General features: G+C 42.7%; 2 protein-coding genes across 4 annotated transcripts; one reads left to right on the forward strand and one right to left on the reverse strand.

The window, feature by feature from the left end:
• The first annotated feature begins 2,576 nt into the window (after positions 1-2,576).
• On the forward strand, positions 2,577-36,274 carry CLUH (CLUH binding protein of NUMT mRNA). Its single transcript, XM_021006986.2, is given in 27 exon segments — positions 2,577-2,833; positions 13,493-13,647; positions 13,649-13,678; positions 17,906-18,077; positions 21,442-21,585; positions 21,885-22,012; positions 22,351-22,505; positions 22,718-22,843; positions 23,371-23,518; positions 23,783-23,875; positions 25,009-25,703; positions 26,027-26,235; positions 27,043-27,147; positions 27,336-27,436; positions 28,199-28,351; positions 28,451-28,513; positions 28,638-28,882; positions 29,596-29,680; positions 29,910-30,063; positions 30,176-30,315; positions 30,679-30,759; positions 31,107-31,232; positions 31,315-31,436; positions 32,067-32,160; positions 32,257-32,391; positions 32,486-32,559; positions 34,521-36,274. Coding segments are annotated over 27 exon segments (4,026 nt in total). The 5' UTR covers positions 2,577-2,733; the 3' UTR covers positions 34,714-36,274.
• A 2,649-nt stretch (positions 36,275-38,923) lies between these two features.
• On the reverse strand, positions 38,924-114,302 carry PAFAH1B1 (platelet activating factor acetylhydrolase 1b regulatory subunit 1). 3 transcript variants are annotated; one of them, XM_021006939.2, is made up of 12 exons: positions 114,141-114,302; positions 98,348-98,424; positions 71,194-71,417; positions 56,363-56,447; positions 55,512-55,586; positions 54,361-54,567; positions 50,873-51,041; positions 49,209-49,311; positions 48,199-48,427; positions 45,465-45,566; positions 43,786-43,942; positions 38,924-42,863 (listed from the first exon to the last, which is right to left on the reverse strand). In XM_021006939.2, the coding sequence occupies exons 3-12, from the start codon at positions 71,223-71,225 to the stop codon at positions 42,790-42,792; spliced, it is 1,233 nt and encodes a 410-aa protein (XP_020862598.1). In that variant the 5' UTR covers positions 71,226-71,417; positions 98,348-98,424; positions 114,141-114,302; the 3' UTR covers positions 38,924-42,789. The 3 variants fall into 3 exon arrangements, with proteins under 3 accessions (XP_020862598.1, XP_020862599.1, XP_020862600.1); XM_021006940.2 differs by lacking the exon at positions 98,348-98,424; XM_021006941.2 differs by lacking the exons at positions 98,348-98,424; positions 114,141-114,302 and adding an exon at positions 113,850-113,938.
• Positions 114,303-144,179: the final 29,877 nt, after the last annotated feature.

Consider the following 144,179-nt stretch of genomic DNA (forward strand, 5'->3'; position numbering starts at 1 on the left):
AAAAAACAGTTTCATATTCTCCAATCTGGCTGTCTGAACAATCTTAACTCCGAAGCTGGGGTTTTTTTTTTTGAGGCAATTGGTGACTTGCCCAGGGTCACAAAACCAGTAAGTGTCTGAAATCACATTTGAACTCAGGTCCTCCTGACTCTGAGGCTGGTGCTCAATTCCCTGCACCACCCAGCTGCTCAACTTCTTGTGCTTTTTAATAGGAATGAGTGTTGTATTTTGTCAAAAGCTTTTTCTGCATCTATTGAGATAACCATGACTTTTGTTGTTTTTGTTATTGATATGGTCAGTTATGCTGATAGTTTTCCCAATACTGAACCTGCCCTGCATTCTTGGTATAAATCCCATCTGGTCATAATGTATAATCCTTGTGATATATTGCTGTAATCTCCTTGCTAGTGTTTTATTTAAAATTTTTTCATCGATATTCATTAGGGAAATTGGTCTGTAGTTTTCTTTCTCTGTTTTGGCTCTTACTGATTTAGGTATCAGCCTAAGGTTTTTTGAAGGCAGAGAAGTCTATCTATCTGAACTCATATATGTGTGTATATGTATATATGTGTATATATATGTATGTATAATACTCATATACTAGTTCTTAGCACAATGCTTGATATTAAGTGCTTAATAAATACTTATTGATTGTTGATTGACTGATTAGTGATTTAGAATTGAAGCCATGAGAGAGGCTAGAAATGAATATAGCCATCTGAATAGACATACTTGAATCCTGGGGAGCTGATGAGATTAGGAAGAAAAAGAGTGTGGATAAGCAGAGGAAAGGGCCCAGGAGAGGGCTTTGAAGGACACCCATTTTTATGGAGCAGAACAAGGACAAAGAGGTCAACTGCTGAGAGAGAGGGCATTGAGTTCAGTGTGGGAGGTTTGAGGAGGTATGATAAGCTCTGGAATAGCCTTCAGTGGGGAGCACTGTGAGTACTTATGAATCAGACAGTGTTAAGCCTTGGGGGGATACACGTACAAACAAGCAAGACAATCTTAGACCTCAAGGTGGCAGCTAAGCGGCCCAGTGGTTAGAGAACTGGACTTGGAGTTAGGAAGATCTGATATTTGAATGTGACTTCAAACAGACCTTTTAATAGCTGAACGATCCTGGGTTAGTCATTTGACAGTTCTCAGCCTCAGTTTTCTCATCTCTAAGATGGGGATAATAACAGCACCTACATTATAGAATTGTTGCAAAGATCACATGAGACAATATTAATGGGGAAAGAAAACACAGGAAAGGGAGCAAGAAGGGGGAGGAGGAGGGTAGTGTGCTGGAGGTGGTGGAGACATCCAGGAAGTAGCATGAGGCTTGATAAGGGAAGGCTCACCTAGCAGAGCCCGGTGGCTGGGGACAAAGTCCAAGGTTCTGGGGACTGGGAGAATAATAAAGGCAGGCAGCGTGGCGTGCAGATGGCTGAGAAGTCATTTAGGGAAGAGAAGAGAAATGAGCTTCTCAAGGGGACTTTTTTTTTTTGGTGGCCTTTCTTTATATCTCCAGCCCTTTAGCGTAATTCCTGGCACATAGTAGGTACTTAATGACTTGACTTCAAACAAAACCAAACAAAACCCCAAACCAAAAAGCCTCCTGGCCCAGGTGAGATTAGAGAACCTAGAAGAGGCAGCTCTGGCTAACTCTGCCTTTTGCTATTTTGTGTGATTTTGACAATGTCAGTTTCACTCTCTGTGCCTCCGCTTCCTGATGTATAAAACGAGGGGCTAGGCTAAGCTGACCCCTGGAGCGTCCCAAGGTCCGTCTGTGTCCAGCAGGAGCCTAGAGGAGGGCTGGATTCAGGCTGGGAGCAAGAGGGAGCATCCCCTCCGGCATCCCGGGTCTATACGACCAGGAGGGCAGAAGAGATGCCCTCCATGCTCCCGTCCATCCCCAAATTCACCAAGTAACCACCGCTAAGTCTAGGACGCTTCGCCCCACCTGAGCCCGGATCGGGTGAAAGCCAGAGCCTGCGAAGGGCAGTCCTGTGAACCGGAGAGATGAGGCAGTTTGCAGGGGGTCGCGCCTCTGACTGCAGAGACGGTGGGAGCTGCTGAAGGCTTTGGAGCAGGCACGTGGGGGGTTCAGATCTGCGCCCTGGGGAGGATGGAGCGGAGCCGAGAGAGACTTGGAGGCAGACTGATTCCTCTCTGCTCCTGTGACCTTGGACAAGCCCCTTCCCCATTCCTCCCGACCCCCCGTCTGAGTCTTAGTTTCCCCTTTGGAGACCTGAGAAGTTGCGTTAGCCACCCTGAATTTCCCTTCCAGCCCCAGCCTGTCCAAGTGGAAGGACACAGGTGACGGCCTGGGGGGAGGTTCTTGGGTTTGCCTTCAGCTCAAGGTCACGCGGGATGCTCCTCCCCCAGAAGGCTCTAGGCCCGGGGCGCGTCGTCACCAGCCCGCCCCGGCGCCCTTCCGAGGCGGCGCATGTCCCTTTAAGGCGTTCGGCAGCCGGGCGCGCGCGGGGCGTTTTGTCCTCGGCCGGCCACCGTGCGCGGGGGCGGAGCGCGGGGGGCGGGGCCGGGGCCGGGGCGGGGAGCGGCGGCGGCGGGGTCAAGGGTGACGTCGCGCACCACGTGGGCGGCTGCCTGACTCCGTCCTTCCCCGCAGGAGTCGCGGCGGCGCCAGGGCGCTTGGCTTTGGGTTACAGGCGCGGCCCGAGCTAGCGCGGACGGTCCAGCGGAGCCCCAGCCGAGCCCGAGCGCGAGTCCCAGCACCGGCCCACCATGGTCATCAAGACGGACGAGCTGCCGCCCGCCGCCCCCGCCGAGGGCCCCCGGGAGCCCGGACCGCAGGGCGGCGGGAAGGCCCGGCCGGGCCCGGCCGGTGAGCGGGGAGGGAGCGCGGGGCGGGGGCGGCAGGGCTCTCTTCCGACACCCCCTCCGAGATCCCCCGGGCCCGACCTGGGACCCTTCCCACCAGCCTTGCCCCAGAGACACCCCTAGACTTAAAAGCATTTCCTGTTTTCCTCTCGACCTTGGACCCCCCTCCCGGTCTTTCTCTGAGGACCCCCACTCGGGCCTCAGCTCCCCTGTCTCCCCCCGATCTTGGACCTCCTCTCTGCCTTTCCTTCACACCCCCATCTTAGACCCCTCCCGGCTTCAGCCCCCCTGTCTCCTTTCGTCTTTGGACCCCCTCTCTGCCTTTCTCTGACACCCCCATCTGAGACCCCCCCCTCGACTTTAGCTTCACCATGTCCCACCACCACCACCGCCTTGGATCTCTCTCCCTTGCCTTTCCCCACCCCAATCTGAGACACCCCCCCCCACTTGAGCATCCCGTTTCCCAACCTTGTATCCCCCCCCATTCCTGGCCTTTTCCTGGTTACCCCCACACCTCCCCAGCCTTTCTATCTCTGCGCCTTCTCCTGTCTCCCCCTATTTCCCCTCGGACCCCGATCCTCCCAGGCCTCCTCCCCCCTCCACATCCTTGCACTTGCTCTCAGACCCCTGTTGTCCCTGCACCCCCTTCCACCAGCTCCTTCACCTTCCCTAGGCTGCCCAGCTCCCTCCCATCCTCCCCTTGACCCCCTCCCTCTGCCTCGCACAGGACCCTCCCCTCCTAGACTTAGCCTCTTTCTCACTACCCTCCCACCCCTGGCCTCCGTAGTGAGGAGGGGGCTGGGCTAGCCTGGGCCCTGGGGCTGAGTGGGGCCTGTTGGACTTTCCTGCCCCACCCCCTTCCTGAAGGTCACCTTCACCACCCACCGGGCTGGACCCTTCCTCCAGCAGCGGCCCAGGGGAGGCAGAGTCACCCCTCTATCTCTCATTCCTGTACTGTCCCATCAGGGGGATCCCCGCCCCCCCAACTCTGCACGTGGTCCCCCCTCCCCCTACTGTTAAAGGGACACGGTCTAGATAGATGTTGCCCCCTCCCCCCCTTTCTGCTCCCGGGGCCTTCCAGTGGGGACGGGGGTACCTGGCTGCAGTGGGGTGGTGGTGGGCGTGGGCGGCTGCCTTGTGGTTTCCTTGTGCATTTTGGCAGCTGTCATGCTTGGAGACCAGGGGATTGTGGGGTAAGTGTGTGTGTGGTGGGGAGGGGGTTGTCCCTTCCCTGCTCCCTCTCCTGCCCAGGACCACTTGGGCCTTTGCTGTTTGCCCTCCACCCCCCCAGGGTCACTCCTGTGCTGGGGGCTACAGGGAGGATCCCTGGAGGCCCAGTCCTGTTCCTTGCCCTGCCGCCAGGCCTACACAGTATCTGCAGGCCTGTGCTTGCCGATAGGCCCCAAGTGTTAGCTTGTGGAAATGCCGGAGGCTCCTGGGGCCCTCTCCAGGCAGAGAGCCATCCCCCTGCCCCAAACTGTCGGGTGTCCTCTGTCCTTCCCCCCTCTGCCCCACTTCTCTGACGTCTAGAGTCCTGGTTCCCTCGGTGCTTTAGGGGTTCATTTGTGTGGCCCATGCTCCTCTTGCTCCCACCCTCTTTGGTGGGAATGACGGGTGTGTGTTCGGGAAGGAGGGGAGACTGGCCCAGTGCTTTTGGGTTTGTCATTGTTTAACACAGGCCCTGGCACACTGAGCACTGAATGGGGCCTGGTGAGCCCAGTTCTGTTCCCCTGCATGGGGGAGCTTCTGATCTTACTCTGAAGCCAGGGCTGAGATCCTTTCCCAAGGATCTGCCCATCTCTTGGTTTTCAGTGGATGATGGGAGGCTGGCATCCAGACCCACTTAGGTCCAGTTTTTGCAGTGACCCCTCTTCTCCCATCATACACTTCTGTGGTTGATGTGAGGCTCAGGCATGACCTTCATGTCTCTATGGGCCTGGGCAGCTTTTTAAGGATAGGGTGAATTTCTGGAGATGATTTTTCTGGGTGTCTGAGTTCAAGAGACTGGATGGGGAGCCCTAAGGGCTTCTTGGTTCAGTACATGTGCCTTCCTTGTTGAGTGTCCCGGCATGTATGGAGCCAGGCTGGGAGGAGCCTCTTGGATTTATGCTTTTTTCCCCCTTTCCTACGGTTTCATCTTGGCCTGGTCCTGGGGAACATGGAGGGATGGGGGTGGCAGGGAAGGCGTTTGCATCCTGACTTGATCATTAACCCACTGTATTGCGAAAAATGGGTCAGCTCCAGAGTTGCTGTTTTTAAAGCAAAGTTCACTGGTGTGGATTCCCCCCCCAACTTTCCTCCACTCCCTTCTTTCCTCCCCTCCTTCCTCTCCTCCCATCACTCTACCCATCCCAGTGGGGCAGGTGTCAGCCAAGCTGGGAGTGGCAGGGGTGGGGCCAGCTTTCTCTAACTTTCTCCTGAGTCCCTTCTGCCCCTCTTTGGCCCACCTACGTCTTGTGCTACCAGAGTCTTTGAGGACCTGGGCCTCACAACTCCTTCCTAGTTCTGGGATGCTGTGGAGTGAACATCCCAAGTCCCCGAGCCTGGGTTACCCAGTTAGGATTCAGTCAGTCTATGGGGGCTCCTCACTCTACCCTGGTTTTTGTTAGGGTAGGGAGTGTGCCTTCTGCCTCTCTCCCAGTACTTTTTTTCCTAGAGGAGTGAGTGAGCTCTACTTGGGCAGCCTCTGCTCTGGTGTGTTGCTGCTCATAAGAGTTGGGACTTTGCAGGCACCTTCTCCTTTACTGCCCTGAGTGAATCCTTGGATCCTGATCAAGGCCGGAGGACAAGGCTGTAGCACAAGGCTGTGGCATTGCCTATGGTGAATAGCTATAAGCAGTCTCTCCCCATGACAAGCACGGGTGGAGAGGTGAAATTCCCCAGTCAGGGTCTCCAGGCTTCTTGGGGCCTGGGCCCAGAGTTGAGAGGTGGGGACAACTAGCCCAGATTCCTGTTTGGGAGAGGATGGGGCTGGTGTCAGCCACTCACCATCAGAGGAGGCATTAGGATGTTTACTTGGAGGTATGGCCCTAGAGTAGTCAGGACCCTGGAAGATTTTGGCACTGGAGATTTTGGGGGATGACCTTTGAAGTCCCATCCAGCTCAAAACCTCTGCTCCTGTGATGACTCTTTTACAGCTAAGGAAATTGAGAGATTCAGCCCAAGGACACACAGTTAAGTTAGTGGAGATCCAGGCCTGGGGTCAGGGGGAGGAGGGATCACCTGGGGTGTCTGACTTTCTTTTCCCCTTCTCCTCCATCCAGTTTGCTTTGACAGGGAAGCATAGTTTATTCAGATTATGAATGGAAAATATGAGCTGCAATTTGGGGTTCCTTAGGGATGATGCAGGAGGTGGTCGCAGAATCTCTGTGGCATTTGCCCTGAAGGGCCAAGGCCCTCCAAAAGCCATCCCTTCTAGGGGTGCCAGCTGTGGAATATTAGAGCTGAGGGGAGTTCGGTGCCCTCATTCAGAGAGGAGGAAACTGAGGTTCAGCAAAGTGGTGCTTAGGGGCCCTCTCCTCTGTCTGGGGGTGAGGAGAGCAGGCAGGTTTTTCAAGTTCTTTCTAATATGTTCTGTGTTCTTTTCTAAGTGTCTGCCCTCCGGCTGATCACCTTGGGGAAAGCCACCATTTTGTCAGACTGGGAGGGCCTGGGGATGTGTGGAATGACTGGCTTAAACTCTAGGGGAAGACGAGGGGGTAGCCTCCTACCCTCACTCCAGCAGAGATTCCAGGTGACCTTCTGGCTTCTGGTCCGGAGCAGTAGGCTCCTGCCCCCATCAACTCAGTGCCTCTGCCAGCAGCTCCCCTCACTACTGCAAACAGGATCTTCCCACTTCCCACCTCCTTTACTCTCTAAAGTGGAGTGTAGGAGGAGAAGCCTGTTAGCTGTCTAGTCTCCTCTTCTTTGTAGATTCCCTGAGGCAGGGGTGTAGCTCCTCACTGGGCAGGATTACCTACTACTGTGTTGAAGGGAAAAGTGTTGAGGCCTGGCTGGGCCTTGGGAGGGCCCTGGGCCCTCATCCAGACTCCAGGGAGAGAAGCTAGGCCAGGTGTGCGATGGGAGTGGGAGGGGGGAAGGAGGGAGTAGCAAAGAGCACGCCCAGCCACCTAGCTCATTTCTTTGCTGTTGTGTGTGCGCATGTGTGTGCGTTTGGGTTTCCTGGTCAACTCCATTCCAGGCCTAATTTCTGTGTCAGGTTTGTGCCCCTTCTGGTTAGGGACCTTGTGGTCTGGACCCACCCTAGGAAGCTGTCCTTGATCCTGATTGCACAGATGCAATGTGCAAAGAAGAATAAGATACTATGAAAACTGCATTTCACTCCCCTCCATTGCTTGTTGGACATGAGATTTGGAGTAGAGAGAATAGGACCTGAGGGGTGGGCAAAAGTGATTTCGGATAGCTGGAATTCCCCCTTTTCTTCTGACCAGCCTTTGTCATTTCTCTGTCCTGTCCCCCCCCAATCTCATTTCCCAAAGAGGCCCCAAGAGAAATACTTGAATACTTCCTATGTCAGGATGATGGGTGGGCTGCTGATGGGCTGGGTGGAGGACACAGGCCAGCCCCCTTCAAGGGTAAAGGCAAGAGGCTGCATTCCGTTCCTTTGGTTGGGGCTAGGGGGTGGGGGAATGGTGCTGCTGACAAGCTGTGTGACCTTGGGAAAGTGAACTTCTCTGGACCTACTTTGTAAGCTGAAGGGTGAAGGCTAAACTCCCAGTGATTTCCTGAGTATCCTATCTTCTCTCTGTCCAATCCCAAGGAGAAGTGGGGGATGGGGTGTATCCCACAACCCCCCAAGTGAGAAAGGAGCCTGCAAGTTCCTTGTAAGAACGAAGGCTTGTTTGGCCTTCAGAATTGGGCTCACCTTGGGGCAGCTAGGTGGCACAGTGGGTAGAGCACCGGCCCTGAGGTCAGGAGGACCTGAGTTCAAATCTGGCCTCAGACCAAACACTTAACACTTACTAGCTGTGTGACCCTGGGCAAGTCACTTCACCCCAGTTGCCTAAAATTTAAAAAAAAAAAAAGAATTGGGCTCACCTTACAGAGGGGAAGGGGATTGACCTTTGTGTAATGGAATTAAGTTGAAGACACTCGTATTCACACTTTATCCAGTTTCCTGGCCTAATTTCTACTGGGAGAATTTCCATCATGGAAGTTAAGGGTGGAAAATGAGGCTTCTGGTTAAGAAGCTTAAAGGGTGAAAGGCCCTGGGGGCTTTTTAGGTAGGTGTCCAAGAGACTTGTGCCTAGCTTCTGTGGGCTCCTTTTTTTAGGAGACAGTGTCATGGGTTAGTGAGAGAAGGGAAGGCCTTGAATAAGGAAACCTTTTTTCTTTTCAGGGGTGGGAGGAAGCCATATAGTGTCACCAAAGCCCCTCTATCCCTCATACTTGGAAAGTGGGGATGTGAATGAGTAACAGAAAACTCAGCTTGCAGCAGCCCTCCTTCTCCGTCTCCCTGGATTAGTTAGCTCAAGATTGAGGGGAGGGAAGTTCCCTCACCTCCAGTGGACATTGTGGAGGGAAGCCTTGTGTGGTTAGGATGTTCTACCACATCTATCTTGAAGTAGCCCTTGTTGAGGGGGTGTCTGACAGCATCCTAGAGTAGGAGCCAGAAGGGACCTTGGAAGCCAGTGAGAGGAAACTGAGATTCAGAGGGATGAGATCTAGGATCTAGGACTAGGATCTTCAGGGGGCTTGGCACCTGTGAGGAGGAAACATTTAAAGCTTGTAGATCTTGGCTTCCTTCCTGGACTGATTTCTGTAGCTGGGCCTGTGCCAAGGCCATTTTTGTCCTGGGGGGCTATAGAGATGAGCAGAGGTATGTGTCCTTTCAAATGGGGTGTTGCGCCTCTCCAGGCTGTGATCGTTCCTGAGCATCAATGCCTGAGCGCTCCTAGCCAGGCCCTGGTGACAGAGGAGTCTGTCGGCCCCGGTTGGCCTGACAGTATCACTCCCACTGGGCTGGGGGCTGCTTTCCTTTAGCCCTACTCCTATTCCTTCTTTCAGGGCCTTTACATTTTCCCTGCTGCCAGCTGGGCTTCTGTGGAAATTGCAGGGAGGAAAGAATTGGCTTCATTCCCTTCCCATCTCTAAGGCTAGTATTTCTCAGGGGGTGGGAGGGGGCAAGCTAGCTCCTCATTGGGGGCTGAGAGGCTGGGTCACGAGATCAGTAGTGAGGGAGAATTCACATTCCCCTTTGCACTCCCTTCCTGCCCTCTTCTCTTCACAATGTGTGACTTGTAAGGCAGGGGCACCGGGGCTGGGGCACTTGTGGGCGGACAGATTAAGAAGAGTTGTGAGGGGGGAAGGTTGATTCCCCCCACTTCACCACAAGAGGATCTGGGGGCAGCTTTCTGGAGGAAGGACGTTTTGGTGAGGCCGTCCCCAATGTCCTGGGCTGGGGTCTGTGCCAGCTGCTGTTGGCGGCTGGCAGAGGCTGTTCTGTCTGCTCCTGCCAGAGATGAGGAGAGGGCCCCCCTCCTTCCTAAGATGCCTACCATTGGGAACCCCTTGCCATTGCAGAGCGGGCCAGATGCTCCCTGTGCCAGGGACCCTTACCCAGATATTATCCCCAGCAGTTTAGCCAGTAGTGAGGGACTTAGTGCTGTAGAGAGAAGGGTTGTGGGTTCCCTTGGAGTAGAGATGGCTAGTGATGGAGACTTTCAGGTTTTAAGAGTAGATTCAGATGCCTGTCCTGCTGCTGTCCTTCCAGCCGACCTTGAGCCAGGCACCAAGTGGGGGGAGTTAGCCTGTCCTCAGGCCAATGGAGCAGAGCAGGGCCTTGTGAAACCTGAAGCTAGCAGTGCTGGCTTTAAAGAGGGCAGCTGGGCAGGGTCAGCTGGTGGGGTGGGTCTTGCCAATGAAGCCCCATTCACATATAGCAGCCATGAGTCTCGGGGCTGGGGGCCCACATATAAAGTAGAGGCAGAGAGACAGGTTTCTTCTTCTCAGGGTGGATGGGGGGCTCCAGAATCAGATTCGGCATGCACCAGGACTCCCTGTATCCCCCAAGAAAAGCATTCCAGTCCCAAGGGCCCAGGGCCCCGTGGGGATGAGAGCTCTGAACTGCCAAAGCAGAAAAGGGAGGAGATGCAGCAGCTGCTACCACCACCATGGCCGCTGCCTGGACAAGGTGGGTCCAGGGTCAGGAGGGCCCTGTGTCCTTGGGTGGCAGGGGGGCCGTACTAGAGATTTCTAAGCAGCATAGAGTCACATTCTCTGGCTGTTTTCTAGGGGGTTGAGTGGCCATGTGTATTGAAGGGCATACCCCATGCCAGCCTCAGATATGTGTGGCTGGAACGCGTGCTCTTGGTAGGTGAGGGAGGATCAGATTTCTCTCTGTCTTTGGCTGGTTTGCACAGGAAATGTGACCCGGGGCCCCAGTGAAGGGGACCTCTTCATCTAAAGTTGCTGTAGTACAGCTTAGGTCCGAAGCCCTTCAGAATGACCGGGACAGCCACCCACCCCTCAGAAACTGGTCCCTTGGCCCTTGGAATGCCTTCACAGCATAGATGTGGTGGAGTTTTGACCTCCAGACCCAGGGGCGGTGTTTTAGAGAGTGTGTGTGTGTGCGTGTGTGTGTGCGTGTGGATACACTGAATGTGCACATGCAGGTGTGTTCCTGTGAGCTTGTACTGTGTGTGCATATGTACCATCTGTGCACTGTCAGTGTATATGTGTGTGTACATTCTGTGTGTATTCTTGTGCACCATGTATGTGCAAGCATGTGAGTGTGTGTCACCCCCCATGACTGTGCTTTATTGCTGAAGGGGTACAGTGCTGGAGCCGCTGTGTCCACTTTTGGGGTGCAGACATCATGATTGTTGGGGGGAAGTTCATCTTCTCCATTCTGTCCTCATTTTCTGGGTGAGGAAACTGAGGCCGAGCAAAGGGGGTGGGGGGTGACAGTTCATAAGCAAGAGAGCTGGGTAGTGTGGCCTTCCAGAAAGCTTCTTGGAGTTTGCTGTGGTTTCACAGTTTGGAGATTTTCTTATCATTCAAGTTCTGAGGTCTGTTGTGAATGTCACAGGGGAGCCGAGGGCCTGCCTTGGAGATGGTCCGGGTCAGCATCACTCAGGTTTACAGAGCAGAGACTTGCCTGGGCCCTCGCTCCCATTTTGTGGCAGAGCTGGAGGCCCCTGCCATTCTGCTGCTGAGCCCAATGCCCTTCCCGCTGTCCTGAGCTGATGTGCCCAGCACCCGTTTAGGGCCTCAGGCCTTAGAAGATTCTTTGGCCCCTGCCATGCCAGGCCACACCAGGCCATGGCTGGCTTCTCTCTCCCACTCCCCTAGTCTTGGGTAGAAAGGAGCCATGCCCCAGCCTCGGGCGAGGCAAAGGGCCATGTCTTGTCCCTTTCCTTGGGTGGTTTCTTGTGGCCTTTCACATTCAGGAAGTGGAAGGTTAGCTAGACCACCGGCTGTGTCCAGAGTACCCCTGTCTGCCCACCCATCTGCTGTGGCCTTGGTTTCAGGCATTGGGGCTGGAGCCTGCAGGCAGCTCTGCTACTGTCTTCAGAGATCAGCCCCATGAGGGGATTCCCCTGGTGTAAACCTGGTCAGTGTGTCAGATGCTGCCGAGCTCCCCCCCTCTCCATTCCTGTGTGGGATGCTTGGAAGAGGGAGGGGGGTCATCTTGTTACCCCCCACCCCAGTCCTTTGGGAGTGGGCAGCTTTTGGATTCTATCTCTGTCTCTCTGTGGGTGGGGGATGTCTACATCTCTTCTGTCTCTTCTCTCTGTGTGTCTGTGTCTCCTGGGGCAGGTGAGGGGTGTCTCTTCACCTCTTCTGTGTCTCTTCCTCTGCTCCCCCACCAGGCATTGAGCCTCTTGTGCTCCCTCCTCCTGCTGTGTTCATTGGTTGACTCACTGTCTTGTGTCTGCCTCAGTTTCTGTGTTTTGTCCCCAACTTTGGAAGGGCTGACTGGGGAACAGGTGGCTTCATACATGCTTGCTGTCTGCTCAGATGAGCAGATTTTCAGGACTGAGAGGGTCTGCTTTTACACCTGGGGCGCCCCGGGGCCCATCCTCCCCAACCTCCCCTGTGTGCGGGGCCAGACCCCTCGGCCTCCACAAATACTTGCTTCAAGGACCAGAGAAAGAAGGGGATGTTGTCATTCTGTCCATCTCCTCACTGGGCAGAGGCCGGAGAAAGGGAATGACGTGTTCACTTGGTAGAGCTGGGCCCAGCATCCAGGGGCTCCTTCCACTCCAGGGTCCAGTCCAGGCCTCCCAGTCAGGAGACCAGGGTTCAGATCTCATCTCTGTTCCTCATTGTGTATGTAGACACAGGCAGATATGACTTCTTGGCCTCAGCTGCCTCTGTAAAAGGGGAGAAGTGGCCTAGATAACTAAGGCTTTCACCCAGCTCATTGTCTGATTCAGGTGAATCCGCCATATTAGAAATGACACATAACAGGTAGGCAGACCCTGAGGTCTCGGGATCACGTCTCGTCCTGGAGAATAAGTTTGGGCCACAAGAAGGGCCCCTCAGTGAAGGCAGAGGCAGCTAGAGACCAATTTTTGTGCTTGGCCTCCCTCTGTTCCAGGCATGCTGCCTACTAGTAGGGGGCTTCTGCCTTCATCTGCCCCTCCTCAGGCTTTTCCTCTTCCCACTCGAGCTCAAAGTCTCAGCTCCAGGGAAGACAGACCCATTGATAGCAGACCCTGGGCCATAGCCTGAGCGGAAGGCAGTTGGACCGCTCACCAGGCTTGGCGTGTGGCTGCTGTCCCAAGGAGCCCAGGGGGCAGCAGAAACAGGGGACACTGAGTAGTGAACACGAACAGATGGCCAGACGGGGGGCGCGGCCCATGCTGAGGTCTCACGCCTGCCCTGGGTGGGTGCCAGATGGGAAGGGCGCCTCTTTGGGCCTGAGGAGCCAGGGCAGGGAAGCGGTGCCCCTAGGAGGAATGGACCTTGTTCTGGTTCAGTCAACCAGGCCCTTCCTTCCCTTGAAGCAGAGGCAGCTGGCCCATTTAGGTGGGCCAGAGAGAGTTCTCTGAGCTTCCTTTATTGAGACTGCAGGTTCCTTGAGGGTAGGGACCATCAATGCTGGTAGATGAGTATCTTAGAGGCACCCTCATCCAGTCCCCTCCTCTTACTTTGTGATTTCATTTCTTTCTTTTTTTTTTGGTGAGGGCAACTGGGGCTAAGTGACTTGCCCAGAGTCATATAATTAGTGAGTGTTACGTGTCTGAGGCTGGATCTGAACTCAGGTCTTCCTGACTCCAGGGCTAGTGCTCTATTCCCTGTTCCACCTAGCTGCCCCATGTGGTTTCATTTCTAATGTCAATTCTCCTGGTGCTGGTGACTTTGGACTCAACAGAAAAAAAAAGGGGGGGAATTGTAAACAATTTCTTAGAAATATGTTGAACTCCTGTAAGGTCTCCCTAAGCATGAGAGTGATGAGCTCAGGGTGGGGTTGGGGTGCCCCCTCATATATGGTTCCCATGATCCCATTTTCTGAGGAACGTCTCATTGGACCTCTTGGGTGTGAGGGGTGTAAGGGAAGCAGAAGGGTCGAAGTGTCAGTGTGTGGGAGCAGCAGAGGCCTGGCCTGGGCTCATGGAGGATGTCCCAGGGTTAGGGAGTCCTCAGCCCTTGCTGAGCCAGAAGGCTAGCGTGGAGCCCCGCTCCTCTCTGAGCTGTTCCTCTTCCCCAATCTCAGAGCTCCCAGCAGTCATGCTGCTCAATGGGGACTGTCTGGACAAGAAGAGTGAGGAGCCCAAAGAGAATGGGCACCAGGAAGCCGAGGCCGGCGACGAGGCCAGCGGGCAGGAGGTGATCGTCATCCAGGACACTGGCTTCACTGTCAAGATCTTGGGTCCCAGGGATTGAGGCTTTCTCATTGCAGGTGAGTAGGAGCTTGAGTTAGGGGGTGCTGGAGGAAGGGGGGAAGGTGGGCAAGGCAGCTTGGCCTAGCGGATCCAGGGTTTCACTTGGGGTCTGAAGATCTGTGTTCAGATCTCACCTCCAGCACCTGTACCTGTGTGACTTGGGGCAAGTAACAGCCCTTCTCCATCTCTCCCTCCAGGATCTCGTGGTCCTACTTCAGGTTCGAATATCTCTGACCTTTCTGGTCTGTGATTGTGGGAAAAGCTATCTGACCTTAGACCCTCACCTTCCTCAACTTTAAATACTCATTCTTGTACAGTCTGCGTATTGTTGGGGAAACTTTTTTCCAGTTTTTTTTATTCACAGTTTTTGTTTTTATCTCACTTTAATTTATCTACCACTCCCTACCACAACCACCCTCTCCCCCCACCCCCAGACCAGGAGAATATTCCCAGCACGGGATAAAGTCTGTGCAGATGAGGAGATGAAATGTGTGTACCCAAGGTTCTAAAAGGAAGAAGACTTAAGCCAAACCAACTTTTCTGTCCCCTCTGTCTGACAGGTGTGTTTAACATTCCACACTTAGAACCTCCACCTCGGCAAAGTTGGAGGGAGGTCCCAGATAACATTCTAAGACAGTTGGAATGTAGGAAGTTCCCATGCTGGGGATGGTTGTCAGAAGCCTGAGATGGGGAAAAACTAACTAGCTGTGCACATTTCCAGGATGGCTCTGGTTGGGGAATAGAATCTGAAGAAAGCGTTTTTAACCCTTAAAGCCCCATATGCGAGAGTTGTCAAATGGGCACAGGGCCTTGGCAGGAGGCGTGGTTGTTTGGTGCTTGCCCTTCTGGCCTTGTCATTCTTGAGGCTCCCAGACGCTCAGAATACTGGAGCCAAAGGGGGAGTTTAGGAGCCTTATTCATTCAGCCCCAGTTGTCTGCTCCAAGGCTGGTGTTGCCCCCTCCCCACCTCGTAGGGCGTGAGCTGGGGGGAGCGGATGGGAAGAAATGAGGCGCCAGCAGTGGGGGAGAGAAGAGGAGGCTGTGGTTCCCCACAGAGGCTGCAGGCTCTCACTAAGGTGGTAGAGGGAGTCTTTGGGAGCTGCAAGGGGTGTGACCTCGGGCAAGAAACATCTCCCTGGGACTCGGTCCCCATTTGGGAAAGGTGGCAGTTGAACCAGAAGGTCTGTTGTGCCTTTGTTCCAGTTTTGAACATTTTATGTTCTTGTGTAAGGTTGCTTGAGGGGGGAAGGGGAGAGGAAGGCGTGTGTACCCTGTCCCCACGCCCTCCCAGCTTTGTACTTTGTATCGCCCTCTCCCCATCCCTAGGGGTTGAAGGCTCTCTTGTCACTTGGGCTCTGCCCCTGCCCCTGGGGAAGGGAGGTGACCAAGGCCGCATCTTGATGCTGCTGCTGCTGTGGGAGCACCTTGGGCCCAGACCTGGCCCTGCACAGCTGCCTGAACTCTGGGCTCTGCTTCAGGCTGCAGCAGGATGAGGAAGCGGGCTGCCCTGGGGGCACCGCCTCAGTGAAGGCGGGGAAAGGGGTTTGGATGGGTAGAGGAAAACACCAGGACAAATGATAAAAGTCCCTTCCTTCCCTCCCTCTGTCCTTCACACACCTGAAGTATAGGCAGTAGGAGCATCCATGTGGGCTTCTGGGAGGAGGAGGCAGGCAGGGCCCCTCCCTGGTGGCAGGAAGGACCAAATCTTCTCCTTTGGGATCCAGCATAGATCCCCCCACAGCCTTGTTTGCCCTTGACCTCTTCCTCTCTCCACCCGCTCCCTGCCCCTGCAGTTCTTGTGGGTTCCTCTTATTTACCTTCCTTTCATGTGTGTGTTCTTCCTGCCCCAGTCCATTCTGGAGAAGCCAAACTGGACTGAGCAGGCATGGAGCCAGAGGAGAAGCAGTCTTGGTGTGGGGGAAGGACCCCGTGGTGCTGGCCCTTAGTTGACTGAGTAACCTTAGGGAGGTCCTCAGAGCCTCTGTTTCCTTATGTAAAATGTATAACATCTGATCATGGAGTTGTGTTGTATGCATCAAGTGAGATTATGAATTTAATAAAGCTCTTTGTAAGCTAACATTTTTTCCCCCAAAAATGTTTTTTTTCCCCTCAATTACATGTAAAACAATTTTTAACATTGGTGTTTTTTGTTTTTGTTTTTGGGGAGGTAATCAGGGTTAAGTGACTTGCCCAGGTTCACAGGGCTAGTAAGTGTCAAGTGTCTGAGGCCAGATTTGAACTCAGGTCCTCCTGACTCCAGGGCTCCACCTACTGTGCCACCTAGCTGCTCCTTTAACATTCGTGTTTTGTTTTGTTTTGTTTTGTTTTTTATGAATTTTGAGTTCCAGACTCCCTCTTTCCCTTCTTCCTTTCCCTTCCCCTCTCCTTGAGAAGGCATGATTATGCATGTATAGTCTTGCAAAACGTTTCCGTGTTAGCCATGTTAAAAAAAAGAACGTGGACTAAAAAAAGTGCCCAAGCAAACTTTTTAAACGTCTGCTTCAGTCTGCCTTCCAGCTGCGCCAGCTCTGTGGGGGCAGAGAGTCTTTCAGGATTGTCTTGGGTCGCTATATTGATCAGAATAGCCAAGTCACTCACCATTGATCATCTGCCTCTGCTCGGTTCACTTCGCGTCAGTTTGTAGAAGTCCTCCCAGGTTTTTTCTGACACCTACCTGCTCGCTTCTTACAGTCACATCAGTGCTCCGTCATAATCACGTGCTGCAACTTGTTTGGCTGTTCCGCAGTCGATGGGGATCCTCTAGATTTCCAGTTCTTTGCTACCACAAAAAGATGTGCTGTCAATATTTTTGTGCAAATAAGTTCCTTTTTTTTTTATCCCTATGGAAGACAAGCCTAGAAATGGAATTATTGGGTCAAAGGATGTGCACAATATTACAGTCATTTGTGCCTAGTTCCAGATTGCTCTCTGGAATGGTTAGATCAGATCACAACTCCACCAACAATGTATTAGTGTCCTTATTTTTCCACATCCCCTACAACATTTGTCATTTTCCTTTTCTGTCATATTAGCCAGTCTGATAGGTGTGAGGTGGTACCTCAGCGATGTTTTAATTTGCATTTCTCTAATCAGTAGTGATTTAGAGCATTTTTTCATGTGACTATAGATAATTTTGATTTCTTCTGAAAACTGCTGCTTCATATCCTTTGACCATTTATCAATTGGGGAATGACTTGTATTTTTTTTTTATTTTTAATTAATTTATTTTGAATTATCAACAGTCATTTCCGTAAGCTGTTGAGTTTTAAATTCTTCTCTCTCTCTTTCCTCACCTTCCTCCCCAAGACGGCACACACTCTGATATAGGCTATACTTATACATTCCTATTAAACATATTTTCACATTAGTGATGTTGTAGGTAAGAATTAGAACCAATAGGAGGAACCACCAGAAAGAGGATACAAAACACAACAGAAGAAAAAAAAATAGCAAGTAATATGCTTCGATCTGCATATTACTCCATAGTTCTTTCTTTGGATATGGATAGCATTTTCTATCATGAAGCCTTTGGAGATGTCTTAGGTCCTTGCATTGCTGAAAAGGGCTAAGTCTATCAAAGTTAGTCATCTCTCAGCGTGGCTGTTACTGTGTACAACGTTCTCCTGGTTCTGCCCGCTTCACTCAGCGTCAGATCATACAAATGATTTACAAATTTGACTTGTTTTCTATATTTTTGAGAACTGAGGCCTTTATCAGAGAAATTTGCTGTAAATTTTTCCCCCCCAGTTTCCTACTTTTCTTCTAATCTTGGTTTGTGCAAGAACTTTTTAATTTAATGTAATCAAAATTATTTGTAAACTAACATTTTATAGAAATAAGCCACTAATATTCTTTGTCTCACATGTGCACACTTATGTATGTAATAATGCCCATTCAATTGAATTGTTGAATTGGTGGAGCAGAAGAGACGTCCGGTAATTATTTGCATATTGAGACTTCCCCTCTGGGGTTAGAAAAGGCATAGGTTATGGAAGCCAGACCCAAACACAGATTGTAGTTTTATTTTTCCCCTGGGAGTGTGGTTGGGGTCCAGGTCCTCAAACTGGGGTTCACGGAGCTGTCTTGCTCCCTGCGCCCCACTACCCCGACCAAAGAAGGTTCTTGATCCTACATCAGGGTTGGGGATCAGGACTGGAGACTTCTTTCTGCCTTGGGGGTGGCTCTCCAGGCCATGGGGGAACTGGGAAGGCTCTCACACTCGGGTCGGGGCCTCTCTTGTACAGGTTTCTCCCCAAGAGATGGTGCAGGAGATCCACCAGGTGCTGATGGATCGGGAGGACACCTGCCACCGCACATGCTTCTCTTTGCAACTGGATGGCAATGTGCTGGACAACTTCTCAGAGCTGCGGACCATTGAGGGGCTGGAGGAAGGCTCTGTGCTGCGAGTGGTGGAAGGTCAGAGAAAAGGGTCGCTTTTCAAACATGTGCATCCTTTCAAGCCGAAGAGGGAGGGAGTGGGGGGGTAGCTAATGTGTTAATGATCAAACCAAGGTCCCCGAAGGATCAGAGTCAGCTGAAGCAATTTGTGTGCTGCCAGATTGGGTTGTTCTGGCTAGAAGACAGCATGTGGGAAGGACCTGGGCTCTGTCTGAGTCAGCAGCTAGCTGGTAGCTGAAGGAGTGTCATTTCTTTAATGGCCTCCAAGGGTCTGACTCTAGGGGGCTGCTGTGGGACCCAGGTCTGATGCTGGAGTGGGAGTAACGCTTCTGCTGTATTTCCCCCACCAAGAAGAGTGAATTGTTCCTTGTCATCTCTCTTTGCCAGGGTTTAGACCAGAGGTAGGAACCCCACCCCTGGTCTCCTTATGGATTTAGAGATGGAAATTGGGGAAAGTAAGGTTTCCTTCAAGCCTTCCACATCCCTGGAAGTAGTCCTTTGCATTCACCTCTAGGTCTAGTATTTTGTCTCCTATCTCCTTTTCTTCTGCTCCCATTCCTAAAAATAAGTTTTCCTGTCTGAGGGTTGGGGGTCAGAACCTGGCCAGGCTTTCTCCCATTTGGTCAGAGTGCCGAGTACAATAGCTGGCTTCCAGTTCTTCGAAGTTCCATAGGGTTAGGCCTAGATTAGAGTCCTAGCTTGCTGCTTACTAGCTAGCTGCATGGTCTTGGGCCAGGTGCTGAGCTCCCCAGGCCAAGCTGTCACCGCCTCTCAGATGGGGACAACACTCCCTGCCCAGCTTTGCCTCCCATCCTGTAGAATTTCTTCTCCCTGACCTGCAGCCGTGCCTGGCCTCCTATTTCAGAATGCTGGATGACTGTTCTATGTCAGTGAAGAGTCAGGAGACATTTGATTGAGTTTTTCCCCCACTGTCACTTTCTGCTGTGTAACCTGATTGTTGCTCTGTGGTCCTAGTCTATGCTTGCTCACTGGCCTCACCAGCTAGGCCAGTCACCTGCCCCCAGTCCCTACGTGTATGTACAATGCCGTAGCCACCTGCTTCCCTGGGGAGGTAGAGACCACTGGGTGGGAGCTGCCTTCTTCCTCTTTGTCCACCCCTGAGATTCCGGAGTCTTTTGATGTCCTAGAGTGTTGGTATAAGCTTTTCTGTTCCCTGTGAGGACCATCCTCATGGATCTCCTGCCTCCAGCTGCAGGTTCCTCCACAGTCCCTCCCCCATCTTGGACTTCTTCAGCCTCGATTTCTCCATCGGCTCCTCCATTACCTGCCTGGCTTCCTCAGAAGGCTTCTTCGAGTCCTTTGGCCCCATGCGGCTGTCTCCATCTCTCTTCCCCTTCATGGCCATGCTTCTTGCACAATTAAATCTCGGATCTCTTTCCAGCCTCATTTTGTCTTCCTCCTTTTCGCATACTGCTTTGCAGGCAGATGGGCCTCCTGGCTGGTCCTGGGTCCGACATGCTCCCCACTAGTAGGAGGGGAGCTTTTCATTCAGTTTTTGGGGATCTGGTGCTAGGCATGGTGCCTCCCCCTTCATAAAGATTGGTGCTGGATTTGAATCTTCAGTCTTTGCTGTCTGGTTTCTGCCTGGCCCCCTGACAGATACTGTTTTCAGAGGTCAGCTGTGATCTCCTTGTCCAGCCCTTGGATCCTTTGTAGGACTCCTCCTTGGCTTCCCTGGAGTATTTGACACAGTCAGACAATTCCCCCTCTTTCCTTGGCTTTTCTACCCTCATGTCCTGCTATCTTCTGGCTCCTTTCCTTGGAATAACGACTAAACCCCTGGCTTGGGGTCATGGGACCTGGGTTCAAACGCTGACTCTGCCACTTCTATATGTGGTACCTTGGGCAAGGCCTCAGTTTCCTCAGCTGTAAAATGAGGGGATTGGACCTGAGGGTATCTGAGATGGGTTTCACGGTCATCAGCCTTGAAAGACAGATGTTCCCTCAGGCTCTACCCTCCCCACTCCTTCCCTGAAGAGCCTTATTCCTTCCTGTGCCTTCAGCCTTTCCACAGACCCCCACCACCCACCCACTTTCCCAAACAGCTTATTTCCTGCCTTCCGGTCCCTTTGGCAATTGAGAAATGCATATGTCTCCAAGAGTGGTTCTTAGGGTTTGGGGTGTTATGCTGTTACAGATGAAAGCCAATTTGTAAGTAATTTTATTTAATACACATTTTACTCGCCCATGATACCTGGCATGTTAAGTAATAACACCTGCCAGTTAAGTGAACTCAGTACCCAGACCCTGGCAGCACCGCCTCCAATGGCCAGTGTACTACAGCTGGGCCTGGGAGATCAAGGGTTTTCAGACCCCCTCTGTCAGGATGTCCCATGGAAGCAAGGTTCCAAATGTCCTGAACTCAGCCTGTTCTCCCTCCTGCTGGTCAGCTCTGTACCTGTCTCAGGCAGAGGCCCCTGGCCTCCCTTCCTATGTGCAAACTGGTGCCAAGCCCCAGCAACTCCGCCTGCCCGGCCTCTCTAGACCACACCCTTTGTCTTCCCCTCCTACCCACCATCCCCACACTGTTCAGAGAGCCCCATTCCTCAGAGGTCTTTCAGGAGTGGTGGCCAGAGTGCTAGCCTTGGAATTGGGGGACAGAGGCTCTCATGCCAGCTCAATTGTTTAACCAGTTGTGTGACCTTGGTTGGGCAAGGCCTCAGTTTCTTCATTTGTAAAATTGAGAGGTTTGGACTAGCTGACCTCAGAGGCCCCATCCAGCTCCACCTGCCTCGTCCTTTCCTTTGCCCAACTAGCTACCAGCTGAAGTGTCTTTGTGGCCAATCCTGGGCTGGGCAGTGGTTTCTCTGTCCTTTTCTGTGCTCCAGGGCCTTTCCTGGCTCCTTTTGGCTTGTGGAGTCCAGTTCTGCCTCAGGCTGGTAGTCAGGGCCTTCCTTCAGCACATTCAGGCCCTCTCCCTGCCCTGGGCAATCCCTTGGGCTGGAAGGATGTCCCTTCTCTTCCCTCACTCTATAACACTGTTTCTGCTCTTTTGTACATACATTACAATACAACAAACATTTAGGAACTGGGCTAAGCACGCTACCAGGGGAGACACAGTTACTCTGGGTCTTTCTAGGGCCTGTGCTGTCTACACTGTCTCTTGCTCAGGGCATGGCTGCACTCTGCACACAGTGCTTCGGTTAGGTTGAACTGAGGCTTGTGGGAAGGGCCTTGAGCAGGCTCCAGGGTGGCCAGGACTGGGTGCCTCACGGCAGCCAGGACCGCCTGCTCGTCATCACACCATCAGCTGTGAAGGGGTCACCGCTGTGACCCCTGAGGTCCCGCCTCACTCTGCATTTGTGCTGCTATGATCCTGTGACTTGGGCCTCCCTGTGACGGGCCCTCACCTCTCACCCAGAGCCGTACACGGTCCGGGAAGCCCGAATCCACGTGCGCCACATCCGAGACCTTTTGAAAAGCCTGGATCCCTCAGATGCCTTCAACGGGGTGGACTGCAACTCCCTCTCCTTCCTCAGCGTCTTCACGGATGGTGACCTAGGAGGTACCCAGCCCCCATGGCTCCCAGGGTCCTCACCCCTCAACCTCCACGCCCTCTTGGGGCCTCACCCTCGTGTCCTGCCCTTCAGGGGCCCCTGGCTGGGCCGGAGGAATCTGTGTGTGAGGTAGGGGGGAGATGACCAGAGAGCTCGGCCCCCTCTGCAGATGGGCATAGGGGGAAATACTGCGCTTTGCCCTGTGTCGTCTCCTGATGATGTGGCCCCTCTATAACCTCCAGGTTTGGGCTTGAGAGGCCTCAGATGGGTGGCTTGTCTGACTGGATTGGCTTTTTTGCCTCTTCAGATAGTGGGAAGAGGAAGAAGAAGGGCATTGAAATGGAGCCCATCGACTGCACACCACCCGAGCACATCCTGCCCGGGAGCAAGGAGCGGCCGCTCTGTGCTCTGCAACCCCAGAACCGGGACTGGAAGGTGAGGCCGTCCAGGGCAGCCCCAGCACCCGCCACGGAAGGGATGGGGGACAGAACTCAGGCAGCAGCCCTCCCCACTCACCCACGGCCTGGGCTCTTTAAGCTCAGCGTTGAATAGGTCTGACTGCCCCTGTGGTTTTTGTTTGTTTGTTTTGTTTTTTGCTTTTTGGTGAGGCAATGGGGTTAAGTGACTTGCCCAGGGTCACACAGCTAGTAAGTGTCAAGTGTCTGAGGCCTGATTTGAACTCAGAACCTCCTGACTTCAGGGCCGGTGCTCTATCCACTGTGCCACCTAGCTGCCCTGACTGCCCCTGTTCACACACACCCTGGTCCCCACAGCCCCTGCAGTGTCTAAAGGTGCTCACCATGAGCGGCTGGAACCCCCCACCTGGGAACCGCAAGATGCACGGGGATCTCATGTACCTTTTTGTGATCACGGCTGAGGACCGCCACGTTAGCATCACGGCCTCCACACGAGGCTTTTATCTGAACCAGTGAGTGTCCCTCTTGTCCACTCACCACAGCCCAGCTCAGAAGCTCGCCCTGCCCCTCCTGCCCCTCCTCCTTCTTTCTTCTCCTTCAGCTCCTTCTTCCCATTGCCCCCTCACCAGACCCTTAGCTTGGGGCCATCTATGCACGATTTCTGGGCCCTGACAATGGGGTTAGGGGAATGACCAGCCTGTGACCCCAGATGTTGCCTTGGCAGGTCCACAGCATACAACTTCAACCCCAAACCTGCCAGTCCCCGATTCCTGAGCCATTCCTTGGTGGAGCTGCTCAACCAGATCAGTCCAACCTTCAAAAAAAACTTTGCTCTGCTGCAGAAGAAAAGGTAGGGTCCCTGCCTGCTTGGCTCTCCCCTCCCCCAGCTGCTCTCTGCCTTTCACCCTGCTGCCCAGAGCAGCCCGGGCCCTAAGCTGGAAGGGCCAGCCCTATCCTTGTCCTTGTCCACACCAGAAGGTGGGGCACAGTGATGGAGTGGAACTGGAGCTCATGTGGGGTACATTGGAGCCCTCCAGGAGGGGTTCTACCCATCTGAGGGCCTGAAATGCCACCATTAGGGATTCATTGCCTTGCATTGTGACTGCTGAGCATGTCTGGACTGCGGGCACTTTGGGGCTTATTTTTACCTTCCTGGGTCTCACTAGGGCCTGGAGAGAAGGACAGTATGGGGACAGGCAAGGGGAGAAAAGAGACAGTTTTGGAGAGAGGTCTAGCAAAGGGAAGGCCAGAGGGGAGAGGGTTGTTAGAAATAAGCCCCCCACAGTTTGCTGAGGGCTGTCCTGACTCATTTTATGTGCCGGAGTTGGAGGAGGCATATGTGGTGCTGAGGATATGCGGTATGTGCCCTGGATGTAGGGTCCAGCGCCATCCTTTCGAGAGGATCGCCACCCCGTTCCAGGTCTACAGCTGGACAGCCCCCCAGGTGGAGCACGCCATGGACTGTGTGCGGGCTGAGGATGCCTACACGTCCCGCCTGGGCTATGAAGAGCACATCCCTGGACAGGTGTCCTGTCAGCACCCCCTCCCCTCAGCCTCTAGGCTACTTCTCCAAAGCCCTCCACTTTCATGCTTGTCCTCGGTGCAGCCCCCTCATATGCAAAGGAAGGGGTCGGGGCAGAGGGACAGGGGGCTCAGGACACCAGGGGTATAAACACTGATGTTTTGTGAGCTGATGGAGGTGAGGGAGGGTAACTGCCTAAGCCTGGCCCTGGGGAGCTGTGGCTATGTCCAGAGCTGTAACCTTCCGTGGGCTGTGGCCTTTCCTCAGACGCGAGACTGGAATGAGGAACTGCAGACAACAAGGGAGCTTCCCCGCAAGAACCTTCCTGAGCGGCTGCTGAGGGAGCGCGCCATCTTTAAGGTGTGCAGAGGAGGGTTGGGAGTGCTCGTGTCCCTTGGCCTTGGCAGGATCACTAGGGGCTGGGGGGGAGGGGGGGTGCTGCATGCACCCTTGTTGGGTGCTCTGGGGGCCCTTGGTTTTCCCCAGCTTTTTGAGTCTTTGATGAACTAAGACCTTATTGGGAAGGTTTGGGGAGCAGAGTGTGTCTGACCGTCTCCCTCTCCATCCCCTGAGTTTCCATTGTGGCCACGCTACTCTTCTTTGCTGCTGACTGAGGCCAGCTCATAGTGTGAGAGCTAGCAGTCTAGCTCTCACCCAGAGGTCAAGGCCCTTCCCACAAGCCTCAGTTCAATTCGATCCTTATCTCAAGTTGTGGAAACTGAGGCACGGACAAGAGGAGGGACTTGGCCCAGATCATTTTGGTAGTTGAAGCTAGACTAGAGCAGGACACCTGAGTACTTCTGATCTCGTCACACCCATTCTGCAAAAGTTCTGATAGCTCTGCCTGTCTCTTGGAAAAACTACAACTTTCTGACTTTCTGTGTCCCTTCACACCGTGGCTCCAGCTTTCCTTTCTGGCTTGGTTGTGCACAGATATCTTGTGTCCTCTCTATGTTGCCATTTCCTCCCATAACACTTCCACCTTCGTATCTTTGCATAGGCTCTCCCCCTGTGCCTTGAATGTGCTGGGGCCTCACCTCAGCTGCTTGGCCCCTGTGCCTGCTGCCTTCAAGGCCTTTTCTGAGGCCTGTCTCTTCTCCGCCTTCCTGACTGTAGCACTCTACGGTTACTCACTGAAGTTTGTATATTAATGCTGGGAGGCTTTTCCCCATTAGGATGCAATCTTCTTGGGGATAGGGACCATTTTTATGTTAGCACTGTGCTTGACCATCTCTGGTAGGCTTCTTACCTTGAGGCTGAGGATAGATTTCAGATTTGTGAACTTGAGTGGGGAAAAAATGACACCTTTATTTCAACCTAATTAGTTTTCTTTTGCAGTCCCATGCATTTTGTTTTATGGGTTTAAAAGCATTCCTCGGAGAAAGGGATCTGTCTCCTGGGCTTCACCAGAATGATGCCCCAGGGATGGAGTCTGTGAAGATCCCCTGAACAAATGCCAGACTGTCTCAGTGAGGGGGTCCTCTTGCCCATAGGTCCACAGCGACTTCACGGCAGCGGCCACCCGGGGGGCCATGGCGGTCATTGATGGCAACGTCATGGCTATCAACCCCAGCGAGGAGACAAAGATGCAGATGTTCATCTGGAACAACATCTTCTTCAGTCTGGGCTTTGATGTCCGAGACCACTACAAGGACTTCGGTGGGGACGTGGCTGCCTATGTGGCCCCCACCAATGACCTGAACGGAGTGCGTACGTACAACGCGGTTGATGTCGAGGGCCTCTACACCCTGGGCACGGTGGTGGTAGACTACCGAGGGTACCGCGTCACGGCCCAGTCCATCATCCCCGGCATTCTCGAGCGGGAGCAGGAGCAGAGTGTCATCTACGGCTCTATTGACTTCGGCAAGACAGTGGTGTCGCACCCGCGCTACCTGGAGCTCCTGGAGAAGACGAGCCGGCCCCTGAAGATCCAGCGGCACCGTGTGCTCAATGACCGCGACGAGGAGGTGGAGCTGTGCTCCTCCGTGGAGTGCAAAGGCATCATTGGCAACGACGGTCGGCACTACATCCTGGACCTGCTGCGCACCTTCCCCCCCGACCTCAACTTCCTGCCCGTGGCCGGTGAGGAGCTGCCCGAGGAGTGCCGGCGGGCTGGCTTCCCCAAGCCTCACCGCCACAAGCTCTGCTGTCTGCGCCAGGAGCTGGTGGACGCCTTTGTGGAGCACAGGTGAGGCGGGGACCTTCCCCTGGGCGTGGCCCCTCCTCAGGCACCTCATCCACAGACAAGCCTGCAGGGCGCCAGCCCTCCCCTTCCCACTCCCGTCTGGGTCTGCGTGACGTGGCAGACGGTGTGGAGGACCTGGGCTCAGGCCAGGCCACTCTTCCTGGGGCACCTGGGCCTGCAGCCGCTTCCTGGGCCGAGGAGGGGGAGGAGGGAAAGGGGGATCAGTCCTAGAGCTCTGTGTCGGCACTCTCTTCCATCCCGGGGGCTGAGGCTGGCTGGGGCATGGGAGGCCTTCTGGCCTAAGCCCCAGGGGCCTGTCCCTCCAGGTACCTCCTCTTCATGAAACTGGCAGCCATTCAGCTCATGCAGCAGAAGGCCAACCGGGTTGAGAGCCCAGGCCTGCTGGAGAATGGTACTTCTGAGGCTGGGACTTCAGAGTCGCCAGAGGCCGTGGAGGCTGCGGGGGAGGAAGGGGCCAGCGGCCTAGCCAAGGTGAAGGAACTCGCTGAGACCATGGCCTCTGACAACGGCCCAGGTAGGGCTGGGCTGGGAGGGAGTACAGCGCTGATTAAGCACCTGCTGTATGCAGAGGCCTGCCCTCAAGGAGCCTCCCTTGGACTGTGCTCCCTTCTGCCTTGTGGTTCAGCCTCATGTTCATGCCTGGACCCTCTTGGTTGTCTCTGGCTGGGATTTTGGGACAGGATCTTGACATGATCTTCTCTCACATTCGGGATGTTCACTTAGGGGCTAGTGAACTTATGGTTACCGAGTCCATCTCCTAGTTCATTGTATTGAGCCCTTTTGGGCATATACATCTTTTATCACTTTCTAGTGACCCCAACTCCTCCAGAGTCAGAGCTAAGCAAGTGGGACAGTCGTGCTGGCTGTGCCCCATCAGTGTCTCAGGTCTCTGAGGAGTTTGGCTTCACCAACAATAATCTTCAGGCCATGTCCCAAGTCTGGCTGGCTCTCCTGCTCCCCACTGGCTGCTGTCAGAAGGGACACTGAGTGAAGAGCGGCTGTCAGAGCTGAATGCAGTGCTTCGTTGCTGCTGGTGCCATGGCACCTGGTGACCAGGCTGAGGTGGTGGGGCTTGCTGCAGGGACGAGGATAGGGCCTCTCCTCCACCTCAGCTAGTATTCCCCCTAAAAAGCCAAGGTTCCTCGTCCTCGTTCTGCCCTGAGGAGGGTGGGTGGGCATTTCTGGTCTCACTACCTGTGAGGTTTGGTGTTTGGAGCTGGGAAACCAGGCCTTGCTGTCTAGAAGCGTGGCAAGCCTTGTAGGTAGCCTGTGCTCTGCCTTCTTCCTCATCTCCCCATGCCCCTCAATCTTTCCCCAGCAGTGGACCCCAAGAGCCGGGAGGTGATTCAGAATGCCTGCAAGGCCGTGGGCTCTGTCAGCAGCACCTCCTTCGACATCCGCTTCAACCCTGACATCTTTTCACCAGGTATGGAGGCCCAGAGGAGTGTGTGTACGGGTGGGTAGGTGTTTCGGGAGAGGGAGCAGTGGCCTGAACTCAGCCTTTGTCACCTCTAACCTGGTCTAGGGCGGAGTGCTTAACCCACACCCACCCCTACCCCAGTCACCTACCATTTACCCCCAGATCACACCCCGTTCCTCCTACTCTGCTGATAGGTGTGAGATTCCCAGAGTCCTGCCAGGATGAAGTTCGGGACCAGAAACAGCTGCTGAAAGACGCTGCAGCCTTCTTGTTGTCCTGCCAGATTCCTGGCCTGGTGAGGAGCTGAGAGTCTGCTTGGGGCCCATGAGGAAGCTGAGGCCCGCCACGGCCCTGTCTCAGAGCAGGACACCCCTACGCCCTGCCTTGGAGTCTCTTAGACCTTGCACACTGTGCTGGGAGGAGAGGTGTACAACCTCTCTAGAAAGTTTCTGGAAGGAAACTCTTTTTTTAAATAGAGAGCTTTGTGTCTTCAGACTTTCCTTTGTAAATCAGTTGAAAGCTGTTGTGTATAGTAATAGCTCCCATCCGTACTGTGCCTGACGAGGTGGTAGAGGGCCTTCCTTGCACTAGGATTATTGTGGTTTGCCCTGAATTGGTGGGAGGCAGTGTGGTTCAGTGGAGGGAGAACTGGATTTGCAGTCAGAGGGCCTGGACTTGGATTCGAATCCCACCTTTTAGCACCTGTGGGTGACTTGGGTGGGCCATGTCTCTGGGCCTGTGTCCTCATCTGTCAAAGTAGAGAGTTGGATTGGACGGTGACCCCTCTGGGGGCTATCTAACCCAGAAAAACAGGGAGTTTGGGGACACTAGGTGCCATCGTTCATCTTGAAGGGGGCCCTCGAGGAGGGAGTGGTACAGGTTGCTCGGCACTTGCTTCCTGTCTCACTGGGCTCTTCCTGGGCAGTTTCCAGGAGAGTCAGGATAGGACAGGGTGGTTGTTTTGAACTGGATTAGAGAAGCACCAGAAAGGAGGAGGGAGGGCACTTGGGTTGGGTTGGAGCCTGGTGCCATCCTGATTCCTTTGCCAATGCCGCAGGTGAAAGACTGCACAGACCATACGGTGCTGCCCATGGATGGGGCCACACTGGCAGAAGCCATGCACCAGCGTGGCATCAACATCCGCTACCTAGGCAAGGTGCTGGACTTTGTGCTCAGGAGCCCCGCCCGACCTCAGCTGGACCACATTTATGTGAGTGGCATAGCAAGGGAAGGTGGAGGGGAAGCAAAGGAGACGCCCCCCCCCCCCCCCCCGGGAGCTAACGGCTTGTCTCTCCCCAACCCCTTGCAGAAAATCGGCATCAGCGAGCTTATCACACGGTCTGCCAAGCACATCTTCAAGACATACCTTCAGGTAGCTGTGGCCCGGGCCCTCCCAGCATCTCCCCTGGGGCGGGGGTGGGGGTGGGGGCAGGCCTCGGCGGGCCTCGGGCCTTGTGCCCTGGGACAGGCCCTGACCCCCAGTGTGCTTGACCCAGGGTGTGGAGCTCTCGGGCCTCTCGGCAGCCATCAGCCACTTCCTCAACTGCTTCCTCAGTTCCTTCCCCAACCCTGTTGCCCACCTCCCTGCTGATGAGCTCGTGTCCAAGAAGAAGAACAAGAGGAGGAAGAACCGGCCCCCAGGAGGGGCCGACAACACCGCCTGGGCTGTCATGACCCCCCAGGAACTCTGGAAGGACATCTGCCAGGAAGCCAAGAATTATTTTGATTTCAGCCTTGAGTGGTGAGGGAAGGAGAGGGGAGGTACAGAGTGTGGGAGCTGAGGGAGAGAGAAGAAGGCGTGGGGATGGGGGGCGGCTGGGAGCAAAGCGGGCACAGGGAATCCCAGGAGTTGTAGTTGCACAGGATAGGGACCTAGGCCTGAGGAGAGCCGTTAGTCTGCCCTGCCCTTTTCTGTCAGGGAGAGAGGTCTAGGGACATTCATCTGTTTGGCTCATAAGCACAGATGTGTGCCAAGCATCATGGGAGGTGCTGGGAATATGGCTGTGAAAGGGAGACAGACCCCACTCTGCAGGAGCTGTGGTTCTCTCGGGCCAGAGGAGACCAGGGAGATGCCTCGAGCCAAGCCTGTGAGGGTCATCCAGAACAGTGCGGTACACAAGAGACCTCCAAGCTGAGTCCTGCCCGTGTCCAGAGTCCAGCACCTAGGCCCTTAGGAAGTAGACTGCAGAGTAGCAGATTGATTCTCTCTCCAGGGAGATTCTGCTCCTGCACCAGTAGGAGCCCTGCCTGCCAAGGGGCTCCAGGGACATGTGTTGTAGCCACTTCTCAGTACCCCCAGAGCAGCAGCTCCCCAGCACTGGGGACCAGGATGCCACCCCCCCTTGTCCAGGACCTGGCAGGAGTAGGGGGCTGGGGAAGAGCAGGGGACTGGGGAAGAGGCAGCCCTGAGGCGCCACCGGGGCTTAGAGGCACTAAGCCTTTGCTGTTCCTCAGTGAGACCGTTGACCAGGCTGTGGAAACCTTTGGGCTGCAGAAGATAACCCTCCTCCGGGAGATCTCCCTGAAAACTGGAATCCAGGTGGGTGGAGAGACCTCCCCTCTCCCCTCTCAGCCCTGCTTCAAACAGGGGGCCATATGGAGTTTGCCTGGCAGGAGAGTCTGCCTTGGGGGGGAGCTGTGAGGCCACAGGGTTTGTGTGTAATTGACACACTCTTCCTCAGTCCTGGCTAGTGGGGTAGAGGTAGTGAATCTGCATAGGAGAAAGCCCCTCGGGCTCATCCTCTTCTCCTCCCACGCTTCTCCTGCAGATCTTACTGAAAGAATACAGCTTCGACAGCAGGCATAAGCCGGCCTTCACCGAGGAGGACGTCCTCAACATCTTCCCCGTGGTCAAGCACGTCAACCCCAAGGCCTCTGATGCCTTCCACTTCTTCCAGAGTGGCCAGGCCAAAGTGCAGCAGGGTAAATGGGGCCAGGCCAGACCACAGTGGGGAGAAGTGACTGGGAAGGTGGAGGGAGCAGGGAGGGGAGGGGGTGGAGGCCACCAGGATCACAGGCGTCTCTTCCCTGCCAGGCTTCTTGAAGGAGGGCTGTGAGCTCATCACGGAGGCCCTGAACCTTTTCAATAACGTGTATGGGGCCATGCATGTGGAGATCTGTGCCTGCCTCCGCCTCCTAGCCAGGCTTCACTACATCATGGGGGACTACGCAGAGGTGGGCGCTTCTCCCCATCAGCCACCCCTCAGGACCTTGGGGCTTTCCTGCCCCAAAGTGGAGGGTGGGGCTTGACTTCATCAGCAAAGACCTTGGCCAAGATGTGGTGCAAGGGGGCAAGTAGAAGGACCAGCCTCTGTCCTCCCTGGGTGACCTCAGGCTGGGCTTTCGTCTTTAGTAAAACTGGCCAGAGAGAGTGCTGCTCACATGGCTGTGGCATTGCTATGTGGGGCAGGGGGCTGTCTGACTTTTGCCTGCCTGCTAGAACTTGGACACGGCCAGTCTGAGGTAGGAGAAGGCCCCCCACCGTGCATCAGGACCAACCAGCTCTCTCTTCTTCCTTCTCCCTCCAATGCTTCCTAGGCCTTAAGTAACCAGCAGAAGGCAGTGCTGATGAGTGAGCGAGTGCTGGGAATTGAGCACCCCAACACCATCCAGGAATATGTGAGTGATGTCATGGGGGGGGTTGTCTGCCTTGGGGGAGGTGGGGCCAGGGAGGCTTCTGGCCTCTCCAAACAGAGGCCCAGACACTGAACTTCTCTTGGCCTCAGTTTCCTTGTGTGTAAAACGAGGGAGGAGGCTGTCAGTCAGTTGATGCATTTGTTAGATTTGCGTAGGGAAGGGGGCAGGCACACCGCGGTGTGTGTAAAAACAGAAACCCAGCATTTTTCATTTAAAGAATGAAGGGGGTTGAGCTGATGGCCCGAGTTGGTGCCCCCACTGAGAAAGGGCTATGAGCTGGGAGGGTGCGGATCGGGAGTGATGCTGACCCTGGTCCTCGGTCTCCCCAGATGCACCTGGCTCTCTACTGCTTCGCCAGCAGCCAGTTGTCCACAGCCTTGAGCCTGCTCTACCGCGCCCGCTACCTTCTGCTGTTGGTCTTTGGGGAGGACCATCCAGAAATGGCCCTGCTGGATGTGAGTGTGCAGGGCAGGCACTGGGGCGGGGGGGCCTGGGTGGCAGTGCCTGGCCCCTGCCTCATGCCCGGCTCGTCCCCAGAACAACATCGGCCTGGTGCTGCATGGGGTCATGGAGTATGAGCTGGCACTGCGCTTCCTGGAGAACGCTCTCAGCATCAACGCCAAGTACCACGGGGCCAAGTCCCTCAAGGTGGCCCTCAGGTAGGGAGGGGCCCTTCCCCCACTCTCTGCTCCTTTCCTCCCATCTCCTGCCCAGGCCTCCCTTCCCCTCAGTCTGGACTTTCCACCTGCTCAGGTCTCTGCCGTCCTTCCTTGGGACTCTGGCCCCCCAGTAGAGTAAAGGGTCCTTGAGGGCAGGCCATTTGTCCTCGTAGCCCGAGGGCCTCCCGTAGTGCCTTGCAGGGGGTCCGAGTGGGTAAATGCATTTCTCCAGTCCGGAGAGGGCACACCTGTGTTGCTTGATCCTTGAGGAGAAGATGGGTGATAGACAGCAGCTTACAGGAGGCAGAGTTAGAAGGGTTCTCAGAGCCCCGGCCACCCTGGACAAGACCCCTTGTGATGTGATTGCTGCCATTGGCGCTCCAGCCTTTCCTTGGGGCTGACCGCAGGGATGTGGGAGTCAGGACCTCCTGAGGACAGTCCTGAAGCTAGGGATGATTCAGTGCGGGCCAGGCACCGAGAACCTTTCCCTTAGATTGTGAAACTGCTCCTCCTCCATGGAATCCCTGGGCTTTCCCTCATCTGGAAAGGAGACCTCTGTCCCCTGAGACTGTGGGGCAGGAGGTGGAGTCGCCCCCCCTCCCCCCCCATGTCTCCTGTTTGCCTCCACAGTCACCACCTGGTGGCCCGGGTGTATGAGAGCAAAGCCGAGTTCCGATCGGCCTTGCAGCATGAGAAGGAAGGTTACACCATCTATAAGAGCCAGGTGAGGAAGCTGTTGCGGCTCCCGTGGCTGGTGGGGGGGATGGCAGGCTGGCAACGGGCTGGCACTCAGGCCCCCCCTGATGCTTTCTCTCTGCAGCTTGGAGAGAACCATGAGAAGACCAGGGAGAGCTCAGACTACCTGAAGTGCCTCACCCAGCAGGCTGTGGCCCTGCAGCGCACCATGAATGAAATCTACCGTAATGGCTCCAGCGCCAACATCATGCCCCTCAAGGTACTCGGGGGCCCCCCCCCTTCCCCCACCCCCGGCCAGGGCAGCGGGTGTGCCCAAGGTCCCTGGTCTCACAGGTGCCCTTGTCCATCCCTAGGTCACGGCCCCCAGCATGGCCAGTGTCCTGGAGCAGCTTCACATCATTAATGGCATCCTCTTCATTCCGCTCAGGTCAGTTCAAGGCTGGGTCAGCTGCCCTCAGGGAGCCTGGGGGTGGGAGAGGGGCCTCTCTGTCCTCTGAAACAGGATATGGAGCATAGTTGAGTCTTTTCTCCGTGACTGAGTGTTAGGAGCCTGGAAAGCAGGTCCCGCCCGCCTCACAGGCTGTGGGCCCTCCACTGAATGCCCCAGATTGCTGGGCTTGGGGCAGACTCCCTGCGGTCAGCCCAGCTTTCCATCCACTCATCATGGCAGGTCTTTGAACAGACAGAGCCTGAAAGGAGTGGAGCTCCTTGGGAGTGTGCTAGAGGGTGGCCCCAAGATCCCTTCATTTGGGAGATTCTTTGAAACTGCTCGGTGCCAGCCTAGAACAGTCTTTCCCATTTGTTGTGGACCAGGGAGCCAGTTTCAGAGTTGGAAAGAACCTTCCAGCCTAGCTCCTTCCCTGAAGCCAGGGCGCAAGAATCACTTTGCAAGTGGGCTTCAACTTAGAGACCTACACTGGGGGGCAGCAGCCCATTCCTTTGTATTTTTCAGTCAACAAAAATTCCTCCCCCTTGCATTCCTTTCAGTTGAGAGGGAAAGAATGACAAAACTCCCTTTGCAAGCATGTTTTCTGCATTGACCCTGTCTAAGAACAGATAGATGCTTCTTGTAGCTCGGCTTGTCCTGAGCCTTCTGGAGTTGTAGTTGAGCTCCTTGTTGTCTTTGTCACGTTGTCACAGAGGTCGTTCTCTTGGTTCTGCTCACGTCGCTGCGGCAGTTCATACAAGTCTTCTCAGATCTCTCTGACCACTCCTCACCCTCGCACACATATCATGTCTTCCCTCACATTCACAGGCCATGACTTGTTCAGTGGTTTTTCAGTTGATGCCCTCCCCAAGTGTTGGGAGATTTTTCTCCCTGGGATCTTCGTCCTGACTTGACACGTGTCCCAGGTCCTGGGGATGTTTAGAGGAACCCCTCTGGGGGGATGCGAGGGATTGGCTTTCCCTCAGCAGGCCCTAGAGGCCAGGGCAGAACCAAGGAGCAGTAGGAGCTGCTGAGCATTCTGTTCTCTCTCTTTGTGGCCAGGGCCCCCCTGGTCCCAGACACCCTTCAGCTTCCTCCTGGATAGCTGGTGTTTGGTATCCTATATGTATGTCTCATTAGCTGGAACCATCAGGAATTTCCCTGCAGGGCCATATTCCACCCTCCACCCCCTTTTTTTCCCCGTCCTTGAACATCTCCCCTCCTATTTAAGCTGCCTTTCCCTTAGAGAATTTAGTCTGGCCATGGGCTTTCCCCATCTAAGTCCACAGATTAAATCTGTCCCAGTTTTACTGTTTTCAGAGCTGGAACGAGGACCATAGGAGGAGTCTGTGTGTTTAACTTTCCCTGGGGTGACTTTGCCTCCTTTTCCCTTTCTTCACTAAACCTTAACATGACACAGTTCTGGCCTTTTGTTGGTCAGAAGTAGATTTTATTACACTTGTATGTAAAGTAAGGGAAAATGAGACTTGAATGTGTCTTCTGACATAAGATGCCCATGTTTCTGGGAATGCACGTTGTGGCATATTTTGGCTTTTTAAAGTCACCTTCTGGGTTCTCAGCTGTGTTCTGGATAGGGGACATCATGAGAGGAGGAGTCTCAGGATAAGTGAAGTGAATGTCCCTGTAAATCACTCCTCAAGCTATTAGCACAGTGTCTGATGCAGGAAAGTTAAATACCAAGAAGGTAACGAAATTGAAAGAGTGCCTTTCTAGGAGGACCTGGGTCTGAGTCTCGGCTCTTCTAGCCAGCTCTGTGACCTTGGTTGGCCAAGTTCTTTCCCTTTCCTGGGCCTCTATCAGATCTTTAAATCCTATGCCTTTGTGAAGCAGAGCATACCACATAGCAAGTGTGAGGGAGGTGATGGGACAGAGGTTGGGTGGAAGATCCCCGGTTCCCTCTTTGTGACCAAGTGTGTCCCCCCACTAACCCTCCTCCCCAGCCAAAAAGATCTGGAGAACCTGAAGGCTGAGGTGGTGCGGCGGCACCAGCTTCAAGAAACGAGCAAGGCCACCGTGCGGGATTCAGATGCTGCTGCTGCTGCTGCTGCTGCTGCTGCTGCTGCAGAGTCTCGAGAGGAGGCAGAGTCTAGCCTCTTACCAGGGGACGATCCCCCCACCTTGAGCTCAGTATGATGTTTCTAGGGGCAGAGAGGGAGAAACTGGACACTCGGCCCCCCAATGATTCGCAGAAGGCAGGTGTATGCCATGCCCTGCCAACTGGGGAAGGGGGTCACATCCCCTTACTCCTGAGCACCTTGGCCCCCAACAAAAATGTTCTTGCACTGGTACAATTAATACACAATGCAAAGTCCTTCTTGGAGACCTATAATTGGATGGAGCGTGTGAGCATGTAGCCGCTGGCCAGGGACGGTGGGTGCCAAGGGCAGCCTCTGTTCCCTCCCTTCTCCCCATGTATTATTGATCAGCCCATTTCTCATGTGTACATAGCCCCAGCTTATTTCCCCAAATGGACTCTGTGGAGATGAGATTGTTTCTCAGGTCATTTGTATGCTTGACATAAGGACGCTGCTGCTACTTCTGTTGCCGCTGTCACCACCACTTCCTGAGGGTCTGCCTGCCCTCAGCCTGGGCGCCCAGGTTCCAAGCCACAATGAGGGGACTCTCCTCCACTGTCCCCACATGCCACCCTGGAGGGATGGAGCACGCCCTGGTGTGTGGTCCACATCCCCCAGGGCACCTTTGGGTCTGGGAGGGCTGGGACTAACGTGAGCTTTTCTGCTTTAGGAAAGAGCCATCTCTGCCTCTGCAGCATTGTGTCGTGGTGACCATTGCCACAGAGGGTCCTGGTTCCCGCTTAGTGGGCCTAGTTGGGGGGAAGGGGGTGTCGTCTCTGTGATGTCTCTGCCGGGCCCCTTTGCCCACCGCCTCCCATCCATCCGTCCATAGTGCCTCACGTGGTGCTGAGGACTGTCTCTGCGCCCTGGCTCAAATACGCACAGTCCCATTCCTGCCCAACCCCCTCCCAAGCTTCTGAGCTGAGCACCTCCCCTTTCTCCAACTCCAGGTCCTCCTCTGGGACAAGGAGTAGGGGGAACACCAGGGGAGGGGGGGCTTTCAACGTGAATGTATTTTTTCTTCCTCCCCTGGCCCTTTGTCCTAAGCTCTTTGACAAATAGTACGGGGAATGTGAGATTTACTGGGTGAGGGGAGAACCCCAGGAGGGAACCAGAGTGGAATCCTGAGTGGAGAAATCACCCCTGCCCCCAAAAAGGAACCTTTTTTTAAAAATTGTGTTATGTTGCTCATTTTGGGAGTCCTTTCTGTCTCTTGCTGATCATGGTCACTACTGAGGATGTTAATGCTGGGAGAGAGGAGCCCGGGGGACGGGGCCTGTTGGAGAGGTTGCCACCCTGTTTTTCCCTAGTGGGCTGTTTGTTGGCCTACTACAAGGAGCAGGGAAGAATGACCTCTACTCTAGGTGTGTATGTTAAGAGGGTGGGTGGTCTAGGATGTGAAATGCCACCTTCTCCCCCTCACTTGAAGCCCTCGGGCCAAGGGTCTGAAGAGGTCCAGTCCATCCAACTGCCTTGTTTCAAAAAGTGTAGAGCGAGTGTGAGCGAGAAAGTGAGTGTGAGCGCGTCCCCACAAGCTGATCAAGAACTTGGTTTTCTTGTTTTTAAACCATCACATCTTCGTTTCACATTGGAATAAAGTGAATTTTTGAAACCTGCTGCCCCTGCCTCAGCACTGTGCTTTGTAAATTATGGGAGGGACAGCTCAAGCAGCTTCGAAGCCCCAGGGTTCTCTCTGGACCCTCTGACCCTGGAAACTAGCTCCTTTTGCTACTCTTAAAGACTGGGGAAAAGCAGCGGGTGGGGAGTCACAAGATCTGACTGTTGACCTCGAACAAAATCACTTCACCTCTCTGGGCCTTCCTCAGCGTCCTCTTCTGACGTTTTATGCTCTGTCCAGTGAAAGCTGCAGCCTGAACCAACATGGCTGGACCCAGAACGAGGGACGTCAGACTGTATTTGAGTTGCTTTGACATCATTTTGCCCTCCATTCTTGATTAAAAACCTCTGGAATTAATTTCCTCTGGATATGTGTAAGGGGCAGACTTCGGCTTCAAAAAAGCATCAGGAAGCTGTGAAGGTAGGTGCATGAGTGACTGTTGCCCTAAACTATCTTTTTGAGAAGGTCCTTGGTGACCCCAAGAAGCAGTACTGTGTAGAAGCTTCTGAAGAGCAAAGAATCGGGGGGGTATGGAAGAACTAGCACGTTCCACCAAGAAGGGAAGAGAAGCTGAGTGACCAAGATGGAGTCCCTTTGCAAGATAAGACCAAGCCTTAACACTGCTGCGGGCTAGTCTGTCTTTTGGAGAAGTTTCTGTCAGTCAATAATTGCTTTGTTGAAAGTCTTAGAAACCTGACAGCACTCAGGGGGCTAGTTAACTTTGTGAGTCCTCAGTGACTTTTATTCCTTAGGCCCCCTCCTCCCGCCATTACTTTGGGATAGAAGACATTCATAAGTTTTCTCTCGTCCCCCCCCCCCCCGTTTCAATGATTTACACACCAGCATTTTCATCTTGTGCCTCTTTCTAAAACTTTTAGGAAGCAAGCCTTTTGCAGTTTTGTTAGTTTGAGTGAATCACAGTGGATCCTATTTGCTTTTGGAATGGCCATCTGCGAGTCCAAATGGAATTTCCCCAGCATGTTCAGAGGGAACAAACTACCAACCCAAGCACACGTTTTCCTTAAGTTACAAGAGTGGGGAGAACTCCACTATCCTTTGGGGTATGTGCTCTGGTCAATTTCTCGTGCTTGACACTAAAAGCACATGCACTGAGAAAATGCTAGATTTCAGTCCTAATGCTGATCTTGGTCCAGCAATTTTAAATTCGGCCTTCGGTTTACAAAACTTTCCTGGCAACTCTAGGTTCCTTGTTTTGAGATGAGGAGACAGAGTGCATGAAACCTCAATGGCAAAACTTCACTTTGCACCATCCACACTCTTCACTCACTTTCTCCTTCCTGGTCCACGTTTTCCTCCTGAACAAACAAGTGGTTGAGCTGCAGCACTGTTCAGGCCCCTCTAGTACTATTTTCCCACAAGGTAACCTTAGATACGGTTTAGGGACACAGCTACACGTTCCAGCCAGAGGGTGGCAGCAAAGAGTCAGGAAGAGTAGTGATTCCAATGGAGATTTAAGTGCAATTTAAGTGGTTTCCCCAGATCTGGTGAATCAGAGGATTTCTGGGCGAGACCAATTAATATAATTCAATCAATTAGCATTTCCAGCAAATAGGGGGGATGGAAAGTGGAGAAAAGATGCCAGGATGTTTATCAGGTTTTTCTGTGGATGTTGTAGAACAGAGTCAAATGAAGCCAAGGCTAGCTAAACATATCAGGAGACTCAATTTAATTCCTTGATTCCACAGCAAAATATGAAGCCTTGAACTTCTTGGAAGGCAAAAAAATGTTTTCCATCTGAGGACAGGAATGGGGAAGGAAAAGAGGTAATGAAGTAAGATGGGGATGTTCTGTGGCTGATATGTCTTCTACTGAAAAGCATTTGTTGAAGTCTCCATCAAAATCCACCAAAATTTCTGCCCCCAGCAGGCACTCTGCCTTCTGCTTGCTTACTGCTCGTCTTACTTATCACTAAATTTAATGATTTAAATTTAATTTTTTATCTCCCATCTCAAACAACATTCTACACCACTGTAAGCAAAGTGTAGATAAACCAGAAAAGTTCTCACATGGGGGGGGGGGTGCCAAAGAATAGAAGGCCTAGAGATCCTGCATTCCACAAGGTCCAAACAAAGAATACTGAAGATTTACACTGAAAAGCATTTTGATGGGTGGACATCAGAACTTTCTCCTGAGATTGCCTCCTTTATCTTCATATTGTCAGTTTTTCTTAATACCCTCTCCTGGGTATTAAGCTTTCTAGCTTCTAATGGTCCTTGGTTTGCCTGTATCAGAGAGTAAAGGAAGCTACTGTGTTTTTAACTTGGTTATTTACACCCCGAAAGATCAGCTCACTGGGGATGCAATAGCTACTTGACTGAAAAATATGACTGAAGAGGTCTGAAACAGTACTGGTTTGTTTAGCTGCCCTTTCCTCCTGGTTAGGACTGGCTATGTGGACAGGGTCTGCAAAAGCATCACAAGGACTTAAGAGCTCAGCAGGACACAGCCACAAATTCCTAAAAAGTCTTGTAAAAACAGTACTCTGAGGATGCTCAACACATCTACTACTTCCTACAGTGTGATCAAAGATCAGATTGCTGGGTTGCTGTAGGAAATTTCAAGAATGAGATTCTTTTTTTTTTTTTTAACTTTTTAATTCTGTGTACAAGGAGACAAAAAAAAGCACACCTAGTTTTATATGCATTTAATAGTTTACCAATTGGTACAATAAGATTTTTAATATGCAGAAAACATGAATAAATTTTGTTTTACACAGTCTGAGCGCAACAAATCTTACTTGTAAAACACAGAGCAATATTATATACATTCCTTTACTGATTTTTTAAAAATGGTGTCAATATCTTCAGTCTGGGGAACTGTTTTCTCCAATTATAACCTTGCCATCGTTCTTATGAAATCAATGCTTGCCTTCATGTCAGTGTCAGGATCAACTTCTATTAGCTTCAAGATTTTTTTTCTAACTTATCTTCAGAATGCGCTTGGGTGTCTGAAGGATAGGCAGGACAAGAAAGCAGCTACTTACATGATACAGTGGAAAGATAAAAAGGCCAGTTCAATCCAGTCGTGACTTGTAAATCCATTTACCCCCCGCCTCCACCCCCCCAAAAAAGGTTTTCTCCCCAACAATTTTGTACACATTGGCTTCTCTACCAGGAGAGTCTTCTTTGTGTCAGCTATTTTAATTCACACACTGGACTTATATACAGCTGGACAGAAAATATGTAGCCATTTTAAGTGCCTTTTTCCTTCATTCAATTCAGCAATTAAATTTTTTTTAAGGATTATCAAGCCACCACTGTCAACAGAACAAAATTTCCTTTATTTTTTTAAATAGTTTTTAAAAAATTTATTTTTTAAAAAAACTATTTAAAGAGTGATATTACCAGGCAGTTCACATAAAATCAGAAAGAGGCAGACAGGAGAAGCAGGGACAATAAAGGAGATGGGGCTTGGTGCATCTATAGCCAAAGCTCTCAAAAACACTAGCGTGCTCCACAGCCCGGCACAACTCACTAGCGACTAGTTATTTTTAGATGAGTGCCCTAGGCACACCATTGGTCACACCACACACATACACAACAGCAGGACGGTCTTTGTCTCCTAAAGTGCAAGATGCTAAAAAAAAAAGCCGTCATTTTCCAGACTGTGTCTAAAGCACGCACTCTCTTTCTCTTTTGCACTCTCTCCAGAGTGCCTGTGAGACTTCTCCAGCACTTCACATCATTGTGGTACAGGAATGTCTGTTCTCTCAACAAGGAGAAAGAAACTGTCTGAGAATGCAATTCTACTTTTTAAAAAAATTTCTTAAATTAATAGCCAATCTGAGTAAGAAAATTGACAAAGCAGCAGTGAACCTCTAAACCTTCCAGATATTCCTCTACTTACAATCCAAGCCAGTAACCTCATCATTGTACTTATCGCAGGCAAGGCACAGGATTAGACAGCTAACAGAGAAAACATAGGAAACACAGTGAGAATGTGAATCAGCACAGTCTATAATGGAACATGGCAGGAAACCTTTGTACATCTGACTCTGGGATTGTAGATGGGATCTTTTCTCCCCCTCTGTGTTATGATTCAAACAGGGCTTAGGACATTTTGATCCAGTTTGGGACCATCCCTGAGATTCAATTTTCGCTGCTTTCAAATGGAAGAAGTTGGGAAAGGACACAGTCACAAATTACTTAAATACCAAGGTGTTACATGTTCCCAAGTACACAATTTGCTGCTTCTTCCTTTGTCCATGACAGTCATGCTATGTATGCTATAGGGAGAGAAACCCACTGGACACAGTTTATTTATTTCCTCAGAAATCAGTACCTTTTTTACCATTCAGATCTGCGAATGGCATGCATATTGTGGCTTACCCTTAAGTAATTCCCATCGCTATATTCTAAAGAATTAAAACACAGAGCTACTTTTGTTTACATTTGAAGATGTACAGACAGAGGTCAAGATGCATTTCCGTGTTATTTCTCATTCTCAAAATAGGAGAGAAAAATAGCAGCAAATCAAAACAAGTATCTTTTCCCAAAGTTTTTGTAGAAAATTCCAGTCAGAACAGTTGAGGGGGGAAAGCCATACCACCTACATTTCAGCAGGAATAGTATGAATCAAAATTGTCCTGAAAGTCATTCTCCATGATATTTAAGGAATTATCTTGAGTTTTCATTTCTGTCCTGAAAACACACATTAGTTTTCAACAATTTCCCTCCCAGAGACTTCTCTCAGGGGAAAAGAAAAGAAAAAAGGGAAAGAAAAGAAAAGAAGCTGGACTCAAATCTGCTTCTAGTCAATATACGGCCCATTCTCTGGGACTATGGGAAATTAACTTATCCTTTATCATTTTCAGTAACCTGCAGCGCAATGTTTTCCATTAAATATTTTCTTTTATAGGGGCAGTCTTAAAAGCCACATATTACACAAATGAATGAAATGCAGACAGAATAAATTTACCTCTATTAAAATGTCAGGCTGTTAGTTCATTATACTGTAAGTTTTCAAGTGGACTGCTAAGAGACCTCATTTAGCTAAGCCAAGGGGTTACTACCTACAACAGAATTTGTAAACAAAAGCAGTCAGATTAAAATTCTCTTAAATATATCGGTCAAAAAAAGTAATCTTTCTGGGATATACAATTAGAACATTTTCTACAATGAGATGGCCACATAAGGAATAATCAACTTCTCTATCCAGCTGGATGGGATTTTTCTTTTGCTGGAAGAACAGATTTTCTAGAACCAGTCTACTGAAGAAGCTTCTGGATCAAAACTGTTTCCTCCAGAGTACTGCACTCCTCCAGGACAAAGCTTATTCTACCTATGTGTTTTAGTATTTCAAAGAACCAAGATGCAATACATGGAGGGCACATGTACGTAGGGAGTGATAGATGAACACTGTAGACAATCATGTCTATATGCTCTAGATATAGATACATCTCTGCCAGAGGACAAGACAGTGTTTGAATGCAAGCTCTGTTAAACCCTGTTTTGTTTTTAAGACCCTAAATGAAACAGTGTCAAGCAGATGTTAAGATAACAGAGATGATCCCCCATATTCTTCCCACTTCCTGCAGAACGGGAAAAAACCACCTTTCCAATAGCTCTCTGTCCTTATGTAGTGTGCACTGCACATCCCTAAGAAAACATCAAAAGTGAACTGTACTATGATATATTCTCAATGGGAAGATTAAGTTCTACTTGGAAATCACATCACTAACATATTCTAACAGGACATAGGGGACAACTGGAAAGACGTCTAATGTGGAAAAGAGAAGCTTAAAGTGTTACAGTGTTGTTTTTAAAACCTGTTTACAAAAATTCAAGAACCAAATAAAATAAATGGTTGATCATATTAGCTGCTGAGATTTTTCTTCTTATTTGAGGTTTACAGTCATTTTCGTATACAAATATACCACTAGTCTTTGCTTGATCGGCTACCAAAACAAATGTATCCTATTGTTTTGGCAAAAGTGTCATGACAAAAATTCTAAGGTTTTATCCCCATTAATTACATAGAAGGTTCAGAAGATTTTGAATTGCAGCCTTATTATCTAGCATCCTTAGAGAAGATTTATTAAGCACACTTAAGTGATGTTACATAGATACACATTTCTGAAAGAGCCCTAACAACAACCATTTTTTTTTTCCCCAAATGAGGTCACCAACCCAGGCACCAACAGACAGCAGAAAGAAAAACAGGAATTAATAACCCGACATAGAATGACACCATCAACTCTTCAGTTTAGTGCCCTAGTTCAATTTATCCAACTTCTGCCCTCTTAGGCCTGGTGTGACCAATGCCAGCCCAGGTTTTTAACCCTATGGTACTTCTAGACAACGTATGTAAATTTACAGTATACAATTTGGATTCACCATGCATGAATACTTTGTGTGTAACATTTAATAAGCTCAATCTACATCCAGAATAATTTACATGAAAGGACAATATTTATTTAAACAGAGCTCAATGGGGGTAACCATGGTATCTGAGTGCATCCAGGAAAGGGAGGGGGAGTCATCAAATGTGAATCAATCAACGGCACTCCCACACTTTTACTGTTTGATCTACACTTCCAGTAACCACGTATGGTGCCGTCTTGTGGAAATCTGCAAAAAAAAAAAACCAAACAAACAAAAAAAAAGGCAAAAAAAAAAGAGAAAAGAAAGAAAAGACTCATTTGAAACTCAATTTGAGTTCAATACAATTCCAATGAGCTACAAAACAGATAGGTTAATTACCAGGCCAAGGAGTGCCCAAAACCTCATAAGGAATAAACAAAAGACAAAGGAACAGACAACAACAGCTCAAGAAAAATCATTCCTTCTTAGACAATGGTGCCAGACATGCTAGCTCATCTTGCTTGGGGAATCTACTACCTCAATTTATGCCTTAAAAAGAAGAAAACTCAGCAGCTATTAAAAAAAAAAATTTATCTCCCCCAGAGTACACCACCATTATAAACTATAAGGCAAACGTGCCAGTTGGAATTTCCTCCCGGAATTCTACAGGAAGGAGGAGAGACTTTTGAAATGTTTTCCTTAGTCAGGACACTTCACCACCCCCACATACAAATGTACAACTGAAAAGAAAAGAACTCTATTATTGTGCCCCAAATGAAAGTTAAAGATAACCAGAGAATCTTGTCAGCTGCCCAAAAGAGGGAAACAAGGGTGCTAAATAAAAGCTCAAACTTCATCTTAATTCATACCAAATGAATCCAGCCATGAACTAGATCCTACACTAATTAAAGGATCAACTCCAGAACTTGGGCATTAACGTTTTAGTTATGGTTAGGAGGCTAAGTAGGCATTATACCAGTGAGAGATATGTTAAGCAAAGGAAAAACAGCAGTCAAAGAAAAAATTTTTTACAAAATTCCATCTGCTGGCTTTCTTCTCTAACCCCACCTCAGGGTAAAAGACTCAGATAACTTTATAATTTTATAACTCAAATAACATATAACTTTAGCTCTCTGTAGGGCACTCCCCAAAATAACAGCTCAAAAAGTCAAGCAGTCCTAGTACATACCCAAGGAGGTAACAAAGTGTTCATGCGCGTTGAGGGTCTTCATGCATCGTTTGTTCTTATAGTCCCACACACGTAGGGTCTTGTCATCAGCACAACTCAAAATAAACTTTCCCCCAGAATGGAAGAGAACTCCACGTACCCAATTATCATGGCCCACCTTAAAAAACAGAAAAGCAATCTAAGTACTCGGGTCTCTGTAGAAAAATGAGCAGTAACAAATAGATCACAGTCTAACAGATTTCAGGCTGGAAGAGATTTTGCAGTTATTTAGTCTAACTCAATTACTTTACAGATGAAGAAACAGAGGCCCCAAAAAGACAACAGACATGTTCAAGGTCACAAGGGTGGCAAGGTTCAGCTCTGAACCCAGATCCTCTGATTCTAAATGCAGGAGTCTTCCCATTGTGCCATACAGCCTCCATGGCTAACACGTGCCTTGCCTGGGAACAAAGCACCTGCTTTAATGGCTGTGACCTACTTCCTATCTACCAGAGGAAGGAAGGAAATTATAGGAAAATAAGTTTATCCTAGTTGTCTCAGGCAGACCTTCAGAACCAGCATCAACCACTGAGTCATACATTCATCAAATCTGTGAAGGGGCCTTGGGCCATCTAATTCAACTCCTACATAAAATGTGAAGCAAGAATACTCTATAATGTCACTGACAGAGAAGATGATTTGTGTACGAAAACAAAAGGATGGAGAGCATAACACTTCCTGCTTTGAAATTTGTAGGCTCAAGTATTATGTTTGTTCTAGGTAGCAGAAAAATCCCCTTAACACACAAATTACAACTGATCTAGCACCAGTAGTGATAGGCTCGAGAGTAATTTCCTGATTATTTGACAACACTTTCACATGAATATTCAGAAAACACATGCTGATATGTGATCTTATTAAAATCATCCTCCCACACACACACATCCACATTACAGAAAAGGTTACCAGTGTTCTAGATTAACTTGCTCACAAATTCATTCAGTATTCATTCCTGTAGCCAGACATAGAACTTAGTAAGAGGGTCATCCATATTTCCTTTTCATAATGAAACAGATATTTCTGTATTAAAAACGAAAACTCCCAGGACATCCAAATGAGATTATTAACTTCAGAATGCTAAAATAAATCTCAGGAAGCTGGTGTCACACGAATAAATAAGTGAATGTGACCAAATAAAAGCTTCACATCCAAATGAAACACTATGTGAATTTAAAAAACCAGCAGGCTACAGTCTTAAACAGAAGCAAACTCTGTTTCAGTAAGAAATTTCTCAGTCTTGTTCTCCTCCACGAGGAGAGCTACCCAAACAGTGATCTAGTGATCTGGAATCCCTGTGATCCCTGTGACACAGGCATCACTATGTTACAAAATCTCAATGATTTTGTTGAGATTTTCAAAAAAATGATTCTTGTTTCCCTTTGAAGGATATTGTTTTGCAGAGCTTCTTTATACAACATAGCCATTTGCACAGACAAGATTCCTAACACAGTAACAGCCAAATGTAAAGGAAAAACATAACCTTTCAGTCATTACTAAACTGCTTTGGGGGTGGGGGGGGGGTAAGGGAAAGGAAGGAGGAAGAAGAGAGTGGCCTCAGATTTAATGGATTACAAGCAGCTCAAGCCCCAAAGCCATAAGTGGCAAAGGTTAAGAAAATGAACAAAGACAAAAGAACTTACAAGGGTCATAAGGCACATGCCAGTGATAACGTCCCACATCTTAATAGTCTTGTCTCTGGATCCAGACAGCAAGATCGGCCCAGGTTTGCTACTTTTTTTAGTCTACAGAGACAATATTTCAAAATTAGACTTCCCATGCAAGAAAAAAAAAATCACGTGAAAGCTTTCTAGAGTTTCCCATTTAGCAATGACCTATATTTCTAATTCAATGAAGCAGAAATTTGGTTTTAACCACACATACAAACACAGCTAACAAAAGCAGGTAACTGAAGTTGTTTTTGAAAGTAAACAAGAACTGGAAGCATAAGAATTAGTTGGAAATTAGCTGGATACAATACTCTCTGTCTCACACATCAGACCAAGATCTTCTTGAAGAATCATCACCATCATTATCAGCTAGCATTTATATGTGCCAACCACACTGCTAAATGCTTTCCAAACATTATCTCATCTGATCCTCACCAACAACCCTGGGAGGTAGGTGCTGTTATTATCCCCATTTTACAGATGAGGAAACTGAGGCAAACAGAAGTTAAATGACTTGATCAGGGTCACATAGCTAGTAAGTGTCTGAGGTGTGACCTTCTTGACTCCAGGCCCAGTGTACCACTTCACTACCTTCAGTAAGTAAAAACTACACATAACCAGTTAAGCCCCAGTTATCTAACTTAATTAAGAAGCTCATCAGATTTAGAGAGGAGGATCATGGAGGTCACTGAGTTCAACTCCCTTACTTTTCAGCTGAGGAAACGGAGGCTCAGCAGATTCAGGAACTTGTCCAAGTGTGACACATAGCTAATAAGTGTCTTAAGCAGGCCTCATACCCAGATAACTCCCAAGTCCAGTGCACTCCCTACTACCACTAGTACTCAGCCTTTTCATTTGTATAATGCTTAACAGTGTCCAAATATAGTTAACAATTCATAGCGGAATGTGATCTTGGAGACCCCATCCAGTACAACCCCATCAAGTGGACATTCTGTATGGTGACAGAGAACTAATAACCATAGGAGGCAGTAGTTCATTCCTGTTCTAAATGTTAGAAACCTCTTACAGTGAGTTTTTAAAAAATCTACCTGTCACTTCTATCAACTCTTCTACCTAGTTTTGTCAAAACTCTTAAAATGAGTGATCCAAAATTCAGTGATATAGATACTATACTATTACTTCCTTTGTTTCTGGAAATTTTTTTTGGGGGAGAGGAACTGTTCCCTGTGATATCATTGGGGTAGGGGATTCCCAGTGAAGAGATTCCTTCTGCAACATTATGGAAATCACACTTGTATTAACGCAGTTATTTGTTTCAGGGCAGTCGTACCATACTTGCTGTCAGCTAAAATAAAATCCCTTCTTTAGGATATTAACTGTAGGCTAGTCAAGGGTCACCCATTCTCTACCTGGGCAACTGACTGTGTGAACCTGTGGGCAAGACTATCTTGATCCTATCCCATTATGTCCTGCTACCTTTCTGTCACAATCCTTTTAGAGCCTCATTCTTTATCCCAATTCTATTCCTTCCAGCTGAGTCTTCAGTCACAAAGTAGGTAAGCACTGTTCACATTTAAGACTTCATCAGAAGCTTCACTAAAATGATGAATGGAAAGAGGGCTGAGGGAAGGCGTGGCTCACATCTATTCATCGTGTCACATTTGGAGGAGGATCTAACTTTGATCAGTTCTGCCTCCATCCAATGGTCTCAGATATTTGTTCTTCCACAATCCTGTGTGGTAAGAGTAAATGTAAAAGCTATATATTCATTATGAAGACTCTTTAATCTGGCCTTTATACAAAGGAATGTTGCTGGTTTTCAACCAACCAGTAAGGTTAATGCTAATTACCCTCAGTCACTACTAATTAGACTACCTCAAGAAAGAAGTAAAGAGAATTTTCCAGGGAAATTAGCTGGCCAATAGGGATTATTTAACATTTTGATTTTCATCAAAACAAATGAGTATTTTCTTTGCTGGAACACATTAAAGGTAAATTTATAAGTGAATCTGTTGCCAATTAGCAGTCAAGATTTTAGTGAGGAAATTTAATAATTTAAAAGCAAACGACTTTTAAAATGCTTACTGAAAAAATGTCTTGATACTATAGAAACCCATTATTTCTAATCAATAATATGGTGATAACAGCTGGTTACCTGTGATTTCAGTGATTTAAGGAACTCTCAGGTGAGGAAAGTCCCTCCACCAAGGCAGGCTGGCACCTTCTCTGCATGTCCTATCACTTAAAGATTGATCGACTTGCCAGGGTCACACAGTCAGCCAGTGTCAAAGACTTGAACCCAAGTCTTTCTGACTCGGAGGCCAACTCTCTAGCCACTTCACCATGTTGCCCCTTAGATCTTCTAATCAATACAATCACAACTGGGGATAAAATGTCTTCTTAAAATATATGAACCTGGACTTACTTCTGAAAGACCAAAAACAGCTCCAGAAATTTACAAATAAAAATTGCTTCAATTTTAAAGCTATGCGACAAGTTTCTTTTTCAAACGGCTTCCTTTAATGAAGGCTCAATAGGATGCAGACATCTCACTCTATGTCATGTTGACCACAACATTCAGGATTCAGTTTCTATCTACGAACTCCATGTCACAACAGGGTTACATGAAACCAGGGATGTGCCAACAGCATGGACACTCACTAGTTTACACAAACATCTACACACCCAGAACGGGTTGGGGGCAGCCAGGGAACAATCATAGGACAACACAAACAACATGGTGTACCTCAGATCCTGTAGCTTCAGAGATAGAGGAATAAGAGCTTTCTGGGGCCCAGGAAATGCACTCGACCACATGCTCGTGTTCTCGGAGCTCAGCTTTGCATTCCTTTGTGGCTACTACCCATACACGTACTGTCTGGTCGTTAGAACAGCTGGCAATTAAGGTGCCATCTTGATTTGGCCGCACCATGCGTACCCATTCTCTGTGTCCTGTGAAAGTCTTCACACAGTAGCTATAAAAAAAATCCAAGTCATATTGTAATGAACACAGCACAGTTTTAAATGACACAAAGTCACTGAGGCTACTGCTTATGGCAGAGCTCCAAGTCAGGGAGATCACATACAAATACAGGGAAGAGGAAAGTCAATTTATTCACAAAGGAAGGAAGCTACAATGACCGGACACTTGTGAGGAAGATTATGGAAGACAATTGACAAAATATATCTACAGGGGATACCTAAAACATACTTGAGGGGGAAGAGATCAAGGAAAGAAGCTCTGTAAAGCAAGCATAACAGGCCAAATCAAACAAATCCTAACTCAGCTGGGAGGGGAGAAAGCAAATACTATGTCAGGAGTGAAAACATGGGCTAATGTCTTATGAAAGAATAGTTATTCTGAACAAAAGACGAAGAAATTCAGTCTGACAAAGGAGGAGCAGTTTTGTGAACATGAAGATCTCCTCAAATAGACCTCAAAGAACATAAGCTAAGACACATTACTTGAGTTCTTCAAGTCTCTCTTTCAAGACTGCCCTTAATCTTCCAAAAATCCCACCCCAGCACACATACCTTAAAAACTGTTTTTTAAGGTTAATAACTCTTACTTAAAGTACACAATCTTATCAGGCATGGTAACTACATTGGGTTACGGTTGAAATCTTTAACAGTAAGTCCAACAAGCATTTATTAAGTGCTAACTATATGTCAAATACTATGCTGCCACACACTGAACAAACTATTCCTTATCACTGACTGTGTTTTGTTTTGTTTTTTTCAACTACATTCACTCACCCAGTTTGCACTTCCCACATTTTTATAGTTTTGTCCCTGGAGGCAGATACTATATGATCTCCATTAGGCATGATGGCTACTGAAGAGACATTGTGATCATGTCCTGAAACACACAAATGGGAAACTTCAGTAACGTCCCACCAGTGGTACATAAAAGTCCACATTATTCCACTGGGACACGAATTCCAGAGAATTCAAATAACATGATTACATACCTGAAGTTAAATAAGCCTGGAATGACAAATCTTTTCACACAAAAGAAATGATGATGCCACTAAACAGCAAGCTTTCCTGACACATTTAAAATGGACTTTTAGGAACATGTCTCATCATCAAGAAACACTGAGTATCTATAAACCTCTACTGTCTGAATGGTCACCAGTAAACATTAGAAACAAGAAAACCAATTAGTTTTAAGATGCAAATTTCCACAGATGGGCAGGGAAAGGGATGCACGCGCGCGCACGTGTGTGTGTGTGTGTGTGTGTGTGTGTGTGTGTGTGTGTGTGTGTGTGTGTGTGTGTGTGTAGTTCTGTAAAAAAAGATATATTTTAGTTTAATGGTGATGAAAAATTGTATTCACTTCTGTATAGCTTTCAATAGACCACACTGCTGAATCAGTTATCCCATTCCTAGTTGTGGGGCAAGCCCTGGACATCCTACAGAAACAGAGCATTTTCATTTCTTTCAAGGAACGCTCAAAAGATGAAGAATAGCTTTCCCCTGCAAGTTGGAAGGTAAAATGGTCAACTTTTCACAATAGTCCATACTCTAACCAAACCCGATATGAAAATTTCAATGTATCACTCCACAAAAGGATTTACCATAGAATTATCTTCGATAGAAAAATTTTCCACAAACTTTATTTACAAAATTTGATGGCACAGACCTGAAGATATTCTAGTCAAGGCCCAGAGTATATTTAGGACTGCGCAGAGATGGAAAATCCAGTTTTCAGCTTTAACTCTATGCTTACTCATGTGAGGCTTCAATTTCTTTTTCCATTTTGTTGTTGGTTTTTTAAAAAAGAAACTTCATTAAAAAAAAAAGAAGAAGAAGAAAAGGGCAGCTATGTGGCTGGATAGAGAACCAGCCCTGGAGTCAGGAGTTCAAATCCAGCCTGAGACATTTAACACTTATTAGCTATCTGACCTGGGGCAAGTCACTTAAACCCACTAGCAAAAAAAAAAAAAAGAAAAGAAAAGAAAAGAAACTCCATCACCATATTAGCGTATGGGTGTTTAGTCGTCCTTGGAAATATTTTAAGTCGAAAATGTCTTTTTAAAAAATAGAAAAGGCTAATAGTGTAAAATTCCAATATAGGCATCTTTTAAATAACTGTTAGTTTATCACATAGAAGATCTGTTATATTCACCCACAAACACTCCAACCCCACCCTGCCAATGTGGATAATCAAAAGATGACTTTTGTCAGCTTTGGTACTTGTAATTATAATCTGATGTCAAAACAACTAATTATAATTCAATCATGATCAAAATACAAACTACACACTCATGAGAAGGTTTAAGAAAAGCCTGTGTGTGTGTGCGCTCTGTGTTTCTCTTATGGGTTCTCTCTGGGTCAAATTTTGGATGTTCCCTGCTCCCCCCCTGCCCCAAGTCATTTACAGCTCACTGATGAAATCTGTCTCCTCTATACCTTACCATGCATGGTTCTGATGCACTCAAAGCCCTGGAAATCCCATAGTTTAATGGTCATATCAGCAGAACAGGAAGCCAAAAGCTTGCCGCTGTGGTCAAAGGAAATGTCCTGCACAGAGTCTGTGTGTCCCTTAAGGGTTCGTTCAAAATCTCCAGTTTCATAATCCCACACCTGCCAATGAACAGAAGATTGGTTAACACCAGCTGATGACTCCTCACACTCTCTAGTCTTACATTTGCACTCAGCAGGCCAGTCGGACACCTTATTGAATAATTAATTGAACAAATGACAAAGGATGCCTGTTCTAGAAAATCATAGGGTGAGAGAAAAAAATAAATGTTATAGCATCGAAAGTCTAAACTACCCTTTGATTTGTGATCTTACAATGACCACATACATGTATAAAAATATTTATAGATAATACTCCCTTTGTAAAGCACCAATTTTAGAGGTCAGCAATTATCTGACCAAACATTATCAAAATGAAGAAACTGTTCCCACATTTCTTAAAGTAACTTCTCTAAAAGAACATGAAATAGATAGCCAAGATCTTACTACACCTAGCACTCGATGTATATATCCTGATAGGTGGTCAAAGTCTTAGATAAATTGCCAGATTCAAGTTAAACCTTCAAGCACTGCCCATTGTTATCCTCCCTTATGTTAAGCAGCTCTAATATATAGTTCTTCCCCATGATCAAGGACATCTGTATTAAACTGTATATAAATCAGTCTTAGGAAACTGAAGAATTGAAATAAGTTTTTTAAAAAATGCATCTTTAACAAAACTAATTGCTTCTGGCAAAGACATTGCTCCAGTTCAGACACTTCATAAAACTCAGTCACTTCTGTGCAAAACATTCATCCTTTGCTAGCTACCAATTAATATTTAACAACCACTCAATTTTCACCTCTTCAATTAGATTAGAGCTTTATTATCACAAAATCACATAAGACGTAAAGGGTTTTCTCATTCTTGAAAACAAAGGAAAAACATGATTTAGATGGTCAGTTCTTTCTATACAGAACTGATTAACAAGCATATTTTTAGTGCCAAGTACAAACTAACATTTTAAAAACTGAAAGAAACATGCTGTGATCCTATAATATAATCAGTCTCTAAATTTCTGTGTTTTCCATGTATTTAATACCATACTCCTTAAAAAATCATAAGGCATTAGCTTTTAAATGTTAATTTCTGCATAATATTTCCTCAGATAAAAAAACCCTATTCTGAATAATTTATATTTAAAAAAATAATTCTAGTTTAAATGCTCAACAGTATTACTTTCCAAATAGCCCATCCTTTCCTATTTAGGGCAGTAAATAATGCAAAGTTAATGATACAATTACAAATTGTTTTAAAATAGGTTTTCCTGTTTTTGAAGTACTCCAAGAACAACAAAGATTGTAGGTTTTGGTTCCCTCTCTTCCCCTAATTTAACGAAAGGAGTACTTTTTCCACAGCAAACATCACTTAAACACAGAAGTCAACATTATAGCAACTGAAGAAACAACTTCACACCAAGTACTATTTGCTCACATTTTCCACTTCCCCCAAAACATGTTATGCAGTTTTCCCAGGAGGCTGAGATTATACCAACATAGGACGTTAGAAGTAAAAGGAATTAAACCTATACCTACCTGATCCAGAATTCATTAGACATTTCTTAAAGTAATTTACAAAAAATGAGAGAGATAGCAAAGACCCTTATTGCACCTCGCACTCAATAATACAGTGACTCTTTATAGGTAGTCAAAGTCTTATAAATCGCCACATCAGAATCTAACCTTCAAGCAATTGTGCTTTACGCATGTTACTTGTGCATGACAAGTAAATCAGCTTATAAGCTGATCTTTAAGGTTCCCTTCTAGATCTAATATTCTTTAATTCTAAAATATATTTTTGATGACACATTTATATGATATCATTGGCCAGCCCAAAAAGTTGAAAACTAAAGAGGCCAAAACAGCTGGAAAAAATGAATAATTTTATTAACATGAATATACCATTTCAGCACATTTCAAGTGATCCCCTGATCTTTTTCTTTTCTCTCTCTCTCTCTCTCTCTCTCTCTCTCTCTCTCTCTCTCTCTCTCTCTCTCTCTCTCTCTCTTTCTCTCTCTCTTTTTTTTGCTAAAAGATAAAAATACTAATTATACTAAGTAAAGACCACAAGATTTACAGAATCAGTCTAATATTTTCACAGGAATATTTTTAGGTGAAAATTAAAATCTGAAATCTAAGCACGCAAAATCCACAATGGTTCTTCTCTGAAAGGTCTGCATATACAATTCCTTTAAATATATCAATGACACTTGCTATTTAAAGGAAGCCTGTGGTATACTAATCTCCTACCTTGTGCTTTATCAATATTCACTGATTTGCTAACTATTTCAATAATAATCGTACTTTATATTTCTAAACCACTCTAAATATTTTCTTTCTTTTGGCTGGGCAATGGGGCTAAGTGACTTGCCCAGGATCACACAGCTAGTAAGTGTTATGTGTCTGAGGCAGGATTTGAACTCAGGTCCTCCCGAATCCAGGGCCGGTGCTCTATCCACTGCGCCCTAAATATTTTCCATAGCACTTGGATGCCCATTATCTCATCTGGCCTCCCATTTTAACAGATGAGGAAATGCAGGGCTCCGGAGGTTTGGAGAACTCATTTGGGCTTACAACACTCTGGAGTGCCCGCGCAACAACTCAACATCCAAGTCTCCTGACTTCTACTGTTGGGTCCCTTTAATTAAACCATATTGTTGTTTCATTATTATTCCCCATTTGACAGATGAGGAAACTGAGGCACAGAATAAATAAGTTGTTTAAAGACAAATGAGTCCAGCAGTATTTTCACTATACCCTCTTCATTAGTGTCCTTCCCCACATCTGACTAGAAACTTATTCAACACAGGTGAGTAAATGCCTATGAGGAAATAACAGAAATGTAAGTCTGGAGAGCTAGATTTAGGAGTGTGCTGGAGCTAGCTCAAACCAGCTCTTGAGAGCTGATTATTAAATTCATAGTGTCAGCATCTGTACACTGAAAAGCAGCAAATACTAACAAATCAGGCTTGCCTTTTTATTTTGTTGACTGTCTAGACTTATTAAACTTAAAGAGCTCACTGTTAACGGTCTTCCCAGCACACACCCCACTGGCTGGATTCTAGAACCTACTGACTGTGTGAACCTCTCACTGTCGTGCTACCCTCCCTGGGCTGCTGTGCAGCTGTGCTGAGAAGCTACAAAAGCCAGGATCCCAGACTTCACCAAGGAGGCACCTGGGCTCCCAACGCAAGACTCTGCCATGAAAGCACAATGAATGTCTGAAGAATAAGAAACTTCCTCATTTAAGATCTTGATTCACTTATCCACACAGTTTCAAAGACTTAAGAGAGCCTCTTCTTTTCTCCTCCCATTCTCTAAATGTCTATAATCCTGCTGTAACTGGGCACTGGGCAGTTAAAAAACAAAAACCCCAAGTTACCTTTATTGTAGCATCCTCAGAAGCAGAGACCATAACACTGAAAACTGGGTGGAAAATGACACGGGTGACTGGACTCCTATGTCCACTCAATGAGTACTTTTCTGGAGGTCGAGGAATCCATTCTTTTGGGTCTCGTTTCTGACCAAGAGGTCCACCTGACGTAAATTCTTCCTTTGCTTCATTTAGCTTTGATTCTAATTCCATAACCTTGAAATGGAACAGAAGAGTTATTTCCAAATTTGTTTAAACTCTAATGAATTTTTAACTATCATTCAATATCTGAAAAAAAAACCTCAATGGCTACAGATACATGCAAACTCAGCAAACATTTCAAAAGTGTTATTAGTTGATAGCTCTTATGTGCTAAGTGCATTTTGTTTTTCAGTACTAAATTAACTCTTATATCAATGCCCAGGGTATTTGTAAAAATTCAGTAACTGACATATATATATATATATATATATATATATATATATATAGCTTTATTCCCCCAGATCCAACCTAAAATTTCTTTTACTGTACCCCCCAATTCCTTAAGTCTTGTGACTAAATCCCCAACATGATGAAAGTCTAATTTTCCATACAACTATACAGATTACTTATCTCAAATTCAAACAGAAGTTCAGTTTTCTTTCTTCTCAACCATGACATCCTCTCTGATATGTTGGCCAAGATGCAGAAGTCTCAGGGCCTCTCTAAGCAAGAACAATGCTGATCCCAGTTCCCCCAATACTCCCTTTTCTTTATTTTGCATCAGATAGTACTTTTATTGAATATTTACAAGTTGTCCACCCCCCCCACCAGCCTCTAGCACTGCTATGTTCTCACCCCTTCAAAAAGGGTCAGTGTAGGTCATATTCAATCCACATTATGGACAAAGTACCACAGGAAGAAAAAAGCCTGACAAATATATTTTGATTAAATATATCCAAGACTTCAAGTAAAAACCTGATTATACTCAAAAGGACAAGCATTCATGATAGTATTTATAAAAGTACATTATATTAGAGCATACACCTAAGTTAAAGAAAAGGATAGTTAACTTTTCAAGGAAGAGAGAATGAACAGACTCATAAACCTGCTAAAATGAGACATTTCTAATGGCTGAAGACAACTCAGCAGGATTTGTTTCTTATAAATTCAGAAGTTACCTTCTTTTGTAATCTGATAACTGATGTCCATTTTTTTTCCAAAAGGCCAGCATATTTCTTATCTAACTCTTCATTCTGAAGGGGGAAAAAAAGAGGAGTTTAAAAAACCTGCCTTTTGCTTCCCTTTGCTTTAGCTTCTGTTTCATTCCCAAACACACTCCTTCACTTGACCCAGTGAGCCTCTCCAGTCACAAAGACTCAGATAAGGAAAAACACAGCTCAGCAGGCAGCTCAGTCAGGTCAAACCTGCCTGCCAGTGCATACACAGTAGTATATCCAGTAGTAGTGCCCATACCCCTGGGCCTCCACCTCTGAAGATGGATGGGAGGCACACTCCTGAGGTGTTTGTTCTCTATGCTCAGTCCTGTTCATTCCTGGCTTACCATCTGGCCTCAGTCCTTCCCATTTCAGGCAGTCTGTGTACACAGCCTTGCAGGGTCTGATGACTTCCCTCTGTTGCATTAGTTCCTACACTCCCAACCTGCCAGGCATCCGGGAGTAGTCCCAGAGGCCCAGCACATGAAGCGCTCGCACATCCCCACACTGCAGTACACCACAGACCCTATCAATGGGCCTTGGTTTTATTTTCAGAATATTACCACAAAAAGCACTGCTTTGAATGGTGTGTGTGTTTGGGACCATTATTTCTGTCTCCAATAGTGGCAACTCCGGGTCCTTTAGTGACATGAGCATAATTCCAAACTGCTTTCCATAAGAGTGGTTAGGCCAATTCCCAATTCCACCAAACATATGTCTATATGCCTCATGCAGTATTTCTGAATGTCCCAAAGAATGCAAGCCTTCTTTTAGTGTAATACAGACCAAGTTCAGGATAAGGAAAAAGAACATACCATATCTAATTCAGCTTCTTTTTTAAAAACCGAATATGCCTCTTCGTAGCCATTTGAACGAAGATAATCTGCTATAGCTCGATTTCTAAAATGAAAACAAAAATACATAATGACCAAATGTCTCATCATTATTCTTAAACATTTAATATTTCTACAAACTATTTAATAAACATTAAAAACAATTCTTTTTCATTTCTTTGTTTTCAAGCCATTAAATGAATAAAAGTTAATATTTTGCAAAGGGAACAAAAAACTAATAGTGCCTAAGACACTCAGCCTATGCTGTGATACATCAGCAGCTTAATTCCTGGCTCTAAATTCTCAGTGTGTTACTTAGAATAAAAGTTCACATTTCTCAATCTGACGCTCAAGGACTGCTGTAATATGGTCCATACACCAACCTTTCCAGCCTTAATTCCCAATATTCTTTCCCAAAACGCTACGTCTTAGCCAGGCTATTCACTATTCTGAAAATATGTTCCTATGCTTTTCTATCCACATGCCTATGGGTTTTCCTTTATTTGGAATTCTTTGCCCCCCACTTTTGCCTGTAAAATTTATATCCATTTTTTCAAGGTCTACCTCAAGTTCCACTTTTTCTATCATAAAATTTTTCCTAATGCTCAACCTCCTTTTTCCTAAAGGGACAGACTTCCTTCCTTCCTCCTCCTTTCTAAGTTTATTGTAGTACCTGTATCATAGAACTTTAGAGAAGGAACTTTAGAAGTTATGTGGGGGGGGGGGAGAAACAGCATGGGGAAATACGACAACAAGCATTTAGTAAGACCCTACTATCTGCCAGGCACTGTGCTACATGCTCTAAAATTATTATCTCATCTGATCCTCACAGTAACTCTGGGAGGTAGGTGGTATTATGATCCCCATTTTACAGTTGAGGAAGGCAGACACATTCATTGACTCACCCAGAGTCACACAACTAGTAAGTGTCTGAAACCAGATCTAAACCCAGGTCTTCCTGACTCCAGGCCCAGCATTCTACCCCCTGTGCCACTAAAACACTGCCAGGCTATCTTTTTTAAAGGCAATTGGGGTTAAGTGACTTGCCCAGGGTCATACAGCTAGTACATGTCAGGTGTGTGGTCTGAGTCCGGATTTGAACTCAGGTCCTCCTGACTTCAAGGGCCAATGCTCTATCCATTACGCCACCTAGCAGCCCTCCCTTCCAGGCTATCTTTGCCACCACTAGGCTATCCAGGCTAACTTTCACCTCTTTATAAACAAGGTTACACAGGTATTCAATGCTAGAAGTTAAGACTCATATCTTTATAATCTCAGAGTTGGAAGGGACCCAAAAGTCATCCAGTCTAAGAATCTCTTCTAAAATTTCCCTTAACAATAAACCACAGCTTGAAGACCTCTAGTAATGAAGAACTCACCCATTCTACTTTTAAATAATTTTCAATATTAAGGATCCCTTTCTTGGTATTGGAGCAAAATGTGGCCTCTCTGTAACACTTCCACCCATCGCTTCTAGTACTGTTTCTATAGCCAAGTAAAATAAATCAAAGCCTTTCTTCTGAAGGCATCACAGTTCACTTTTCACCACTGCCGAGTCTTCTCTTTTGTGGGCTAATTATCTCCAGTTCTCTGGATGTGGTAATGAAATAGACCTTAACAATATCCTTCCTAAAAGGTAAAAGCCTGTCTAACCAGGGCAGAGTACAGTGGGATCCTCATTTTCCTTGTTACAGACTCCAGCCGTCTTTTAAATGCAGCCTACAATAGAATTAGCCTTTTTTTTTTGGGGGGGGGGGACGGACGGACGGACACCCTCTTCTATGCCACACTGCTAAGTCATTGAGTTGGCAGTTTACTAGCATCCCCAGATCTTTTTCACACAAACTCTTTTTCAGTCCTACCTGCCTCGCCCCCCATTTTATTTTACATTGTAACAGTTCATATCTGGAACCCAACTTTACATTTCTTACAATTACATTTTATTTTATTAAATTCAGTCCATTGTTCTACCTAGCCTGACAAGGTCTTTTGGGATCCTGATTCTGTCATTTGGCATACAACTACTCTTCGCACAAAAATTTGATTAGCATGCTATCTATACTTTCATCAAAGGCAATGATCAAAATTAAGGCCCAAGGACTCTGGCTGTATACCAAAGACATGCCTCATGGCTAACTATGACTGATCACCATTTTCTGGGTCCCATTATGCAACCAGTTCCAAATCCACTTAACTATATCCAGCATACATCCAGTGTGTCCATCACAATGCTAGATCACATATCTTTTGGAAATACAGGCATCCTATATAGCCCTACACCATTTCCTTGATCTACCAGTTTAGTAAACCCTTTCATCAAAGAAAGGAAATGAGTTTTGTCTGACATGACTTAGTTCTTTGATGAATTTCTGGCTCATGCTGTTCACTATGTCCCTTTCTAGGGGGTAGAACTAGTCCTTTAATGTGCTCTAGAATTCTACTAGGAATTGAAGTCATTCAATTCTATATGAACTTCAATTCTTCAAAAACTCTTATGTTTTTGAAAGTTGTACTTAAAAACTATTTTCCATACCTGACCATTTTTATTTTAGAATATTGTCTACACATCTTTATCACCTTCATCCCAAATAATGTTTAGAGTGTCAAAGGCACTTTCGAAGTCATCAGAGGTAATCTCCTAATTGATGAAGAACTCTTTCTGCTGTATCCTTGGTTGTTAGTTACCCTAGCCCCTGATTAAATACCTCCAAATAAACAAGAATAAACTAATTCCCAGAGCTATCAAAGCCACTTCTACCCAAAGGCCCTTTTGAAAACTGACCGAGGTGAGAGCCAACCCATCTTACCTTCTATTCTTCAGGCCTAAAAATATACAATTCCTTTAACCATTTTTCAAAGGACATGGCTCAGTTCTCATGGTGAAGTTGTCTTTTTAAAAGATACATTTGGTGGTTATAAAAGGTATGTTATAACAGATAAACTGGAAATGTGTGAAACGACTGGTGGGACTAGTTAAGAATGAATTATGGAAACAATCCAGAAATTAAGGAATAAGATTTGGGCTAGGGTGATGGCAGTGTAAGTAAAAGGAAAAGAGAACAAAATTAATTTGAGGGCCCACTGCTCACCCCCAAATCCAACACATTTTCAAGGTTAGTTTTATATAGAGCGTACCCGTAAATATTTAAAGTTACTTCTCTACCTCTATTTCCATTTTAGGGTAAAGTACTAAAACCCAGTTTCTTGTCTGGGAAAAATATGGCAAGTTTAATTCCCTAAAATAATAGATTATACTTGTAACACACATAAGTTGTGATTATTACAGATTTCTTTGATGTTTAAAATATTATTTTCCCCTTTAAAGCACTTAGCAAATGGTTGTTGCCTTAAGATTTCTCTTCCCACTTCAATACATCAAAGATATGTTATTTAGTCAGTGTGCATCCACTCTCTATGGATGCAGATAACAATCATACAGCTTGGTTGCATGAATTGTGGAGGCTGAAAAAATTAACTACCTCAGAACCAGTGTGTTTGTTCTTGTGATAAGCCTCTCTAAACTTAGCTGAGTCTGTACCACCTGGATTACATTAGTTAGCACAACCTTTTACAAGAACTCAGGGTCAAGCTCTACATCTGCTCGATGACATAGGGAAGTATGACTTCTGTAGTTTTCCTTCTGCAACTTCAAGAAAATGTTTCAGCTGTTTTTCTAATTCAAAAACATTTTCATCTGAATTCTATGGGACATACCCATTTCCGAATCTCAGAATGCCAAACAAAAGGCTGGAAAGAACAAGAAAAAAATAGTTCATTTGAACAGAACAGTGATAAAACCTCAACCACACACTGAGTAATATGAGAATGGGCAACATCCAGCTCCTGCTTCCCAACATACACAACGCCTCCACATACTCAATTCTGCAGACACGCTTTCACATCCATCACACAGCCTTATCTGACCCTTACAGTAATCCTCTAAGGAAGGAAGGAGAGTTATGACCATGGAAGGTCCCTGTGACCTCCATGATCCTAGAATTTCTTTGATCTCCAACTTACAAATGAGAAAACTCAGGCTCAGAAAAGGTGACTGACTTACCTAAAACTCTCAGGTAAAGTTTTATTTCAGAGCCAAGAACCATTACCCACAACTCTTGATTCTCAGACTGACAACTCTACGTGTGATTTGACATAGGAATATAAAATGTCTAAACAATTGGAAAGGGAGTTACATTCACAACATAGCATCATACCTAGGCCACTACCTGGAATGGGCTACCTTGACAGGTAGTGAGTTTCCCCCTCATTGGAGGTCTTCAAACAAAGGCTGGATACTGCTTGTCTGGTATGATGTAGAGGGGATTCTTTTTCAGGTATAGGTTGGACTAGATGGCCACTGAGGTCCCTTCCAACTCTGAAAATCTGTGATTCTGTGAATTGGATATGCTTAGGCTGAAGAAAAAAAGACTTAGGGGGACATGATAGATGTCTTCAAGAATTTTAAGGCCTGTCATATTAGATTTGTTCTGCTAGATCCCAGAGGGCAGATCTAGGAGTACTGGGTAGAAATTATAGAAGCTTCCTGACCATTAAGGGATATTCGTTCACAAGTGGAACAGGAGGCCATAGGAGGTGGTTGTGGGGTCCCCAGGACATGAGATTTTTGAGTAGTCTAGATGATCACTTGTCATCCAGCAGGGATATAGAAGGGATCCTTAGTCTATTATAGATCAGAGCTTCTGGGCTCCTCTCCAACTCAGATTCTCCAAAGTCATCTACATCTGCAGTTTCTGAAGAGATTATGACCAAACTAGATCCAACTTGGACATGGCCACACCCCCACCAGATCCCAATATGTTGACAGGTTTGGGGGAGATGGCAGCCAGACTAGGAAAGGCTGGTGGGAGATTCCTCTCCTGTTAAAAAACTGGGCCCATTCATATCAACCATTAAAACATTTACCTGATATTAAGGATATAGAACTTTGATAAAGTGCTACAGCCCTAGCTAAGTAACCTGGAAAATACACAAGGCTGACTTACCTCTTGCATCTCCAAGCAGCCTACGGTGTCCCAGTCACAGAATACAGTATCAACCACTAATTACAAACCATTCACTTTCATCTAAACTGATTTTCATCAGATTGGATAACTAGGTGGCACAGCTGAAAGAGCGCTAGGCCTCTAGTCAAGAAGACCTGGGTTTAAATCTGGCTTCAGACACTGGCTGGGAGACCCTGACAAGTCACTTAACTGCCATTTGCCTCTGTTATCTCATCTATAAGACGGGGATAACAACAGCACCTCCCTCCTAGGGCTCATGTGAGGATAAAATGAGATATCTGTAAAGCACTTAGCACAGTGCCTGGCACATAATGTTATATAAAATTTAGCTCCTATATTATTATTATTGTCATAACCAACATAAAGGTACTAGCATGCTTAGTACCATTCCTATAGAAGCCAAATATATATGCTTCATAGCATCATAAATTTAGAGCTGGAAGGGACCTTGCAGGCATTCTAATCCATTTCACAGATGAAGAATAAGAGAACCATCTGGAGTTACACAACTAGTAACTAGCTGTGGCACGGTCTGAACTCAGGTCTTTCATGTCTTCAAGTTCAGCACTCTACCCATTACACCAGACAGCTGCCTCAGAGATCTTATTGCCCTAAGATGGTATAACAGGGTTGATCTTGAAACTTCCACTTGTATGATGACCTTGGGCAAATCCCCTAGTTTTCTCATCTCTAAAATGAGAGTTGGACTTGATCTCTGACGTCTTTTCCAGGTCTAAAAATTATGCTTCTATGATTCCTAGTGATGAGAAAACAAGTGAATCAAAGAGAAATCCATGTGTTCTCTGTATAAAACTGTACAAATCAATGATTAGACCTGCTCTGACAAGTGAGTAGCACTGCTGACAAGAATGAGCACTCTAACTAATGGCAAAAGAATGAATATCAAAGCCCTCTTCCTTGCTAATGCAGAGATCCTGATAATGACATTACTTCAGTCCTAGGTTTAAAAGAACCCTACACTGGAATTACACTAGCATTTCATGAAATCCCATGCTAAGTTATTTTAACTGACAGTCTCTTCTACCTATCTTCCAATATTTAACAAAAACTAAGTGATGATAATATTCTAGGCCATCTTATCCATTTCCCACTATTCTTTTCATCATTTCCCGTTCTTCTCAATGGAATTTTAGCAGAGGAAAGATTAACTAGAAAATATTCCACTCTCTCTTGTAAGAGCACTCATCCAGTTACTCAGTTACCTTTCATAGGTTTTCAACTATTTAAGTTAAAATGTTCTGCTTTTAAAATAAAGGAGTCTCATATCTATTCTCTTAAGAAAAACTGAGGCCATCTGCTGTGATTTCCCCTCTTCTTCCCAATGCCATATCTCAAAATATTTTACCCATACTCTCCTCCTATATTCCTGTCCCTGGAGAGAAAGGGGCTCTTCTTTCTTCCAAAGCCAGCCTCTCAAAGCCTCAATTTCCTCATCTGTAAGATGAAGGGGTTTGGACTAGATGCCTTTGAAGGGTCACTTCTAGCTCTAAATACATGATCTTATACCCTGAGCTTTACTTGTCATCGCTCTCTTATAGGTGTTCATCCCATCAACTGTTTCCATTGGCCCTAACCACCATCTTCAATCTCTCCCTATCTATTCTTCTCCCCCTCCCCAAGTCTCTAATATACCCCTAAAGCTTTGCCTTCAGATACTATACCCCAAAGTCATGATCTTCTATCTCTGCTCCCTCTTTCACTGTCTAACTGCTAGAAAGTGCCTCCTACATTACCCTACTCTTCACCTCCTTCAATTTGGTTTATAACTCCACCATTTGAACCTGCTCTCTCAATCATTTTACCAATGATTTCACCAATGATTTCATTTGCTATAATCTAACAGCATTTTCTCATTGTTTACCTTCTTTGACCACTCTTGTAAGCAAGCTATTGCTTCACCTGACTTCTTTTCTGCCACCCTGATTTCCAAAACAATTTCTTTCATTCTCTGGTTAAGTGGAAACAGCACTATTTCTGGTGTCTGAGGACACAGGTTCAAATCTTGGTCCTGCTCGCTAACTGGGTGACCTCAGGTAAATAAATTGCTTTACCCCTCTGAGCTTCCCATTTTCTCCTGTGGAAAACAAAGGGTTAGATGAGTCTGAGGTCACTTGCAACTCCAACACTCTCATCCTATGAATTTACCCACCTCTAATCTCCTCATTCACCCTCTCCTGCTCCCATAACATGGATCTATCCCCAAACCTCTGCTCCCTTCCTGTTATATTCTCTTCCTTAGCTGTTCTATAGGCCCCATCTTAATGCAGATGACCCCTACCTCCGAGACCTAATCTTTCTCATCAGTCCAAATCCTATATTTAACATTTATAACCTACATGGCCTTAAATGAGTCAACTAATGTCTCCTTAGACCTCAGTTTCCTTATCTGTAAAATGAAGGGCTTGGACTAGATGACCTTTAGGTCATCCATTTCAGCTCTATATCCATGATGAGGCCACCATGGTATCAAAAAATCTCAAAGAAACTGTGCCACATCCTGGTGTCCTCATTTAAAGAGATGACAGAAAACAAATTTTTCAGTAGGTAGAATCCTGATTAATCAATCACAAAGTATTTATTAAGCACTTTATGTGCCAGGCATTGTGCTACATGCTGAAAATACAACTACAAAAGATGGTCTCTGGCCTCAAGTATATATTCTACTGGGGGGGGGGGTAACAGCATGTTCAGGGGACAGTTAAGGAGATGAAGGAGCCAACGATAACTAGGGGGAAATCAGGAAAAACCTTTTGAAGGAGGTAGTACTTAGGTTTGAAGAGAGACAAGAGTTTCACAAAGTTTTTGACTAAGCTGGAGTAGGGAGGGTGAGTAGCTTAAGCACCGGAGACAACTGTGCAAAGGCAGAGGATGAGACATATTGTGCACAACAGCAAGCAGACCAAGTCACCTGGAGAATACGGTATCTATGTAATCTATGTAAGGTGCAATCAGCCTGAAAAGACAGGTTGCAGCCTAAAGTTAGAAAAGGCTAAGTGACTGTGCAAAATTATTTTGTTGCATTAAAATCTGGTTGTACTGAATATGTACGAAATAAATAGGGATTATCTGCTGGTTTTATTTAAAACTACCATCTTTGTTTTTTTTTAATCTTTGTTCCAAGAAAGATCCATGGGTAAGAGAATATTTGGAAATACGTAATCATACTAAATGTAAAAAACGCTGTCCCTCTCTTTAGATAAATTCCCCATTATCTCTATGATCACATACAACTCTGGGATTAAAAAACCTTTCGCAGCCTGGCTCCAACATACCTTTGCAGCCGTACATACATGATTCCCGTTCACACACTCTCTACTACATTCAAGCTGGCCTTCTGGCTCAACTCCTCTCATGACAGTCCATCACTAGTCTCTGTACCTTTTCATCAACTGTTGCCCCTTCTCGGTTCTACATCCCAGAATCCTTAGTTTCCTTTAAATTTCAATAAGCCATCTCCTACATAAAGCCTTTCTCAATCTTTCCAGCTGCTAGTGTATCCCTCCAAATACTTACATGTGCACCTGTTGCTTCCCTTGAGAAAACATAAGCTCTGTATGGCCAGGCACCAGAGCCTAGCACACTACCTGTTTGTTAATCGATTAATGAGGATTTGACATAACGAAATTTTGTTCTGTTGTTTTTTGAAATAAGGCTAGAGACAAAGCACAATTTCTATAAGAGGATTTTTTTGGTCGTATGGTTGAGCAATAAAATTTTAAATGGAATAGGAAATTAATAAGAGTTTTAAAATCTGTGCCTTTTCTGGATTAGTACAACCTGTGGTACTTTAATCTGGGAGTAGAGCAGTTCTCCTTAAAACAATGCAATCTACCCTTTATTACCTTTAGACAGCAGCACAATTTCATCTTTGTCTTTGTTTTCCAAACCACATTTCAAAAAAAATTTTAAGCTGCCAGAGTTTAATCTCATTTTCACAATTTTGCAATGTCCTTCATGCTTCATTACGGCACAAGTGATGGCCAGATGCTCCACAGTGGTGAGTTTTGTTGTTTTATATAAGTAAAGGCAAGATATTTTTCCCATCAGATATGTATTTCTATTATTGACAACAGCAAAACCTTACCAGTGTTTATAAGCTAAGTAACATTCTGTTTACACTTAACACTGATAATGATCACGGTCTAAGGAATGGACTGCTCTGCTTACTAATCAAATAATCTGATTAACTACATCTGAATTTTGTATTTCAGAATTATAATAATCACTATCACTACAAAGAAATTTTAAGAGCTGTTCAACTGTTTAGCAGACAAACCAGTTTTTACTGTACATGCAAATTCTGATAATTCCTTCCAAGACTTTGTAAGAAAGACTAAAATCTAAAACTGAAAACTTTTAAAACTGTAGAATGCCCAATATAAAATCTCCTTAGACTTAAGTTCACATTTTCTGTAGTTTACAGGTAGTGTAGAAAATAATAGAAATACTTTCTTTAGTTGCTAAATGGTTTTTTTCCTTCTGATTAGTCATATCTACCAGGGCTTCTTAAACTTTTTCCACTTGAGACCCCTTCAGTGCATTTTAAACTGTGGCATACAATTACATAACTTAAAACTGATGTACTGGAGGTGGGGTGCAGCTAAGTGGCATCATAGTGTACAGAGTACCACGACTGCAGTCAGGAAGACTCATCTTCCTGAGTTCAGATCCAGCCTTAGACACTTACTTAAGCTGGGTGACCTCGTTTGGCATGATTTGCAAATCACTTAACCTGTCTGCCTCAGTTGCCTCACCTGTAAAATGAGCTGGAGAAGGAAATGGCAAACCACTCTAGCTTCTTTGCCAAGAAAGCCCCAAATGGGGTCATGAAGAGTTGGACATAACTGAAACAACTGAACAAACAACACTCTTTCACTTCACATTTTTGCATGTCATACATGTTTGAAATTTATTCAGTGCAAAGCATATTCCTGACTTGGTATCAAACATCCACATTTAGTTTGATAGTGAAAGAGCTTTTATTTATTGCCATGCATTTATCGTCTTAGTATTTAGTCTTTTCTAAACATTATCATTCTTAGGAACTTAAATATCTAGAAAACACAGCAGATCACAAAACACAGTCTCAATGGAAAATTTATGGTAAAATTTGAATGACACACGATGAGAAGGTGTAGAAAAATAAATACATAAATCAAAGTACGTTTGAAGTACAGTATTACTACTATCTTCCCTTTGTTTACTAAAGTGACTCATGTCAACAATATTCCCTTTTCACCTAAAAGATATTACAAAAAGCAACAGGAGTGACAGAGCTGCATACTATGAAGATTCCTTTTTGTCTCTATTTCTGACACTGAAATCATTTAACAATAGTTCAAAATCTTACTTAGTAATGATTAAGCAAAGCACATCACTCACTACTCTCCTATCGTGGACCCTGCACATAGCTAAGTGATCATGGCTAGAGTTACCAACTAAGACTTAAAAGTATGTCAAGATTACAAAGTGTTCAATCCTTTTGACTCTAAAGTTTAAATAATAAACACTTAAACTAGAGAAAAAAAACTTAAACTTGAAAAAGGCTCACTCATAATTCTCCACCCATTCCTCCCCTATAAAAATGAAAGAGAAGGTCCAGGTTAGAGGTGTCAATCACCCTGTGGGCCACATGTGGCCTATAACACTTTCAAATGCAGCTGAACCAGATTAAAATGTAATTGGGAAATACCTAAGAAAATAAAAATACAGTAGGACACAGACAATATAAAATTTTAAAACTCTGTCAACATGCAGTACATAGGAATCCTTCCACAGGGATTTGGGAACCCAACATCTATCTGAGTTTCACACAACTGGTCTAGACGTTCTCAAAGGTGCTTTCCAACTCTAAATCCTACGATCATGGCTGTCTGTGATCCACCCAGTCCCATTTATTCCTACATACAATACACAGTGGAATTTCTGATTCAGATTCAAGAACATTACAAAAAACTTTGACTACTCAAGGCCGTCTAATCCATCTTACTGAAACAAGAATCTTTCATTCACTGTCACTCCTCTGGTGGCAATGTTCTACGTGCAGGCAAAACAGGGAGGAAAAATGGCCTGCTTAATTCGGGCCTTGCAAACACAAGTCTATAAAATGACAGTAACCCAGATAGCCACTGTTTGTTTTGTCTCACCATACAGGTTGCAAAGCTTCAAGAACAGGAACTGTATCTATCTCTTTTGCATTTCAACAGTAAATATTGTCAACTAATTAAAGGAATTTAGGAGTAAAGGTGGAGAAACAACTGCAAAATTCTAGACAGAAAATTACTAATAGTTTATAAAAGCTTAAAAGCTTCTAAGAATTTTCCAGATGAACAGTTAGCTGATTTCTACTTAAAAGTCTACCTAGCTGGCAAATGATAGCTCCCTAGCTCGTACACAAAAGCTTCAACAGTTAGCCCACATATAATATACACAGATAGACATGGTGGATGTCCAAGAGTCAAGGTAGTATCTTTACACACTGTCTTGCAACGCGGTTCATAGAAATTACTTCCCATCATGTCCAAGTAGGCCAGCTTTCATCATCATACTTTATATAGCATCTACTATGTGTGCTAGGCACTATGGTAAGTACTTTACAAATACTATCTCATTTGACACTCATAATGCCCTGGGAGGTAGGTGCTATCATTATCATCATTTTACAGATGAGGAAACTGAGGTAGACAGGGATTAAGTGACCTGCCCAGAGTCACATAATTATTAATTGTCTGAGGCCAAAACTAAATTACGCTAGGCCTAGAATGCTATCATCTACTCTTCCACTTAGCTGCCTTAGCAATTGTGAAGTCCATTTTAGAAGCAGCAGGGTAAGAAATGAGGTAAGGCGGATCAAGTAATCTCCATCTGTCTTCCTTATATACTTAGCCCATTCTGTCTTCTATTTGGTCATAAATAATGTCTGCCATGAGCAAATTCTGCTTTGCAACCTTAAAGTGCTATATAAATGTTACTTATTGATTATCATCTTTTATTATTCTCAAGAAAATTAACAACTAATCCTTGCTAGACTCAAAAGCCAGTGTTGAAATCATACCTAGGTTACTTAAGCTTTACTTTTTTGGCTTATTTTTCACAAGTAACAAGTCTAAACATTTACTACATGAGATTGTAGATTTAGTGCTAGAAGAGACCTTAGAGGTCATTGAGTACAACCTCTCTTGTTTTACAGATGAAGAAACTGAGGCCCAAGGAGGTTAAGTGATAAGCCCAGGATGACAGTTACTAAAGTATCTAAGCAAATTTGCAACCCAGATCCTCTTGATTCTGAAACCTGAGCTCTATCCACTGATACCTTGCTGCCTTTTAACTCCAATGAAATTACCATTTTGCCTAGGAATGAGAGGAAAAGCTATTCCACTGCAAGAAAACAGCATAGCAGTCTGTCCCCTATCACTTTTGATCAGAATATCAAAATAGAAAACATAAGAGTGTACAAATAGAGATTACAACAAATTCTCCAACTAATAGTTAATACTTTACTGTGACCAACTTTTGCTTCTGTCAAAACATGATAAAATCAGAATGTTTAGATATATGATATATTAACTGTGGTACTCAAATGACCAAAAATGACCAATATTCTTATGAATTTCCTTGACTCTAGAAATCAAGTTTATAAGATCTTTTATATAATACTAAACAAGAAAATGTTTACTGGACTCTTTTGTTAGATAATCATGTTTTAAATCAACAACTGAAAATATAAAACCAAGTCTACCATAGATCAATAAAAAGTCTCTCATATATACACATATCTAAAAGTACTTTTAATTTAAAAAAAAAACTAGACATAATTTCAGTCAGAATACATTAGAACGGGAGATAAAGAATTAGCATGTTTGAAAAACACAATTTAAGAATCTTTACAATGTTATTCATATACTGTAGATAATATTTTAAGCTTTTCTTTTCTTGAAAATTTAGGTCACTAAAGAACAATGAACAATTAGGACATTAAGAATAATTCTTCAGAAATTACTTTAACTGATCTTTAAAATTAATACGCTCCTTCACGTATAGATCTGAATAATCTTTCCTCAATGGTTCAATATTGCACTATGTTCCCTATACAAAACCCAACTACCTCCAAATTTATATTTAATGGTACAAATCTGAGAGTATGCACTTGCAAATCTTGGGTTGTTTTCCAACATGGCAAACTCTTGATGCTTGTGGAAAATGTAAGCTTCTTGAGGGCAAGGACTTTTGGCACAACATCTAATGAAATAACTAATGTCAAAATCCGAACATATTCCATTTATTTTCATTCCTAATTGGGCTACAACAAGAGTGCCCAAAACATGCGATTTTAACAACAAGCAAAGAAATGATATCCTCACATGCCAATAAAATCACAAAAACGAAAGCACCTTTGGGATAATTTTCTTTAAGAAGTCACTCACAAAAGAATGTTCTTCCTCAGATGGTAAAACTACTAGGTAAGTAATGTCATTAATTGTGCTCTCCTTGAATTTGTTTATAACTTAGGAAAACATGTCAGACTAGCTTAAGTGAGAATTAAATACCACCAGATATAAATATGGTGATATTTTAAGTCTCTCACACTGTTATCAAGTATTATTGCCCAGTTTCTGACCTATCAAAAGTTCATCTTTCATTTCTAAATTTAAAAACATCTCCAAAAGCAGTAACTATGGTGCACATTGTTAAAAATTCCAGGAACAAAACAAAGGCTGAAGACAGCCAAATTTTCAACTTCATAAGAAATTTACAAATTGTTAAGATAATTCAGTGTAAACATTTGTAAACAAAAATTGGTTCTGCTTGGCCTGAGAGGCAAATGGGTAAAAGTTATAGAGAGAGAAACACTTCAAATCCATGTTGGTAAAAGCATCTTAATGATTGCAGTTGTCCTCTGGAGGTTTGGAGGAGAGGTCACTTTATAGAAGAAATTCTTGGTTACATACAGAGCAGATTAGACCACCTCTGAAGTCCCTTTACACTCTAAAATCTTGTGGCTCAGTTCCATTTTCTTCTTATTACAATGAATATTAACTTAAGGATCCCCAAATCTCTATCCCTCTTTTATATTTCAGACTTGAACTTCCACCTCTGATTGTGAGAATAGACAAATCATTACTTCTAAGCAGTTTAGGGGGAAATGCTACCTAAGCACAGAGGCAAGAATAAAAGAAACAGGCAGGATGGGGAGAAAAGACCTTTTGTACACTGGTCCAAATTGCTCTAACCAAAACAATAATTATGAATGAGAACTGTCAAAAGCAGCGAAGTCCCTTCACACTATTCTCATTTTATAATACTTGTCATCAAACGTCATAATTACCTAACTGGTAAACCACATTACACCAACAACCAGATAAAAGATGATGCTGAACTAAACACTAAAGCATTTTGTAGAGAAATGAATTAAAATTAAATAATCTAATGAAAGTAGCATTTTGGGATACAAATTCAAGTTACCTAAGTATGCTATTGATGGCATGCTTAAGAAAAAACCTTTCTAACTGTTAATATTTAACTGTAAACATACATTACATAAAGCCACAAAATCAACAGTTCACAGTATTTAACAAAGGCTCAAACTTGAAACTTACATTTTTACCAAGACTACAAACTATGCCATTATTAGTAACTAAGACTGTTTATGCTTAGGGCTTCTCGTACAACATTTGAAACCAATGATGTTTTGAACGGCCAAACGTACATACTATTTTGCCTCTTAAAAGATGGTAAAGTGTTGGTTTTTTAAGCCCAAATATAACTTACAGTTCATCTCGTTGCCTCTGTGACAGCACCATTGTGGCTGTGAGATCAAGTTTTCTGATACAGCAGCAATTGCCTCCCTTCTTCAGGAACTCAGAAAGCTTTACAATCCCTGAATCGGCAATCAAATATGCCACAGAGTGGCGTCCACTATTGGGAAAATAGTTCTTCACAGGTGAGATCCAACTGGTAACCGGGAGACATTCAACAAGGAAGGTTCATTCCACCTAAATGAGGAGGGAAAAAACACAGTTTAGGTCAAAGCAGTATTCTACTTGAATTTTATACCACTACCCATGTTGTCTACCCGACATATTGGTTCCAATTTTAATAAGTTTCAATTTGTAATATGTGGCCTCTCCAGACAATAGTAGTATTTATCCTCCTTTGTTCTACCAAAGACAAGGGTAAAATATTTCAAGCAAGGCAAGGTAAGGTAGGACCATGAACAGAGGAAAGCGATGACGTACTTTTTGCTAAACTTAGTGTAGGTACGTCCTCCCGACTTTTTATTGTATAGATGATATCAGGGCAGCTAGGTGATAATAGTGGATAGAGCGCCTGGCCTGGAGCCAGAAAAATTCATCTTCCCGAGCTCAAATCTGGTTTGAGACACTTACTAGCTATGTGACCTTGTGCAAATCACTTAACCTTGATTGCCTCAGTTCCTCATCTGTAAAATGAACTGGAGAAGGAAATGGAATCCCAAATGGGGTCATGAAAAGTCAGACATGACAGAAAAATGACTTAAAAATAGATATCAGCCAAACATCATATTCTCAAAGCCTCATTTTCAGTTTCCTCAATTGTTAAATGAATAATTAAATTGTTAAACTGAATAATCTCTAAGTCATTCATAACTCCGAAATTCTATGTTTCCATAACTCTACTAAACACATATTAAGAACAGGTAAGAGCATTATCTGTAATGGGGATAACTAAAAGCCTTCTCAATCAGAGCAGGGGTGCTCATTATCACCACTATTATTCAATATTGTCACTAGAAAATGCTAGCTATATATCTCTTTTCTGGTGGCAAAGAACTGGAAATTGAGGGGATGCCCATCAATTGGGGAAATGGATGAAGAAACTGTGGTATGTAATTATGATGGAATACTATTGTGCTATTAAAAATGACGAGCAGGATTCTTTCAGAAAAACCTGGACTTACATGAGCTGATGCAAAGTGAAACGTACTGTGTACAAAGTAACAGCAAAACTGTAAGATGATCAGCTGTGAATGGCTTAGCTATTCTTAGCAATACAATGGATCCAAGATAACTCTGAAGGAATTATGATGAAAAAATGCTATCTATCCCCAGAGAAAGAACTGATAGTGTCTGAATACAGATTGAAGCATATTTTTTAAACTTTATTTTTCTTGAAGGTTTTTTTTTGGTCTATGTTTTCTTTCATAACATAGCCTGTATCGAATTGCTTGCCTTCTCAATGAGGAGGGTGGGGAGGAAGGAAGGGAGAGAATTTGGAACTCAAAGTTTAAAAAATGAATGTTTAAAATAGTTTTTACATGTAACTGGGGGAAAATAAAATACTACATAGAAATGCTAGCTATAGCAGTAAGACAAGAAAAAGAAACTGAAGGAATCAGAATAGGCAATGAGGAAACAAAGCTATCACTCTTTGTAGATGATATGATGGTATACTTAGAGAACCTTAGAGAATCAACTAAAAAACTAGTTGAAATAATTAACTTCAGCAAAGCTGCAGAATATAAACATAAGCCTAAATAAATCATCAACATTTCAATATATTACCAACAAAGTCCAGCAAAGAGACAGAAAGAGAAATTCCACTTAAAATAACTGCAGACAATATAAAATACTTGGGAATCTATCTGCCAAGATAAACCAAGAACTATAAGAACACAATTACAAAATACTTTTCACACAAATTCAGATCCAAACAACTGAAGACACACCAATTGCTCGTGAGCCAAATAATAAAAAAGGCAATTCTACCTAAAATAATTTATTTGTTCAGCACTATACCAATCAAACTACCAAAATAATATTTTATATAAGTCACTCCCTAATTGATAAATGGTCAAAAGAGACAAATAGTTTTCAGAAGAAGAAATCAAAGCTATCTATAGTCGTATGAAAAAATGCTCTAAGTCCTTATTGATTAGAGAAATGCAAACAAAAACAATTCTGAGGCACCTTTCTCATGCCTATCAGATTAGTTAATAGGACAGAAAAGGAAAATGACAAATGTTGGAGGGGATGTAGGAAAATGTGGACACATGGATGGTTGGTGGAGTTGTGAACTAATCCAACTATTCTATGGAACTATGCTCAAAGGGCTACAAAACTGTGTATACCCTTTGCCCTAGCAATACTACTACTAGGTCTGTATCCCAAAGTGATCAAAGAAAAAGGAAAAGGACCAATATATACAAAAATATTTATAGCAGCTCTTTTTATGGTGGAAAAGAATTAAGAATTGAGGGGATGCCCATAAATTGGGGAATGGCTGAACAAACTGTAGTACATATTTATGATGGAATACTATTGTGCTATACAAAATGAAGATCAGCATGGTTTCAGGAAAATCTAGGAAGACTTATATGAACTGATGCAAAGTGAAGTAAGCGGAACCAACAGAACACTGTGTGTAGCAACATCAACACTGAATGACGATCAACTGTTAATGACTCAGCTATATCCTCAGTAATGTTCAGTCGTTTCAGTCCTGTCCAATTCTTCGTAATCCCGTTTGGGGTTTTCTGGGCAGAGATACTGAATGGCTTGCCATTTTCTTCTCCAGCTCATTTTACAGATAAGGAACAGAAGCAAACAGGGTTAAGTGACTTGCTCAGGGTCACACAGCTAGTAAGTGTTTGAGGCCAGATTTGAACTCAGGAAGAAGAGTCTTCCCAACTACCAGGCCTGGCATTCTATTCACTTTGTCACCTAGGTGCCCCATATTCTCAGTAATACAATGATTCAAGACAATTCCAAAGGACTTATGACAAAAAAAAAATACTCTCCACCTCTAGAGAAAGAACTGATAAGAGTCTGAACCATACTTTTTAAAATAACCTTTATTTTTCTGGGGGTTTTTTTTCCCGGGGGTGGGGGTGTCTGTTCTCTTTTGCAACATGGCTAATACAGAAACGTTTAGCATGACTGCACATGTCTAATCTATATCAAATCCCTTGCCTTCTCAAGGAAGACAGGGTTAGAATTTATAACTCAAACTTTTAAAAAAAGAACTTTAAACATTAAAAACATTAAAAACTGTTTTTAGATGTCACTGAAAAAAATAAAATATAAAATTTTTCAAAAAATTGTTTTTATATATAATTGAGAAAAAAATGACTAGAAAACAAAGAATTTTTTTTTATAAAGCCACAACTCCAAAATGGAACATTTAATAGGCATTAAGTATTTCCCATGTACCAGATACTGTGCTAAGAGCTTGAGAACAGTAAGAAAAAAACAAAAAACACCCTAGCCCTCAAGAAGTTTGTATTTTAACGAAGGACCTTACCTACTTCCGTCAACAAATTAATATGGTTGCTACATTTTACGATGCATATATAAAAAGGTAGGAATTTCACATTTTAACTCTATACACAATTCTTTTTTTTTAGGGGGGGTACAACTAGGCAATGGGATTAAGTGACTTGCCCAGGGTCACACAGCTACTAAGTGTCAACTGTCTGAGGCCACATTTGAACTCAGGTCCTCCTGACTTACGAGCTGGCACTCTACTATGTCACCTAGGTGCCCCTCTATACACAATTCTTAAGAAATATTTTCTATCAAGTATGTCAACTTCTTTAGAGACACCAATTTGAAATCATGCAAATGTACCCGAACTTTTCTATAACATTTCCAAACCTTTACTTGAAGACACCCAGTGAGGAGGAACCCATTAAGTCACAACGCAACCCCTTGTAATTCTGGACAATTCTCATTGTTAGGAAGGCAGCTAGGTGGTGCAATGGACAGAGCACCAGGCTGGAGTTGGCCAAATCTGGCCTCAGTAAACACGGGTAAGTCACTTAATCCTGTTTACCTCAGTTCCTCATTTGTAAAATGGAGACACAAGGGAGAAGGAAATGGCAAACTACTCTGATATCTTTGCTAAGAAAACCTTTGGTCCACGGGATAAGGTAGAGCTGACATGCCGGAGTGACTCAACAACACTGTTAGGAAGATCTCCATAACATCAAGCCTGAAGCCATCTATCCAATCCCACTCCTATCTAAATCCTTCATTTTATACACGAAAAAACAGAAGCCGATGAAATCACTCAATCAAGCAACAAGCATTTATTAAACACCTGCTTTGTGCCAGGCACTATGTTAAGTGCTAAGGATACAAAGACAAAAGTGAAACAGTCCCTGCCCTCAAAGAGCTTGCATTATATAGGGGAGCCAACAAGTACATACAGAATATATACAGGCAGTATGGAGGAGTAGAGAGCAAGTCTAAGAATCAGGAACATCTAAGTTCAAGTTTTACTCATGATCCATACTGGCTGTGACCCTGGGGCAAGTTATTTAATCTCTTAGTGCCCCAGGCAACTCTATGACTAGATGATGCTCATCTTCATTAATGGAAGAATTTCCTCACCACTGAAAAAAAAAACAGGTATAGTTCAGAAAAATAAAAAATACAATATCAAGAATACACACACATACACACACACATATACACAGTGAATTAAAAATATTTTAAAAAGGGAGGGTATGCTAGCAAGCTGGAGGAAGACAAAATATTTTATTTCACATAGAAGGTGGGGTTTGAGCTGAATTTTGAAAACCAGTAATTTCAAGAGATCACTATGATAAGGGTAAGCATTCCAGGATTGGGAGAAAGTCAGTGCAAAGGCACGGCGACAGGAAATAGAGCACTCAGTGTGAGGAAAATGTAAGTAGGCCAGTATGGCTGACCTGCAGAGTTCATGGAGAGATAATGAGCTGTTTTGGATATATTGCATTTGAGATATCTATGGGACATCCAGATCAAAATGTATTAAAAAAGCAGTCCAGGCTGCTGGGCTGGAGCTCAGCAGAGAAACTAGGACTGAATATAGAACTGGAAGTAATTTGCAAGGAAGTAACTGATCCCAGAAAAACAAATGAGGAGGGTCATCAAGTGAGAGAATAAAAGGGGCGGGGGGGGGAGAAGAGAAGCATGATGCGTATGATGATCCAACCAATGAGCCTGAGGAGTGGGCAGATATGTAGGCAAAGCAAGAAAGGAGAAAATATCGTGAAAATCCAGAAATGAGAATCTCCAGATGGGAGCCAACAGTGTCAAAGACTCTAGAGAGGTCAAGAAGGATGAGAATTTTATAAGAGTCCATTTGATTTGGTAATTAAGAGACCATGGTTGATATTGTGCTATACAAAATGACAAATATGATGAATGCAAAGAAGCATGGAAAGACTTATGCGAAATGATGCAGAGGGATGTAATTAGATATACACAGAGACTACAACAACACAAATTAAAAGAACCACCACAAAACTGAAAGTGAATGTTGAAAAATTACTAAGATTTATACAGCTGGCCCCAAAAAAGAGATGGTGGAAGACACATCCCTCCTCCCTTCACTCCTCTGCACAGGTCCATGGGGAGTAGAATATTACAAATATTTGCAGCCTTTTTTTTTGAGGTATTGCTCAGTTTCCCTGACTTCCGTTCTCTTTGTCTCTTTCTTTCCTTTGAAAAAAATTCTTTATTATATGGGAGGTGGAGGAGAGAGGAATTTAGGTGATGGAAAACCAAAAGGTATCAATAAAAACTTATTTAAAAAATCACTGATAACTTTGGAGAGAGCAGTGTGAGTTGAGTGATATCATAGATCAAAATGTAGATGATATGGATAGAGGAGAGAAGGTGAAGGAATTGACTGTAGATGGCTTTCTCAAGAAGCTTGGCTGAGAAAGGGCGAGCTATAGCCCATAATCAGGAGGGATGGAAGGATTCGGAAAAGCATTGTTTAAAGAGGAGGCACAATTGGGCATTTTTGTAGGTAGCAGGGTAAGATCAGAAGATAAAAGATGAGTGATTATTAGAGTGAGATGATGATAGCAGGTTCAATTTTCAGGAGTTAGGTTGCAGGGACGGGGGGGGGGATGGAAGGCAGAAAGGGGTAGCTGGCTGTGAGATCAGAAGGGGAGAGGATTCCTGCCCAATAGCCTCAGTTTTCTCTGGAAAGGATGAGGCAAGGTCCTCAGCTAAGAAGATGGAGGAAGGAATATTGTGGGAGGCTTGAGGAGTGAAGAAATCAATGATGAAACTGTGATACCAAAATAAAAGACTCACAGAAAAGATGTAAGTCTGATGCAAAGTTTTCACTCCGAAATCTATACCCCCCAAAACTTTACTATTGAACATACTAGTTCCTTTGGCATGTCTAATGTAAAACTTCTGAACTTCTCTATTTCTGTCAAGGGCACCACCCTCAGTCATTCCATCAAAGTTCTCAATTTCACTTCACTCCATGTATCCAATTAGTTGCGAAGTCTCATGCTTCTATCTCTACACCTCTTATATCAGCTCACTTCTCTCTAACTCACTGTCACCACAGCAGCCCAGGCCTTCATAACCTCTTGCTTCACCATGTCAGGTCACTCCTCTACTCAACTTTTCAGGGGTCAAATCCAAACAACTTTCCACACCCTGGTGTCTAACCTACTTTTCCATTCAAATTATACAGTTATTACCCTTCGTGCCCTCTCAGCCCAGCTGAATAGGTTTTCTTGTTCTTCATATACAACATTCCATTTCCCAAGTAGGTAAGGACTTACTAAAATATACCCTTACCTTTGTTTTCCAAAATCCCTACATTCCTTCAAAATTCAATTCAAGCATCACTTTTACATGACGTATTTCCTAATCTCCCCAAATGCTAGTGCTGCCTGCTGTCACTAACCTATATTCTATGTATTCTTAATATTATTCAACTATTTTTAAAAATGCCACTGTTGGGGCAGCTAGGTGGCGCTGTGGATACAGGACCGGCCCTAGAGTCAGGACCTACTAGCTGTGTGACCTTGGGCAAGTCACTTAACCCCACTGCCTAGCCCCCTCTACCAAAAAAAATTGGTAGCACCAAGGCTCTTACCTTAGGGGTAGCTAGGTGGCACTGTGGACAGAGCTCTAGCCTTGGAGTCAGGAGGACCAGAGTTCAAATGTGGCCTGAGATGCTTGACACTATCTGTGCAACCCTGGGCAAGTCACTTAACCCCAACTGCCTCACTCCCCCCCAAAAAAGCCACTGTTACCCAAACTGGTTAGATACAAATATACAAAAAAGGGGCAAGTTACCTCCCCCCCAAAATTAGCAACTTTTGATTATTTATTCTGAGAACAGTGGCATAGATGATCTAAAGACTATACTGTGTGCTGCACCCTAAGAATTAGGAACGTGTCGCTACAAAGCAAAATATTTTGTTTAGCTAATATCACATTAATAAGCAGTCTCTGTACTAAGTACATACCAACTGATGGTTCTGGGGAAATGCTTCAAGTATATTAGACAGCAACGGAACCAGGTTAAAATAAAATTTTTACACTTAAATACAATCTATGCTAAGAGCTACATATAGATAAGAGTTAACTTTTAGACACCCACTAAATTAAGTTACATTTTTATGTGTCAGGAGAAAAAAAATTTCAAAGGTTCAAAATTATGAAGATTTCTCTTTTCTGAAATATATATTTGGCAGTGTTTCAGGATGTACAATTTGCATTCCCTTTAAAAGCTATTTATGTAGATTACATAAACATATTTCAAAGACTAGATAAGTACATTCATTTGCATATCAATATCCAGAATGTTCTTCCAGCTAAGATCAGTGTTGCTATGAAATTGTTGCCTAAGCACTAGAAACAAACAGAGATTCGAGGATGCTTTTTGGTGAATAGAATTCATGTATTCTATAATCCATTATCAATTCTAGTTGTCTGTTGCACTCTGAAAACTAACTTATACTGAAATTATAATTAAAAAATGGGCAAATAATATGTTATTCCTACCACTTGGTTAGGTAAATCACTATAGTGTGTAGAAAATGGACACATAGGAAACAAATGACTTAACAAGCAGCACAGTACAAGGAAAAAAAGAGTAGGGTGGTCTATTTAAAATGAGTCTCATTTTAAGTGGCTATACAGTAAACGACTCAAAAATTTCTCAAAATCTACCATTTTAAGTCAGAAAACAAAGGTTCAGAAAATATACAAAGGATGGCTCTATATAAGAAAACAAAAGCAGAAAAAACACTATATAACAATAGACTATAACCACAAATAGTTTTTGCATTATTTAACTAGAACAATGTCACAATCACTGGATGCATCTAGCAATTTTACAGTTATCATGACACATATATCAAAGTAAAAGTTTAAATGATTTGTCAAAGGTTACTCTGGCTAATAAGCTCTCTCATCTCACAAAAGCACCAGCCCATTTAACCAAGATTCATTTTAAATGGACAGCTTTTCTAATTTGCCCGATATTAATATGCCTCCTAACCTAAAACAATATTGCAAAATTCCATTAAATATTTAAGGGTAATAGAGAAAACAAAGTCGTGATTAGTGTCAATCAATAGTATTATTATTGTTAACCATATTTCAAGGACTTGTTCTACTTTTTCTTCAATAAGGTATTCAAAGTAAATTTTCACCAGTGACACAAAATTAGCTTCAGTCACACTGCAAATTACTTAAAGTTTTATTATTACTATATTACTAGAAAAAAGCAGAAAATTTCAAATTCCCTAATAGGATAGTCCACTAAACTATACTTAGCAAAAACTTTTATCAACCTTGGCTTTAATATTTACAGCCTAAAATATTTTGATGTTTCCAACTAAAGTTGGAAAATATCTAACAAACTAAATAATTACCCAAACCTCTTTGTACAGAATCAAACTGAAAATCAATTGACGGAGACACTAAACATCTTACGATGAAAAATAAAGTTATATCTATGGTTTTATTAAAAATCACCACTTAACTTGGAAGAGTGAAAGAAAACCAACTACCTCATTGTCCTTCATAGATTATGTGATCTATAAAAATTAATATAAAATCTTAAGTTTTAAGTAGAAAAGATGATACTTTTTTTTTTGACACTGTAGAAATAACATAGAATGGCAGGACTGGCCAATTTACCTTTACATGTCATAATCCCATTACCTAATAATCAGTCCTTCCAGATGACAACAACAGAAGGATGAGGAAGTGTAAAATGTTAAAGAGTAGAAAGGTACAAGCTGAATTAAGGTGAATCAGTTAAGAACCAGACACTCAAAGCACCACTCTTAAATGAATATTCAAGATGCACTGTTCACTACAGCATTAACCAAGGTAAGCACTATGTCCTGCATTAGATTTAGGCAATGAATAACTTGTATTTCCAAAGGGTGATGAACTCTCCATTATCCAAAAGCAAGGTTAATTGTGGTAGAGTGTTGAAGCCTGGATGAGACAAAACTTTTGTAGCCCTTTTAAGCTGGACCTTTAATATCACAATTTAGTCACAACAACCAGTCCACTCAACCACGGGTTTTGGGTCAATGCTCTAACCTAAAAGGTGAACAACCGGTTTCCTTCTGGAAGAGAAACACAAAGAGTCTTTTAAGAATCAAGGGTTTTTAAATTTTTGACTATTTCCTGACGGAAAATTATTCCTAAAATTTTGAACAGTTTGTTGTTTTTGCTAAATAAAAAACTCTTCAAAGTACTAAGTAAAGCAAATCAATAAGTGTTTATTAAGTGCCCATAACGTACTATTCTTCAGCAAAGGTTTCTCCATGAAATGATTCTTTAATTAAATTGTGTACAAAGATGCTTAGATAAAATTTAGTTTAGTACATATTTTTCTAGTCAGAAACATTAAAACATCTTAGATGGTAATATTATAGTCCATGTTGATAATGTGCTGATAGTCACATTACACAAATACAAAGACCAAAAATAGCCTTTATATTCTATAGAGACAATGTTCACACAAGTATATACAAAAAAACCCCAAACAAACCAAAGAAGGTCATTTTGGGGAGGAAGTACTGGCAGTAAGGGTAATCTAAGAAAAGTGTCTCTGGCAGGAGGTGATTCTAAGTTGAGTTTTGAAGGAAATCAGGGATTCTAAGAGCTGAGGAGAGGCATGTTACGACAGAATGTGCAAAGACAAGTGAGGAACAGTATGAGTGCCATTTGGACTTCAATGCAATGTATATGAAAGAATGATATGTAACAGTGGAAAGTCACGTTGGAACTAGACTGCACAGGATTTTAAATGCCAACAGGGAGGTTCATATTTGAATCTAGAGGGAACAGGAAGCAGAGCCATTGGACACAGACCAAACCTGTGCTTTAGGAAAATCACTTTAGCAAGTGAAGGGGGAAAGGGAAGAAAGGAAAGGCGGCATGGTACAGTAGAAAGAACACTGGAATTTAAGTCTGCCGACCTGGGTTTGAATCCATCTCTGTCAAATTATTTATCTATGTATCCTTGGAAAAGCTGATAAACTTTTTGGTTTCAGTTTCCTCATCTATAAAATGAGAGGGTTGGATTAGATAGCTCGAGGTCCTTTCCAACTTCCAACTCTAGGACAGCCACCTCCAAACTTCTGATCATACATTTATTCTCATCAGAAAAAACCTTCAGTTACATACACTAAATATTAATTTATACTTATTTGTTACAAATATGAGATACAACTACATCAATAATTATGTTATAAAACATAAAAAACTCTGAAAGGATGAGATAAAGACGAAACAATATTTGATCAGTCACGACAGTGTCAATCAGATTTGCCCTAGGAAAACCATTTTAGCAGGTATGTGGAAGACAGATTAGAGTAGATACATATACACTTGAGCAAGGAACCAAAGGTGGCTACTGCAGGAGTCCAGGCTAAAAGTAATAAAGCCTAAACTAGGCTGGTAGTTACGTGAGAACAGAGAAGGAGATACTATAGAAATAGACCTGACAGTGTTAGAAAATTGATTGGATATGTGGGATGAAGAAAAATGCATTTAAGAAAAATCTAAGGCTGCAAATCTATGCAACTAGAAGGAGGTTGGTGCCCTCTTTAGAAACAAGAGAAGAAGGGATGGCTTGGGGGGAAGGATCTGGGATACAGAATGCAACCCACCTATACCTACTCAACCTATGAGACTTATTCTGTGCCACTGAAAACAAAAAGAGGGGTGTGTGTGTGTGTGTGTGTGTGTGTGTGTGTCTCTCTCTCTCTCTCTCTCTCTCTCTCTCTCTCTCTCTGTGGGTGGGGGTGGGAGGAGAATCATAAGCAGGAGTTGGCGAAAAGGGGAATTTTCCCAACAGCACCTACATAGCTGCTGGTACCCGGCCCAGGGGACTGAAAGTAGCAATTGGGAGCCTGTGCTAGAGATAAGCCCCAAGAAGTTGGGAAGAGAAGAAGAGTTCTGTTTTAGATATGAGTTTGAGATGCCTATGAGACATAAAGATTGAGATGTCCACTAGGCAACTGGTAAAACAGAATTAGAGTTGAAGAGAGAGAGGTTCTTAGGGCTGGCTCTTGAATAGACATGATAATTGAGTCCACGGTAACTGAAAGAGCAAGAGCAAAGGATCTTAGCAAGGAAAAGGGCCATCTCTCTATCAGACTAAAGTAAAGTATGAATCATCTCCCTGTTACATTTGAGAAGACTGAGGTAAAGCGGCTAATTCAAGGTCCCAGCATGACCCATTTAGAGCTGGAAGGGCTATTGGAGGCCATCTAGTCCAGCACTTCTTAGGGTCACGACCCACAACTTAAGAAGCACTGAAGGGATGGCAGGCAGAAAAAATTTAGGAAGCCCTGAATTCTAGTCCAATTCCTTCATATTTCACTGATAAGGAGAGCTGAGGAACAGAGAAGTTAAGTGACTTGTCCCAAGGCACCACGGCAGAGATGGATCAGCTCAGGGCCTTCTATTCCAAATCCAGTATTTCCCCCCCACAATGACACCATGCACACAGTTAAGTAGTAGCAGATTAAAAATCGGATTTAGTGAATCCTAATCTGACTTCCTCTGTGTGTGCGTGTGTGTGTGTGTGTGTGTGTGTGTGTGTGTGTGTGTGTAATATACATCTGAAAAAGCTCTCTCCTCCAAGTGATTTTTTTCTCCCTCTCATAATCTTCGAGGTTGCTATAAGTATCTTTTGATTTGTCACCAACACACAAAATATTCTGCATTGCTAACACAATGAACCGCAGGAACCACTTCACCTACCTTACTTGTACAAGAGTATCCCTCACCCTCTGAAGAATTTGAGCAGGAAGTATGAAGATGGTGATTAGACAGGGATCTTTATTTCAAAGCCTACGAATTCTTTACCATCAAAAGATGCTACCACACCATACTCACTTTTCTCTCTTTTACTACCAAACTTATGAGACAAGTTGTCTATAACTGATGAATCTACTTCATCAATTCTGTCCTTTCAATCTACCTTCCACTTCCCATGTCATCTAGTAAATTGTGAACTACTACTGACACCCAAACATCCTATTATTTCTTGCTTCAAGTGCCTTTGTTCAAATTATGCCTAGAAAATCCTCCTTCCCTATGTTAAAAGCCATTTTAAATGCCCCTCCTTCCATGATGCCACCTTTGATTTCTTACTACTGGTATCTTTCCTCTCAAACTGTATTCTTTAGTACCTCTGTTAACAAAGCACTGACGTCCTTCTGTACTACTAATTTATGCATTACCTTATCTCTCCTATCCAAGATAGAAGTTCCACAAGAGAATTTATCAGAACTTTATATCTAGGACAGTAGTCTGAATATTAATTGCTTAAAAGTTCTCTGAATTGAAATGAATTTTCTCTAAGTTTGTCCATGTTCAATTTTGAAAATAACTCCATTAAGAAACAATAAAAATCACATCTTTAATGTTATAAGACTGAAAGTCCCATATTGCATGATGAAGCAACTGTCATAGACTATTCTGTAATAAAATGTCAATATTCTGTTCTTTTTTTTTTTTTTTTGGGTGAGGCAATTAGGGTTAAGTGATTTGCCCAGAGTCACACAGCCAGTGAATGTTATATGTCTTGAGACTGCATCTGAACTCAGGTCCTCCTGACTCCAGGGCCAGTGTCACCTGGCTGCCCCAAAATGTCAATATTCTGAACAATGTCCCAGTCCGCAGGTTAAATCAATGCAGTGGAGGTACAGGAAACTAAAAGAAAAAAAAGTCCAACCCCACTCTCTTAAGTTGAGTTCTCCAATCGCACAGCTTTCAAGAGCTTTGCTGTCCCTTAGGTAACTGGGCAGTTCCAAAATGATCTTTCACTAAAGATACAGAAAAAAAAGCAATCAGAAACAAGTCATACATTAATGCATTCATTAGTTTATACTCTGTAAGCAACGAAGCTGACAGCTAGGTGGTGCAGTAAATAGATTTCTGGGCTTGAGGTCAGGAAGATCAGTCTTACTGAGTTCAAATCTGCCTTCAAACACTTACTAGCTATGTGACCCTGGGCAAGTCACTTAACTCTGCTTGCCTCATTTCCCTCATCTGTAAAATGAGCTGCAGAAGGGAAAGGCAAACCACTCCAGTATCTCTGCCAAAAAAAAAAAACCAACACCCAAATGGGGTCACAAAGCATCACACACAACTGAAACAACTGAACAAGAAGAAATACAGTACTGTTAATGAAACAATTTTATAAGGCTTAAGAGCTATGATCAATGCAATGACCAGCCACAAAACCAAGAGGTGCAGAATAACATACATTTTCAGACATGATCCAAGTATAGATTTTTTTCTTACTATTCTCATTTATTTTATTGCAAAAGAGGACTTTTTAAAAACATAGCTGAGGGAAAGTGAAGAAAAGGTTAATTATAAAGACTGTGCCTCCCCTCCCTGCCAAAATGTTATGGAAGCATTTTTTATAAAATGCACATAAGATAACAGAAGGAAGTTCAGAGGGAAACGTAAATAAGCAGGGGACAAAGCAGTTTCAAACAAGCAGTTTCAGGGACAGCTATGAAACTGCTGAATTAATAATAAAAAATGAAAAATTTAGATAAAAGGTTCTAGAAGATACACACCACCTTTGAAAAACAACATTTGATTAGAAGCTCCAAGGAACAAGACTATTTCCTCAAGACACCAAAAACAAGTAAAACTGCTAAAATGTTTATAAGACAACTTAAAAAAATAAAGCAAACAAAATGAGTATTGAAGACATTGAAAAGAATAGTCTACTAAAGATACTGAAAATAAAGTCCCCATATATGTCAAAAAATAGCAGCACTTTTTATGATAGCAAAGAAACAAAGTAGATACCTATCGATTAGGGAACAGCTAAACAAAATGTGGTATACGAATATAATAAAACATTACTGTATTATAAGAAATGACAAATGTGATGGATACAGAGAAGTACATAAAGATCTACATTAACTAATGCAATGTAAAGCAAAGCAAGCAGAACCAAGAAAACAACAACAAATATATTGACTACAACAATGTAAATGGGAGGAACAAAAATATTAAAAGTGAATGATACAAAATTATTCAAGTATACAAGACACAAGTAAAGTTTGAAATAATAGATATGTGAAGACATCCTCATCACTTTGCACATCATTTTCATACTTTCTCAATATACTCAACAGTTTTGCTGCGCCCCTTGGGCAGAAGGGGGAAGAGCCTTTAAAAATTTTTATTCATTATATGAGATGACTTTCTTGGAGGAGAAGGGATACTTACTGAGGTAAATTATGGTAATGTAAAAAAAAAAGGAAATCAATGAAACTACCAAAACAAACAAGAAGACTAGAGAGAATAAAAAAAACGCTAAACAAGAACTCAAAATTCAAACAATCAAATTTCAAAACTATAAGGTAAAATTACTCTAGTGAGTAGTGTGCGTTATCAAAGCAACGACAAACAAAACAGTTGATTGTATTTTATGATTCAATCCTGAATTAAATCTTTTCTAGAGCCAAATGGTTGCTGCTGTGATGCCACAAATGCCCCTAGAAGTGCTGAAATAGCAAGAACCACCCAAAGAGATGCATGCTATTCAGTTTCCTCATTTGTAAAATGAGAGAGTTAGATGAGATTGCACCTAATGTCCCCCTCTGATTCTGAAAATACTTTGACTTGAGGCAGCTAGGTGGCACAGTGGATAGAACACTGGCCTTGGAGTCCGGAGGATCTGAGTTCAAATGCTGCCTCAGACACTAGCAACGTAACCCTGGGCAAGTCACTTAACCTAGTTTCCCCCCACGCCTACCCCAAATGCTGTGACTTATGACCACGACATTACTAACTAACCAGAATTGGTTTGGGAATCCCTGGAGCCCACAGAAATTCATGCAGTGGTTCTCCAAATCAGAGAATATTAACAAAAGGCTGAAAAGGGAGGAGTTAGGGCAAGACGTGTTAGAGATGACACTCAGAAGAAAAGAATTAAAGCTGCCAGCTAGTGATCAAAGAAGAAAAGAGATTAAAAAGGTAAGAAACACATGGAGTCAATAATATAGACATGGAGAACAACTGTCCAGGAAAAACTTTACACAAGGTCTTTCCAGAGGAATCAGGTAAATAAAAGTTCGATGTGATATTCATGGAAAGCTTATGCAAGAATTTACTAGCCATCTCTTCCTTCATACGTGAGATATGTCAAAAATTAAACAAAAAAAACCAACGACTTACCTTTATGGTCCTGCATCACATTTTGCTGCAGAATCAAGCTCAGGGAGGAGAGCAAAACTTAAAAGACTACCTTTCTATAGAAAATTAGGCTAAATACCCTTGGTGAATTAAATGACTATAAAATTTACCTTAATTTTTGGGCTATTTGTTTGTAGATAAATTTACTAAACTATTAAATTTTCTAATGCCCCATAGTTAAGCATAATCTCAGTATCAACTAAGGGAAAATAACTGCTTGGAAAATATAAATAAATATACCCTGTTTCTTAGTGCCAATGGCCCTTTAATCCAACTGGCTATAATGTCATTATAGCAATTATCCATATTAAATAAATGCTAAAATACTTATTGTACTTTATTCAATGCCACAAAGTTGCTCTAGAAGGAAACATCTTATTATGCTAGGTTTTACAGTTACCTAAAAAGTTCAGAGATTGTGAAAGAAAAGATATGAGAAAATGTTTCAATTTTTCCTGATGCTTATTTCAAATGTCTTCCTCCCTCCAAACACATGTATGTGTGCAATTTCTATTACCAACGGAATTACAAAGCCCTTGAGGAAAGGTAAAAATTTTATACACTTAATGTTACAGGTAATATTTAGCAGAGACATTTAATATTTGTTTAATAACTTACATATTCAAACACTCTTGCTCTCTCCCTTTTAAGATGTGGTTCTACATAAACTCTTTCCTGATCTCCCCAAATGTTGGTGCCCTTCTTCCCAAACTACCTTGTTGTTAACTACTTTGTACACACCTTCATATCTAATGCTGCATGTGTGCACGCACGCACACATACACATACTCTTAGTCATACACACTGTCTTTCTAATTTATTAGTATGTGAGGAACTGTTTCCTCTTTTGTACTTGCATCATCAGGGCCTAGCACACAGTAGAAGCACTTGGTGATTGATCAATTCCTTTGAAACTGTCTATGCCAGAGGTTTCAAACTTGCTGCCTTGGCCACACTGTCAGAATCAGATTAAAATGTAATTAAGAAATGATTAACAAAACAAATAAAATACAATATAGGTAATATTAATTTGTGGTTTTCTAAGTCAATGTGAGGCCCACAGGGATCCATTTCTATTTAAGTTTGACACTGATGGTCTATACTATCACTATTATATAATGATAGCAGTACACTGAGGAATAAATTTCATACTTCATAAATAAAAATTTATAGTTGTTATAGTACATATCTACTATACACACACACACACAGAGTACACATACCTCATACACTGTGTTCTTACTCACTGGATTTGCTAAGAGAAAATGAAGAATGGCTACTAAAATACTTGAGAGTTTAAACCAAGCTAGCACTGAAAGGGTCAAAAGTAGAAATATAAAAAGCTATCAGTGTTGAAAAAAGGTCACCTAGGTTTCTAAAGCAAAATCAGATACAAGGAGAGTAATTAAAGTAGTCAAATTTCAGTAGTAATTCAAAATACTGACACACTAATCAAAAGAAATATTTATAAAATCTCGAGTTATTTTCTTGGATGGATTTTTATTCTAAATGGAAAATGAAATAATAAAACACCTCTATCCCTTATTTGCAGTTTAAAGCTTTAGTCAACAAGTCATTTTTATTCATCAACAAAATCTCTGAGCAACAAAGTCAACTAAGTTTTTTGAAAGTGTGATTATGAAATGTATATCAATGTATAAATAATAGGAATCGGGAGTTGTGTAAAATCATTGATACTTGGATATCTAAGTATTCATTTAATTATACTAAAAGGGGAGGGTTATTCTTCCACAAATGCAGAATACACCAAATTGCTTTATTCTGACAGTCAACAAGTATTTAGTAAGCTCTCCCTATGCGACAGGCACTATACTAAGTGATGGCAATATAAAGAAAGGCAAGCAAAAACACGGTCTCTGCCCTCAAAAGGCTCCTGAAGAAGGGTGGGAGATTTAAACTGAGTCTTGAAGGAAGTCAGGGAGAAGATATGAGGAGGGAAGAACAGTCCAGGCCTGGGGATCATCCAGTCAACAAACTTCTATTGAGTGTCTTCTATGCTCAACACACTATGCTAAGCACTGGGGAACAAAAGAAAAGCAAAAGACAGTCCTTGCTCTCATTCTAATGGGGAAATAAAGACATATACAGGATAAAATGGATATATCAACAGCAGGAAGGCACTATAGTATTAAGAGGGATTACAAAAGGCTTCCTGTTTAGAAGGTGGGATTTTAGCTGGGCCTTGCCAGAGTAGCCAGGAGGCAGAGATGAAGAGGCTAGCCAGTTAAAATGACTTAAATTGAGAGGTGCAGTGTCTTGTATGAGGAACAGGAAGATCAGAGTCACTGGATAGCAGAGTATGTTGGGGTAAAAGAAGAATGGAACGGTCAGAGAGGGTCAGGTCATTTAGGGCTTTAAACACCAAAGGATTTTATATTTAATCCTGGAGGTAACAGGGAGCCATTGGAGTTTATTAAATAGAGGGGTGATATAGTCAGACTGCACTGGGCAGAGATTTGAGGCACGGAGACAAATCAGCAAGCCATTACAATTTTTAAAGTGATGAGAGCCTGCACTATATTGGTGGCAGTTTCAAAAGGAGAAGGGGGCATATATTAGAGACTGTTCAAAGGTAAAAATCAACAGGACCTGACAACACATGGATATGGGTTAAAAAGAGTGATGACTCAAGGATGATAAGTAGTATGTCATCCTTGGGTGACTGCAAGAATGGTGGTGCCCTTAACAGTAACAGTGAAGTTAGAGAGGAAGGAGTTTGGAGGGAAAGATAACGAGTTCAGTTTTGAATATATTGAATTTAAGATGACTTTGGGATGTCCAGTTCTAGATGTCCAATGGGCAGCTGGAGATGTGAAGGGTGGAGGTCAGGAGCTATGAGAGCAGATCTAAGAATCATCTGCACCATAGATAATTAAATCAGAGGTGATGGGATAATCAAGCAAAAAATATGAAGGGAGAAGAGAAGAAAAGGGCCTTGAAACACCCTGATTTTGTGAATGTGACCTAGATCCAGCAAAGGAAACTGAGGAGTTGACAGACAGGATATAAACCAGGAGAAAGTAGCCCTACCAAAACCTAGACAAAAGAGGGTGATCGACAGTGTCAAAGGCTGAAAAGAAGTCAAGAAGTATAAGGACTGAGAAACGTCCATGAGATTTTTTTATAATTAAGAGATCACTGGCAACCTTTAGGAGACAGAAGTTTTGAGTCAATGATGAGATCAGAAGCCAGACTACAGAATGAAGAGAGTGAGAAGATGAAACGGAGATATCAATTACAGGCAGCATTTTCAAAGAGTTTAGGCACAAAAGGAGGAAGAGATATGGGATGTTAACTAGTGTGCATGAATGGATCAAGTAAAGGTTTTGTGAGAAGGGGGAAGAAAAACACAGGCATATTTGTAGGAAGCAGGGAAGTAGCCAGACAGAGATGAAGATAAGTGGAAAAGTGGGGAATGATAAAGGGGACAATCTGCTGGAGAAGATAGTATGGAATGGGGTCAACGTGTGCATGTAGACAAGTTTTGCCTTTGCAAGGAGAAAGGCCACCTTTTTATTCGAGGCAAAAGTAAAGGAGAGCCAACGCAAATGAATGGAGCTGGGAGATGAAGTGTCATATGTGAGTGAACAGCAAGCAGGCCAGTGCACCTGTTAAGGGTACCATCACCCATTCCCCAGCTGACAATCTAGGTATCACCTTCAACTCCCTACTCTTTCATCCCCCATACTCAATCAAACTGTCAAATCCTGTAATTTCTACCTTGTAACATTTCTCACATACGGTCCTCTCTATTCAGATTTGTAATTATACTCTCTCGAGTTAGCACCCATGCTTCAGGTCTCTCCCCACTCCAGTCCATCCTCCCTCCCCAGAGCTGTCAAACTGATCTTCCTAAAGCACTGGTCTATGATGACTCCCTCACCCCAATTCAGTAAAGTCCAGAGGGTCCCTACAGGACCAAATATAAAATCTGCTGGTTTTTCAAGTCCTTCATCACTTGACCCCTTCCTAACTCTTCAGTTGTTCTACCCTTTACTTCGACCTCTAAGCACTCTGTGATCCTCTAACAATGGCCTCCTTGCAGGTTGGCAGGTTCCCTGCATACATACCAACCCAGTCTCATGACTGGCACTCTCTCCCACCTCATCTCCATTTCTCCACTGCTTTCAGGTGTCAGTAAAAGTCTTACCACCTTTTTCAGAGAAGTCTTTCTTCCTGGTCCTGCCTTCATTTTGAGATTACCTTCTTTTTTATCCTGTTTGTACATAACTGCTTGCATGTTATATCACTATTATACTCTTTTCTCTCCAGGTTATACTTGGGTCTTCAACCACTATGCCTCAGATACCTCTTCATCCTGGAAGCTCACTCCAGCCTTGGAATTCACATATTTCTTCTCTCCTCCTCTGCCTGGAGGGATCCAACCTGAGCTTCATTTAAAAAGGATGCTCAGACCAGTCATAACTTCATTCCTCTCCAGGCTGCACTATAGACTTTCTCCACCATGACTCCTCATAGGGTATACCATTACTGTCCCTTTTCAACTTCCTTTTGTGTATTATCTTCCCCCATTAGAATGTAAGCTCCTTGAGGGTTAGGACTGTTTTTCTGCTTGTATTCATATTCCTTCCCAGTACTTTTCATTGAAGCCTGGCACATAATTCAGTGCTTCATAACCACTTCATTGCTGACTAAGACTAAGTTCTCTGAGAGAGCTTACTGCTTTCTGCCTTACTTTATGTCCCCAGCCACTGGCACATCAGCTGGCATATGGCAGGTGCTTAATAAATGCTTGACTTGTTTTGTAACTGAATCACAGATGACCTGGAAAGGAGTCAGGATAGCTAAAGTTCAGGTTGTGAAGGACTTTAAATGACAATCAAATAATTTTATATTTAATCCTGGAGATAAGGAGTCATTGTACTGAGTGTACGTACATGGATTTGTGTGTGGGAGGGGGTGTGTGGTAGTGGTGACAGGGACTTATCTGTTGTTCAGTCATGTCTGACTCTTTGTGACCCACTTGGCGTTTTTTTGGAAAAGATAACTGGAGTGGTTTGCCATTGCTTTCTCCAGCTCATTTGACAGATGAGGAAACTGAGGCAAACAGGATGGAGTGACCTGTCCAGGGTCATCTAGCTAGTAAAGTGTCTGAGGCCAAATCTGAACTCAGATGTTCTTGACTCTAGGCCTGGCACTCTATCCACTGTGCCACCTAGCCGCCCCGACAATGATTTGTATTTTAAAGCTATAACTTTGGTGGGTGAATGAAGGATACATTGGAGTGGGGAGAGCCTTCAAGCAAAAGACTTGCAAAATGTTGGTCCAGGTGCATGAGGTAATAAGGGCCTATACCAGAGTGGTAGCAGCTGTATGAGTATGAGGAATAAACTGTATGAGTAGAAAGGATGTGTGAGAGATAATCTGAAGGTAGGAAAGGCAAGATTTTGAAAAAAGAATATTCTTTTTTTTGAAAAGAATAGCTATGGTCAGGATGGTGACTCTGTCAATAATAGGAAAGTTGGGAAGAGGAGAGAGTTTCATGGGAAAGATAATGGGTTTGGTTATAGACATGTTTTAGTTCATCTTTTACCAATGCTATGTTCTCTGGTGAAATGGAAAGGAAAAAACTCTGCTACTTTTTCTACCCACCATGGGAGCATGACAGGCGAAGTCCAAAGACTCACAAAAGCTTTTCAATTTGCTGGTTCTCCTCACTGTCGATCATTCAATAAGAAGTACAAGCCTTCCCTAAAATCTCACCATCAGTGGCATACAAAAGAGCTGGCACTAAGTGGCACGAACAAAAGAAAAATGATGAATTCTAAAACAACTCTTCCCTGGAGATTACTTTTCAAGCTCTTATTTATGGGATGCTGCTAGGAGGAAGAAACCTTCTAAATGAATTTTCTGGTTTTTTTTTAAACCCATACCAATGACCTCATTTGATTGAGCATCATTTTCTTTTTCCTTTCATTTATACCAAAAACAAAGTATTATTTTACTTATTTTAATTCACCACTATGCTTTCACTTGAAAAATTAATATTTCAAGTATTTAGATGCCTACTACAAATGAAGATGACCAAATCAGAAAAATAAGTGGTGGATAGGTTACAAGTTATTCTCAGGTAAAGATACCTGGTTAACTACTAAACTCAACAAAAAGGGATGAGCATTCTAAAATTTCACTTTACCAAAAGAGAATCTGTCTATAAAGACACTATCACATTATGAATAAGATATTGTTTCAAAAGGCCAAATGAAAAGTTTTTTCTTCTTTGTGAATTATCTTTTCCTCAACCTGCATCCAGTATGTGCCTCCCTTCCCAAGGTGTGAAGAAATAACATTAATGAAAAACATTTTAAAAAGGCAACCAGAGTTCTCAGGCAAAGTCCACCAATTCCCAACATGAAATTACTCTAACAGCTTTTGAAGCTTCTAAACAATCCCAGTGTGGCTTCATATGCCAAATTCAGATAAAAGAAGCTGACATTTTCAAGGATTTGGAGAAATCTCTCTTATCTATTTATATAATCAAGAGTGACTATATAAATGTCCAGCTTCAGTTCAAATGTTTAGCTCACCCCAAAAAAGAAATTTTTATAAATCTTCATTATAAATTATTTATATTTCTTTATCTAAAATTATATTAAACATGCAAATTAGTTCAGCTAGCTATTCTGACAATGAGCAAAAAAACCCTTTCATTTACTTATAAAAAGATAACTAATCATTTTTGGCAAAGGGGGCGACTTTCCACAACAAATTTTTTTAGTGGAAATTACCCTCTATATCCACATTTGCAAAGAACCAACCTCGAAAGGATTTAAATATATAACCCTTTTCACTATACACTAATGGCTGTATCCTAATTTATTCCAATGCCCATAAATCATCTGGGTTCAATTAAAATAGTTATTCCAAAAACATTAGCCCTAAGTTAACAATCTTCCTCCTTCCTTTAACTCTGACCATGAAAAAAAAAAACTAAGCTAAGCTTTACTACTTTCAAAATCTGGGAGTGTCAAAACTGCATCCCTATTTTTACAATTACAGTAATTCTATAATGATTATCAACGGTACTGGCAGAAGAAAGATAATGCTAATACTTTAAGTACATGCTGAAATGTTACAAATCAAAACAATCTGAACATTTTAGTCAACAAGCCTTTCTGATGTTGGCAACCCGAACGGGCTTTTAATTTATTTTATGTGATTACTCAGTTCATAGGCTCAATTCTAAAACATTAAGCAAAAAGTACCAAATACTACTAGCACCAAAGCAACCCTAAGGATCAAAATGTATAGTTTTATTAGTAGAAGAGAGAACACTGGATTTGAAACCCATTTCTGACATTAGTTCTGTGATCAAGAGCAAGTTACTTCACTTTTAAAATTAAAATATAAAGTTGTAGTACCAATCTCACAGGCTTGATGTGAGTCTTAAATGAGATAATACATGCAAAGTGACTAGCAAACCTACAAATACTACATAAATACAAGCTATTATTATTACTTATCCTTCTTTTTCCCTCTTAATTAAGGGTGACCAATTTCTTAGAGCTGGTAAATCAAAGACTTGAACATCTAGTTGCTGTGGGATGATAATGAAAAAATATTTTTTAATAAAAAGAAACTTGAGGATATGGAACTACACCTTGTCATGAGAACCCAATTCACTCTAGTTAATCAGCCAGCATTTATTAAGTACTTAGCAGGTGACAGGCACAATATTAGGCTCTGGAGACAAAAATTTTAAAAGTGAGGTAGTTTTCTAAAATCACTGTATCTCATATATCCATGTATCTCAAGAAGCTCACATCCTAAAAAGACCACTAATTAAGTAATACCTGCTTTAAATGAACTCTATGAATTAAAAAGTAAAAAGCCTTTCAACTTTCCCAAATGACCAAAACTAGTTGTGACACCCTTCCTCATTTTGGTTAGTGCCAATTAGGCAAAATAAACACAACCACCACAACCAAACAACTACGATAGTCTTAAAAGAGCTTAAGTCACAATGGGTTAATTGGACTTTAAAAAAATCTGCTCCTGTTTATACATGCCAACACAAATACCTTGTTCAAATATGCCTTGTTAAAAAAAAAAAATCCCAGAAACAGAAAACAGCAAATATTAATTGAAATAGCTAGACAAAAAGCTTGAAGAAGTTTAGATTTCATGATAAAGGCAACCTGAAGTCACTACAGAGCCTGAGGTCTGATCAATGATGGGGGGGGGAGATGCAGGATCATTCTTTACAATCAAGACAGTTGTGTAGGGGCAAAGAAGTGTTTTGTAAACTGTCAGCCAGCTGTGAAAAGCAGGGGAGAAGTGGAGCAAGGATGGCTGGAAGGCCGTCCTTCTCGGATGAGGCAGGGTGGTTTAAGAGCAGAGTGAGAAACAACTAAATTTACATATGGCCACATCCCAGCTATGCACAAAGTGCTAATTATCTGTTCGTGGTATAGGATGTGACTCCCTCTGGACCGTGACCCTGCTCCTAGGAGTACAGCTCCTTGTCATGAAGCCCACTGGCAGCTGCTGGAACGCCGTGCCCAGCCGACTGGAAACCACACGTAGTTCTCACGGTGTCACGATGGTCGCCCAGCTGATCAAAGTTCTCCAGTTTGCTATTATCCACACCAATGCCTTTTCTGATTGTGGTAGATAACAGAACTGACTATGGAGCTCAATTACTACAGTGAACTATCAAGCACCTATGAAATAGTACAGTCTAAAGGGTACAAAATAGCTTAAGATAGCCCCCTGTCTACAGGATACCAGGCCCAGAAAGTAATTAATGAAAAAGAAAATATCATATATTAAGAGTGCTAAATTGTACAGACAGTATTAAACAATACCATCAGAAAATAGGATCAAATGAAAAAATGTACATAAGGAGAGTCTGATCAAGGTGGTCTGGTATTGTCCAAGAAAGGATTCAGAGAAGGTGGGTTAGACCCTCCAAGCACAGGTAGAATAGAATAAAAGAAACTGAATACCTTAGCCACAGATATGGGAATGACCAAAACAAACATGGAATACGAATACCTGCTTGACTGGAGTTGAAGGTTTATATTAATGAGAAATGGGGTTGTGATATGCAGGGTGGGGTTAGATTACCAACAACCCTGGACACTAGACAGGCATTTATGGTTTACAGTAAGTATACAACAGGCAGCCACAGAAGGCTCTTCAACAAATAATACAATGAAGATTAATCTGACAGCAGTGTGCAAAATTAATTCACTGGGAGGTAGACTACAGCTGGGACTACCTGTTAAGAGGTAAAGAGGGGGCAACTTTATCCCCTTCAGGCTTAATTACACAAGATACAGCAAAGGATGAATTAAAAGGGCTTGATGACTACATATACAATAGGGACAAAGATGAGGGAGGATTCAAAGATGCTTTGAACCTAGAAAAATAAAAATTAATAATAATCATAGAAAAAGAATAATATGATTTTTATTAACAGGGGGAAAAAATCTAGGAAGTGTTTTAGTTTTAGAGGGAAAATGTTGAGTTCAATTTTAGACTTTCAAGTTCAAAGTGAAAATGTCCTACAGGAGTGCAAATACAGGACTAGAGTCTGGCTGAAGCAAAGACTAGTGATAATGATTCAGTGAACCTTTATCAAAATAAAGGTTCAAGGCATTAAGAGAGGATGATTTCTTCAGAGGAGTGAAATAAAATGAGCAGATACCTAAGGAGAGAGCTTCAGAGGACATAATAAAGAATAAAAAGAACTGGCAGAATAGACAAAGAACAACTTAAGGAAATAAGAGACAATGAAGTTAAGAGAGTATATCGTGCAAGCCTACACAGAGGCAGTGTCAAATACCCAAGGGACCAAAATGAGAACTTAAAAAAAAAAAGCCATTGCTATCTGGCCCTGTTCTTTTATTTAAATGCCATTTACATACAGAATAAAGTGAAACACAAATTTATCAAAAAAGAAAGGGGTCCCTTTCCCTTGAAATGAGTTTCCAGATAACAAAAATTTATTAGATGCCTACCACAGGCCCGGCACTGTGTTCACCTCTGGAGATTCCAAAGAAAGAAAGAAATAGTCCCTGCTCTCAAGAGTTTACATCCTAATGGAGGTAACCAGAAAACCGGCAATAAAGCTTTCAAGTAGAATTCCGTACTGTAGTAGAAGGAGCATTAACACTTTAAGTTAGGGGCAGCTAGGTGGCGCAGTGGATAGAGCACTGGCCCTGAAGTCAGGAAGACCTGAATTCAAATCCAGCCTCAGACCAAACACCTGACACTTACTAGCTGTGTGACTCTGGGCAAGTCACTTAACCCCAACTGCCTAAAAAGGAAAAAAAAAACTTTTAGGTTAGGAGCTGAATGTTAGTACTAGTACTATAAAATATGTACTACTGTCTTTTGTTTTTCTATCACCTTCATTTTCAAATGTACCTCTTTGTCTCCCTAGAGGTAGAAACAAAACATGAGTAGGGGTTAAAAAAAAATTCAAACCCAAACACATCAACCAAGTCTAATAGTAAATGTTATTTGCTCCACACACCCAGTCCCCTTCACTTGCTTGCTGACTGAATGCAAAGAGGAGAAAACATTTTCTCCTCTATTCTCTTAGGCCAAATTTGATCGCTGTAATTATATAGCCGTTGTGCTCCAGGTCTGAGGTCTGATCAGGTTGGTCCCATACATATCCCCCACCTCCCACCCTGTTTGAAACTGAAACATAACAAGACATTCATAACTCATCTAACAGTTATCAAAATGAGATACAACCAGTGAAAGACAATTAGAGGAGGGAAAAGATGTCCATCTAGGATAAAAGCCTTGAGCTGAGCACATAGCTTTCTGAAGAAGGTATGGATCATATTGCTGGGCAGTGGCCAGAATCTTAAGAGAGGAGCTAAAGCCTCTTGTGTCCAGGCTCTTCTTGTATTAAGGTGACCAGGAAGCTAAATCAACAGCCTGAGCCTGGGTTCCCTTAACCAATTAAATCTCAAGACCAGCTTTTAAGAAAAACTAACCTAACCTGCAGAAAGTGGAGCCTTAGAATTTTGCTCCCACCACAACAGCCTTTTTTCCCTTCTTCTTTCCATGGTAATGCTATCTCATTTAGCATCCGTTCACATAAATCTTCCTACTCTTCTCTCATGATTATTCCATATACATTCACGTACCAGTTTGTTTAGCCATTCCACAACTGATGGGCACGTACTTTGTTTCCAGTTTTTTGCTACTAAAAAATAATGGTATAAAATACTTTAGTGTATATAAGACCTATTTTTGACATCCTAAGCGAACAGATCTAGCAGTGGAATTTCTGGGTAAATGGGTATGGATTTTTAAGTTAACTTTCTTAACATAAATCCTAACTGCCTTGTAGAATGGTTAGACCAATTAACAATCCCACTAATAGTGCTTTTGTATGCCTAAGCTCCCACACCCCCAACATTGACTATTACCAATCTTTTGTCGTTTTTCTAGCTCCAACACTCCCTGGCTGTGAGATCACGGGCAAACAACCTCTCTGTTTCCTCATCTGTAAAATAGGGAAAAACAGTTATTATGGAGAAAGTGCTTTGCAAAACCTTAAAGTGTAATACAAAGGACTGTTACTAGAGTTATGAAGATGGCAGCCAAATTATAACTGCGCGACCATGGACCAGTGTCTCAGTAAGTGCGGCAGCAAAGGGAAGGAGAGAAAGAGGATGCTTACAATGAATTTTGAGCTCCTTGAAGGTAGAATCATGGTTTGTACACCTTTGCATCACACACATCAACTCACAGAATGTCTGGCACATAGCAGGTACTCAAAATATTTAACGAATGAATATTAGGGAAGATGTGAGAGATGAAATCATTAGTTTTGCTAGGAATCTTTTCCTCCGTTTTCTGGAATATAAACAGTTATCTAGGGAAATCTGTCAAATCGGTAAACAAGTAAGGAGAATAGCCTTGATTCAATCAATCAATAAACATTAAGCGCCTATGTACCAGGCACTGTAGTAAGCACTGGGGATTACAGAAGGAGTCAAAAGACAGGCCCTTCCCTCAAGAAGCTTACAACTGAATGGGGAAACAACATGCAAACAACTATATACAAAGCAAGCTATATAATAACGTAATACAAGATAGATAGGAAATAATTAACAGAGAGAAGGCTCTAGAATTAAGAGGTATTGGGGAAGACTTCCAGAAAAAGATGGGGTTTTTAGTTGGGACTTAACAGAAGCCAGGGAAGCCAGGAGGTAGAGACAAAGGAGATCATTCCAGGCATGGAGAATAGCCAGAAAAAATGTCCAGAGCTAAGAGATGGAATGACCGAAGGTAAGAGGAAAATCTAGAGTCTGGAAAGAAAATGAACCTGCTTTTCTAGTGACCAAAGTGTCTTAAGTAAATAATAGCTCAACCTTGACTAGAAGGGCAGAAATCAAAAACCAGCAAGTTAAGAAAAAAAGAAAGGGCTTAGAAGATACTGGAAAAAAGCCTTAAGCCAAAAAAAACCTAAGTAACATATATGGCACACTTGTTAACTATCTTTGTTACCACCCCCAAATCCCCTCATACTATATACTGTTCAATAGCTAACTGTATATGCTCTTCCTGCTCTTGGACACTTTAAAGCTAATCAAAAGAAAGGATTAAAGTCCAGGACTTAGTCTCTGGAGAAGAAATTTCCCCTTATTCTCCCTCCCCACAACCTTCCACCAGAAAATCAGCCCAATAAGCAGTGACAGAAAGTAGCCAGAGAGCCTTTTGCTTAGTGGCTCAGTATTGAGCCTTGCTTTGTCACATAACACCACTAGTCCCACTATAAAATTCCAAGGATTACTCTAAAGCAATTAGCTCCAAAGTAAGAACTATGGTTCCTTTGTGGGGTGTTGGCTTGAGATCAACCAATATAGAAGTGGGGAAGATTTTACCCTCTTCCTCAACAATAGCCCATCTTTAACACCCTGGCCCCTCTCATGGCTTTAGCTAGCTTGAGCCCTATCAGGACAGTTAAAACCTAATGCAACCCTGACACCCACAACAGGTGTGCAAACAAAATTTCCGGGAACTGCCCCCACCCCACCCCTCAATCCTACAGGATTCCCATCTTCCTGGTCATTTGTCCCTGGCCATAGCACACAGGCAGAATGAAAGGGTTGTAATTATACTATCTTTCTACCCAAACCTACCCACACATCTTCAGAACTTCCTCCCTCTTTCTGTGGAGGGTACTACCATTGTTCCAGTCTTCTAGGTTCTCAATTTGCTCATTATCCTCCTTAACTGAAACTGCTGTCTTCAACGTTATCAATAATCTCTTAAATGACAACTCTGCTGGCCTTTTCCCCACTCAACCTTCCTCTTTCCTGACTTCTTTGCAGCATTTAATACTATTGACCATCTCCCTCCAGACTGTCATGACATCGGTCTCTCAGTACTCCTCCTTACTCTAAGCCAGGCATTATGCAAAGCACTGGGCATAAAAAAAACAGTTCCTGACCTTAAGGAGCTCATGTTTGAATGGCCAAAAATTGTGGATACAAGATATATATGGTGTAAGTGGGAGACAATCTCAAAGGGAAGACACTAGCAGTAGCTGGGGGACTTAGACAAATGAAACACATAGAGAATAATGCAAGCACAGCACATACTTAAATGGCCTATATATTAAAAAGAAACCAAAAACCTTACCTATTCAGTACCATAGAATAAGTAATATTACAGCGGTGTGCAAATTAAATGTAGGTACTCTAGTTTTCCAGCCAGCTGGGATTAACCTGTTAAGAACCCATTTTTAAGCTGAGTAATTGCTCTAAAATGTATTACATATATTACTATCTTTTAAAAGATGATACTGAATATAATTTTAATGACCAAAAATTTCTCAACAATTGTGTTGAATTATACAATTCTATCATTGTCTCCACTCAAGAAGTCCTCTAATATCTCATCAACTGAGGTAACTCTGGCTTCCTGAACTATGTGCCAGTGCTGGCCAAGATCTACAACTAGAAAGGGTTCTGGCAACTGACTGACTGAGCAATTATGAAATATCATGGTCTTAAAAAGTTGGAGAGAGAGGCTGTGATCTGTGTTGGTGGAGGAAGTATCCACATTGATTATAGATCTTGATTCACTGATGTTACAGTGATAGTCTCAGGGCTCACTGGTCCCTATACTAAATGCTCCCAGACTATTGTGCTTTTTGGTCTTTAAAATATATTATGTCAGTTCAGACTAGTACCATTATGTCTACTTATAGCAGTCTTCTCCCCCTCCTAATCTGTCACCTCTACTTTGGAGCGGGCTTATAATAAATAAGGTAAACCAAGTCGTGGCTCTCACTCCTAATAAAGGTTTTATAAAAGCTTTAGTGAATGGGCTCGGGCACACCTATTTTGGCTTTTTCATAGTCTTTTTTGTTTACTTCCTGATTCTTGGTCATGTTCCATAGAGGTGACCTATTACTATAGTTGCCAGGGCCTAATTTTCAGTTTCTAGAGACACTTCTTCTCCTCCTTTCTCCAACTTCAACTTTTGTGCATTTGACCAGTCATTAAAACTTCTCCAAGCATGGAGAGGGGCTAGAAGAAGAAATAATTCTATAAGGTTACACATCAGCAACTCAAAATAGCTGGACAGGAAGCTGAAATCACTGGCTCTAAATGTAACAATAAAGACTATCATTTCTTGAGCATTTCTAAGAATAAAATATATTCTTTCCCTTCTGAAGCCTGTAACAAAATACCTCTATTTTGAAGGTGGAAAGTTCTGTTTTAGGGCTTGCTAGAATTGAAGATAAGAGTACAGAAACAACTTTCATATGGTATAATCTATAATAAAGACTGAAAGCTGAGAAGAAAGAAAAACCTTACAACTCTATCATCTCTCCTTCTCTCTCTGTATTATTCCCACAAACTCAAATAGTTTGTAGAAGATATTGCTATCATCAGGTAAAACTACTGCTAGAGCTGATGCAGAAATGTTAACAAGACTTTCAAAAACAAAAAATGACTGACTTCTTGATGCTAAAAGCATCAATATGCCAACACATTATGATTTACAAGTATCTCCCTGTAATCCACTGAAAAGAAAGTAAATGTTAAGTAATGATTAAATTTCAAGTCTCTCAATTCAATTGTTTACAATATTCAAGGTTGATGTGTTTTATCTAGTTTAGCTTTTTTTATTTTATAGCAAAACTGAGCTGTCATTTACCACAGCTAAAACTGGCCCTTAATGAACCTCAGAAAGTACCTATAATTAAAATTGAATATAACTAATGTCAATATGCCACAAGTCTAAACTTCCTGTTAATGAGGGTATAATTAGCTTCTTAATTTTATACTTTCTAGCCATAAGACAGATATTATATTTTTTAAAAACCTAAAAGAGCTTATAATCACAATTCCTTTGTTCAGAAACACAATTCTAACATAATACTATAAAGTATCATAGATACTTCTTTGTAAAAAAATATATTTTTATGAAGGATACCTTTCTATATTTTTAAAAATTAAAATCTTTTAGCAAAAATTTTTATACTATATTTCAGTAATATCAATTGTTAACTAAATATAAAAATTCGATTTCCAACCAAAAGATAGATGCCAAGACAATAATCTATAAAATAATAACTCTGAAAGCCTTGGATCTCTTGCTAAACACAACGACCAATCACAGCTCCAGAGGGCTCATGATGAACCATGCTATCCACCTCCAGACAGAAATCTCAGCAACTGACTTAAAGTACAGACTAAAGAATATTTTTTTTTGGACATGGCTAATGGAGGAATTTATTTTTCTTGACTACATATTTGTAATTCGTTTTGGCTTTCTTGTTTTCTCGATAAGTAGGGAAAGGGGCAGTATAAGGAAAAGAATTCAGGACTGAAAATAAAATAAAACTAAATTCAACTAATCTGCATACTTTATGTCAAGGATAGCCAAACTGCTTTCTGACTAAAAGTATATAAAGCCTTTTTTATATGCCTGTAAACTTTGATGCCTAAATGTACATTTAATAATCTCTGATCTTAAAGGTTCCCCTCTTCTTACTAAATCATCTAGATGTTCTGCATTAGGATCACTTGTTAATGTATTTTACCACAGGCAAGAAATGCCACCTTTACGCTAAGTATACCAAAAATTCACAAGATGAATCAAATATTATTTGATTTGAAATTAGAAGTGTTTTCCTAAGTTTATTAAAGGATGGATATAGAGAATATTATACCTATTAAAAATTTAAAACTCAGTTTCTCCTTGAAAAATTAATGGAATTAAAACTAAATAAAAGATGTTAACTAAAACTTAGGAAAACAACTCCTTCAGCCTATATCTAGAATGCCCTTTAATTAACAGGAGCCATAATGTATGTAAAAATAAACGCAATGGTAACAAACCAACTATATACCATCTGTTCGAATGACCAAAGAATAAAGTGTTTAACAGTGTTCCTACTCTGAAATAAATTATATTCTATTAAAATTTGTCCTTTAAGCTCAGGTAACAGGAAGCTCTTAAAAAGAAATCACCTATTATAACTGTTAAACTGAGATTATATTTTAAAATGCTGTATATACACAATAACTTATTTTAACTAATTAAAAAATGCACGCTATACAGGAAGTAAATTACTAAACAGTATGGCATAGGAAATAAAATAATAAACTTACGCTATCAGGTAACAGAAAACAACTCAGAAGGTTCAAATACAGTTTAAACAGTCCTTAAAGACATATGTTCCCTATAAAAGGACAAAAATGGCTTTTGGAGTGCCATGCTTGTTAGCATGCTTGTTGACTGGTTGATTATAAAATAAATGGTGAGAACCTAAGTATGTAACCAAACATCTTTCTCTCTAGGATAAAACTATTTTCACAAAACTACAGTTTATCTGACAAAACTTGATCTAAGACATTTGAAATGCAGACCCTAGAAAGCAATGTTTAAAAATAATTAACACATCTACTGGAGAAAGACTTCAACATTTTAAAAGATGGCATTAATTGGATCAGGGATAATTAATACCTCTTTTGTGAGTTGTGGCCCCCTTCACCCTTTGGCAGTTTGGTAAATAGATACCTTTCTCAGAATTATTTTTTTAAATGTATAAAATACATAAAATTACAAATAAAACCAAATATACTGAAAGACAATAAAATTTTTTTTTAAGTTCAGACACCAAGATCATCAAAGCATCTTGATCTAAAAAGAATGAATTCACATTTATCCAAGGAATACAACGTTTGGGCTAACATTTATGATATTTAACATAAATGGATGACCAATTTGAATGCAATAAAATATGCTTATCACTAAAATTTTATTGAACTTAATTTAACAATTCTTCAAAGATTCATAAGGCACTTTAGAATCTCTGAAGTCTATCTTGGGGCTGTCAAACAACTGATCCTCACTGTAGATACTGTAGAGTATCAAGAAAAAAACTATTATTTGAACTTTCTAGTCATTTACATATAGTATAAAAGAGAGTTTTCTGCCTTCATCTACTGGAACGAAAAACAGTAAAACCCTATAGCCTATATATCAGAATTGAGATGTTTATGTTGTTGTTTTGTTTGTTTTCCCCTAAATCTCAGACTCACACCTTAGGTTTCATTATGTTCCAATGGATGTGATCTCAATTGATTTAAGTATTCAGTCCCTCCAAGGGTTTCGACAGCAACCCACATTTTCCAGGTTGTACTGTGTGAATGTTTGTCCATATTCTCCACAGCTCCTTCACAACTTCATCTAATATACTAGAGGTAGGCTTTTCTCAAGAGCCTTTTCTCTTTTGCAGCTATACCAGTCCCAGGACTTGGGCTTTCCATGTTACCCTCATCTTCACTAAAGGAGCCTTAACGAAATCCCTCCATGAAGCCCTACTCCAGATAACACAAAGTAACCCTGGACACTTGAAAGTCAGGCCAACAGAGGATAAACTCCTCTGGTTCTACCATGCTGTAAAGCCTCCAAGTAAGATTCCAGGAGGTGCTTAACAGACAAACTCAGATAAAAACAGAGAGGTATTTATCATCAATAAGTTGGCCATCACGTGAAGAATTCTTTGGTCAGTACAACCCATTAGACATTTTAAGACTGCCCAAAGTACAAGCCATTAAAGCAGAAGTCTAAGACACTGGAGTCTTTCCTGGATGAAAGGAGACTATCCATATGAATTTGTTAAGTGTTGGAAGACATTTAAAAATTAAAATCTCAAGTTTCTACACAGCCAAGAATTCAAATTAATGCAAATGTCTCCGCACAAAATTAAGTAACATACTATAAAAATGTATTCAATTTGTGATTAGGTATATCCTACAAAATTAAAACCTCTTAATTTTACTTTTCAAAATTATGAATTCTAGTTCTTTTCATTAATCCTCCACAGAAAATCCACCCAATATGCTGAAGGTCTTTGTATCTCATCCTTTTGATATATCTGGGTTATACCAGTGTACCATTCATTCATATTGTGCTTTTCTGATTATTTATCTGTTGTATCTTTTATGCCAACTCTTACCAACCATCTGAGTTGTTCATTGCCCAAGAGGTTATTTGCAATCTGGATTCTTCAGAGATTATGCTGTTTCATCATTCACTGCTGTGAAGCATCACCAGAATATTAGTGTTAAAGAGATGAGCTTTTACAGCAATGAGCACGATTTAGAATGATCTCTTCCCCTCCTATCCAACATTAATCCTAGGCCAATAATGCACCACGGCTTCTGCCCAGAGTACTAGGCATCCATATTGATGAACTGTTAGCAAAAATCTGTTACCTCCCCCACTCCTCCAGCTGCATGTCTCCCTTTACTTTCTGGTTAGGATGGTTACATACAACTTTCCTACATGGCTATGGAACTTACTGTTCCAGGGCTCAAAGCACATTAGGATAATGCCATCTATACCAACCGCAACATCTGGAAAAATTCTCTATGGATAAGGAATCTTTCTTCTGCAGATTTTGTGGCAAGTACCCAAGGTGAATAGATGTCTCTCCTTGTTTACATATCTCATTGGTCTACATAACCAAACATCAATTTCAGCAGGCAAAATCGATTTCTTGGACTTTCAAAGTGGTTTCTGTATATAAATGATACATTTCAATGTGACTTCTTCAAAGATTCTCTCTGATCTTTCTTCTTCAAACTGCTCCAAATTCAACTTTTAAAAAATGCCCTTTTTTGGGAGGGGGGGAAATAAGGAAAATTTTTATATATTATATCTCCAGAAATACCTTTAGAATCTTTTACAAATGTATCTCTTTGGAATAATGGTATATACTGTGATTTTAAACAAATATCTTAAGAACTCTAAATATCTGAATTTAGCATTGGTATGCACATCCATAACAGACCTTCATCTCTACCAAGAGCTGTGGAATTCTAATTCTTGATCAGTTTCAGATCTGTGAAGTGGAAAAAAGATTTACTTCATTAAAAAAATGAAGTAATATTTTAAAGTGGCCAATTTCTACATCAAATAACAAGAATTCACATAATCAATCCAACTACAAATTAACAGCAATTTCCTTCTTGTGAATAGAGAAAGCCTCCAATAAACAGATGTAATAGTTTGCCAAGACGCCTAATTAATATGATGCTAAATAAGTATTATTGTTTTCCCCAAAAATATACTACTTATAACAGATTCGTTTTACTTATAACAGCTTCAGTTGTGATATAAAAGCAGACAAATTTTTTAAAACAGGGACAATTTCAACCAATACAAAACTCTAATGCTATAAAAATAGCTATACCACTTCAGTCTTAAGCTTAAGAATGTACTAATGTAGTCAACAATAGATAAAAGTTTCAATGAAGATAGCCAAAATATACTAAATCTATTCAGAACAGCTATCCCTGCTTTTCATACCATTACAGGATTTTTCTCAGTTTTCTCATTTATATATTTATTATGATAATCCAAAAAAGTGCTACTCTGATACTTTCATCATGACATGGAGACAAAGGTTACTGAGCAGAGCCCAAGGTCTGACATATCCGGTGCCTGACAACATACCTACAGGGCCACAGCGAAAGCTTAGCTAAATTTGAAAAGTTTCATACCACCAAAGGATAGGAGACCAAGGGATGATTTTTTTTTTCAGACAGAGGAATTCATAATGGGGAGGAGGAGTGGTAGAGAAGTTGGCAAGAAACACTTGTGGAAGAAATACCCACACATCAATGAAATAAATCATCAATCAATATAATGCAAAACTGGTAACCAAAAATGTCACTCCTCAATTCCATTCAATAAATATTTATTAAGCACTTAAGGCAAGCTTGCTAGGTCAAGGCACAGGGAGGGAAGGAAGGAAAGGAGGAAGGAAGGAAGGAAGGAAGGAAGGAAGGAAGGAAGGAAGGAAGGAAGGAAGGAAGGAAGGAAGGAAGGAGGGAGGAAGGGAGGGAAGGAAGGAGGGAGGGAAGGAGGGAGGGAAGGAAGGAAGGAAGGAGAGAGAAAACAATCTGTGCCCTCAAAGAGCTTACATTCCACTGGGATATAACTACCTGAAGATGGACAGCACTAACAATTATGTGGATCAGAAAAGGTTTCCCACAGGAGAGCTAAGCCTTGACTGAGGCCAGAGATTCTAAGCTGTAAAGATGAGGAGAGAGTGCATTCTAGGCATGGCAGCCAGGCCTATTTAAAGCTCAAAGGCAGGAAATGTCATGTCAGGGGAACATCCAAGCTTCAATGAAATGCAAAATGGGTTAGAGAGCAGTGTGAAATCAGTTTGTGAAAACAGTTGGAGAGGTGGGATGGAGTCAAGATTGTGGAGACTTAAAAAAAGGAATTTTCATTTTATTCTTAAAGCAATGAGTGATGGAACATTACTATGCTGTAAGAAATGATGAGCTGGCTGATTTTAGAAAAACATGGAAAGATTTGCATGAAGTAATGAAAAGTGAGCAGAACCAAGAGAACGCTGTATACAGTAACCGCATATTCTTCAAAGAATAATTGTATAAGACCAAGTTATTCAGAGTATTGTAAATACACAAATTAACTACAAAGGACCTATGAAGAAAGATGCTATCCACTTTCAGGGAAAGAACTGATAAATATAAGTATGTATAGTATGGTTTTACATTATTTATAAATCTGTGTCAAATGGTAGCCTTCTCTAGCACAGGGTCAGGAAGGTGGGAGGGAGACAGTTAAGAATTTAAAATGTAACCTAAAATAAAATTAGATTTTAAAAAAAGCAATAGGGATCCTCTGGAACTTTCTGAGCAGACCTAATCAGACCTGCGCTTTAGGAATATCAATTCGACAGCCCTGTGGATGAGACGCTGAAGTGGGGAAGAGACTGAAGGCAAGCTACTGCAGCAGTCTAAGCAAAAGCAGATGAGAGGCTGAACTAAGACACTGGCTATGTGTGCAGCAAGAAGTAGATGGACATATGAAAGATTCAGGAAACAGAACTGTCACGACTTGGCAATTGCTGAGATACAGAAGATGAGAGAAAGGGGGAAGAATCAAAGGCGACCCCAGACTACAAAAGGTAGTGCAGACTGGAAGCTCAAAAGACAGCTGAGGGCTGGACTATATAGATTTAGAAGTGATCTCTAAAGGCAGGATAACGGAATTCATGGGAGCTGTTGAGGTCACCAAGGGAGTATGCAGAGAGAAGTGGGCCCGGGATAGAATCTTGGGGCATATGCATGATGCCAGGTTGGGCCACAGAAAACTGACCCATCAAAGAAGACTAGGAATGGAGAGAACCAGAAGAGAAAAATACCGTCACCAAAACCCAAGAAGGGAGTAGTCAAGAGCATTAAATTTGGTAGAGAAAGATAAGGACTGAGAAAAAAGCTACTGGGTTTAGCAATTAAGAAGTGAGTAGCCTCGCTGGAAAGCCGGAATGTAAGGGGCTGAGAAGTGATAACCACATTCCATGGATAATTTACCCAGCTGGGTCAGTGTTTCTTATAACACAGTTGGTATAGGGTTTGTTGCCACTTCACCCAAAGTTGCGACCCTGTTCCATGTGGTACAACTTTTCCAGGGTAAGCATGCCCTCCCATTACTTGCAATGTTATTAAAATACACTGAAAGTTGATTATTATAAACACCTCTAAAATAAGAACGGGTAATTTTTCCTTTTATCTTGTTTAGTTTAAGTATTGACTGATGACCTTCTGCTGACCTCTGCTCAGTACTTTAAGGGATACAAAACTTCCTGCCCTCAAGCAACTTTATTATAAACAAAAATATGTAACAAATAAGATAGCAGACAAACAGCAAGAGGAGTGATACAGTTAAGTGCTATGGGATTTGGGGGGAAAGAGAGAACAATGAGAACAATAGTAATTAAGTAAGGCTTCATAAAGGGTGAGATTTAAGCTAGCTAGCCCTACAAAGACAACCTAGGTAGCAAAGAACATGAAACCAAAGGTTCCTTCCAGCTCTCAACCTATATGATACAATTTTGAATAAAAGGAAAAAGAATGTGCTGGACCATACATAACAAAGCATTTTAAAAAGTCTCAGTAGCTAAGCCATATACTACTGACCTAAGGCCTATTACCCTTTCTCTCCTACTAACCTGCCATATGACCTTGGTGAAGAGACTTACCTACATCTCAGCTCTCTCATTGGTTAAAATAAATAAATAACCTACCTCAGAGAGTGCTTGGGAGAACAAATGAAAAATAAAAGTACTTTGAAAACACAAGGTGCTAAGGAAATGTATAATAGCAGTAGAAACTTCAAGGGATCACATGCCTCATTAAAAAGCGGCAAGTATTTTAGAGAGATACATAGATAATTTTAACCAGGCAGGTTAAGCTTGTGCCACAAGCCAGCATCTTTAAAAAAAAGAAAACTGTAAATCAAAATAAAAGTTATTTGTGATGGCTTTATCCTAGGATTTCAAAGTATTTCACAAATACTAATTAAGTTTTAACTGTGGAAGGGAGAAGTAAATATATATTTGAAGAAGTTGTAAACTAAGGTTCAAGTGACTAGTTTAGGGTCATGCCAAAAGTGTAGTTCTGTAATCTTAACTTTCAATGACAGTTCCTTGAACTAAGCTTTTTCAGAATACTGATAAAATCTTTGCTTCTCTTCAAACATACGCGAAAACACATATTAAGCATAACTTAAGCACAACAAATAAATTTCTTAGGTGAAGACATTATACTGTTGGAGCTGGTGAAGAAAAAGTAACTACCAGATTTTCTATCACAGCGTAGTCCTTCTAGAATATAGGGGAAAATGCTATACTCGGGCAAATAAAGATTTTCAGAACCAAACAGACCTATGGTCATTGATTTTCAGCCAACTAACAGCACCAAGTCCCACTGGCAACACACACAGTATGAGTCACTCCTCGGGAAGCCAAGGAGAACAGTAACAAAACAGAGTCTCTCTGACATCTAGATTTTCCTGAGGAGTCCTTCATCCAAATATTGACCGGACTCTTATGATTCAATGATTCGTATATTTGATCAAACCATAATCTGGCTATATTTGTTGTTGAGTGCTTTCAGTGATGTCCAAATCTTTATGACCCCACTTGGGGTTTTCCTGGCAAAGATGCTGGAGTGGTTTACCATTTCTTTCTCCAGCTCATTTGACAGATGAGGAAGATGAGGCAAAAAGAGTCAAGTGACTCACCCAGGATCACACAACTAGTAAGTATCTAAGGCTGGATCTGAGTTCAGGTCTTCCTGATTCCAGGCTTGGCACTCTGCCCAAAGTGCCACCAATCTGACTACATGGTATGTAGTAAAGTTGTTGTTGTTTTTAATTCCAGGTTAAGAAATCCTGCCTTCTGGATGACAAACTTAACTAAGTTATTTACATCACTCATCTATTGTTTAGTATAGCACTCTGAAGATTCATTCAGATCCTGCTTTTAAAGCTAGTGTATGGAATATGGAATTTAAACCCTTTAATAAGAGAAAAAAGAAAACTGTGGTATTATTTTCCCCTCTGAAATTTCTCAAACTCTCTATTCTAAGAACATTTACCCAAAATTACATTACACATAACTATGAGACAGAAGATCTTTCCAATCTTATGCTGAATTTTATTAACTAAAAAGACTTCTAAAAATTGACCTCACAAGAGAATGTAATTTTTAGAAGTGGAAGGCACCTTAAAGATTATTTCATCGAGCCCCTTCACTTGACAAAAAAGGAAACAGAGCGTTAGAGGTGAATCAAGTAGCCTGAAGTTCACTCAGGTATGATCTTTACATTAGGCCATCCTGTACTTAAAAAAAAACAACAAAAACCCCCCTAGAAATCAAGACAAAGATCTTGTAAAGCTCAAATTCTGGCATACTAGAAACATCACATTTGGTAACCAATAGGTATCTTACCCAAAAGTCAAAGCAACCTAAATCTCAAAACCAAGTCCTCTCCCTACGCCCCCAAATCTACTGAACAAGATCATTATTAGTGAACATTACTAATGTCTTAGCTTGGGGTATGAAAGGTTTTTAATATTATCTTGAATTCCTAACTCTATCCACACAATGTATTCTTTTAAGGAAATTCTACTTTCTTCTTGTCTTTTTCCTAATTACATTTACATAAAACATGAGAAGAGAACTAAATTAGTGAACACATACCACATAAATTAGTGGTCAACAAAAATCACTCTTGGAACTCAAATCTCAAACTCCTTTTAAGATTTCATTTTATGTAGTTCTTTGATTCAAGATATTTAAGTCACCTACCTCCTTTTATGGTGGTACCTTTACAAAAAATTGCCCTTCTGGGGGCAGCATAGAGAAAAGGTTAATGCTAACTAGCTTTTACAGGGCCTATTTTATGCTTTATGTTGTGGTCTTAATGCTCACTCAGGAAAATATATCACAAACAAATGTGAGTTAAATGCCAGTTTATACCAAAGCACAGTAAAAAAAAAAAAAAGTGGTATTCACCTTGGGTTTTGGCAATATGTCTGGCTATCATTTTTTCTATACTGTTATTTCTAGCAGAGACACATTCATAGACATCTAAATAAAACAATAAAAAATGAACACATCTATATATAAAATATACAACCAAGCAGTTAAGTGGCTGCTTTAGAATAGTGACTGATTACTTCTCCCTGGACTCCACAAAAAAGATGGAAACCAAGAGCATCAGATTATTTAACAAAGTCCCTTTTGCTATTAGGTTTACTATATAGAAATACAATTATTGCTGCAATTAGTATTAAAACAGCCCACCAAAAAACAAGCAAGAGAAAAATGCAATGAAAGGACAATCTAGCCATTTCCCAGCTTCCTTACTCCACCCAGTCTTCTCAAAGGTTGTACGCAGCATCCGCAAATGTTATCCAGTTTTTTTTTCTTTCAAGGGGAGGGGGATTTAAAAAAAGAATGATGTACAGAAATTAGAACTCTGCTATTCAAGCATTTACTTGAAGAATTTTTCAAAATAATCATGCTTAGCTTCGGGTTAATTTTAGTAGGCTTATTCTCTTCTTTGATACCCTAAACGTTGAAGGATCCTTTTTATAAATTAACCAATCCAAATACACAGATTCAATAACTGAGATTTACATGTCCCCTATTCTTTGAAATGACAAACTGTAATAATATCACCCATTAAAGATTAAAAACCTAATCAGTATGCTTCAGCCACAAAGATTGGTTAAAATAAAAGGTCAAAGAAAGCTCTCAATGCGGAATCAACCTTATTTCATTTCCTACTGCAACCAAAAAGGGTTGTTCTCTTGATAAAGGATTTGACCTGCAACAACCAAGCCCTGCTGCAGTAGAAAAATTTTACCCAAACGCTACCATAGCAAAAGGAGAGGGATGACATTATTACTGGTATCAAAGGCCCAACTACAGTCTCCTCCGCCCTAGCCTCAAAAGGAAATACACAAAACAACCCCACCCCCAAACAAGAATATAATAAAAAAAAACCTGCAATAATTTTACACTTAATCTTTACATCATTCCGATAGCAGAGATCTACTTTTATGTATATGAAGATCAAAATTACAAAAACATCTTCATTCTCTCATCACCTCTTTAAAATAAAGGAGGAACTCTTGGTATTTACATCTCCCCTCCTTAAACAAGAAAACACAAACCAGGCCCCTCTCCCCAAAAGCACAAATTTCTTACCCTACCAAGGATTCCAAGCCGGCTGCCCACCCCCCAACTCCAAAGGAAAATTTCCTACCCTCCTCCCAATGAGTTTCTTGCCAAGTCACTAAGGAATGACCGAGCAGCTAATAAATAAAGCAAAGACACCTTTTGACGCCTCCACCCGCAGAAATGGACAACCGCCTCTCTCCCTGACGGTCTTCAGTTTTCAGGGATGCTCTTCTAGTCCCTACAACAATTTGACCACCCGCCCTTGGAGCCATTCTCTCACCTGAGAGGGCCGGGGGCGGGGAATGGGGGGTCGGGCTGGGAATAATAAGAGAGAGAGATGCTTTATGTCCCCGAATGGGCAGGGTGGAAAAATGGCAGAGGACCCCGAACCCGAGGGCTACCACCATTTAAGCCCCCCCAGTTCCAGGGAGGGGGGCCCCATCAGGTAGAACAAGCTGCACCTCGCCCCATCTGGTCACAGGCTGCTGCCGCTAGAGATGGGGGGCTCTCGGATACCCCCCTCCTGGCTGGGGGGGGCGGGGAGGCCGGCCCTGCGCCCGGGGTGGCGGCCATCCAGACGCCCAGAGAGGCCTGGAGCGCCGCGGCAGCGCGGGGCTGGGGGCTCCCTCGCTCCCCAGCCGCTTGGGTCGGGTCGGGAGGTCGAGGCGAACCCCTCCCCTCCGGGCCCCGGGGACGAGAAACCTGTTCCCCGAGCCTGCCTCCCTCCTCTTCCTCCCCCTCCCCTCCATCTTCCTGCAAAGTCACGGGGGGGGCATCTTTTCTTTCCCCCCCTTTCCTCCGCGGCGCGGGCAGGGCCGCCCCCTCCGTGCCCCCCCCAGCCCCGGGCCCGGGCCGCCCCCTCCCGCCCCTCCCGGGTCTCTCACCCAACGGCCGCCGCGGCCGCCATTTTGAGAGCGAGGAGAGAAGAAGGAGGAGGAGGCGGCAAGGGGGAGGGGAGCGAGAGGGAGGGAGCAGGGAGGGAGGCTGGGGGGGAGGAGGAGGAGGAGGAAGAAGAAGAGGAGGAGGAGGAGGTGGAGAAGGAGGGAGGGGACCGGCGCAGCCACATCGCCCGCGGATCCCCAGCCTGAGCCCGGGCCGCAGCCTGCGCCGGCGCCGCCCGAGGGGGAGGGGGAGAAAGAAGCCAGCCCGAGGACAGGCCCCGGCCGCCGCCTTACCCGAGAGCCCGCCGCCGCCGCCGTCGTCGCCGCCTCCGTGTGGCCTCTTCCGTCCTTCACTCCCATCCACCGGCGGGGGAGGGGAGAAGGGGAGGGAGGAGGGAGGGGAAGGGACGAGGGAGGGAGGAGGGAAGGGAGGGAGGGGAGGAGGGGGGGCTGGCGCGCAGGGCCCGGGCCCGGGGCGGGCTGGCTGGCGTTGGGGGGAGGGGTGCGGGCGGGCGGGCGCGCGCGCGGCTCCTCAGCCGTTCGGGGGCTCGCGCCGCAGTCCGGCCGGCGCTCGCGGCCTTCGCTCCCGCTCGGGTCCGGCTCTGTCGCTCGCGCGCGCTCCCCCCTCCTTTCGGCCTTTTTGCCTTCCTTCAGCTCGTCCGTTCTTTCGTCGGCCTGTTCGCTTTTCTTTTCCCCTCCCACCTCCTCGGTTCTACTATCGCCGCTGCCGCCGCCGCCACCCCCGCCCCGCCGCTCCGGCTCGGTCTGTCACAGGAGCTGCCCCAGCGCCCTGACGTCACCGCGCCGCCGCCGCCCCAGACCGGCCGAGGAAGGAGGGGGAGGAGGCGCCGACGGCGCATGCGTGGGGCCGGGGCCTGAAGGGAGCTGCCGTCACCTCTGCTCGACGCGCTTCCCGGGCAGCGCGTCACCGAATGGAAGCCGGCCCTCGGCTGCCCCTCCCCGTCCCGCCCTCAGCCCTCGGGCCCGGGAGCTGGGGCCGAGCCGCGGCAGCCGCAGCCTTGGGGCCAGGGGCCCACAGAGGTCCCCCCTCCCCCACCCCCGGCCATCCTCTTGACTGACCGTGACTGGCTGCCCCGGCTCGCAGCTCTGCACAGCGCTTTACGTAATGGTCTGCTTAGAGCGGGGGACACCCAGCATAATAACCGACGTTGAGGGGGACGGGCCGCAGAGACCTGTCATCCCATTGGCAGAGGAAGCTGGGGGGGGCGCTCTCCACCAGGGCAGGTCAGCACCTGCGCCGGCAGGTCAGCGTTGGGCTTAGGGAGCAGGAAGGGGCGGGGGTGTGCGGAGGGGAGCACTTGAACCCAGGGCCCTCTGGCATCAGGAAGCACTACCCCCACCGCCTCTTAGTGACGTTTAGATAGCGGCTTCAGGATTCCAAAGCGCTTTACGTTGCACTCTCGTTTCAGCCCCCAAAACGGAGAGGCCAGAGACACTCCAAATTAGAAAGGCCTTGGTGTTTGCCCAAAGCTTTGTATGGTAAGGGAGACAGATCACGCAAGTCAAATGATAACCGACATTTCTACGGCTTCTTTGACGAGCACGTCTCCCTTTAATGACTTCATCTGAGCTCCAGCAGAGGTAGATGCAGAGAGATGAGCCAGCCAGAGAAACTGAGGCACACACAAACTACTAGAATGAGCTCCACCCACAGATGAAATATGGGATTTGAGGAAGAAAGTTTAGATAAAGCTGAGATTGAACGGGCATCCGCTCCAGTGAGGCCTGATTTCTGGGATGCCCAAGGCTTCCCTCTTCTTAGTTTTGCCTCCTGCCCTGGTTTGGTCCCTTTTTCTTTCTCTGTTTGAAAAAAACAAAAAAAGGAATGAAATCTATGGGCTTGGGAGGTTGAGTGACCTTCTGGATTTAAAGCAGGAGGCTAAGGGCCTGACATTCTGACTCCAGTTTGTGAGATGGGCTTGATTCAGTTCCATTACTCACATCTGAGTTGTACGCAGTCAAGAAGCCATGGGTTCAGGCCCAGAGAAAATACTCCTTTTTTTCCTGTCAGTGCTTTGATTTCTCTTGGCCATTTTCCTGGGTTGAAAACAGCATGAAAATGTTTTGCAAATCTTCAAATACTATGTAAGTGTGAGCAGTTTGTCAGGTGAGTTGTTACGTCACATCCTTTCTTTCACTTTGGTTGCTTTTGTGATGAAATATTGGCGACAGAGAGGATCCTCTGGCCTATCCAGCTAACTTGTTCTAGGCAGCTTTTCCTTAATTGGTGCTGAGGAAATCATATTTGAGATTAGATACTGATGGCCCAGACATCCACCTTGGTAAGATTGGGCAAAGTCCCAGGAATAAAAGGTGCTTCATTAAAAGTCTGACTTTGAGTCAGAGATTTCATCCCTGGGTGATAGGATCCTTGGAAAGACGGATGAAACCTTACGTCTTCAGGCCTGAATTGTGACATATTGTTCTATCAGTTCCCATTGAGATTCAGGATTCCAGCAGCTGTTTGTTTCTTCATGTGCTCACTGTCTCACACATAGTAGATATTTAATAGCTTGTTGTTGAATTTTAGTTTGTTGAATGGGATTAAAATTAAGGACCTAGTCCCTGAGTGTTTCTGTCCCAGCATATATTGAAAAGGAGACCATCTGCCCTGGATAGTACTGGATTATAAACTCCCAGAGGGCAAACATCCTTTGGTTGATTTTTTAAAAAAATCTTTGTACCTCCTCCAGGGCCAGGCACATCTGGGTTGCCACATAGTAGGTGCATGACAAGCAATGCTTGCATCAATTGTTTGGACATTTCACCTATCTGTAGCCAGAGGACTGTTGTTCTTCCTTTGTTTTTTTGAAGAGGACCAATGACAACATAGGGTGATGTCTTGACTTGCATATAAATTGGATTTAAGTGAGGCAGAGTTGTGCCAAGTCATCTGCCTCAGTCTCTTTTCCAGAGTCATCCAAGTTCAGTGGCAAGACAAAAGTCAGACTGACTAGTAATGGACCAGGATAAAGTCGATGGCCTTGGCATCTTCAGGATCTGACCAAGTTCTAAGCTGTCTATTGTGTGTATGGGGAGGGGTTTAGACATTGCCCAGTAACTCATCTACAGGTTTGAGGCCTCAACCTGGGTTAGCCCGTCTGCCAAGACAGATTTACCTGGGTATGGATGATGTACATGCTATACCTTCTTGGAGACACAAGTGAGAGCTGAGTAAAAAATGTGGACACCAAAGGTGGATGAGCAGTCCTGAAAAAGGGCTCTTGTGCTAATCCTTCCTGAATACCCCATGCTCCCCAGAGGGGTAGATGATCTCTGAAAGGACCAATCCAGCTCTATAATTCTCAACTTCTCTAATCAGTACAGTTTGACAAAGCAGTTCAGTGAAATTCCAGACCCTACTTGACACTGTTACCAGCTGACTCAATAAAAGTCAATAAGCATCTCAGTAAATTAACACATCCTTTGCTGTAAGAGCCCACCCTTCCTTTCATTTTAACCTTTTAAAATATTTATCATTGCCCAGTACCAGGCTGTTTAATATTTAAACAACTGAGTAAATCAGGTCTCCTTTATTTTTTAAATGCTTGCTCTAAAACAACAATTTTCTCTTGAAAGATCACAGAATTAGTATAAATGAATAATTATGTTTCTAATTGAATAACGATAATTAGTGTTAGCCAATCTAATCTGCATTCTTAGACCCAAACCCTATCCTTATCTTGTGGTCAGAAATAATAAAATCGGCACCGAGCATTATGACCTAGACTAACTGTTTGAGATCTGATTTCATTTTCAGAATGCCCCTTTTAAAAGAATTCCCTTGAAGGGGAAAAATCGAAACTATTGGCCCCCTTTTTGGTTTGTGAATTTCTGAAACTCAATTCAAAAAATAGCTGAAGGACTTTTGTGTGTCAGCATGTGTGCTGCTTTTTGTATTGTGGGGTATCATATGCTTGTGGGCACTTTTTGTCATGGTGAATAAGATGATGGATGCTTCCTAATGCAATCTCTCTTGTTCTGTTGAGTATGAAGATTTGAGGGACATCCATATATGTCCTTAAATTAAAATGTGGAAAGATTTACTACAACAACAGCTACTATGTGTATCTTGGGGATGGAGAAAGGAACAGATGTCCTGGATTTTGGGGGAGTAGGAGAAACCTTAGGGAGAAACACCCACTTTATTTGCTACAATCTAACAGCTCACCAATCCACTTCAGTTGAAAGCATTTATTTTGCCAGTAGACACTTCCAGAATTTTAACCTTTGTTGCAATTGCTACAGAAAAATTAATGTATGTTCAGAGACTTTTGGAAATAGCAAATAGGCTGATTAGTGGAAACAATTTTTATAAATTGTACTGGGGCAAAACGTTTTCAGAAGTGTTTCCCTGAGCAAAAAATGTCATCTGTGAGGAAAGGCCCACTTGCACAAATTCAGAAATGGTTTCCTCCCCAGAATTAAACATCCTGTATTATTTGTAAGAACATATGTTACAGTGTATTTACATTTGATAAAATCAGTAAAATTTTGCTCTCATATATAAAGAGGGTGTAAGGAATGTTGTGACCATTCTGATGATAAAGGATATATTTGCAAGAGAGACTCATTCATCTTCAAGATATTTAGACCAATTATTAGAGATGCCTGCTTCTCCCTTAGGCCTGGACTTAGTTAGCATTGAAAAAGGGCAGGTCCTGCTAGACCAGTCACTCTTCCCTTGAGAATCATAGCACTCTGATGTGTCATAAAAATAGAACTTGAAAGCAATTCAAAGGAAATTAAAAGAGTGAAACTCAGCTTGAAAATATATAGCATGATGTTTGGGTTTTTGAATTTTAATTTTTCCTATGAAATGAATTTGAAGGACTCAGTGGAGGCAAAACACCATTTAAAAATACATTATTCATAAAGGATGTCATGATACAAATGTTCAAGGGTTTTCTATCTCCAGTGAATAAAAGGGTCAAGAATATAAAATTATTTCTAAAGGCACTTTTAAAAAATAGAAAATATTCATCTCTACTAATAAAAATACAAATTATAGTAATTTTCACACCAAATTGGCAAAAAATAACAGTGACAATTCAATATGGATAGGGTTGTGAGTGACCACCTACACCGAGGGTGGAATTAATTGCACATTGGTTTAAAAAAATCTTTTAGGAGAACAGTTTGATGGCATAGGGGAGTTTTAAAAATAATCCTAATAATTCTAATATTGAAATTTGCTCCTAAAATTGTGGTTATGGAAAAAATAAAGATGGAGAGAAGTTATCTTTTCAAAGATATTGATGGCGGCATTATATGTTATTACCAAAAAAACCCAATAGGGAAAACACTTAAATGTCCAAGAGCTAGGAATGACTGAATGGTATCTTTTCACAGTACGTACGTACGTGGTAAGTTGTACCCTATTGCTAACCATATGCAGAAAGTAGCAGAGAAGATGTCAATGGCCAGAAAGGGAGGTGGGCCAGTCATATAGCCAAGTTGAGAATAACAGATTGACATAGTGCCAGACACTAGTGTCCTATAAAGGAGACCATTGAGTAGATCCCGTTTGTGGTTTTGACTGAAAAGGCATATATGGTTGTGAGCACTACTAGTAGGGTACCTACATTGAAGAGGTCCTAGAGCCATTGAAGTAGTGGAGCACTATAATGCAATTAAAAAATAATATGTGTGAGGGGAAAAAAGCTTCCTGAGCAGAAAGCTGGCCTCAGAGCCAGAGAGCCAAGTACAAGTCATGCCTCTTACACATACTAGCTGTGTGTCCTTGGGCAAGTAAACAAACCTCTCCATGCTCCAGCCAACACTCTTAAGACTACATTTAGGCTGCAGAAAAGGTGTGGACCTGCATTTATGGAATTTCCTTATCCAAGAGTTCTCTACACCAATGAAATCACAGATCCAGTCCCTATCCTTTATATCTCCTCTACCTAGCCTAAGTGGAGGAATACAGAGAAATTTTAAAAGTCACGTGAAGTGATACAAAGAAAAAAAAAACATACACATTATATTTAGATATATATTATACGTACACACATATATATACACAGAGAGATACAAATGAATGGACAAAGGAAAATGCAGAGGGAATAAACATATATTGAAATTCATTTTTAATGTAAATAGTATAAGTGTATTTTTAATTGTATTTGTCTTTCAAAGTGCATAATTATTTTATTTCAAGAATGGATCATTACTTCACAGAAAAATAAAAAGCAAGACTAATTTGTAGAGTGCTGGCATAAATTCATAGAATTGTAGAGCTAGAAGGAGACTTAAAGGTCATCTTCTCTAACACCTGAGAAAATAAATTCCATAAAAGAAAAAGGAATGTCAAAAATTAGCCAAGGACGTCACCTCGCCTAAATATATAAGAATGATTGGGCTAGGCAAAAAGAAAGAAGCTGCCTTCCCTGTTTGGTACTTCATACATCTAAAAGGGAGATCGATGATAAGAAGAGATCCCCAGGTAGAATCAACCTTAACCAGAAAAAGGAACAGAATTGGGGGAGGGGAGAGTCAAGAATAAAAGGAAGAGGATTATAGAGGTTGGAGCTTGGGGGAAACCAGCCTTTAGCAGGACCAAATAAATTAGTAACCTAAAATGGTCTGGCTACTCATTCTACCATAGCACTTTTTACTTCTGCAAGAACTTTCTATCTAAGAATATAAAAGATGGCATGGGACTGTTCATGGATTTCATTATTAGGTATTAATTTAGGAGTTTTAGTGGTGGGTCACAGAGAAAGAAAGCCATATGGCTGTAACCAAATGGCATGATTCCCATGGCAAATTTGTATTTTCTCGTAAAGCCTCCTAAAGTAGAAAAAGGATCGTTGAGAGCATTACCATTCTTCATTTTCCTAGGTTCATAACCTTGTCATTATCTTTGATTCCTTACTCTCCTACATCCTACACATCCAGTGAGTTGCCCAATATTGCTGTTTCTACAGACACATTTCTTGCAATCATCTCTCTTCTCACTACACATTTTTACCACCTTAGTTCAGGCATGTATCATCTCCTTTGGATTATTGCAATGGCCTCCTACTTGGTGTCCTTGCATCTTTCCTCCCCTCTTCAAGCCATCCTCCACACATCTGTCAAAGTAATTTTCCTCAAGTATATGACTATGTTACTCTCCTCCTCAGTAGACTTTAGGGGCGCCCTGTTACTTCTAGGATGAGATGTAAACTCTTCTATTTAGCTTTTGATGCCGTTTACTACCTGAACCAAATCTGTCCTTCCAGCCTCATCATCCATTACTCCCCTTCCTTCACTATGGTTCAATTAACTGTCCTTCCCTCTTCCTTGTACATAATACTCTATCTTCTTTCTCCAAGCCTTTGAATTGGCCATCCCCATATGGCTGAAATACTCTCCGTTCTTGCCTGAGACTTGTATAATCCCTCACTTCCTTCAAAATTCAGTTTACCTCCTTCTGCATGAACTTCCTGATTCTACTGAATATTAGTGCTCTCCCACCTTCCTTTGAGTTTAACATATTACGTATGTCTGTTCTGAACATTTTTATAGATAATGTCTCTTCTGATAAAATATAAGCTCCTTGGTGGGCAAAGACTTTCATTTTTTTGTTTCTCTATCCTCAGTTCTTAGTACGGTGCTTGGCACATAGCAGGGACTTAATAAATGTTTGCTGATTGATTTAGTACTGATATAATGCAGTAATTGGAATAATTATAAACTGACATTCGGGTCAGTTCAACAAGCGTTTATCATGTCTCTACTATATGGCAGACTCTGCTAGGAGTACAAAAACAAAAAAATCAAGCAATCAGTTCCTGAAGAAGCTTACATTCTGATTGAATTTATATAGCAATTTGAGTTTTACAAAGTACCTTGTGAAAAAGGCTGACCTGTCTTTAGTAACAAAGACAAAGAAGGAGGGCTCCCCAACAAAGCCTTCTTTCCTAGGGACCTAAGCAAGACAACTGTATCCTGACTCGGTGAACTCTGCATGATGGGAAGATACAGGAAAAGATAACCGTGAAATAGAGAGTTAGCCAGCCTAATATAAAATGCAGTACTTTGATTCAGCATGACCACTAGTGTACTTGCAACAGAGTGATAGGGATGGTTATAAGATGGGGTGGGGGAGAAGGAAGTCAGGCAGAATAGGAGACAATAATGTACATCTGAAAAATTCCTTGGGATGTTCTTAGTAACTTGTTGCCACAGCCTCTTCTGATCTGTGATCTTCAGTAAAATTCAATGTTCAATGCTTTCCACCCTACACCTTACTTTGTATTGATTTTATATATATTGTGCATTTACTGCTCTTTATACATGTCTTTTTTCCCCAAGTAAAATAGAGGGCAGAGACTTTCATTTTTGTCTTTGTATCCTCATTGCCTAATACAGTGCCTGGCACGTAGGATCATAGAGCTAGAGCTGGAAAATGCCTTAGTTTAAAGGATATCTGGTTCAGCTCCTTCATTTTACATAATGAAGAAACAGAGGCCCAGAATGGCAGAGTAACCTGGCCAATGTCACACAGATATTAAGAGGCAATGCCAAGATCTGAATTGTTCTGATGACTTCAAGCTCATTACTCCAGATTCAGTGCTCTTTCCGCATAGTAGGTGCTTAATGCCTGTTGAATTGAATAGAATGAAGAGGGTAGCTCCCCCCACCCCCACCCCCACCCCATCCATGCTGTGCTCCTTAGGGAAGGTTGAAGTTGATAATCTCCAAGGTCCCTTTGTGACCTTGATGTTCTTCAACTCTACAGAATCAATTCTGAACATCAGGAGCCAGTTTGATACAAGTCATTGCACAAGTCTGGTGGGTTTGATCTGCTGCAATCTGACCTCTTGACTCTAGATGACCAGTATCTGTGACTCCATTATATGAGATGATGATCCATGAATGGCTGTTAAAGAGCAATCCAAGTTGCCCAACTGGAAATGATACATTCCCCCCCCAATGATACAAAGGCTTGATCTGTGCAAGCTTGTCAGTGAAGCTTGTTCAACCCCCTGAATAGAATGAGCTGGAAAGCCTGGGAACATGCCAGTGGGAGCAGGGCTTGGAACCAGGCTTTAATACTCATCTCCCACCGTCAAAAATGGATGTTTCTGTTAAGACAAAGCAAGACAATAACTACATTTGGGCTCAGTCTGCCCCTGAGAATAAGTGTTTGAGAGTCTGGATACAAATATAAAAGTCAAAGCTAAGCCTGGCACAGAAACTGATATCTGCTCTGGGACCTTAAAATGAGATTTCTTGAGGAAAGCAACAGCTATGTGAGAGCCATTAATAACATCCCCTGCTTATTGACAAAGGAGACAAGTTTTGCCACTTTTCCTCTAAGCACCATTCTGGGACCCAAGTAGTTGTGTCTCTGAATCACACTATCAGAGCTGGAAGAGACCACAGAGGCCATCTAGTCCAACCTGTGTCTACACCCTGGTAAGTGGTCATGCAGCCGCCATTTGAAGCCATTGGGTGAATGGGAAACTCACTACTTTCCAAGGCAGCCCATTCCACTTTTGGGTGGGACAAGGGGGGGGGGTCTCTATTATGAAGTGCTGCCTTAGCAATCTGTTATCTATTCTCAACAGAACCCTCACCACAGAGAGGCAATCCTCTTAACTCTTCCCTAGTTGACTATCACAATTCCCAACAGAAAGTCAGTTGCAAGCTGCTGCTTCTATCCTCCAGCCTCTCACACGCAGCACCCCATTCTTTTCCCACATAGCCACTGCCCTGTTTCAGGCCCTTGTCACTTCTTCATCTGATTATTGCAATAACCTTCTAGTCTGAGCCTCTCCCTTCTCCCCTCTCTTCTCTCCCCACTCTAGTCTAACTTCTATTCAAAGCTATCAAACTGACCACATCATACCCCTCCCCCATTCAGTAAATTCCCGTGGTTTCCCATTAGCTCTACGATCATGTATAAGATCCTCTGTCTGGTTTATAAAGCCCTTCGCAACCTGGCCCCTCCCTACCTTTCCTCTTCTTACCTTTTGCTCTCTGATCCAGTGACGTTGGCCTCCATGTTGTTATACATTTCACCTTCTGACTCTGAATTTTCACAAGCTATCTCCCACACCTAGAATTCTCACCCTCATCTCTGCCTCCAGGCTTCCATGGCTCAGCAAATCTCACCTCCTACAAAAGAGTCTTTTTCGATGTTCCTTAATCTTGGTTCCTTCCCTCTGAGACTATCTCCAGTTTATTCTACATACAGACTGTCCCCAAAACTCTTAGTGCAGTTATAAGGTTACAAATGCATAAAAACATTTGGAACATACTGCATGTTTTGTTTGTCTGTAGAGGTATGCATGCTGTCTCTCCCATTAGAATGACCTCCTTGAGGCCAGGGACTGGTTTTGCATTTCTTTGTATCGTCAGCACTTAACATGCCTGGTAGATGGTAGGCACTTAAATGTTTTGTTGAGTCGACTCGACAGAGGACGTTGCCTTATGCTTTCCTGAGAAAAGAGGATATTTACCATGAGTTCCCAGTCCTCCCCTACCTTTTATTCCATCTCCTCCTGCCACCTCCTGGAGCTTGTTCCCAGAATCATCTTCTCTCTCTCTAATCTTCCATCTCTCCATAATCTGTTGTCTCCTTTTCTCTTGACTACAAATTTGCTCAGGCCTTTGCCATCCTTAAAAAACCATTTGACTCTACCACCCTCTTAAACTATCATGCCATATCGTTTCTTCTTTTCTTAGCCAAACGTGTAGAAAATCTGTCTTCACTTCTTGCCTCTTTTTCCTGTCCTCTCAATTGGCAAACCTTGTAATCTGGCTTCCAGCCTCATCACTCAAATGAAACTGACCTCTCCAAAGTTATCTGTGACCTCTTAACTGGCTAATATGGTGGCCTTCTCCCAGACTTTATCCTTGTAAATCTCTCTGTAACATTTGACACAAGCCTGCCTCTCTGGGTTTTGCTAACATGGCTCTCTCCTGGTTCTTCTCTTACCTGCCTGGCCACTCCTCAGTCTTCTTTGGTAGATCAGCATCTGTCTCCTGCCCACTAAGCATAGTCATTTCCCCAAAGCTCTACCCCAGGCCCTCTTCTCTTGTCTACACTTTCTCTATTGGTGATCCCACCCACCGCCCTGTATTCAATTACCAGGTTTATGCTGATGATCCCCAAAGCTATAAATCCAGGCCTCTTCTCTGTCCTAAGCCCCAGTCACGTATCATCAGCTCTCTATTAGACATTTTCTTCTAGTTGTTCTATAGGCATCCCAAACTTGACAGGTCCAAAGTTGAACTCATCTTTCCACTCCAAACCTGTTCCTCTTCATAATTGCCCCTACATCCTCCTGCTTTGATTGGTGAGTTCCTCCCCAGAACCTCCCTTTGAGGAAGTACCCATCATAACCAGTCACTTCAAATCCATGTCCCTAACTCCCCAGTCAACTCCGCCTCTCCTCTCTTCAGTTTTTCAGCTTCCCTTTTATGTGTGGTCTCCCTCTCCCTCTATTAGAATGTAAGCTGCTCGAGAGTAGGGTTGTTATTTCTTTTTTGTTTGTACTCCTAGCGTTTAGCACAGTGCCTGATATATAGTAAGCACTTAATAAATGTTCTATCTATCATCTTTATTTCTGTCATCACCATCCTTCCAGTAACACTGGTTTGCAACCTTGGAGTCATACTCAACTCTCCACCGTCTTTCCCCCAACCCCATATCCAGTCTGTTGCTGAATCTTGTCAATCATGGCTACATCTCTTGCATCAGTACTCTTCCCTCTCCTCACATGGCTTCCACCTTAGTTTAAGCTCTTAACACCTCTCAGTTGGACTACTACAATAACCTTCTGGCTGATTTTCCTGCCTCACGTCTCACCTCTTCCTCCTCTAATCCATCATCAACACAACTGTAAAGGTAATATTGCTAAAGCTCTGATCTGACCTTGTTACTCCCTTGCTCAAAAAACCTTCAGTGGCTACCTATTGTCCCAGGGTAAAATGCAGACTCTTTAGCTAGGCATTTAAAACTCTTCATAATCTGGCTGCTGCCTACCTTTCCAGATTTATTGCACGTTATTCCCTTTCACACATTACTTTTCATCTCCTGTTTCTACCTTTGCATAAGCTGTCCCTCCATTTATGGAATTCAATCCTTTTTCACCTCCACTTTTTGATCGTGGACAGGTTGCTTAACCTCTGTTTGTCTAAGTTTCCTTGTCTGTAAAATAGGGGAATAATAGCACCTATTTTCTCAAGACTGCTGTGAAGATCAAATGGAATAAGAATTGTAAAATACTTAGCACATTGCCTGGCACATATTAATCATTATAAATATTAGCTATTGTAATTTATTAGTTATTTTTCTGCCTCCTGGAATCTCCTAACTACCTTCAAAACTGAGCTCAAGTACTACTTCCTACAGGAGACCTTTCTGATGCTTCCAGATACTAGTGTCCCCACCTCCCCCCCAAAAAAACTACTTTATTTAGTATATATTTTATACAGGGTATCCCTAAAGTCTTAGTGAAGTTTTAAGCTACTATAGCTTAAATAAAATAAAACTTTTAATTTAATAAAGCTTAAAACTTCACTAAGCTCTCTAAGCTTTAGTAACTTAGTAACTTAAAACCACTACTTTTAGGAAAGCCTGTATTTGCTTATATGTGTAGATGTTGTTTTCCCTGATAAAATGTCAGTATTTTGAGAAGAGGGTCTGTTTCATTCTTTGTTTTTGTATTGATACCCCAAGAGGCAGCATGAAATCAGAAGGACCCAGGGTTAACTCCTGCCTTTGGCCCGTACTGTCTCTGTGACCCTGGGCAGGTCACTTCACCTCTTACTGACTCAGGCAACTTCCTTAATTAAGATGGTAAGTTGCTGAGTATCAGGTGTCAATGTGTATTGGTAGATGGAATTTTCTCACTGGGAGCCCTCTACACACATGAAATCATAGTTCTGATTTTTTTTAAAAATCCCCACTTCTTGGCACATAGTAGGTTCTTAATAATGGTTCGTTAGTGACTACTTAACTTCCATTTAGCCAAAGTCTTCTCTATAACCTCCACACAGTGCTGTTGGTTCTGCCCTCTGGGCCAAGCACAATAAGTCCAATCCTTCTTTCACATGACAGCCATCATGTCACCCCCTTACTCTTATCTTCTCCAGACTAAACATTCCCTTCAGCTGATTCTTGTGTCACAGTGAGTCCCTTCCTGAGCCCCTTCCTCATCTGAAGTACTCTCCTCTGGGCATGCTCCAGTTTGTCAGTATCCTTCCTAACATGTGACTGCCAGCTCTGGACATAACACTCAGATGTGGTCTGAGTAGGACAGGGTTCATAGAGGACTATATCATCTCACTCATTCTGGACAGCATCTTTCTCAGTACAGCCTAAGACCACATTAGCAGGCTTGTAGCTGCTGTGTTATACCACTAACTCAGCTTGAGCTTGGAGCCCACTAAAAATCTGGCCTCTTTTTCACATCACCTGTTGCTTCCATCTTTCTTGCCAGCTGTTCAAAGAGTTGACATAAAATGTATTCATCTGAATGTCTTAGTGCCCCCAGAAAGAAAATGCAGGGGTTAGGGAAGATAGCAGAGTATTTTTTTTGTTCTTACGACGATTCCCTGTTTTCCGAGGCCATAAATCAATCCCATTGTCTCATCAGCCTCCATACATCATTCATTCTGTTCATCTCAGCTAATGTCAAATGCAGCAACATGGCAGGAAAACTGAAACTTGGGGGCAGAGGCTAGTAGTATGAGGCTGCTGTGTTTAAAAATGCTTGTTAAAGAACTGGAGATTATACCCAGGATGCCAGCTTCGGAGGCCTGGAAGAATGTCAAGAGGCTAATCGGGTGAACGATAGCCAATAAAAATATTTGGTGATTGGGCAGCCTCTTTCCTTCAAGGATAAAGAAGTTTTTAATGTGAGTGAATGAGAACCTTCCCTGAACCTTGTATCTCAGGCAGTCACAGCACATTAACCATTCAACCCCAAACCTCCTCCAGATCTCTTCTCTTGGCTCTCCTCTGTTTGCCTTCTTTCTCTCTTTCCTTTCTGTGTCTCTGTATCCTGTCACCCTCTCTATCTCTGTCTCCTTTTTTCTTTTTCTCTGTATGTCTTCTCTCTCCTGTCTCTCTGTTTTCTCTTAGTCTTTCCTGTCCCTCTTTCTCCTCTGTGTCTTTCTGTTCCTCTCTCCTCTATTGGTCAGACTTTCTCACAATCTTTTTTTTTCTGTGCTTTTGTTTCTTTTGCCTCAATTTCTTCTCCTTTTCTCTTGTCAGTCTATCAAGTTATCTCTGTCTCCTGTCTCTTTCCTATCTCTGTATCTCTCGTACCAACTCCCTCTCCCTTCTGTCAGTTGATTTATCTATTTCATTTTCTCTTTTCTCTGTCTCTTTCTCTGTCTGTCTCTTTTTCTCCTATCAGTTTGTCAGTCTGTGACTGTCTGTCTTTCTCTGTCTCTATCTCTATATCTCCTTGGCTCTCTGCTGTCAGTCTATCCGTGCATGCCTGTCCCTCCCTCTATTTTTGCCTCTATCTCTTTCTGTTTCTCTCGGTGTCTCTCCTGTCTGTCAGTCTCATGCAGCTGTCTGTCCCTCTTTATCCCTGTCTCTCTGCCTCATTCTGTGTCACTATCTTTCGCTCTGCATTCAGTCCAGTTGGAATTTGCACACTGTTGAACCTGGAGAATACTCCCTTGTTCTTATTGTCCTCATAAGCCTTTCATGAACAATCTTTTGCCAAGAAAAAGAAAAGAAATTCCCCAAACCCTCATTCTAAGTGATGCTGCTTACCAGCTCCCAAATGAGTCAGAGTGAATGAATGTCCAGCCCTTCTCACAAACCTGACAGGCCTGTCTAAGACCTTGCCTGTCAACCTCCTGTAACTTAGACATAATTGAATAGTTTCCACGTCTACAAAATCTGTTGGAATATTAAGAAACGTATATGCTCCTGAGAATAGTGTAGGAAGGTCCCCATCCATTTCAAAAGGAAATTTTCCCATTTTATTTCAAAACAAAAATCAATTTCACATTTCTGTAAGTTGATCATAAACAGGGTTATCAGAACCTGCCTATTTTCTACAAATATGTTGGTCTTCTCAGGTTTCAAATATATCTTGTGTCCAGACTTATGCCAGATTTTAAAGAGAACTTGCTCCCCATTCCCATGGCCCTCATCTTCCAGTGATATTAAGCATAGGAATATCGGGTTTACATTTTATTGTTGTTTTTACTGAGAAGTACATTTTATTAAATCCTGATTCTTTGAAAATTTGTAATAATAAAACATTCTCTAACATTTTCAGGCTTACCAAGTACTTTCTGATATGATTTAACTTTTTGAAGTTGGCAATACAAGTCATTTTTATCTCCATTTAACAAATGGAGAAGCAAACCCAGAGAGGTTAAGTAACTTGTCCAAGGTCACACAGCTATGGCAGGTCAGACTAAAATGCAGGTCTTCAGACTGGGTGCTACTGAGACAGAATTTTGAACCAGAGGTGTAACTTCCACAGATCCTGTAGTGGAAGGCTGGGCAAAGGTGGTCATAAGATTATAGAGGATAGGACCAGAATGGGATGGGAAATGACGGGAAGAGAGAAGACTGGGGTGGCTGGGGAATGAGAGAACTGCCTGCAAATATTTGAAAGGCTGTTAGGTGAGGAGGGATTGGGTTTGTTCTGTTTGGTCCCAGAAGGCCTGACCAGGAACAAAGGCTGGTGGGAGTTGGCAGTTAAAAAAAGGCTGACTTAGTCTCCGTTTTGGGATTTTCTTGGCAGAGATACTGGGGTGGTTTGCCATTTCCTTCCCTAGCTCATTTTGCAGATGGGGAACTGAGGCAAACAGGGTGAAGTGACTTGCCTAGGATCACGCAGTTAGTAAGTAAATGTCCGAGACCAGATATGAACTCTCAAAGCTGAGGCTTCCTAACTTCAGACCCTGCACTCTATCTACTGCACTACCTACCTACCCCCCAGGAAAAACTTAGAGCTGTCCAAAAGCACAATGTGCTGCCTTGGGGGACAATTAGAGTCTCCTTCACTGGAGGTCTTCAAGTGAAGACTGGACGATTGCTTGATGAGTATGTGATATCAGGGATTCCTTTAGGGTGTGCGTCGTAATAGTCCTCAAGGTCTATTCCAACTCTCAAATTCTATTTGTTCTGTGAGATTGTGTTAGGAAGCAAAACTGAGGAGTAAGGTCATAGGTAGCAGCCTTCGTGACTATCACTGGTGTATACATTGGGGCTACTGGTTAGTTAGAGGCCAGGACTCAATGGCCAGTAAATTAAGAGAGGGATTTGCTAACCATTTCTAATTCAATTCAAATCACCAAGCATTTATTATTATTATTATTATTATTATTATTATTATTATTATTATTATTATTATGTGCTAGGTATTGTTGTAGGCATTGGGGTTAAAAAAAATTTTAAAAAGAGAAACAGTTCTGCCCTCAAGAAACATATTCTATAGGGAAATGGATATGATGTATACCCAAAGAAGAAAAAACAAAGTCTATACAAAGTAAATAAAAAGTTATTATAGGCAGAAGAAGGCTTACAACTGAGATCAGGAAGGGCTGCATTGAAATCTGAAGGCACTAAAGGTTCCAAAAAGCAAGAGGAGGATGGAGCGGTAAGAAATTCTACTTCACTTCTTCCTTTCTCCTTTTAAAAAGTTAGAACTTGTTACATCTTTTAAAAATATAAATTTAACTTTCACTCTCATTGACAAGCACAGGCATTCAAATACATAAGTGAGAGGACAAGAAATGAAAATAAAGAAGAAAAAGAGCCTGCAAGATGCTGTCCCCTACCCTGCCTCGACATGGTGGATGTCTGTACACACATCTGTACAATTTCAGTGTTTCCCCTTCAGATGCACATGTAGGAAGTAGTACATGCCTCTGGAGCTTTCCCAATCCACATTTGTACGAATAGGTTGGTTCCTCAAGACCGTTCAGAACCCTGAGGGATCAGTGTGGTGTTTCCCCTGTACAATTAGTATGAAGTGAAGTGGCTGCATTTTTTGAATTTGCACTGCATATTTCCATTGGGCTAGGACCACATTTCACATAATCATAACTCTGAATACATAAAACCGTTTCAGGGGATTCATTATTTGCACTAATTGGCACCTAACTGTACTGTCACTCGTGAACCCCGCTCTGGTGTGTTCCTTCCAATATCGATCACCAGATAGTATCTACCTGATATGATTTAACCAATTTACATTGATACATCAACCTGCTCTTACAAAGGGATAGTTACTGGGAAGATACCACAAGAGCTGAAGTATTCTTGTTGGTTAGTCATGTCCGACTCTTCATGACCCCATGGACCATGCCACACCAGGCCCTTCTATGCTCCACCATCTCCAGTATAATACCTTCTCGAGCTAGGAGCACACTGTTCCCTGACTTCTGTCCTAGAGAGTGGTCTCTGAGTTCCCATCTGGGTATGTTGTTGATGGTTGATGAGTTGCTCCTAAGACACCTTGAGACGTGTTGTCTCAGCTGCTGAGTCAGTTCACTTCTGGGCTGGGTCAAGAAGGTCACTCCTCCAGGCTAGTTCTGCACTGCAGTCAGCCACTGCTGCTGTTGGCTCCAGCTGCTGAGGGGACAAATGATGGCTCTTCTGACCTTACAAGGTCATAACCTGGTCTGTTCTGTCTCTAATTCTCATTTGCCAAAGATCAGGAAAGAATAAATACAAAATGATTCAGACATCTTAGTGCTGTCTCGAGCTTTAATTGCTTTAATAGTCAATGTATGTCTATGAGAGTTGGATTATAAGGAAAGTTGAGAGCTGCAGAATTGATGCTTTCAAAGTGGAGGGCTGGAGAAGACTTTTGAGAGTCCTCTGGACAGCAAGGAGATCAAATCAGGCAATACCTAAACAAATTAATTCAGTCTGTTCACTGGACCTTCTTCATTATTATAGTGGTGAATATCCCTGCCTGTCATGTGGAAGACCAAGGTTCAGTCTCCCTGTGGGGAGGTTTTGTCATATTTACAGCAGCTAGCTGTTCAGGACCTGCAGTTAGGAAGACTCCTTTTCCTGAATTCAAATATGGCCTTAGACACTTACTAGCTGTGTGACCCTGGGCAAGTCACAGAACCCTGTTTGCCTCAGTTCCTCATCTGTAAAATGAGCTGGAGAAGGAAATGGCAAACCATTCCAGTACCTTTGCCAAGAAAACCCTAAATAGGGTCATGAAGAGTCAGACACAAGTAAACAACAGCATTCATTGGAAGGTCAAATACTGAAGCTGAAGCTTAAATACTTTTGCCATATAATGAGAAGAGAAGACTCATTAGAAAAGAACCTGACGTTGGGAAAGCTTGAAGACAAAAGGAGAGGGCAGCTAGGTGGTGCAGTGAATAGAGCACCAGCCCTGAAATCAGGAGGACCTGAGTTCAAATTTGGCCTCAGACTAAACACCTGACACTTATAGCTGAGTGACCCTGGGCAAGTCACTTAACCCCAATTCCCTTAAAAAAAAAGACAAAAGGAGAAGGCGGTGGCAGAGAATGAGATAGATAGAGAGTGTCATGGAAACAACAAACATGAACTTGGACAAACTTTGGGAGATAATGGAGGACAGAAAGTCCTGGTGTGCTGTGGTCCATAGGATTCCGAAGAGCCAGACATGGCTGAAAAACTGAACAACAAGCTTTAATGTCCACCCTGTAGAAGAAAAAGAGAAGATGCAGAGTCCCATGCAGTGTTGTCTTTCCATTCAGGCAATCAGTAAATAAGCATTTATTAAGCACCTAAGGCAAAAGACAGTTCCTGCCCTCGGAGTCCTCACAGTCTAAGGAGGGAGCCAACATGCAAACAGCTGTATACATAGGCTGGGAAAGGTTTCTTCTAGGAGGCAGGATTTTAACTGAGACTTAAAGGAATCCAGAAGGCAGAGATGAAGAAGAGCATTTCAGGCAAGAGGGAAAGCTAGTGAGAATGCACAGAATCAAGAGACAGAGGCCAAGTTGGAAGAGCATTTGGGGATGAATTAAGGGTAAGGAAACTGGAAAGGTAGAAAGAGGCCAGGTTATAGAGAGCTTTGAATGCCAAAAAGAGGATTTGATAGTTGATCCTGAAGATTATAGGGAGCCACTAGAGTTTATCAAGTAGGGGAATGACATGATCCAGTCTGAGCTTTAGGAAGATTAATTTGACAGATACATAGAGAGAGGTGAGGCAGGGAGACCAACTGGCAAGGTATTGGAATAGTTTAGGTGTAAGGTGATGAGAGCCTGTGCCAGGAAGGGGGCAGTGTCAGAGGAGAGAAATGGGTATTTAGTAGAGATGTTACTAAGGCAAAATCAACAGTCTTTGGCAACCTATGGAGGGAATGGGGGCTTCAGAATGAAAGAGAGTGAGTAGTTGAGGATGGCACCTAGGCTTTGAGTCTTTGTGACTAGGAGGATGGTGATGCCCTTAACAGTAATAGGAAAGTGAAGAAGAGGAGCAGGGGAAGATAATGAGTTCCATTTGTTTTGGCCATGGTGAGTTTCAGATGTTTATAGGACGTCAAGTGGAGATGCTCAATAGACACTTGGAAATACAAGTCTGGAGGTTAGGAGGGAAGTTAGGGATGGAGAAGTAGATCTGAGAATCATGAGCATAAAACTGATCATTGAATCTCTAGAAACTAATGAAGTAGGCCCTTTTTTCACTGTGCCATATTGCCTCTTCTATATTTGCTTGAATTCTTTAAACTTTGGCTTCTGATATCCCCCTACTCCTCAAATAAATTCACTTGGTATTTCTTTAGTGACTCCTCTGTGTCCAGCACTGGGTGGGAACTCCAAATATGAGGTTATGAATGAAGTTACAAGCCAATAGAAAAATATATAGCTGACATCCTTATTGAATTCCAGCATTTAGGGAAGTCATTGAACCTGGCTGAGACATACTTCCCTCTGTAAGATGGTGAAAAGAAGGAGGCAGCATGGTATTGTGGAAAAAGCATTACTTTTGGAGTCAGAGGCTCTGAGTTCAAATGCTGGTACTTATTGGCCAGATGATGTTGAGCAAGACACAAGGGCCTTAAAATGAGACAGTTGGACTATCTAGCCTCTTTCTTTTTTTTTAGTCCAACATCCCTACTTTTCTTTTTAAAAAATTTTCTTTATTTTTTTTAAAGTTTTCAACATTCACTTTTATAAGATTTTGAGTTCCAAATTGTTTTCTTCCTTCCCTTCCCCACTCCCCAAGAGAGTGTGCAGTCTGACATAGGTTATATATACATGTGGCCTCTCTTGATAAATAAGCAGCCTACATCCTTTCTGGGTGATTCATTACTTGAATATCTTTAACACCGCTTTATCATCCTTGGTAACAGGATGCACCAGACTCATAGCCACTGTGTCCTTTGGGTCACTTGTGACTTTGATTGTTCTGAGACCATGGTATTCCCAGTTGGTATCCATAGAACTTCATTCAAGAAGTTGGCATCTGAAAGTTGGATTTTTGTGTGAGGTAGCCTCTTGGGATCATTGAAAACACTGCATAATTTCCCAAATACTATCCAGCCTTCTCTCTTCTCCTCCTCAGTTCTGGGCCTAGCTTATTGTCTGCCTCAAGGAACTGTCCAAGATATATGTACTCACAGATTGGTTCAATGGGCCGTCCACTTAACTGTATTTCGTAGTGTTTACGGTAGATATTTTTGTTGCATCAGGCAAGATTATTGGAATGGTCGTAGGAGATGATTTTGGAATCCCACTGGAGGATTTGCAGATTTGATCTAAATACTGCTATTGCATGCCATCTGCACATGGGGGCATCTGGAGGGCCTTTCATCTGGAGGGAATCCCTCTTCCATATGAACTTGTATCTTTCAATGCCAATGCCTTCAGCAAGTGTATTGCTGTGCATTAAACTTTGCTTGATATTAATAATGTTAGTAAACAAGTATTTATTAAGCATCTGTAATATGCCAGGTTCCATACTAAGTACAGGCATACACAAAAAAATAATCCCTGCACTTAAGTACCTCACAGTCTAATGGGGGAGTTTAAGGGAAATCAAGGAATCACTGGACATAATTATCTCTGTAGTTGTATTTATGAGGGAGTTTTTGTCCTCAACATTTACACAGGAGGCACCTGGTTGAAGTGTAATGTCTAAGTTATATTTTCTTCTACAATCATCTGTTTGAAGTTTTCTTTTTATGTCATCAACAAATAATAAGCATAATTTTTGTTATGTCATTTTTTAGTTGTGTCTGACTCTTTGTGACTCCTTTTGGGGTTTTCTTACAAAGATACTGGAGTGGTTCTTTTTTCTGGTATTTTCTGGTATTTCTTTTTCCGGGTCATTTTTACAGATGAGGAAACCCATATACACCTAGCGAGTGTCTGAGGCTGGATTTGAACTCAGGAAGAAGAATCTTCCGACTCCAGGCCTGGCACTTTATCTACTGTGCCACCTAGCTGCCCAATAAACGTAGCAGCATATTCTATTTTCTCCATATTTCAATCATTTCTATGACTGTGACGATGTAGTCTATTTTGAAAGTTCATTGGTAAGATCCTGTCCATTTCTTTTTCACCTTTTTATTCATCAAGGATACATTTAACACTTATGTATGGACAGGTCATCTTCATAAAGATTTATAGAAACAACAAAGGAGGTTTATGAATCCAAGGTCACTTTTGTCTTCTGAATTTTCTGTTTCATAGGATCACATATCTAGAGTTGGAAGGGAGCTTAGAGTTCATTTAGTCCAACCCCTCATTTTACAGAAGGGCCAACTGAGGCACAGAGAGGTGATGGAATTTGCTCTTGGTCACTATTTGAGACAAGAGCCGAACCCAGGTCCTCTGGACACCAATTTCATTATCTAATTAACTACATCATGCTGCCTCTTTCCTGGAGAATGATAGTATCATTATTTTCTCCTAATATTTTGGTATCTTCTCTTTCTTTAAAAATCTTTAAAGTCTTTAAAAATCAGTGCCTTAATGCTTTCAAAATTGTCACCTCCAACACTCCTTTCTAACTTCCAAAGAAATTAATATTTGTCAAGGCACAGTGCCTGGCATATAGTGGGCACTGTATAAATGCTTGTTCTCTCCCCCTAACACCTCAGAGTATTTCTCTTCTTTAAAGACACAGCTTAAGTACCTGTCTGAATGAAGCCTTTCCTATTCCCCTACCCTTAGCTGCTAGTGTCCTGTATATCCAATATATATGTACATAGATAATATATACATTATTATAGTATATCATATGATTATATGTTCTATATATATAAAATGTCTGTCTATGTGTATATACATATTATTATTATTATTTTTAACTAGGCAATGGGGTTAAGTGACTTTCCCAGGGTCACACAGCTAGTAAGTGTGATATGTCTGAGGCCGGATTTGAACTCAGGTCCTCCTGAATCCAGGGCCGGTGCTCTATCCACCGTGCCACCTAACTGCCCCGTGTGTGTGTGTGTGTGTGTGTGTGTGTGTGTGTGTGTGTGTGTACATAATATTATTAAAAGTTATGCTGAGTGAATGACCCATTGTTCTCAGACCTGCTTGTCGATCAGTTTTGAGGGAAGGTGTTACCCAGTCCCCTGATATTTGTCATATAGTCAAGTCACCCCCTACCTGTATGTACCTGGAAATTGTCACATACTTGGTACCTTGGGGAGGAACTGAGATGCGAGGGCCCAACCTCTTTTGCTGATGTTGAACTATCTGAATTGTCTTTATCTCATTATGAAAGGTATCAATAAAAGCTGGCCTCCCCATGAAGCTATCTCTGATCTCCAGAGATCAGCTGATCAAAACCTTGACACACTTTTAATAAACTCCTTTTCATTCTCTTTGTCCTGAAATGGTGCAATATATCCAAGAAGATTGTTCCGTTTTCTTAGGTGTTGTTTCCACGTCCTTACTAGTGACTGAGATTTTTGTCAATTGTGATGGTTCCACTGACAATGATGATTAAAATAGATCACTATGGAAACTTTCACAGGTTCTTCATCTATTTGTTGGTTTTGTTCCAGTTTTGTCTAAAAACGCTTTGGGGATTTGTTGTTGTTATTGTTTAGCTAAAGCACTTAGCTTTCTGTAGGTTTTCCCCCTCTCCCCTGCTTTTGTGAGATAATACCATTCATAATCCTCTACTGTTCTTTTCTATAACATTTTGCAAATGAATTTATATTCTAAAATGATGTAGTGCTTACTGCCATGTCTCTCTGCTTGGAAAGGAGTCATAGAATCTAAATTTTAGATGTAGAAGAGATCAAGTGTTTTCTGGCTGAAGCAGTTTCTTGGACTCCTTTGGCCTCCTTGTCTAATGCCTAGATTATATTATTTCCACTTAAGTAGGAAATAGAGATAATCAGAACCAATGTCTTTTCCTTTATCAATTTTTTTTTGGCATCAGCTATTTTGAGTGGATCAGATTTTAGAAGGATCATCTTATCTTTGTTCTTTCTTGTAGTTTATGTTGGCTTTTACTTTTGCTTTAACTACTTGATGGTCAAGTGACACACAGACACCTGACTTGGAAATGATCACTGCCAAGAAAACCCCAAATGGGGTCACAAGTGAAAGTGACTGAATAACAACGACACTGCTTCATAACTGATGGTTTCCTACATATTAAGATATCCACTCCATTTTATTTGTTTGTGATGTTTTTCAGTCCTTATGTCTAACATCTTCCAATCTGTTCTTGGATCAAGTATTCGTAGGCATGAGATGTCTGAGTAATCTAGGAGCTTTTTGGCCTCATTTATTAACTACTACCAAATTAGATTTTCTAACATGTTTTTTACTGTAATGGTAATGATAGCTAGCGTTTATAAGTGCTTAGAAAGCACTTTACATATATTATCTCCCTTGATCCTTACAACAACCTTGTGGGGTTTGAATTCACACTGCATGTTTCCATTAGGCTGAAACCAGTGATGATATTTTGCATAATTATAATTTTGAATGGTTCAATTTCAAATACATTCTACTTCTACACAGGATTCATTATTCAAAATAATCAGGACCTAGCCATATAGGATAATTTACTTTGGAGAGCCTTATCAAGTTCTTCATAGAATTTCTCTACCTCTCAGATTCATCCTCCATCATCTTCCAGGTAGTTTTTCCTTGCAAATGTTGTTCTTCAGCATTATGAAATGAAGTGATATTATTTGTTGCCTGTGAGTGTAAGATTAAGACGTCTCTATTTCCTCTGTTTGCTTCTCCAAAGAAAACCAATAAGCCATTCTTTCAGTTAGCTTTAACTTTTTAAAGTATGAAAGAGTGGTCCTAGAAAGCTTAGAACCTGATAAAAGAGCTAATTGCAAGGTGTTAAAATAAGATGTTAAAAGTGTTAAAAATAAATATGAAAGATGCTCCCTGCCCCAGGCCAGGTAATCTCTTTATAAGGTACAAATTAATCCCTTGAATGAATCAGAAAAGAAACATTGAACTGGATTAAGAATGTCCTGCCCTGCTTCGGGGTCACCTTTGAAAGTCACTTCACTGGATGAAATAAACTAAAGAAGGTGGAGTAAGCAGTAAATCACTGTAACTCTCCCATATTCACCTCCAAACAACCATAAAATAGCCCCCTAAAACAAATCCATCTTACCTGACAGGAAAGTGGAGGGAGAAGAGATTAAGTAAAAGTGGAGGGAGGAGGACTGACAGAAGAGAGGACAGATTGGGGGAGGCAGTAGACAGAAGCAAAACTGTTGAGGAGGGAAAGAATGAAAGAAGAGAGAGGACAAACAGGAGAAAAAAAAGGATGGAGGGAAATATACAGTTAATAACCATAACTATGATGTGAATGGGATGAACCCTTCCATAAAACGGAAGTGGATAGCAAAGTGGATTAAAAACCATAATCCTACAATATGTTGTTTATAAGAAACACACTTGAAGCAGAGACACACAGAGAGTAAATGTAAGGGGCTGGAGCAGCAACTACTATGCTTCAGCTGAAGTAAAAAAAGCAAGGATATCAATCCTGATCTCAGACAAAACAAAATCAAAAACAGATCTAATTAAAAGAGATAAGGAAGGAAACTACTTCTTACTAAAAGGTACCATAGACAATGAAGTAATATCAATACTAAATACATATGCACCAAGTTGTGTAGCATCCAGATCCTTAAAGGAAAAGTTAAATGAGTTACAGGTTAATGACCAAACTACATAGAGCATGTTACAAAATGTAAAATAGATTCATTTGATTGTATTAAATGAAAAAGCCCTTGCATAAACAAAACCAATGCAACCAAGATTAGAAGGAAAGCAGAAAGCTGGGAAACAATCTTTACTGCAAGTGTCTCCTATAAAGGCCTCATTTCTCAAATATATAGAGAACTGAGCCAAATTTATAAGAATACAAGCCACTCCCCAAATGACAAGTGGTCAAAGGATATGAATAGACAGTTTTCATATGAAAAAATAAAAGCTATCTATAGGCATATGAAGTGCTCTAAATCACTTTTGATTAAGATATGTGAATTAAAACAACTCTGAGGTACCACCTCACACCTATCAGATTGGCTAATATGACAAAAAAGGAAAATGATAAATGTTGGAAAGGATGTGGGAAAATTGGAACATTAATGCACCGTTGGTGGAGTTGTGAACTGACCCAACCATTCTGGAGAGCAATTTGGAACTATGCCCAAAGAGCAACCAAACTGTGCATACCCTGTGATCCAGCTATACCACTACTAGGTCTGTATCCCAAAGAGATCATAAAAAAAGAAAAAGGGCCTATACATGCAAAAATATTTATAGCAGCCCTTTTTGTGGTGGCAAAATGTTGGAAATTGAGGGGATGCTCCTCAATTGGGAAATGACTAACAAGCTGTGGTATATGAATGTAATGGAATACAATTGTGCAATAAGAGATGATGATCAGGCAGATTTCAGAAAAACCTGGAAAGACTTGTACAAGCTGATGCAAAGTGAAATGAACAGAGCCAAAAACATTGTACATAGTATCAGCAACATTGTATGACGATCAACTATGAATGACTCAGCTCTTCTCAGCAATACAATGATCCAAGACTAGTACAAAGGACGCACAAAAGAAAACGCAGTCCACATCCAGATAAAGATCTGATGGACTCTGAATGTGGCTTAAAGCATACTTTTTTCACTTACTTTATTTTTTTTTCCTTTTTTTCCTTTTGATTTGTTTCTTCTTTCACAATGATGACTAATATGGAAATATGTTTTACATGATAGCACATGTATAACCTATATAAAATTGCCTACCATCTTAGGAAGAGGGGAGGGAATGGAGGGAGGCAGAAAAATTTGGAGCTCAAAATTTTGTAAAAATGAATGCTAAAAATTGTCTTGATATGTAGTTAGGGAAAAAAATAAAATACTATTAAAAAAAAAGTCATTTCACTAAGTCTAAAAGAAAATCCCAAAGAGGAAATGATAAGTGGAAGCAGAGATCTGGAGTAGGAACACATCTAAAGCCAAGAGAATGGAAAAGTGACCACTCCAAAGAAAGGGTCTAGGAGGTATATTGAGTTAAATGTTTCCTTTGTCTTTATAAACAGTGGTTTATACAATGGTTCAATTGCAATTTCTAGTGAAGTGTACATTCAGAATACTGATTGGAGGCTCAGAACTAACGAAACGATAAAGAGCTTTGCAAACCCTTTGATGCTACTTCCCAGAGTCAAGGAGCATTTATACTGGGGAACCCATTTGGTCAATCAGTTAATAGTAGGATGAAGGACAAATCAGAACGATTGAATAATTTTGATTGCCACCACTACCCCCTTTATTACTGCTGGAAATCTATTCTGCCTTCATTTCTAGTATGCCAGCTTTGCATAGGCATCTCACATTTAGGATACCATTGGTTAAATTAATTGAACAGATGGCCAAAAAAAAAAAGTGTGATTCTTTTTGCTCTTCTTTTGTTCACTTGTTCTCTTTTTCTTTTCTCTGGGGCCACACCGCAGAAGCAGAAGTTTCCATAATATGTCAGACAATTTTTGTAGTCTTTGTTTTATGTGTTTGTCATGACCAAATAATTCATGATATAGTGGAAACCTACTGGTGATGAGATTCCATGAGAATCCAGGTTGGTCTTTGGATGATCGACAAGTCTACTGCTAAGCTTTCCTAGTTTGAGAGAGCTTGCCAGAACTTACTCTCTTATAGCATTTCCTCCAGATACCTGGGATCATTTTCATGCCATCAGATTTTTCCACAAAATGTTCTGTGCTGAATTTACCCATCTCCAAACATATGTTATGCTTTCCTAACACTGTGCCTTTGTTCCTGGCTGGAATGCCCTCTTGCTTTTCTTGGTCAATAGAATTACACACAATCCTTCCAGATTCTGCCTCCTCTGTGTTGCATCCGAAATCCTATATCACTTATTGTCTGTGTTAAAGGCCTGTGACTTGGGGAGAAGTGCCCTTTGCCACAAAGGGATCCCAGTTCTAGACTCAGGTGAACCCTACAGGAAAGTAAGAGGGGAGGAGGATAAGAGACGAGGAGACTGATAGAAGGGAGGGAAGATTGGGGGAGGTGGTAGTCAGAAGCAAAACACTTGTGAGGAGAGACAGGGTGAAAGAAGAGAGCGAGAAGGATAAACAGGGGAAAAATAGGATGGAGAGAAATACCCAATTAGTAATCATAACTGTGAGTGTGAATGGAATGAACTCACCCATAAAACAGAAGCAGATAGCAGAGTGGATTAAAAACCAGAATCTTACAATATGTTGTTTACAAGAAACACATTTAGAGCAGAGAGACAGAGTGTAAAGGTAAGGGGCTAGAGCAGAATCTGTTGTGCTTCAGCTGAAGTTAAAAAAAAATGCATCCTCCTATTGGTTCTAATCCTTCCTTACAACATAACTAATGTGAAAATATGTTTAATAGGGATGTATATGTCAGATTGCACGCCATCCTGGGAAAGGAGGGAGAGAAAAATTTAAAATTCAAAATCATATGGAAGTGATTGTTGAAAACTAAAAATAAATTAATAAAAAAATGCAGGAGTAGCAATCATGATCTCAGACAAAGTAAAATCGAAAATAAATCCAAATAAAAGAGATAAGGAAAGAAACTTTTGTTGTTCAGTCATATCTGACTCTTCATGACCCCTTTTGGAGTTTTCTTGGTAAAGATACTAGAGTGGTTTGCAATTTCCTTCTCCAGCTCATTTTACAGATGAGGAAATAGAGGCAAATAGGGTTAAAAGTGACTTGCCCAGGTCCACATAGTAAGTGTCTGAGGTCAGATTTGAACCCAGGTCTTCCTGACTTCGGGCATGGTGCTCTATTCACTGCACCATCTAGCTGCCCAAGGAAAGAAACTTCATCTTGCTAAAAGGTACCATAGACAATGAAGTAATATCAATACTAAACATAAATGGATCCAGTTTTTTAAAGGAGAAGTTAAATGAGTTACAGGAAGAAACTACAGTTGTACTATCTGTTTCCTCCTGTAGTAAAACTGTAGTAGTGGGAGACTTCAACTTTCTCCTCAGAACTAGAGAAATATAATCAAATAATAAATCTAACCAAAAAAATAAACAAGAAAGAAGTTAAGGAGGTAAATAGAATTTTAGAAAAATTAGCTATGATAGACCTCTGGAGGAAATTGGATGAGAATAGTAGTAGCAGCAGCAACAGTAACAGTAGTAGTAGTAGCAGCATGGGTACATGATTTAGACATAAAGAGTGATATCATTGGCAAATTAGGGGAACATGGAACAGTGTACCTGTCAAACCTATGGATAAGGGAAGAATTTATGACCAAACAAAAGAAAGAGAGAGCATTACAGTATATAAAATGGATGAATTTTATTATATTAAATTTAAAAATATTTACACAAATCGGGAACTATGCCCAAAGAGTTATAAAATTGTGCATACCCTGTGATCCAGCAATACCACTGCTAGGTCTGTATCCTAAAGAGATCATAAAAAAAGTGAAAAGAACCCATATGTACAAAAGTATTTTTAGCAGCTCTTTTTGTGATGGCAAAGAATTGGAAATTGATAGGATGCCCATCAACTGGGTAATGGCTGAACAAGTTGTGGTATATGAATGTAATGGAATTCTACTGTGTTATAAGAAATGATGCGCAGAATGATTTCAGAAAAACCAGGAAAGATTTACATGAACTGATACAGAGTAAAGTGAGCAGGACCAGGACAACATTGTACATAGTAACAGAAACATTGTGCAATGATCAACTTTGATAGACTTGCCTCTTTTCAGTAATACAATGATCTAAGACAATTCCAAAAGACTTAGGATGGAAGATACTATCCACATCCAGAGAGAGAACTATGAAGTCTAAATGCAATTTGAAGCATACTATTTTCACCTTTTTTTTCTTTCTCTTAGTTTTTTCCTTTTGTTACGATTCTTCTTTCACAACACGACTAATGTGGAAATATGTTTAAAATGATTGTGCTTGTATGACCTATATCAAATTGCTTGCCATCTTGGGGTCGGATGTAGGAGAAGGAGGGAAGGAGAAAAAAGTTTGAAACTCAAAATCTCATAAAAGTGAATGTTGAGAACTTTCTTTACATGTAATTGGAAAAAAAATATTATTTTAAGAAGTTTTTGCACAAGCAAAACCAATGCAGACAAGATTAGAAGGAAAGCAGAAAGCTGGAGGAGGGGGGAATTTTACAGCAAGTATCTCTGGTAAAGGCCTCATTTCTCAAATATAAAGAGAACTGAGTCAAATTTATAAGAATACAAGTCATTTTCTCCAATTGATAAATGGTCAAAGAACATAAACAAGTAGTTTTCAGATAAAGAAATCGAAACTATTATCATATGAAAAATGCTCTTAATCACTATTGGTTAGGGAAATACAAATTAAAATAACTTTGAGGAACCATCTCATACTTATCAGATCGGCTAATGTGACAGGAAAGAAAAATGATAAATGTTGTAGGAGATGTGGTGGAAATAGGGACACTGATGCACTATTGGTGGAGTTGTAAAGTGATCCAACCATTCTGGAGAACAATTTGGAACTATGCTTAAAGGGCAATAAAACTTTGCATAACCATTGACCCACTAATACCACTACTTGGCTTGTATTCCCAAAGTATCCCAAAAGGCAAAAGGACTTATTTGTACAAAGATATTTATAGCAGCTATTTTTGTGGTGGCAAAGAATTGGAAATTGAAGGAATGTCCATCAGTTAGGGAATGGCTGAACAAGTTGTGGTATATGATTGCAATTCAAATACTATTGTGCTATAAGAAATGATGAGCAGAATGATTTCAGAAAAACCTGCAAAGATTTACATGAACGGATGCAGAGTGAAGTGAGCAGAATCAGGAGAACAGCAATATCATATGATGACCAATTGTGAATGATAGCTGCTTTCA

This window comes from Phascolarctos cinereus, unplaced genomic scaffold (assembly GCF_003287225.1).
Source record: "Phascolarctos cinereus isolate Bilbo 61053 unplaced genomic scaffold, phaCin_HiC Scaffold_5;HRSCAF=322, whole genome shotgun sequence".
Taxonomy (NCBI): domain Eukaryota; kingdom Metazoa; phylum Chordata; class Mammalia; order Diprotodontia; family Phascolarctidae; genus Phascolarctos; species Phascolarctos cinereus.

What these genes read in the sequence shown, in the direction of transcription:
- PAFAH1B1 (XM_021006940.2), bottom strand. Translation starts at nt 71,225, where the DNA reads ATGGTGCTGTCACAGAGGCAACGAGATGAACT. An exon ending in GTGCATCAGAACCATGCATG is followed by an intron (nt 49,312 to 50,872) that starts GTAAGGTATAGA and finishes TGTGTGTTTCAG; the next exon opens with GACATGATCACAATGTCTCT. An exon ending in GCATGTGCCTTATGACCCTT is followed by an intron (nt 43,943 to 45,464) that starts GTAAGTTCTTTT and finishes CTGTTTTTTAAG; the next exon opens with GTGGGCCATGATAATTGGGT.